This window comes from Hyaena hyaena, unplaced genomic scaffold (assembly GCF_003009895.1).
Source record: "Hyaena hyaena isolate Hyena2069 unplaced genomic scaffold, ASM300989v1 scaffold_359, whole genome shotgun sequence".
NCBI classification, from domain to species: domain Eukaryota; kingdom Metazoa; phylum Chordata; class Mammalia; order Carnivora; family Hyaenidae; genus Hyaena; species Hyaena hyaena.
In genome coordinates this window covers 566239-710417 of record NW_024080994.1, presented here as the reverse complement: position 1 = coordinate 710417, position 144179 = coordinate 566239, and the positions used below count along the sequence as shown (strand labels likewise).

The following is a 144179-nucleotide window of genomic DNA, read 5'->3' as shown; positions in this document are numbered from 1 at the left end:
CCAGACATTTAAGAGCAATAATTAAAGGTAGATAAGGGGCACCTGGGTGGCTCAGTCAGCTAAGCGTCCGACTTGGGCTCAGGTCATGATCTCATGATTTGTGAGTTCGAGCCCTGTGTTGGGCTCTGTGCTGACAGCTAGCTCAGAGCCTGGAGCCTGTTTCAGATTCTGTATCTCCCTCTCTCTCTGACCCTTCTCTGCTCATGCTGTCTCTCTCTCTCTCTTTCTCTCTCGGAAATAAATAAAAAACATTTTAAAAAAACAAAAAAATAAAGGTAGATAAAACACACAAGTTTGGGAAAATTTACTACACCCAAATTCTTCTAGCAGATCCTGGTACCATTACATGATTATATTTAATTCAATCTAAGATGATGACTTCAAACTGGATTCTCCTGCTGTCTATTTCTGGTTCCTCAGGGATCCTGTGAAAAATCTGAGGAAATTTCTTGCTGATTGGGGAGATATTAAACTGCAACATATGGCCCGCACATGTGATTAGTATTCCTCTAAGGAAAAATGTAAAGGATTATATTTAGAATACAGGGTATGTGCTTAGTGGTTCTGGATGACCCAGGGGATTATTAGGTTCTTCTTGTGGAATTTTCTATAGTTAAAAGATGAATCCGGAATTCTGACTGTTTGGTGTGGACATGGGGGCTCATCTGTAAGATTTTGCAGGTGTGAGGCCTGCCAAATTTTCAATATCATGTAGCTAGTTTCTTGGAAGGTATTTATACTATTCTTCAGAAATTTTCTGAGTTTCAGGATCTCTACTATATATTTTAGAGGAGTTTTTTCACACAGGTATCTTCTGAAGTAAAAAATTAATAATTCATGAACAATATGTTATTGGCCCCCAAGTAAAATAGGTTCAGCCTGTACTAGCATTGCTGATTTTGTGCCTACGGTACCTTAAATGAAATAATTCTACATTTCGTTCCTTTTTGTTCTGAAACAAAATTCATTTCACCACAAATGTGTTTTACTACATAGTTGATCATGGAAGTAGAGAATGGGACATGATGTCTGATAAAAATTCTGACGCTCACATCGTGGTCCTGGATGGCCACAGGCAGATATTAAGATGGCCTGCTGCTTTGGTCCAAGGCCATGGCTAATCTGACCACCTCAGAAGCTCCATAGTCCCTTTTCCATCTTCTGGTAAAATGTTCTGTATTGTAATGTTCTGTATAAGGGCTTCCAACTGCCTATACATGGCCGTTCCACCTGAATATCCTACTATCAACTCAAAATCATATCTCCTGCCCAATCTGCCCCTCCAGTAAACTGGTTCTCTTTCCTGGTTACCCAACTGCTCTCAGTGTAGTGACACCACCTTCTCATTTCCAGTCACTCAGGTGAGAATTTTGGGGAAGTACAATTTTGTTCATTCTCTTTCTAACCTCTTTCTAAGTTCCTTTATTCATTTTTCTCTTCAAGCATTTGGATTCACCTTCCACATTCCTCTCCTTTGACATCACATGGGAAGCTCTGATTATAGATATTTCCCATGGGGCATCTAGGTGGCTCAGTTGGTTAAGCGTCCTACTTTGGCTCAGGTCATGATCTCGCAGTTCGTGGGTTTGAGCCTCTGTGCTGATAGCTAGCTCAGAGCCTAGAGCCTACTTCTGATTCTGTGTCTCCCTCTCTCTCTGACCCTCCCCTCCTCACACTATCTCTCTCTCTCTCTCTCTCTCAAAAAAAATAAAAAAATAAGTAAAACATTATAGATATTTCCCACAACTCCGGCGTCCTTCCCATCCAGCTCAGCCTCAGTCCTGTCCAGTGATTCTTCATGGACCATCTCCCTCTCAGTTGTGCCACTGCCCTGGGCTCTAGATATAGACAGAAAGCTTACACTATTCATCTCAAGGGCGCCTCTAATAAGAATCTACTCATCTGGCCTGATTTCCCATTGTTGCTAAAAAAAAAAAATCCTTCTACTTCAAACAGGTTAATTTCCTTCTGTCTTTTTCCCCTTTTTTCCATATTAAGCTCTTACTTGTTTCTGGTTTTTTGTTTTTTTTTCTTCCTGGAATATTCCTTTTCTCACCTTTCAAATCTCCATATTCAGACCTCTGATAATCCTACCTCCCAGTAGCTCCTTCTTTCCCTGCACTTAAAATCAACAAAAACAGGGGCACCTGGGTGGCTCAGTCAGTTAAGTGTCCAACTTTGGCTCAGGTCATGATCTCATGGTGCTTGGGTTCGAGCCCTGTGTAGGTCTCTGTGCTGTCAGCTCAGAGCCTGGAGCCGCTTTGGATTCTGTATCTCCCTCTCTCTCTGCACCTCTCCCACTACTGCCCTGTCTCTCTCTCTCTCTCAAAAATAAATAAACATTGAAGATTTTTTTTAAAAAATCAACAAAAATAAATCAAAACTATAAAAATGTGTTCACACTCTTTAATCTAGTAATATCATTTCTAGAACTGTATCCTAAGACATTAACATTAACAAAGTAGGAAAAGCTCTTGTGTGAACGAAGTTCCCTCTCTCCTCCAACACTATTGATAATACTATTGAAATGGAAAGAAACTATATGTCCAGAGATAGAAATAAATAATTATCATATATCACTCTATGGAATACACAAAATGAACATTATAAAGACTATGTAATTATATAAAATAAAAAAAATAAAGGTAACTGGACAACGGCAACAGAATATAATATTGTGTGTATATAAACATTTAAAACCAGCAATAGGCAAATGTTAAACAAGGTTGATTATGAAATGGTGAAAAGAGATAAATTAACCCTAAAGACATTACTGACAACAAATAAACAAAAACAAAAACAAAAACAACCTCCCCCACCCATGTCCATTTACCAGTTTCTATGTAAATCAGTTTGGATTTTTCTTAAAAAGAATCTAACATCTCTTATGTGCCTATGAAATTCTAGTTATCTTATATCTCATTTAATTCTTACAATATATCCAGTGAGGGTGGTTCTATTTTACAGATGGATGAAATAGGCTGGGAGAGGTTAAATAATTTTCCTAGGATCATACAACTAGGAAATGGAAAATCCTGGAATTCCACCTGATTTTGCTGCATGGGAATCTGAAACAAATTTAAACACTTCTTCATTCTTACTAAAATTTCTGTTAGTGAGGACTTGATTATTAAATAATGTGCTTATTGTAAACTTTAAGAAGTAGGAGACCAGAGAAGAGAGAGAGGGACTTTGGGAATTATTTACATGGACTTCTTCCTAAGAAGTAGTCAAAAGCAACACAGAAGTTAATGACAAAGACCATGCTTGTAGACTGGCTGCCTTCTGGGAACTCTGATTCACCATTTTTAGCTTTAACATTTATGATTCAGAGGTGACAAATGATAAAACTCTGCAAGCACTTGAATGATTTTATTAGGACACAATCCACCCTCAAAATCAGATAGCAGAAAGGATGCTCCCACCTGTCTATAGACCAGAAATTCAGCTGGTACGTCATGACACTTTGGTTTCTAGTAATCTTTCATCTTTCCAAAGATAGCTGGCTCCTAGACTCAGGTCTGTTTCTGGAGTGGAAGAGAATCCTGTAGTCATCTCCCACAGAATGGATCATAAACTATGAGATTTTGGCAACTTCTGACTGCAAGTAATATGCTGATCTGCAGAGAATCTTGTAAAAATAATGTTGGCAAAAACCCAATTTTACTAAATCCATGGAACTGGTAGGCACTTGGGAAAGGTTAATTTTGGAGATCCTTCCATTTTCCCCTGGGACTTAAAAACTCAGATTCCCCATTGAATAGGATAGGTGAGATGTTTTTGAGTTTCTTCCATGCTCTTCAAACTACATGGGGGTTACCTAGGCATGTTGAATCCTACACTGATTCGGTTATTAGGTCCGTCTTTGTCTCTACCCAAAGTACACTGTACTTTTCAGCCTACTGAGCAATAGTGCCATTGGTTAAAAAGATGAGGTTGTTCAAGCCTAAAAGAACTCAACATTTATTTATTTCACACTGGTGAGGCAAAAAAAAAAATTCCGTAGTTGATTTATTTACTTGTAAGCACCAGCAGATAAATTTCACAACAGTCTATAGGGGTAGCATGAATTGGGGTACTATTGCTTGGAGAGCCCTTTGCTGACAGAGTGACCAAGATAGGCACGGAAGGAGTGTACATCTGTTGTGTGGGAGGAGTGTTGACGTAAGAAGCCTGAAGCTTATATATAGCTAACTCTTAACAAGGTTGACAGGGAATGGTACTGCCTCCCTCCCTTCCTGTACATGCAACTCAGACTTCATATTATATTGTTTTGACCTTTTTTTTGCCTTCAAGTCTGCCTATTTTAACTTGAATCCATTGTGCAAAATCTCTGTGGTAAGGAGGTAGTGGGGGGAATTCTAACTTCCCCAGATATGACCCTAGGTTTAGTATCTCCCTTGGGGTGTCACCATATTGGTTAAAATTTGTAATTTTGTGAAACCTTTTCCTCGGTAGAGAGTGAGAAGTTCAAGGTTTGGGAGTACTTGATGTCCACCAGTCATCTTAGCATTGTTACCAACGTCTTTTTTTTTCTTTTTTAATGTCTTTATTTTATTTTGAGAGAGAGACAGAGAGTGAGTGGGGAAGGGTCAGAGAGAGAGGGAGACACAGAATCTGAAGCAGGCTCCAGGCTCTGAGCTGTCAGCACAGAGCCCGATGCGGGGCTCGAACCCACAGAGTGGGAGATGATGACCTGAGCTGAAGTCAGACACTTAACCGACTGAGCTACCCAGGCGCCCCTACCAACATCTTGTTAAATAATTCAGGTGTGTGGTATTTGCTAATGTGGTACTGAAATCACAAATAGTTTTAAAGATTAAAGTTCTTCATATGAACAGCTTTAGGAGACAGGAAATGCTGAAATTAGCAAAGGTGCATGGCATGACTAAGAACATCCACCAAGCCTTCTATCTGACAACGTTAACTGCATGAGAGAGGAGAGGCCCATTGGAGCTCTCTCTCTCTCTTTTAATGTTTTTATTTATTTTTGAGAGAGAGAGAGAGAGAGAGAGAGCAGGAGAGGTGCAGAAAGAGAAGGGGACAGAGGATCCAAAGTGGGCTCTGTTCTGACAGCAGACAACCTCATGTGGGGCTCGAGCTCACCAACAGTGAGATCACGACCTGAGCCAAAGGCAGATGCTCAACTCACTGAGCCATCCAGGAGTCCCTCTTTATCTTTTATTTTTTTATTTATTTTTTTTCTCTGAAGCCTACATAAAGTCTCTTTTTATTATGAAAGGTTAGAAACAGTATGGCTTCTAATCTTCAGAATTCTATTCATTTGAATGATTTTCAAGGTAGATAACTAGTGATTCATCTTGGTATTTTCTTAGTTTGTATTTTCTCAAAAAGAATTGAATATTTTACTTTGGATGTACCTCAGATGAGCAGAGTATAGGTTACAGGCCTAAGTATACAATCTAGGGATTCTATTATGAAGAAATCTTAGAGTTTATGCTGTCATTTCATTGTTACATCAATGGTATTATTTTTAATAAAAGCATGACTTTTGGCCATCGTTTTATGTCCCCTTCACTAGGATATAAGTAGCATCAGACTTTCTTCAGATGGTGAAGAAAAAACCCTATTATTCTATCAGTGACCTTTGGCAAGAAACTGCTCTCTTGAACTGTTCATGTCTCTGGAGTGTGTGACTAAGGTTTCTTCTGGTCAAGTCATCGACAATCCAAATGTCAAACAATAATGTGGCCATTTTTCATCTTGAGATAAGTGTTTCTCCAATAAGATGATCAATTAGTCTTATTCACATTACAACACACCTCCCCATGTATTCTTATAACATACAAAGATCTCTATAGTCCTATATTACTTTCTTATTAAAAACCCTCTTCATTTAGATTTTAGGCTATTAAGAACATATAATCAATCCAAACTCACCTCATGTATGACCTGTGTGTATTGATATTCTTTATACCAATGTATCCTCCAAAGATGGTATTATGAAGAAAAAAAAACCCCTCTATTCTCAAGGTTATGAACTAAAGTCTTTCATAGCAAATGTCCCACTTTTGATAGAACTAACATTCTGGAAACGGGGTTTTCACTGAAGCAAAACTTATATTTAATTACAATTCCTTAGGAATTTTTTCACTTGGAAATCAGGCATTTCATGGAATGCTTTACATGAAAATTCTAAAATTTGTTTGCTTTTTGCTAGAAGGCACTTAAGATGCCATATTTGCTTCTAAAGAAGAGTCTAATGTGGAAAACATTAGGTGTACATTTTGAGAAGAATTCTCAGAGCATGAGTACATATTACTTTGGAAATTTTTAACTGTTGTCTGGGGCTGTGTACGTATAGCTGCTTCAAATACAGCCAGACTTTAAATATGAACTACCGCTTTTTTCTTAGTTTCTGTTGCTGGTAATATCCTCTGCATCTACCCACATTTTCAAAAGTATTTTACATTACAGTTGGACAGTTTATAAATACTTCCCAAGAGATGCCTACAGTTTAGAGAGACCTATGAATGCTCTCAGTTTTAGAGATCTTATTTTTAATTAATGAAAATTTAAAAGGCCCTTTCTGAGAATGTTACTTGGAGCTCAGAGAGCTCATACCTCTGAACATAAACTGTTTTTAAATCATTTTGGGGAGTACAATAAAAACATAGCACTACAAGGGCGCCGGGGTGGCTCATTTGGTTGGGAGTCCAATTTTGGCTTAGGTTATGATCTCGCGGTCTGTGAGTTCGAGTCCCGCATCGAGCTTGCTGCTGTCCCCTTTGGATCCTCTGCCCGTCCCCCTCTCTTTGCCTCTCTCCGCGTTCAAAAATAAATAAAACATGAAAAAAATATAGCACTACATATATATGTGTATATGTGCCTGTGTATAGTGAGGAAGAAAAATAGCTCCATGTTCAGAACCAGTCTTTAGTAACACACTTCAGAATTTTGAAATATTTAATATATTCAAAACAGCTGGCTTATATGATAACAAAATACTTTCCTACATTTGAAAGTGAAACAGCAGTTCCAATGAGCATTATAAATAGAACAATCTTCATTGGTTTATTAATTCATTTTCTTTTTCCTGTGACAAGCCAGTGACAAGCACCTAATCTGGGCCAGGTAAGTATAAGGCACTGGAAATACAAAGATAAATGACAATCTGTGCCCTCCTGGAGATATTTTTCCTCCTGGAGTTTTAATGTTTAATTTCATTCGTGCTTTTATTAGGAAGGAAAGGCAGAAGAGGAGGAAAATGACTGTCTGAAAAAGGGATGGGAGTTTGACTCAGAAGCTATTATTCAGCTTTTCTTGGGAGATTCTGAACTCATTCCATTATTATATTGGTCTCACTTACTTTTCCATCTGAAATGAAGCATACACACCCCTTTTCTCTCACACAATGGTAGAATGAATAGTAACAAGATAAGAGCATAGGATCTGGAGTCAGATAGGTCTAGGCTGGAGTATTAATCCTGCTACCAACTTAATTGTACCTTTCCATAATTTACTTAATTAGCCTCTCTGTGGCTTGGTTTTCTCATCACAGGATGGGAGTAAAACTATCAGCTGGTTCTTGCTAAAGGCCGTTTCTTTCGCCTTCTAGTCCTTTCTTTTCCCTTTATGCACTGAATATTATTGATATGAAAATGAGGCACCACACAAAAAATTTTAAATAATTTGAAACCTGGGAATTGTATCTTTCCAATGATGTAGCATAATTGCTAACTTTTTTTTACAAGGCACTGGAGTAAAACTGATGTCAGGGCTCCCTAATCCCTTGGTCTGGCTATACATGTTTGGCACAGATCCCAGACTAAATATAGCAAGTCTTGCTTCTTGGGTCAATATAATTTCTAATCCCTAGGTTGAATGAACAAATCTTCCCAGACAAGATTTAATTCGCAAATGCATTTAGGTAGACACTGGCTATACCTAACAGTACATCATCAAGTGAAAACAGGTCATCAGCATTAGCTTGGCTAACTGAAAAGAAACCTGCATTAGGAAACCAGCAACCTTACCAACAAATCCTGCTGGGGATTGACTAAACATAATTGTTAATGGAAAAAAAAATTAAAAATAGAGTATTAGGGAGATATTCTCCCACTGATAGTCGCACATAATCCCCTGAAGTGTTAGTGGAAGCTTGGCAAGTGCATCATCAGGAAAATCTGCCTCTTAACATTCACGTTCATCTGTTGGTCTCCATCCACGGACATCTGAAGTGGAGTGGAAAGCAAAGGAAAAAAAAATCCTATGGAATTTTCAAGTAGGAGAAGTCTATCTCTTTGCACTTACCAGTTCCCTACACTCTAGCCTTAGCTTTAAAATGGCTAAACAATTTGGAATCATGTGTTCCCATCCCTGGAGGATGGGCTTTGCTGTCTTTATCTGCTAGATCTAGCTTAACCCATGAAGGACAAGTTTTTAGCCAGGCCTCTCTTACTTACATGGACATTAAAGGATTTTCCCTTCCTCCCTTTCTTCCTTCGTTCTTTGCCTTTGCCAAAATGTCTCTGAATTCTTGGATTTAAAGCTGAGAACAGGCTTTGTATTCTCAGAGTATCAGTAGAAGCTAAATGTCTTTATTTTTTTCATTCATTTTGATTGAAATAAACAAGCATATATTTTCCAATTTCTTCACTAACTAAAATCAATTTCTGTGGTGGATGAAAGTTACTATCACAACTCAGTGAGAAAAGTCAATGAGAGATTTAAGAGCACTCCTTCTGTGACTACTTCTAATGATTACAAGAGCAGGCTTAAATGCTTTCACAGGACCCTACAAGCCAGGCCCCAAAGAATTCTTATATATCTGTGCAACCCGTTGTAATAAAACAACCATTCAATCTGAGACTGGGTAAGCTACACTTCTGTGACTTGTTTGACTTGTGGCTTGTATTAGTTTTCTACTACTGTTTTAGCAAATTATCACAAACTTAGTGGTTTAAAACAACCCAAGTTTATCATCTTGCATTCTGGAGGCAGAAGGCAGATGCAGGTTTCACTGGCTTAAAACCAAGGTGTTGGCAGAGGTACACTCCTTTCTAGAGGCCTTAGGGGAGACCATGTTTGCTGGTATTTCCAGTGTCTAGAAGCACTTGTGCTAAAAGAAGTTGCTGAATCCTAGTCCCTAAAAATAATGGGTCATGGACTGGATGATAAAAAGAAAAGAAGAGCTCTATTTCATGAGTCTTTTATTTTAATGACCACTGTGGTGGGCAGCCTTTAAGATGACGCCAGTGGTCCCAATTTTTCGAGTGTGAGCTGGACCTATGACTTGCTTCCAACTGACAGAATATGGAGCCAAGATAATTTGAAGTTTTGGTTCTGAGATGAGGCTACAAAAAGCCACTCTCTGGCTTCCATCAGGCCAGACTGTGTTTGCTCTGATGAAAATCAGCCGCCATGTTTTGAGCTGCTTTACGGACAGGCCACATAGCAAGCAACTGAGGTAGCCTCCCTGGTAAGAGCCAGAGGGTGGAAACCCGGGCCCTTGATGCAACAACCTCAGAAGAACCTAGTCCTGTCAACAACCACTTGAGTGCCCTTGGAAATGGATCTTTTCTTGGTCATGCCTTGAGCCAGCTGTCATCCTTGAGACTGAGGCATCTGGCAAAGCTGTACTTGGATTTCTGATTCATAAACACTGTGGGAAAATAAATGCGTATTGTCTTAAGCCTCTAAATTTTGGGATAATTTTTTTCTGATTCATAAACACTGTGGGAAAATAAATGCTTATTGTCTTAAGCCTCTAAATTTTGGGATAATTTGTGTTATAACAATAGGTAACCATTACAACAGTGAAATGGCATTACAGAAAGTTTAGACAAGGGAGGGGTGAAAAGTCGCCCATAATTCTACCACTCAATCACAACTGTGGCTTTATTTTTGCATGTTTTATTGCAGTCTGCATACATTTATATTGCTGATGAGCATAATGTGAATAAAATTTTGCATTCTATTTTTTTCATTTAACATTAAGCCATCATTATTTCCATGTTGTTATAAGAATTTTTGTACTTACAATTTTTAATGGCTTCATAATATTCTCTTAAGAGGAAGTACCATAGTTTAGTTAATTTCCTCATTCTCTGTGGACATTTCCATTACTTCCTATTTAATTGGCAATTAAAAATAATGTAGCAACAATCATCTTTGTTGCTTTTTTCCCCTTTCTTACCTAACTTTAATTTTTCCCATGTCTTTCTCTTCCTTGGTATATTCCTCAGTTTGCTATAGTAACTCCTCAGATAATCCTCAGTGGTGGGTGGATGGCAAAATTTCTGAGTCACTTCATGCTAAAGCTGTCTTTGTTTTTCTGTTCATTAAATATTAATTTAGATGGCTATTGATTTTTAGTTGAAAATTGCCATGCCCAAATATATGGCAATATCAAACCTAAGAAAAATTCTACCTCTCCAGTAAGAATATAGTTCCAAAGTTTTTAGCCAGCTTGAGTAGACAATTTTATACATAGAAACAAAATAGGTAATGTATATTTATAATTGATTTTGTCACACAAGCATTTAAATCACTGTATTACAAAAATCACTTTTTAAATTTTAAAATATTGCCTTCTTTTTTTCTTTTTGAATTCTTCTTTTTTAACGTTTATTTATTTTGAGAGAGGCGGGGGGAGATACAGAGTGTGAGCAGGGGAAGGGCAGAGAGAGGGGGAGACACAGAATCAGAAATAGGCTCCAGGCTCTGAGCTGTCAGCAAAGAGCCCAATGCGGGGCTTGAACCCACGAACCTCGAGATCATGACCTGAGCCAAAGTCAGATGCTTAACTGACTGAGCCACCCAGGTGCCCTTTTTCTTGTTGAATTCTTAAATATTTTTTATTGTGGTAGAATATACATAACCTAAAATCTGCCATTTTGCTCATTTTTAAGTGTACAATTTAGTGGCATTAAGTACGTTTATGCTGTTGTGCAACTATCACCACTATCCATTTCCAGAACAGAATTGCCTTTCTTTTGGAGTAGGAAAAATTCATGTAAGTGGGATTACTGGGTCAGAGAATTTGAATTATGTGCCTTTTTGAAATTCAGTTATATTGTAGTGTCTAGGAACATGTGCTATAGAATTAGATTCAAACCGGATTTGAATCCTGAATCTGAATAATACTTGACAACTTTTTGGAAATAATCTAATTTTTCTAAGTCTCATATTCCTTTGCTACAAAGTAGGGGCAATGAGGGCATATAATGCCTAATAATAATGGGTATGAAATTATATCAAAATACTTAGAATGGTGTCTGACACGTAAACACCCATTATTTGTTTAGTGATATATAAACATATGTAAAGGTAAACTCCTATTATTTATCATCATCATCATCATCGTTATTATCATCATATTCACAATTCTAGAGAATCAGTTGTTCTTTGAGTAATGTGGCTTCTGGCATTTTACTGCTTCTGTAAGGAGATTTTCGACAATATCTGTGAACAGTATTTGTGTTTTGAACAAGTTGTGACAGTATCGGGATTGCAAAAGATGCTATTGGTGTGGTTGACCTTCAACTTGAAGGATCTGCTTTTTATAGAGCTTAACAACAGATGCACCGAACTTGGAATTAAACCACAGCAGTATTCATAGTACATCACCACAAAGCAGAGTTCAATGTCAGATGAAAGGCAGTGGGAAAGAATATAAAACAATGATGGAGAGAGAGACTGAGATTTGAAGAAATGAGTAGAAAGAACCAGGGAAGTTCCTGGTTATCGAGCTATTAAGGAAAATGATTGTGGTCAACATATAGTCAGTCGAGTGCTGCAAGTATCCTCAAAATACTCTCGTGAGACAGTGAACAGTGGACAAACCAGAAAGCCTAAATACAGAAAACTTATTTTCCCAGTGTCACGAGGCCAATTATTGGCAGAAGTGGGATTGCAATTTAGGCTCCTGATTCTATGATTCGATTTGTTTGTGGTCCGCTGCATTAGTCTGATTAAGGACTAATTCTGGGAGGGTTTTTTTTTTTTTTTTTTCTATTTGAAATGAGTGGGTCTTTACCCAGACACAGACTCCTGGAGAATGGATAAAGCACAGCTGTGTTGGAGCCCCCTGAGATCCATGCCTATCCTCCTCCCTCTGGCTGTCTGCATCAGAATTGACCTGTAGAGATTGCATCAAAGGGCTCCCCTGCCCCTCGGCTTCCTGTTGGTATTGGTAAAGGAGATCAGAGGGAAGAGAGTATTTATGGTTTCCTCCCTGAGGGGTTTCATTAGGCTGGCTGTGTCCTGGCTCCTGTCTGGCATCCTGTGTACAACCTTCAGGTTCCAGTAACTTCTCTATACCCTTGTTATTGCAGGGTGGTAACAGCCCTGGAGCACTATAGTACTCTGCCTTGTGGATTCCCTATACCCCACTCACATCTTTGTAAAGAGTCCCTTTACCCACATCTCCTCAAATTATCTCATTTTGAGTATACCATCTGCTTTCTAATGGGCCTCTGACTGATACACAAACTTTATTGCCAGTAACCAGAATTTTGGGGGAAGAGAAGGCGACTTGGTCAGAGAAGGATCTGACTTCTCACCACTCCAGACTGGGTTTGGCCTATGATAATGGCAAAGGAAGGCAAATGGAGTTATTTCAATATCTATGAATCCTTAAGAAAACTGGATCCTTCCTCTTTCAGTTAAAGGTGAGACGACATTTCCATCAGTGAGTCTCCTCACCAGGTCTAGTGACCAAAGAAAGTCTCATTACTGTCTTTCATTTGAAGGTCTCTAGACTTTAAAGGAGAGATTGTTCTTGGGACCTTTACCAAAATACAACCATTGTCCCATATGGGATAGACATCTTTGACATTGAAATTGGAGCATTTGCTGCTTTATGTCCTCTCTTGAGAATGCCTTATACATTTGATAGGACAGATAGTCCCGAAGCTGCCAGTCTCTAGCCAGCTGGGAGAGCTTCTTTTATCCTGCACATAGTGAGAAGGTTCAACTCTAACCTTACCCTCCAAACACATTGACTGTCCTCTTAGCTCTCTCTGCTTTTCTAATTGCTTTATTCCTCATGTACCCCACATTTTGGTCCATGACTATGTGGAGGCTGCCTTTTGTTGTTACTTCAATAGTGTATGCTTATTCATTTATTCAAGTACTTATTGGGTGGGCAGGACTGGGTATCAATGGGCAGCTATGAATATGATGAATATAGTCCCTACTGTCATGGAACTTAAAGTTTAGTGGATGATACAGATACACAAAAAGATAATGACCCATGGTTGTTTCTTGTTTCGCTGACTTCATTATAAGTAAAAGGCAGAATTCATGCTACTGTTTTATATTCATTGACATTCAGTAGGTACTTTGTTTTATACACTTTCTGCTAATAGTTCAGTTTCTTACTCTGCCTGCCTTCATGTCAAAGGCATCAAATATGGCCTTGAGGCAAAGAAGGAAATCAGATCGGAAACTGATGCTTGTTTCATTCTTTCTGTACTCTCTGGGACAGCTGTCAAATTGGCCTAGAGATCTCCAGATGTCCAATAGATTGGGCTGGCTCCCCCATCCCTAGTCCTTCTGGGAGGCACAGCTGTACCCCTTATGGATGAGGCTCCCTGGCCCACTGCTAAGAACCATTTTCCAGGAAAGAAAAGATAAAAAAGAGGAAAGGACAGCTCTCAGGGATAAGAGATTATCCTCTAAATCACTTCATTATTAAAAAAATTTTCTTAACATTTATGAGAGACAGAGACAGAGCACAAGTGGAGGGAGAGGCAGAGAGAGAGAGGGAGACACAGAATCCAAAGCAGGCTCCAGGCTGTCAGCACAGAGCCTGATGCGAGGCTCAAACCCACAAATTGTGAGATCATGACCTGAGCCAAAGTTGGACACTTAACCGACTGAGCCACCCAGGCACCCCTGCAAATTGCTTCATTAAAGAGAACAGGAAAGGAAAGATGCTACCTGAGAATCAGTGGAGTGTAGTTATAATCTATTCCTTTAGTTTTCTTGCTAAATGCTAGATATTTATTGCCACTGGCTGAGATATTTGACTCTTGCTTTTGGTAGGGATTAAAGTGCCAAGTTTTTCAAACCCGTATATTCTGATATTATTTGGGAATGGTTTGTTTCAATTATTAATTTAATTTCCAACTTTCTTGGTATTTTTTCACTTTCAGTTAAAATTTTGTTGAATGCATCAGGATTTGTATGACATTTGACATGATTCCTTATAAAGGAAATTGAGTAGCTTAAAATGGATAGTAGCCCTTATACTGGTGATTATCATTTGGTATTAATAGCACTTCTTCCATCTGGGCCCCCCCAAAATTCAAATTAAAGAGTTAAACCAATTACAGAATCATAATTACATTCATAGATTTCTTCAAAAAATTTTTAATGTTTATTTCTGAGAGAGAGAGAGAGAGAGGGACAACGTGAGCAGGGGAGGGTCAGAGAGAGAGGGAGACATAGAATCTGAAACAGGCTCCAGGCTCTGAGCTAGCTGTCAGCACAGAGCCTGATGTGGGGCTCGAACCTACTAACCGTGAGATCATGACCTGAGCCGAAGTCGGATGCTTAACCGACTGAGCCCCCCAGGCACCCCGATTTCTTCAAATTTTTATTTTTTACACAGTTATCTATTTATGTACCTTAATTTTCATTGATCTTAACCACAGTTATGACTTTTCCTTAAAATTATCACTTTAACTTGTCATCATGTCCAACTCATATTTGTATTAATTTCCTTATGATCCTAGGTTCTATTTTTAATTTTAAGGCCATTGGAAGGTCCCTCACTTGTGTTTGCAGGGAACGAGGTAAAGGGGTCCCCTGGTGCTTATGCTGCTGCAGGACTAAATCTTAAACCACTCTTTCAGACCCAGTTGAGTAGAGTACTTGTCCATCCCACTGAGACTTTATCCACTAGTGAGTCTATAACTCATTTGTCCATCTAGTTTATTATCCATCTAGTTCTCACCTTGTCCGTTGGATTGGAAACACACCACTTGTCTTCTGGCTCACAACTGTGGCATCTCCTGACTCTTCCATTCTAGCAACAGCCTCATTGGCTGCCACAGGAAACGCTCTCCTAACCTCCACTTAGAAAGGGAAATGATGCTTCCATCAGACTTGGTCCAGGCTTGAAGTGGAATCCACATGCCCTGTTTCTTAAAAAAAATTTTTAAAAATTTATTTATTTATTTTGAGAGAGAGAGAGAGAGAGAGCAAGCAGGGGAGGGGCAGAGAGAGAGGGAGAGAATCCCAAGCAGGCTCCACTCTGTCAGCACAGAGCCCAACATGGGGCTCGATCCCACCAATCTAAGAGATCATGACCTGAGCTGAAATCAAGAGTCAGACGCTTAACTGGTTGAGCCACCCAGGCGCCCCTTAAATTTTTTTTTTTTTTTTTTTTTTGCTAATTAAATGTCAAATTGTGGAAGCAGGTAGGATAGATAGAATCAGAAAGTAGACGAGAGGTGGGCTTAGAGCTGAATGCTTTAGACAGAATTAGAATATAGAATAGGTGGAACTTTTTTTTAAGCAGAATTAGAATACATGTTGGCAGAAAGCCAATAACTGGTATTTGCAGCTATTGCTTTAATATCTGCAGCTGCTATGCTGTTTAAAGCCTTTTTAAAACTAGAATTAACTGGAACTGTGAAGAGCATAACTTTCCTTAAGGAAACTTTAGCAGAAGGAGCAATAGCTTTCAATGTAGAAAAAACAGTATAAATATTGAGACTGAGTTCACTTAAGACAGATGAAACAGACATCTCTATGAAAATGTATCAGTTAGGATTAGATCTAGCAGCAAATAACAGGCACCCAAAATAATAGTGGCTTTAACAAGTTAGAGCTTTATTTCTCTTCATGTGAAAGTCTAGAAATAAGCAGTTCTGGAAGTCGTCAGGCATGTATGTCCCTCCTGTCTTTCTGTTTTACTGTCCTTAGTGTTCTATCTCCTGGTGCAAAGGGGATGCTAAGTCTCCAGCTGTCCCATTTGCATTCCAGCCAACAAGAAAGAAGGATGCTATGTACATGTATCTTATTTATATCACATTAGGTAAAATTTCATCATGTGGCCATTATCAGTTGCTAAGGAAGCTGGGAAATGTCTTTATGCCAGGTGACCATGGGCTCAGCTACAGATCAGGAATACTATTGCCAAAAAGAAGGAAAGAATAGATGTTGGGGAATAGATAAGTAAGAGGCAACTAGGGACGGTTGGGAGTAAACAGATCCACAAGCGTTTCATGAAAAAAAGTTCCAAAGAATTTCTGCCTTCTAGCATCGAATAATTAATTTTAAGTATATGTTAAATCATGTTCAGGAATGTGTTTATAACAACCACACGCCAACCCTCAAGAGCCTGGTATTAAAAGCACATCACAAATTATTATTCCTATTGTAGGTGTTAAGAAGGAAGAAGAGTGAGTGAACGTTGAAAAAAAAAAAAAAGACCTCAGAGATCTATGGATAAATGGACTCTAGAAGTATGACAGCACCTGTCACAACTTGAGGAAGGATTCTGACCATTGTCCGTGGAGTTACTCTGAATTGCACATTTGGGGCTTAGTTTCATTTAGGTCAGAGTCTCCAAAGCAGCATCTCTGTACTTAGATTTTCAAATCATTGAAATTGAAACTTTAACTCATCAGGATAACAGCTTTTTTCAAAGGAGCATTTTCCCTCCCAAATGAATCCATTTTAACCCCTTCTTGCCATTTCTGGCAATATTAATATCTTTGTCCAGTGGTACTCTAAGTTAACTTAATGTGCTTAGCTTTTTACGGGGAGTGATTTATGGACCGTAAGAGATAAAGTTCACTAGCTTGCGTGGGAAACAGAAGACTTGGCCTACGAACCACCAGATCGCTCACCATCACATTTTGGCCTTACTTGCTTCCTCTGGAGGACTTTTCCATCTAAATCCCTTGAGGCCAGCCACCCTTTCTATTTTGCTTGATCTCCCAAGTGCCTAGCTCAGTGCCTCCCACAAGGCTAGGTCTCAATAACTATTTGTTGAAATATTCTGAAGACGGTTCATCAGAGACAATGACATAAAAGCACATAATAAAAATTAACAACACAGTTGGGTCATTTCCAGTAGTTCTAAGAGAAAAGAAAATTCACAGCAAGTTGGCACTGAAAGTCTTGAGCTTTTGTAAGGAAGTGGTGAAGGAAAAACATTTAGTTTGACAACTGCTCTTCAGTGTGAAAAATTCACAGCTGTAAACGGCAACAAAGGAAAGCAAACCTAATCCGTGAGAGCCTAAGCACTTTACCATGCTCGATTTCAGGACACATGATTATTCCTTTTGCTACTTCTGTTTGTGAGTGTTGCCCATTTGCCAAAATAAAGATGTCCTTTCTCCAGCCAGACTCGAGCTGCCAGAGTGAACTAATGACTTCAGAATGGAAGACAGATGCTTCCTGCAGGAGAATTCCTGGGAAGTCGGAGAACCTGTAAGGGCTGGTTCCAGAACTTGTGAGGCCCAGTGCAAAATGAAAAGGGGGTCCCCTTGTTCAAAAGTCAGGGAGAAAAGCGTCATTAAAGATACTAAAATATAAAGCTTTATCCACTTCTCCTACAGTATCTCTGTTGACTTGTCATGGTGTTCTTTTATTTATTTCATGTTGCTCTGAGTAAAGACGATTTGACATTTTAAATTACTGGCATTTTTTTTTTTTACCATTCATCTTTCTATTTCAGAATTCCAGTTTTAAATCTGTTCAGATATATTTATTGAAATTATTTGAGAACATTTATTTTTTCTTCAATTTTTAAATGCTTATTTATTTTGAGAGAGAGAGGAAAAAAAGATGAGCAGGGGAGGGGCAGAGAGAGAGAGAGAGAATCCCAAGCACGCTCTGAGCTCAGTGCAGAGCCCAAAGTGGAGCTCGAACTCACGGACCGTTAAGATCATGACCTGACTAGAAATCAAGAGTTGGATACTTAACTGACTGAGCCACCCAGACACCCCCAAATTATATGAGAACATTGAACTTGCATGCAGGGTCACCAGAATTGTACAATTTGTGTTTGTAGCTTGTACCTGCACGTGTATATGTTTTCCTTCTTACTACCACACTGCGTATGTTGCAAAAAATTGACTCACCTGTTTTTTCTTTCACTTTTTAAAAAATGTTTATTTATTATTGAAAGAGAGAGACACAGAGTGAGAGTGGGGAAAGGGCAGAGAGAGAGGGAGACACAGAAATGGAAGCAGGCTCCAGGCTCTGAGCTGTGAACACAGAGCCTGACGCTGGACGCGAACACATGAACTGTGAGATCGTGACCTGAGCCGAAGTGGGACACTTAACCGACTAAGCCACTCTGGAGCCCATCTTTCACTTCTTGATACATGCACATTGTCCTAAGACTCTGTGCAAGCCAACAGCTTCCATAAAATGCTTGCCTGTGCTTGCTTTGAATCCCATGCTGGATCTACTGGAATTCTGTGTTCATGCAGCATCAGGAATGCTATATGAAAGTGGGGTGGCAAGGAACATCAGGTTCACATACATTGTGCACATGGTGTGTTATCTGCTTACACCATGCTATTTTGTCCCTTTGGACTTCACTCATGTAAGCCAAGTTCAAGAATTACATTATTATGAATTTCAACACAGTGATAGAGCATTAAACCAAGAGTGGGGCTCTTTTGAACCTGTGATCTTATGTGCCTGCACAGGTCATGTGCCCATGAAGACAGCACTACAAGTAACCAAAGTAAGAGTCACCTTTTCTTTTTTAGTAGTTTGAAATATCAGTAACCATTGGAAGAACACAAACCAAATGAGCACACATCAATGGGGGCCATTTTGAAAAATAAGATTGTATTGGCTAACTGAAGCCTAAGATGAATCTTGGAATATTGTAAAAAAATTAACAGGAAGGGAATCTGGCTGGCAAAGTGTCCAAGAGCATTGGACACTTGATCTCTGGGTAGTGGGTTGGAGCCCCACATTGGATGTAGAGATCACTAAAAAAGTAAATAAACTTTTAAAAAAGCAATAAAAAAAAAGAATTAACTGGAAAAAAAGAACCTGTAATTAATGTTAAATTGAGAATCATCTTAGGTGCAGTAATTACATAGTTGTTGGAAAATGAATGCATTGAAGTTTTTTTAAAGAACAGGAATTTTTTTTTTTTTATTGCTGTAAACCTTACAGCTTAAAAAAAGGCTAAACACTACAGAGAGGTAATATAAAAAAGCTACTCTTACAATTTAATGTATCTTTAAAAATGTGTTGCATATACTTATAACATAACCATTTTTACTCCTAATTCAGGCAGACGACATAATATCAAGTAAAGATAACAGTCTTGTTACTGTCTTTTCATGCACTAAAGTATTATACTACTTCATTGATGAGGGCACTGGAATTGCCCCAAAAGAAAATCCATCTAAACATTTTCAATTTGAAGGGTTAAAAGGACAATAGGAGCCCCTGGGTAGCAGAGTCAGTTAAGTATCTGACTTCAGCTCAGGTCATGGTCTGGCAGTTCGTGAGATCGAGCCTTGAGTCGAGGTTTGTGCTGACAGCTCAGAGCATGGAGCCTGCTTCAGATTCTGTGTCTCTCTCACTCTCTGCCCTTCCCCTACTTACACACACTCTCTCTCTCTCTCTCAAAAATAAATAAACATTCAAAAAAATTTAAAAAAGAAACAATAAATAAGCCATTAATTTGTTTTTATGTTAATGTATTTTCTTTTATATTAAGGTGAAAAGTTTAGCTTTATTTTCAAATTATCAATAAAAATATAAATAATTATATTAGAATGATATGGGAAATCATATGGGACAAGAGAGCTAAGATTAAGTTCTATGAATATACAACTTTGCAGATATATAAGTGTAAAAGTAGGCTGCAAAATACAGATGTGTTACATGTTCACCAATAATTGTTTATAATAAAATTAACCAAAAGCCCAGTAACTTTTGTGCTTATTCAAATAATCTTTCTATTCCCTTACAACCACACGTGCAAGTATACGTTGAACATTTCTGGAAGGACACTCAGAGTGTTAATTAAGTGGTTCTATCTAATGAGATTGGATGATGAGAGAAAGAATTTTACTTTTTGCTTTTCTCCATCTTCTGTACTATTTGGATTTTTAAACTATGAACATGATTTTATTTTAATAACTTAAAAACTGACTAGTTAAAAAAGGTAGTCATTCAGTGAGTCTACACCAACACTAAAACATGTACTACAGTTTACAGGCACACATTGCACACTCTTTACAGGATAAAGATAGTCATCTTTATCATGATTTCATTCTGTTCTTAAGTTGGTCAGAGCCACTCTTCAGCCCAAGGGGGTCTTTGCATTAATGTAATGCCATTGAGGGTCTCTGGAGGAGCCAGCATCTGCAAAGGGAGGGCTTTTTGCAATAGTAGGGCTTAATTGTCAATCATGAGAAGGAGCAGTACCCGTGAAACTTGCCCTGTCATATGGGCATGTAAATGATATTCTTTCATAATTTTAAACCGTTTTTTAAATGGAAAAGTTGGAACGTACACAAGGGTAGAGAGAAACGAGCCTCCACGTATTCAGCAATGAGCTTCAGCAATGATCAATTCGTGTGCAATCTTGTTTTGTTTATACCCCCCATCTCATTGAATTATTTTGGAATAAAACCAAATACCATATCTTTTCATCTATAAATATTTCAGCATGTATTTCTATAAGGACTCAAAAACAAATAACCACAATAACATTACATCAAAAAAAGTCCCAAGGAATTCCTCAACATTGTTAAATATTCAGTTATTACTAAAATTTCCGTGATTGTCTCATATATGATAGAGATGACCTTTCTGAAGGTTTGGTAGTTCCTTTTATCTCCTTATGTAACGGGATAAGGTTTATTATGAACATTTTCGGGTCCTTGTACTCACACAATTTTATAGACTTTCTGATGTGATTAAAGGTCTTTATCATTTTGTTCTTAAACTTGTCTTTTTAAACCACACCAGAATTCTTTATTTCCTTTAATTTGTCTCATTGACTGCTTTACTTCCTGCACAATTCTTCTTCTCTTCCTTTTGACAGACCAAGCAGATTTACGGACAGCTCCATGTTAGCTATGCCAACCTATCTATTCAGTTTATCCTTGGGAGATTCAGGAGACATCTGTTGCAGTCAGTGTTTATGTGCTTTTATAATATTTACTTAACAAACGTGGCCTTTAGAAGACCAAGGTAGGCACTGACTGAGTTGACAAATAAGAAAACTAGAGGGATGGCAAATGCAGGCACAGGTAGATGGGAGAGTCACTCTGGAAAGATGCTAATAAGTGAAGAATGTTTTCCCCCCAATATCAGAAGCAGCTGTGGCCAAATCATTCATTTCTTCAATAATTTACAGAATCTTGGATCTCTTGAAGTATACAATCTAGATATACAACATATATATGTAAATATATATTCCCCTTGACCAAATATAATACTATATACTTTATTGTTTCATCTTCTTTAGACTATTTAAAAATAATAATTCACTTAATACTGACAATACATTGTGACATACTTTAGGAACTAATGAATTTATAGGTAAATAAGTTAAAGCTCAGGAAGATGGCTTTCCTCTAGTTGTAGAGCAAAGGACTAGGGGAGGACACACAAGCTTGACTCTATGCTCAAAGTCAATTCTTACCCCATTTACAAAGGCAAGATAACTTATAATCTGAACTTGAATATATTATATTATATTGTATTATATTATATTATGCAGTATTTTCCTGGAGAGTAAGAATTGAAAGCCTTCGATGGATTTTGCTAAACAATACAGTAATTTGTGAATGTCAAAGAGGTGGAAAAAAAGAAATCTTTAATTAGACCTCAGCCAGGCTTATGAGGGTCACTAAGGGTCAAGCTCAACAATAATTAAAAATTATAAAACATTTAAGTGTCTTAAATGATAAGCACTTTATAACCCTGGAATTACAAAAAGCCTTCTTAAATACCATTATCACCAATCAGTTTAAAGTATTATCAGTTTAATACTGATTAACAGTAGTAAAACATTGTCAGTTCCAAAATATTTCTTGGGGCACCTGGGTGTCTCGGTCAGTTAAGCATCTGACTTTGGCTCAGTCATGATCTCACGGTTTGTGAGTTCAAGCCCCACGTTGGGCTCTCTGCTGTCAGTGCAGGGCCTGCTTCAGATCCACTGTCTCCCTCTTTCTTTGACCCTCAGCTGCTCATGCTCACTCTTTCTCTCTCTCTGTATCTCTCAAAAAATAAACAAAACAAAAACATTTAGAATGAACCTGGACCACTTTCTTACACCATACACAAAAATAAACTCAAAATAGATGAAAGACCTAACCGTAAGACAGGAAGCCATCAAAACCCTAAAGAAGAAAACAGGCAACAACCTTTTTGACCTTCGCTGCAGCAATTTCTTCCTTGACATGTCTCTATAGGGAAGAGAAACAAAAGCGAAAATGAACAATTGGGACCTCATCAAGATAAAAAGCTTCTGCACGGTGAAGGAAACATCAGCAAAACTAAAAGGTAAATGATGAAATGGGAGAAGATATTTGCAAGTGACCAACTAGATAAAGGGTTAGTATCCAAAATCTATAAAGAACTTATCAAACTCAACACCCAAAAAACAAATAATTAGGTGCAGAAATGGGCACAAGACATGAATAGACAATTTTTCAAAGCAGACATTCAGATGGCCAACAGACACATGAAAAGATGCTCAATATCACTAGTCGTCAGGGCAATACAAATCGAAACTACAATGAGATACCTGTCAGAATGGCTAAAATTAACAGCTCAGGCAACAACAGATGTTGGTGAGGATGCAGAGAAGGAGGATCTCTTTTGCACTCCTGGTAGGCATGCAAACTGGTACAGCCACTCTGGAGAACAGTATGGAGGTTACTCAGAAAGCTAAAAATAGAACTACCTTATGACCCAGCAATGCACTACTAGGTATTTATCCAAAGGCTAAAAAAAAATGCTGATTCGAAGGGGCACATGCACCCCAATGTTTATAGCAGCACTACCGACAATAGTCAAAGTATGGTAAGAGACAAAATGTCCATCAACTGGTAAATGGATAAAGAAGATGTGGCATATATATACAATGAAGTATTACTTGGCGATCAAAAAGAATGAAATCTTGCCATTTGCAACAACGTGGTTGGAACTAGAGCATGTTATGCTAGGCAAAATAAGTCAGAGAAAGACAAATATCATATAATTTCACTTATATGTGGAATTTAAGAAACGAAACAGAAGAACATAGGGGAAAGGAAGTAAAAATAAGATAAAAACAGAGAGGGAGGCAAACCATAAGAGACTCTTAAATACAGAGAACAAACTGAGGGTTGCTGGAGGGGTGATGGGTAGAGGGATTGGATAAATGGGTGCTGGGCATTAAGGAGGACACTTGTTGGGATGAGCACTGGGTGTTATACGTAAGTGATGAATCACTAAATTGTATTCCTGAAATCATGATTACGCTGTATTTAACTAACTTGGATTTAGTTATGCAATGCAAACACAAAAAAATTTTCTTGAATGTCTTAACACTGTGTTCAGCACTTCCAAGGAATGCAGATGAAAATAAAATTTGCCCTTTTATTTATTTTTTGATGTTTATTTATTTATTTTGAGAGAGAGAAGGAGAGCACAAGTGGGGAGAGGGAGAGAGAGAGAGAGAGAATCCCAAGGCAGGTTCTGTGCTGTGAGTGCAGAGCCCAATGTGGGGCTCCAATTCACAAACTGTGAGATCATGACTTGAGCCTAAATCAAAAGAGTCAGACGCTTAATGGACTGAGCCACCCAGACTCTCCAAAATTTGGCCTTTTAAAGATATAGTAATCTACCTTGAGTCATAAACTATTTACAGATGTTTTGGAAGCGATTAATTTTCTTCTTAGAAAGTGCACATTTGAACATACACTCAAAATTTAACATTTAGCTTTTGGAGCTTGAAGCCTGACATGGGACTTGCTTTCATGACACTGAGATCCTGACCTGAGCAGAAATCAAGAGTTGGATGCTTAAGCAATTGAGCCACCCAGGCGCCCCAAGAGTAATGCTTTTCAAAACAGAAATATTAGAAGAATGTCAATACAGTCTCCAGGCTCATTGAGAGATGGAAAATGAGAAGCCTCCACTCCACAGGGCTATAGCTGGGTGGCTGGGGCACAGAAAGTTCTTAAGTTCTCCAGAGGCAAGAGATGAATCAGATTTTATGAAGAGGCTGAGGATGACAGGAAGTTGCTAACAAGGAAATGACTTTTCCAGAGGGCAAAAAGAAAGCTGGGGAGATAACAGTTGAAGGATACATCATCATCATCATCATCATCATCATCATCATCATCATCATTATCATCACCATCTAGTCGAATCTCTCATTAGATGGATAGTTAAGATATAGATACACACAGGTGCATTATGTTAAACCCTAGCATCTTGAATGGAATGCAAGTATGGTAGTGTTAATAATTTAATGCTGAGACAAGGTAATCAATAACAAAGTCCCAAATAGCAGCTAATTTATAAGAAATGAAGAAAAAGATGAATAGTATAATAAGTCCTGTTATATGAGATACTTGGAGTAGTCAAAGTCATAAAAACAGAAAGTAGCACGGTGGTTGCAAGGGCCCTGGGGGAGATGGAGAGGAGTTAATGTTTAATGGGCAGAGAGTGTCAGTTTGGGAAGATGGAAAAGTCCTGGAGATGAATGCTGGTGGTGGTGAATGTATTTCATGCCACTGAACTGTATTTAAAAATGGTTAAAATGTGGGCACCTGGGTGTCTCAGTCAGTTAAACGTCTGACTTCAGCTCAGGTCATGATCTTTCAGGCTGTGAGTTTGAGCCCTGTGTCAGGCTCTGAGCTGTCAGCACAGATTCTGGAGCCTGCTTCAGATTCTGTCTCTCTCTCTCTCTCTGCCCCTCTTCCACTCGCACGCGCACTCTCTCTCAAAAATAACATTAAAAAATTTTTAAAAATGGTTAAAATGGTAAATTTTGTGTTATATATATTTTCACCACAATAAAAAAGGAATTGAAGCAGTGTGCATTTTAATACTGCTAATCCAAGTCAGTCAGAGAACATCAATTGCATACCCTAATAGGGATCTGACACTGTGGGAAAGTGTTCTACTCACCTCCTCTAATTTAATCCTCACTACAGCCTAATCATGAAAGTACTGTTTGTTGTCTCTATCATAGAAGAAGGAAAACTGGGAGCCCCTAAGCGTTCTTAGCCAAAGTCACAGAAGTAGTAAATAATGGACCCAGGGCTCATATACCTGAGCATATGTGGCTTCAAAGTCTTTGTGCTTTCTATGTGCTAATTACATTACACTGACATAGGGGAGATGTAAACTCTGCTTTAAGAAGTTCCAAAGTCCACGTTTTAAGCATGTGGCACAGTGGTGGACCGCTGGCAAACACTAGCAACAGATGGTTAAAGTCAGCTCCGTTTAAACAAAAGCCAGACTGTGCTCAAGTTGAGAAGCTGGGTGTGTGAATAGGAGCCAGCTCTAGGAGAAAAGGCCGAGGACCTGAATGAAAGAACTCTGTTCAAGGGCAACATCGTGGAAGGGACTCGTCATCACACATCGGATTCATCAGCCGTCTCCTCACACACACACACACACACACACACACAGACAATAATTGCTATCATGGGGCATCACCCTCTGGTTAATGCACAACCAAAATATGATGTGCTCAGAGGTAAAATTAAAATTTCATATTTGTACTTTAGAAATAAAAGTGTTTCATAAATATAAGGCGTTAAAATGATTTAGATTCCACAAAGCAGTCTGGAAACAGGAACAGTTTTATCGGATGGGTATCGTAAACCTCACTGACTGCCAAAACAACGGTGCCAAAAAGGAATTAGGGACAGACTACTCAGGGAAGCTTTGTATAATGCCAACTTGAACTTTTCTTCTTCTTCTTTATTCCCACCAAAGCATGTTTTGGAAAATCTATGTATGTATCCTATTGTACAGAGAACTTCAAAAGACTAAAGTGGCCCACTGCAGAAACCTCAGAATACTGTCTTGAGAATACTTCAAATATTTCCAAAACACATCAGTATAAAACATCTGCACTATAAATTAAAGATGCCAATTGAGTTGCCAGTAAAGGCAAAGTTTAATATTCCCAGATGTTACTATATAGTATCTTATGATATATTGGCTGAGTATAGTATGCACATTTGTACATCATGGTATTTTTTCAAAATGTAAATCTAGTCCCTGGAGATATAACAATAGCAAGACTGAATAAATTGTCTGAAAAGTAAAATTTATACTTCTTTTTTTTATTGTCATTTTAAAAGATGGGGGAAGGGAAAGAGCAAGAAAACGAATTCTTCTATTAAATGGTACTTCTTTCTTACTGAAGTAGAAAATTCTTTTTATTTTTCTGAAGTATAATTGACTTACAACATTAGTTTTGGGTGTATAAGATAATGATTTGACATTTGTATAATAGCAAAATGATCACAATAAGTCTAGTCACTATCCATCACCATACATAGTTACAAATTATTTTTCTTGTGATGAGAACTTCCAACATTTACTCTCTTAGCGACTTTCAAATATGCAATATCATGTTATTGGCTATAGTCACCATGCTGTACATTACTCCCATGACTAAATTATTTTATAACTGGAAGTCTACACTCTTGGCCCCTTTGTCCATTTTGTCTACTTCCCAACTCAACTTCCCTCTGGCAACCACCACTGTATTCATTGTTTAGTTTAGTTTTTTATTTTCCACATGTAAGCCAAATTGTATGGTATTTGGCTTTCTCTATCTGACTTATTTCACTTAGTATAATACTTAGTTCTGGTTATTTCACTTAGTATAATTAATTCACTTAGTATAATACTCTGAACTGTCCATATTGTGGCAAATGGCAAGATTTCTTTCTTTCTTTTTTTTTTATAGCTGACTAGTATTCCATTGTGTATATATATTAATATATATGTTATATATATACCAAATCTTTATCCATTCATCCATCGATGTACACTTAGGTTGTTTCTATATCTTGGTTATTGTAAATAATGCTGCAATGAGTATAAGGATGCATATATCTTTTCATATTAGTGTTTTTTGTTTTCTTTGGATAAATACTCAGAAGTGAAATTGCGGGATAATATGTCAGTTCTGTTTTTATTTCTTTGAGGAACCTCCATACTGTTTTCCACAGTGGCTGCACCAATTCACATTCCCACCAACAGTGTGGGTTCCCTTTTCTCCACAGCTTCGTTAACACTTGCTATTTCTTGTGTTTTTGGTAATAGCCATTCTGACTGGTGTGAGATACTATCTCATTGTGGTTTTGATTAGCATTTCCCTGATGATTGGTGATATTGAGCATCTTTTCATGTACTTGTTGGCCATCTGTGTATCTTCCTTGAAAAAACATGTATCCAGATCTTCTGCCTATTTTTAAATCAGATTTGTTTTTTAATTGTTACTGAGTTGTGTAAGTTCTCTATATATTTTGGATTTTAATCCCTTATCAGATACATGATTTGCAAATATCTTCTTCCAGTTGGTAGGATGCCTTTTAATTTGTTGATTGTTTGCTGTGCAGAAGCTTTTTAGTTTAATGTAGTTCTATTTGTTTACTTTTGCTTTTCTTGCCTCTGCCTTTGGAGTCAAATCTCAAAAAATCATCTCTAAGATCAATGTCAAGGAGCTTACCGCTTCAGTTTTCTCCTAGGAGTTTTATAGTTTTAGGCCTTAAACTCAAGTGTTTAATCCATTTGGAGTCAGTTTTTGTGTACAATGTAAGATAGTGGTCCAGTTTTATTCCTTTGCAGGTGTCTGTCTAGTTTTCCCAACACAATTTATTGAAGAGATTTGTGGATTTATTTCTGGACTCTCTTTTCTATTCCACTGATTTATGTGTCTGGTTTTACGCCAATACCATTCTGTTTTAATCACTACACTATAGCTTTGTAATTTTGTTTGTAATCAAGGAGTGAGATGCCTCCAGCTTTGTTCTTGTTTCTCAAGTTTGCTTTGGCTATGCAGTGTCTTTTACGGTTTTATACAAATTTTGGGATTATTTGTTCTATTTCTGTGAGAAATGTGATTGGAATTTTGATAGGAATTACATTGACTCTGTAGATTGCTTTAGGTAACAATACTAATTCTTCCAATCCATGAGCATGGAATACCTTTTCATTTGTTTGTATCTTCTTCAATTTCTTTAATTGATATCTTATAGTTTTCTGTGTACAAGTCTTTTACCTCCTTGGTTAAATTTATTTCTAGGTATTTATTCTTCCTTTATTTCTTTATTTCTTTTTTGGTATTTTATTCCTTTGTTGCAATTGTAAATGGGTTTGTTTTTTTAATTTCTCTTTCTAATGGTTTGTTGTTATTGCATAGAAACATAACAGATTTTTTGTGTATTGATCTCTGTGACTTTACTGAATTTGTTTATTCTAATAGTTTTTGGCAGTCTTTTAAGGTTTTCTATATATAAAATCATGTTGTTTGCGAATAGTGTGAGTTTTACTTCTTCCTTCCCAATTTGGATGTCTTTTTTTTTTTTTTTAAATAATATGGAGGACATTTTATTTTACTTTTAATTAATTAATTAACTAATTAACTTTTGAGATAGAGAGGGTGAGAGTGAGTGAGGGGCAGAGAGATAGAGGGAGAAAAGAGAATCACAAGCTAACAGCGCAGAGCCTAAAGCAGGGCTTGAGCTCACTGGAAGCAGGGCACTAGCTCACCCAAAGTGGGACTCAAGCTCTCACCCAATGCCCGGCTCAGGCACACCAACCACAAGATCACGGCCTGAGCCGAAACTGGATGCTTAACTGACTGAGCCACCCAGGCGCCCCATCTAATTTGGATGTCTTTTATTTCTTTTTCCTGCTTAATTGTTCTATCTAGGACTTCCAACACTGTGTTGAATAAAAGTGGCAAGGGTATACATCCTTATTTTGTTCCTGATCTTAGAGAAAAACTTTCCCGTTTTTACCACTGAATGTGATATTAGCTGTGGGCTTGTCATGCCCTTTAATATGTTAAAGCATGTTTCCTCAATACCCACTTTGCTGAGAGTTCTTATTATAAGTGGATGTTGTATTTTGTCAAATGTTTTTTCTTCATTTAATGAAATGACCATATGATTTTTAGCCATCACGATCCATTTTATCCTCATGATCCATCAGTTCGGTTTGCTAATATTTTGTTGAGGATTTCTGCATATGTTCAATACTCCGGATTTTTAATAAGCATAGATATGAAATGAATAGCTTTTTAAATTTTGGCATTGATTATTCCCATTGCAGACTTTTGAGAGGATGCAACGGGAGCTAAATATGCTTATTTAGTTAATAAACTCTCTTTTTGAAGTATTGACCATGTTATAGCTTACTCCATTTTTAGAGTTTCCTATATTTTAAGACTACTGGTTGAACTCTATCTAGAATGTTCAAAACAAAATGAAGCATGGTAATTTTGCAACACCAAAGAAGCCATATTTACATTATAGAAGTATCTTGGAGGATTTAGTAATTCATAATATCCTTGACCTGTGGGAGTTGGTAGGAAGGATAAAATAGTGGAAGCAGTTACATTCTGGAAGTTTTCTCCTACTTTACTCCATTCGGAGTTGAGTTTCAGTGGTAATAACTATAAAGAACATTTTTAAGTTCAAAGTTATTTTGGTTAACTGAAAAGACTATTTTTATCCACTTACTGTCTAGTTCAATTATTCAATAGATTTTGAACTCAAAATACCATTATTGAAAGCAGAAAGGGAGAGTTGTCAAGTATGTATGTCCTTTATATAGGTAATATAGCTAACGTACCAGTCTCCAAATACTTTGGCGTTATGCAAAAACCTTCAGGGATCAGTAAACTAGGTTTACCTAGATAAACTTGATAAAATCACTAGCCAGTTGTGCAAGCTTGGAAAAATAATTTTGGCTTTTTGGAACTATGTTTCATCATTTCCAAAACAAGAACACTGAGTTAGACTGGGTTGTTTTTTGACCTACTTCCCCATGAGAGGACCTCAGTTTAGCAGTTGTCTTGGAAATCCTAGCTGGGAACCTCTAATTAGCTTATGTAGTCAATTTGAGGACAAATGCACAATGTCTGTTAGATGTTAGACTGGCACCATGGAATTGCCAATGTTTCCTTCAAATTCTAATATTCTATGATCCTATGACTTATTTGATAACTATCCTTCAATCATCATCAATAACGAGTAATTATTATAGCTATTATTTCACCATACTGGGCTAGGCAAGGTGGGGGGGATACCAAAAGGTTTAAAAAACTCCTCTTCAATCTGGCTGGGAAGATAGGCTACATAGATAAAATTAAGGAAGCAGGGTGATGTGTACTGGGTGGTGCTGATAACTCAGGGCCGGAGTGTTTAGGAAGGCCTTTACAGACAGGACTTGAGAAAGGTTAACAAGGTAGAAGAAGGTGGACTCATGGGAAAAAGTGATAAAATCTTTCCGGGTAAGATAAATGGAGTCATCATAAACACGGGAACAGAAATATTCAATGCCTGTCTTGGAAGAATAAGCCGGATAGTTTGGCTGGAAAGAATTGCATTATTATTTAATGAGTCTTTAATCCCAAATTGTGTATAGCAGCTTAGCTGTTATTTTAGCAAATGTGGTAGCTATTATTGCTATATTTAGCCAGCCTGTGGTACATCAGACTGTCCAACTGTTTACAATTACTTTTATTAACCCTAGGGAAATTATTGACGTGTCTCAGAATCTAACATTGACACAGTGGAACAATCGGCAAATATTTACTTAATCCATATAGTATGAGAGTCTTTATGAGGCATAAAGCTAGACTGGAAAGGTTCTAGCCCTAGGGGAGCATACTAGTTGGTGTTGTAGAATGCCCTCGAGGAAAAAAACAAAATAAAATATAAGATGATACTGCCAATTTAGCACTTTAAAAAATAAACCTTCAAGCAGCCTATACTTACAAAAAATGATCTTATTCATACTTATGATGAGAATGAATCACTGATGAATCTAAATCTCTATCTCTAGTCCAGGTCGCTTCTTATCCCCATTAAGTTCTAAGACAGGATTTCCTTTCTTTTTCACTCTGCAGATCTCTACATGGTGTCCTATAGCATACCAAACTTTAAGTTCCAATAGAATACATAATCTTCTCTCATATTAGTTAATTTTAATTAAAAAATAAAATAAAATGTCCTCCATGTTATTAAAAACACCATCTCTCTCCAAACAAAATATAACAATAGTAGAAACCACATTCATTGCCACTAGTATCACAAAAAGCGAGCCACCAAAAAAACTCCAAAGCAAGCAAAACCATCCTTTCCTTGGTAATTCCCACATCAGTGAATGGCACTTATTTCCAACAACCCAGTTGCAGGATCAGAAACTTTGGGCCCTGGAAGAAGGGCACGTTGAGATGGGGGAAGATTTAATACGTAAAGGGGTAGGGATAAGAGACTGTTATGAGGCCAAGGGCTGTGTCTGTCTTCATTACTGTATTTCTACTGTCCCTGGCACTTAATAACTGTCCTATAAATATTTGTTAAATTGAGGTGAAACTTGCCTGATAGTGGACACTATTGCTTTACCAAAAGGGAGGAATATATTAATATTCATTCTTTTGCTTTTTCTAGATAGTATAAAGCTTGACCCACAGATTCTTGAATTGTTGCTATTTAGTGCTTTGGTTCAGTTTCCTCAGGGGCTGAATAGAGGTCTGAGAGCTAGCTTCAAAACCGAACCAGTATTTACAATCTAACTTCTGAGGGAAATTGTCCTTAGTATTTTAAGCAGCCAATTTATAAAGCTACTTTTGGAACACACTTGTTCGAAAATTGAGGATTCTCTGTTCCATATGATAAATGCTAAGTGAATATTTCAGATGCTAGTCACTTAATTGGGTGCTAGGGAGGCCAAGATTGCTTCCAGGGGGGTAGGTAAGAGAACTTCTCAAGATGGAAGATTTATACAGAACCTTAAGAGTGGGCAGGAGTTGGAAAGACAGAGAGAAGGAAGAAAGGCCTTCTAGATGAGAGAAAAATTATGAACAAAAGCAAGAATAAAAAGGGTACAGAGGGATAGTGGGTAAATGTCTGAGTAGAGAAGTATCAGAGATATATAAAAAGAATGTTACTGCAAGTGCAGCATTTTTAGGAAGATTAATTGGTGGCTATCTGTGGCATGATCTGGAGCTGAGACAGACTGGAAATGTGGAAATCAATTAAGAGTCTATTTCATAAATTTCATGAGAAAATGGCCTAACCCAGAGTGGCAGTGGGTATGCAAAGAACATGCAAAAAGATAACAGTAAATGAATGCTATTTTGTTATTTCACAGAGCAGAAATTATTTTCTAGGCTTTCTGATTTATAACAAATATATAAATGACAATAAGATATTCCCTCAAATACATCATTGTAAGGCCTTCTATTGTTTTTCTTGAAGGCAGTTTTTGTTTATATAAAAGTCATATTAATGATATATAATTATACTGATAGAGTAACTAATTGAATTTTTCATTGTAAAAAAAGGGCACACTGACACTTCTATTTCCAGAAAAATTGGGGATTAAACAACCTGAAAACATCTCTCATAAACCATCTGAAATCAGGGTAAAATAAAACATCCCCATACACCAAAAGTGAAGACTGAATTGAGAGCCAAAACAGGGTGGTGGAAGATAATGCTATGATTGTCCTGGAGAGTTTATTGGTCTTGTTAGCGTAGAGCCTTGGGTTTGTTTCCCATGCAAGAACACGAGAGGCCTTGGGCCAATGTTAAGTTAGACATCCCCACAATGCTCAAGCCCCCAAAGGTTGTGGCCTCAGAGAAAGGGCAAGCTAGCAAAAATCAACCAACACAAGGAGGCAACCAGCAGCTGGACGATTTTCATTTGTATTCTGGGTGGACTAAAGTCATATCCACTTCAAATTTGTAACCACAAGTCCTCAATAGATTTGTCATTTGAATTTACACTATCTGTAGAGGCCCAGGAACTCTCCCACACTGAGAAATCAACCAAAAAATAATGAGGTGTAGGCTATGCTGGTATTACTTCTGAAGTGCTTGGTAGAAGCAAATGAAAAACCTTTCTGGAGGGGTATACTTTTAATCATACTTGCACATAATTTCCACAGAGAAAGATTCACAGATTAAAATCACAGAATACACAGGGAAATAATCTACTATGAGTGAAGGTCAGCAAATATACCATATGGCATGATTAGACCCCAAGAAGTTCAATTAATGGAAAAATTGGTTAGATAGTACAAAATATCTGATTTATACAACTATAGACTTCAAAGAAGAGATTAAGAACATAAGAAAAGAACAAGTTGTTAAATTTGTAAAAAGTATTTTGGGGCCTCATGCTGGGAAGATTGCTGGGAGAAGGGAGCTATTTGGGCATAAGCAGGGCTAAGACTGACGGTTAGGAGCTGTCAGCATTACAAATCATGATGCCCAGGGAACTGGTATGAACTTTCATCCTAATTGATTCGTGCCTATATTAAAAACGTCAGATATCTGGGGTGAGGCCTTATGGCAGGGATCTCTATGAAATGGTGATAATTTAAGTGAAATAGTGAAAGAAAAGTGGCTGTGAGACTTCTGTCCAGTTGGAAGCAAGATCCCAGCAGAAGGGTAATGATGGTGTGGGAGGGTGTCAAGGTTAGCTGCTGACAAGGACTAGGGTGACTGTCAAGACCCCAGTCAAAAGGGCTTGAGGTTAGGGGCGCCTGGGTGGCTCAGTTGGGTGAGCGTCCCACTTCAGCTCAGGTCATGATCTCGTGGTTTAAGCCCCTCAGGGGGCTCGCTGCTGTCAGTGAAGAGCCTGGATCCTCTTTCCCACTTCTTCTCTGCTTCTCCCCTGTTCATGCCCTCTCTCTCTCAAAAATAAATTGAAAACATTAAAAAAGAAAAAAAGGGCTTGAGTTTAGGACCAGATGTATATCTAGGAGAAAAATGGATTACCAAATAAATTGGGAAAGAAGTCCTATAATGCAGATTAGGCATGCATGAAGAATATAGGGAGCAGGGAAGATGAAGGTCAGGGTTTGAAGTATAGGTGCCCTGGATGCCAGACTTAGAATAACAAGACTAATTCCAGACCCAATGTACGATAGGAGTAAGGTTTCCAATGTGTTACCAGGTTTGGTTCAGACTTGGTCAGAACTGGAGCAAATTTAGGACCTGAAACTGGGTGAGGTTCCATGAGGCAGGCACTGATAAATCTGACTGTATCTATCTATCTATCTATCTATCTATCTATCTATCTGCATTATTATTTGATAATCAAGCAATTGTCATCCTCTATACTAGAAAATGTCATGCAAAAGATTTTTTATTACTTTATATGACTTCTATTTAAATGAATGCAACATCTCAATGAACAGATTTATGATAAACCCATCCAATTCTTTGCTATCTATCTCCCACTGTCATTATAATTTCTTCTAAAGTTTCATGGAGAGAAGCACTTTCTCCTGTGCTGACAGAGTACTTCTTTTTTTTTTTTTTTTTTTTTTACAAATAGTTTATTGTCAAATTAGTTTCTACGTAACACTCAGTGCTCATCCCCAAAGTGCCCTCCTCCATGCCCATCCCCCCCTCCCCCCCACATCCATCAGTCCTCAGTTTTTGTCAGCATTCAAGAGTCTCTCATGGTTTGCCTCTCTCCCTTTCCCCCACCATTTCCGCCCTTCTTCTCCCCCTTGTTCCTCCGTCAAGTTCCTCCTAATCCTCCTATACGTGCAAACATATGATATTGCTGACAGAGTACTTCTTGAGGAGAGACTTTTCAGTAAAAAATTTCAATTAAAAATTTCATTTAGAGTGTTTGGAATGTTTAAGATGTTTTGTTTGAGACATAGAATCCCATTCAGCCTTGTCCCCACCCTGCCCGCCAGGCTGTTACTCACCTATAGGGTTAGTCTGGAAAGGCCCTGGCAGGAGCTCCTCCTTTCTGGAAAGAGCCTGCAGCTTCTGGACTCCTAGGGTTGGGGATTTGCTTCTGAGAACTACAGAGTCTTTCCGATCCTTAGTCAGACCTCTTGGGAACTGTGCTGCCAGATTGCCTGTGAGTTTCCAGAAACTCCTGGGCCTTTTGACTCAAATGGCTCCTTGTTCTCCCTCCTGCTTTCCACAGAGCCCCTCTCTTCCTCAGCACACCCTTCCATGGTCTCCAGCTCTTGGCGCCTGCTTTAGAGTGGCTTTCAGTATGCTGTTCAGTGACATGCTAGTGACAACACTAGCAGTACTTTGTGGCAATTGTCCAAAGTTGAAAGGTCTGTTTCCTGTAAAATAAAAATAAAGTTCCTAGATTCTGTGTTTGACTTTGAGGGCAGAGAGGAGGCGAAGGAAAGCTGGTTTATGGAGTGGTCTAAAATTCCAAAGTGTATTACAAGATGCATCTCATCTTGAGAAACTCTTTTGGAGAGATTGGTTAAGGAAACTTTAGGTTAGTTGGAAAAAGAAAAGTGTAGAAATCTGCACACCGTTCTCTATTATGGAAGCTCATAATTCTTAGGAGCATGTTTATAGTTCTAAGAAGTTTTAATTTTTTTTAATGTTTTATTTATTTCTGGGAGAGAGAGAGATAGCGTGAGCAGGGGAGGGTCAGAGAGAGAGGGAGGTACAGAATCTGAAACAGTCCCCAGGCTCTGAGCTAGCTGTCAGCACAGAGCCCGATGCAGGGCTCGAACCCACAAATTGTGAGATCATGACCTGAGCCGAAGTTGGATGCTTAACTGACTGAGCCACCCAGGCGTCCCTATAATTCTAAGATGTCTTATAGTAAAGAAACTTATTTAATTTGGATTAATTAGTGTTTTCTAGACTTTTTGATCTCCATAATATTTTTAATTATAATTTTTAATGTTTATTTATCTTTGAGAGAGACAGAGAGAAAGAGAGAGAGAGAGAGAGAGACAGACAGACAGAGACAGAGCATGAGAGGAAGAGGGGCAGAGAGAGAGAGAGGGAGACACAGAATCTGAAGTAGGCTCTAGGCTCTGAGCTGTCAGTACAGAGCCGGATGCGGAGCTGGAACTCACCCACCCATGAGATCATGACCTGAGCCAAAATCAAGAGTGGGATACCTAACAGACTGAGTCACCCATAAAGTACTTTTTAAATTCTGCTTTTTTTACTTAACATAGCATCATTCATATTCTCCAGATTGTTATATTCACACATATTATTTATAGCTTCAGAAGGAATATATCCTTGTTAGCCAGCTCTGGAAGGGCAATATATTCACAATGGGATAAGACCATTGTGTAAGTGGTTTTCTTTTTTGTTTCGAAAACCTGCAAGTTGGGGTGCTTAGGTGGCTCTGTGCTAAGTGTCTGACTTTGGCTCAGGTCATGATCTCATGGTTTGTGAGTTTGAGCTCTGCATTGGGCTCTGGGCTGACAGTGCAGAGCCTGCTTCTCTCTCTCTCTCTCTCTCTCTCTCTCAAAAAGAAATAAATAAACTTAAAAAAAAAAAAACCCTGCAAGTTTATTGCTGTAGTGATTTAGGGTTAAGTTAGCTCACTACATTTATGTGAAAGTAACTACTTTCATAATATATATAATAATATAATAAATATCTATATAAATAATAAACATAATAATTCTGTTGAAGGCATCCTCAGCTTTTCCTCTTAGTTAACACAATCATCTGAATTTCTCTCCCCCTCCCCAACTCTAGGGGAGGTAGTCAAGGCATCATTACATTTTATGACCCCATTTATGGAAATGAAACATATTAAAGAGCTTAAGTGACTTTGTAGTTTTAAAACCAGTAGTAGCCCCACTACAGCACTCTTGATTCTTCTTTGTGGACTGTGGTACTATGGCATTGGTTTGCCTGGCATCTTTTCTTTCATTTTCCTTTGTAACAGATTCTAGTCCTCTTTTGCCTGGTCTATCATGGAACCCATTCACTTGCACAAAGTATTTCATTCAGAGGTGACAACATCCAAGTGATTATAATTCTTCTCTGGGATTATTAATTTATGGAAGTCGGGGCTGCCAATGTAAGAAGATGTGAAATTGGTGCTATCTGGGCAGCTATTTGTCCTGTCAGCTGGGAGAAGGTGTGTCTTCAGCTAAAAAGAATAACGCTGAACAGATATGAGAAGTGGAAGGAGAGACACAGAGCTGATATCTTGGTTCCTAGAACTTTTCATTCAGTTTTGTGAATTACTCTGGTGTATTTTCCACTACTATGAGGCAATAAACTTAAACTTGCTTAGCTAGGTTTAATTGTGTCTTTGTAACTTGCCGCCAGGAAAGTCTTAATTAATTTAGTTCCTGTAATGGTAGATAAGACATTTATCAACGACCAGTGAAAAGCACCCTCACTAGATATGGTTAAAAGACTCAGTTCCCAATAAAAACATAAGGCTATGAAAATGAGACAACTTGGGGCGCCTGGGTGGCTTAGTCGGTTAAGCGTCGGACTTTCGCTTAGGTCATGATCTCGCGGTTCGTGGGTTCGAGCCCCGCGTCGGGCTTTGTGCTGACTGCCAGCTTAGAGCCTGGAGCCTGTTTCAGTCTGTGACTCCCTCTNAGAGCCTGGAGCCTGTTTCAGTCTGTGACTCCCTCTCTCTCTGACCCTCCCCTGCTCACGCTGTCTCTCTCTCTCTCTCTCCTAGAAATAAATAAAACATAAAAAAAATTAAAAAAAAAAATAAAGAAAATGAGACAACGTACACATTCTGCCAAATTAGGCAGAAATTGGGCATTTTAATTTCTGTTGAAAACTGGGTAATATTTGAAGAATCTAGGCCCACTGTAATCAATAGTGTAGGTATTTCCCAAAGTGTAGTGTTGTAGTCAATATGCCTGTAGTTCATTTGAGGGTGTGCTAGCCTAAAATGCAAGAGGCTGGGATCAGAAAGTGAGAAAATGGTAAGAACTTAGTTCAAGATCAATCATGATTTCTTAGGAATTAAGCAAAATGGATGAAAGAAGAGTTGAGAGATATAAGGACGAATGGCTGCCACATTTCCATACCCTTTAAAAAATATCTTTGCAAACCTAATATGTTAGATCGCTTGTAGTTGTCTACAGTTCCGTTATTTTTATTTTTTAAAAAATATTTATTTACTTTTGAGAGAGAGAATGCAAGCAAGCATGGGGGAAGGGCAGAGAAAGATGAAGACAGAAGATCATGCCCTATGAGTGCAGAGATGGACATGGGGTTCAAACTCATGAATGGTGAAATTATGATCTGAGCTGCAGTTGATGCTTAACTGACTGAGCCACCTAGGTGCCCCTCCACTATTTTTAGGGAAGTAAAAACTATTAACAGATGAACAAAAAGTTCTGGGGTGCAACATGGTTACCTTAGTGTTTTTAATTGCATTTACACTTTATTTGGATTGATAGAATCATCCATAATTAATTCTGTTGGTGAGGGTAGGAGGATGGTCTAATTTGAATAAAAGGCCTGCATTTGTCATATCATTGTCAAATAAGTAATATAATCTTGAAGGGATCTCAGCCAAAACTTTATCTTGCAGGCATTTTTCAAAAAAGAAAATATTTACATTTAAAATATTAACATTCTGTCAGAGAAAAATGAAATGCAGATAAAATGCCTTAGGATTTCAATGTTAATAAAGTATATATTCATCACAATAGCTGTATATTTCCTATTCAATATAGTAATGCAAAATCTAGATCCGAGACATGGAAATATTCTCATGATGGAACAGTTTTGCAAGAAAAGTGATTTCATTAGGGCAAACGATGTTAATAGCATGCGTTAATATTTTATTTTAAATAATTGTGTGATTATCCTTTTAGTAACATATGGGTTCCCTAGCACTTTTGTTTTATAGCCTCATCCTTAAAAATTCCAGTGGCTTGTTTTCTTGTATTTTCCTTAATTGTGACCTTAAACAGATCTTCAGTTTTAAATCTGCCAGTTGTTCTAATACAGATGCATAAATACATTTTCTCCAGTTGGTTATTTATTCAAAGACAGCTTGTTTGTGGATACCGTCAGGCCATCTGCATTTTATTGGATCTAATTTTTAGTAATAAAGACCTCCCACATTATAGATTCTTTCCAGTCTAAATTAGCCTGTGTGGGAAGCCAAAGAACCATCAGTCAGGGAGAAAAAGTGAATCCATATGGCGCTGATGAGTCTGTTTCCCTGACTACAATGATGAAAGGGGTTGAATATAGACAGTGCCCCCAGCAGATCCCTGTTTCTTCCTCAAAAGTTTGCTTGGGATCAGTCCCATCTCAGTATCTTTGAGCCAGTCTGGTTCATCCATGCATCAAGCCATAGACACCTAACTGAAATTTTGAGGGCACATTCTCCTTTGCCTTTAATTTTGCTCTATTTCTCTTGCATGTATGCCCAGTCCCTGGCTCTTGCAATTCTCCTTCCATTTTGGGGCTCAGCTTTGCCTTTCGGACTTGCTGGATTTTGGATTCCCTGGTCCAATACTAAGGACTTTGGTTCATGTTTTCACATAATCTCTATGACATGGAGAAATCTTAAAAAAAAAAATCTGCATGTGTCAAAAAGTAGTCAAAAGGGGCATCTTGGTGGCTCAGTCAGTTGAGTGTCTGACTGTGGCTCAGGTCATGATCTCACGGTTTATGAGTTGGAGCCCCACATCTGGCTTGCTGCTGTCAGCCTGTCAACGCAGAGTCTGCTTTGATACTCTGTCCCTGTCTCTTTCTGCCCCTCCTCCACCCATGCTCTCTCAAAAAATAAATAAAATGTTAACAAAAAAAAAAGTAGTCAAAAATTTTATTCCTGCTTTTAAAAAGTGACAAACCAAACTTGGTAATAGAACTTGAATAGGGGGCAGATCTTTACTTTTACAAGTTATACTACTTCACTGTGTAGAGAAACAGAGAGGAGTTGGAGCTTTTCTTTCAATTGACACCCAATATCTGGAACAGTTCATTTCTCCTGGTCATTTTTACCCATGGGCATAGTATATTCTTTACTATCAGTGTTATCTCCCTTAGCACAAACCGAAAAAACCCTATTATTTCAGTCTCTCATCAACTCTGAATCTCTGCCAATGAGGAGATACTGTGTCTTCAAACACTGCTATGTTATGTTGATTTAAGTTTTGGGGTGAGTTTAAATTTAACAAGTTTCCTAGTTTCAGGGTGAGGCAAACTGATGATTTATCCTTAAAAATCTTATTATTTAGTGTAGTGGGTAGGATTGTGTCTTCCCTCTCTCAAAGAGAAGAAAAACAATGCTGCTATGTTCAAGTTTCTAACGTCTGGTACCTGTGAATATGACCTTATTTGGAAATAGAGTCTTTGCAGATGAAATAAAGTTAATATGAGGCTATACTGGATTCGTTTTAGACTCAAATCCAATGACTGGTGGCCTTATAAGAAGAGGGACATTTGGACATGAACATACTTCATACCCTGTGATGATGAAGGCAGAGATTCCAGTGATGTGTCTATAAGCCAAGGAAGACCAAAGATGGTTGGCAAACGCCAGAAGCTACAAAGAGGTAGGGAAGGCTTTTTCCTGGAGTATTGAGAGAAAGCACGGCCCTGTGGACACCTTGGCTTTGGATATCTAGCCTCTAAAACTGGGAGAGAATAAAATTGTTGTTTTAAGCCATTTAGTTTGTGGTAACCTGTTATGAATTTCTCATCAGTGAAAGGGGGCTTTGGCTCACCAGATGATCTCTGAAGTCAGTTTCACTTGTAATACTTTATGCCTCCAAATCTGTAACATATTCTGATGTTTCCTTAATTGTCTAGCTTGTTTAAACTGTATAGAAAGTCATTTATGGATTTAACGTCTCTTCCTCTTCCGGTCCCTCTCACCCACCTCCAAAAGGGAGAAGTGTGTGAAACTAGAGTATTGTATTCTGCAGGAGAAGCTTCATTTCAGGTGTACGGAGTTGAAGGGCAAACTATCTCTCAGCTTAGGTGTTAGTCAAATCTCCTCTTTGGCAAGCATGTTTGAATAAAAGAATAAGCACTGATGTCTGTCCATGGACTTATCAACCTAGCAGTATAGTGGAATAGAGGAAATTTAACGTGGATTTGAATCTGGGCCTCATCATACTCCCTGAGTAGGCAGTTTAAACTCTCTAAATCTGTTTCCTTACTCTTAAAATAGCTATAACAATACCAGCTTTATCGGGTTTGTTGAGAAGCTGACATGAAACAGAATGCTGTTTATACATTTTTTAAAGTGGCTGGTGTGATGCACGTAACAACGTTACTTGCTTACAAAACTCTCGCTTACAGAAAGGATAGTGAAAGCATCCGGGATCCCCGTTCCCGAATTCCCCTTTTCCGCCGTCGGGAACCAAGCACCCAACCCTTCAGCGCGCTTGGCTGCCGCGGGTAGTTTTGCAGTAAGGAACCCGGCGCGCCGAGGGAGGGGGGCGGAGCGGCGCCGGCGGAAGCGCTCTCGCGCCACTGTCAGCTGCGCCGGAAGTTCCTGGCCGGGCCTGGCAGTAACCTTGGGGTCTTCACCTACTACGCCGTCGCCAGGGTGGGCTGCGCGAGTCCCAGACTCAGCCGGGGCAGGCCTGGTAGCAGCTAGGTGACGCCGGGGTTGCCAAGCGGACGCCGACCGCCGTGGGGACCAGGAACCGCGGGCGCAGGACCGCCCAGCAGACATGTCTCTAGTGGCGGAAGCCTTCGTCTCGCAGATCGCAGGTAGCGCGTGTGGCCGCGGGCTGCGGGTGGAGGCGGGGGCGGCGCGGGACAGTCGCGGGGAGCAGCGTGCGGGTGAGGGCTGCAGCTCTGCCTCAGCCTTGCGGCATTAGATGCAGAACCCAGACCTGGGGATAGAGGCGGGCACGGAGTACCAGCCTCGTTTCACGGATGAGAAAACTGAGGAGGGGACACTTGGCCAAGGTCACCCAGCAGGGGCAGGAATACCGCCTTCTTTCTCCTGAGAGTACTTTGGTTCCCCTCCAGTTGGGTCAGGAAGGGCCAGGGTACGTGAACCATGTCGTGGGTTGGCATGAGGGGGCGTGGCTGCAGGGGCCAGGTATTATAAGGCTTCATTCAGTCTGAGAGTGGGGTTAGCCTTCCTCGTTGGACCTGAAGTTCTAGTTGATTGTCACTAACGAGTTGCCCTTGTTACATAATGCTATTGAAGGGCCACCGAAGTTCTTGCTTTCTCTCCCAGCAACACAGTATTGCCATTTGCTAGGTCTGTAGGATTCATCAAAAAGTCAATCTATAAATATTTTAATCTTTGCTATTTATTTGTTTATTTTTGAGAGAGAGAGAGGGCGAGCGAGCATGAGCAGGGGAGGGGCAAAGAGAGAGGGAGACACAGAATCAGAAGCAGGCTCCAGGCTCTGAGCTGTCAGCACAGAGCCCAACGCTGGGCTCGAACTCAGGAGCTGTGAGATCATGACCTGAGCAGAGGTCAGATGGTTAACTGACTGAGCCACCCAGGTGCCCCTACATATATTTTTTAGAAACACCTTTGATTTGATGGATTGAATGTAGTTGATGTAAATAGATTTATGTTTTCTCTTTTCGAGGTTCTTATTTACTGTAGTGAAAGAAATATTGTTGAGGAAGTGAGGAGACTAGACATAGGTATTGTAGGTGTGTATTGATGGGGTAGTTAATCTTTCAGTGGAGTTAATCTAACTTCCCAGCAGTATTTTCAACCTGAGTAAAGAGACAGTTACCAGGATAAATAGGCACATTTAAAGTGGAGTCATATCTTGGAAATGGAAAGAACTGAATGTGTCATAAAATTTGTAAAATGTTTTTTATTGCACTGCATTTGTGTGAACATACTTTTTTTCCTTTTTCACTTAAATACATTGATTTCTTGCAGAGAGGGAAGCTGTCACTAGATTACAAGCTTCATGAAAGTAGGGATCTACTTGTTTTGTCCCCCATTGTATCCTGAACACCTGTAGGTTGGTGCTTAATAGAATTTGTGACCCAAATGAGTGAATAATCTTAAGATTTCAAGCAATGATTATTTCTTTCTTTTTCTTTTTTTTTTTTTACCATTATGTTAAATAAAAAGTTAGATCATTGACCTAATTTCCATTTCTGGCATGTTAAAAAAAATCGACTATTTCATATTGTATGCTGATACTGGTATGCTGTACGCTTGTATCCCAATATGTGATTTCTTCTAAAGAAAAAATGATAAGTATCTTTTCATAAACTTTCAATGAGTTTGGAATTTTGTTTCAGTTAGTAAAATTTAAGAATTTCTAGGAATTTTAATCTGTCACCTTAGCTATTTGCAATGCTCTACTATTACTCTAGAAGGAGGCATTTAAAGATGGATAATTCAATAAATGGTGTTGGCACAGTTCCTAAGTCATAACACCACAAGAGTAAGTTCCAAATGAATTAAAGATTTAAATGTAACATAAGGACAAAAGCCAAATTGTAATAAAATAATTAGAAAATATAGGAGATAATTTCAATAATCTTGGGTAGCTGAGGAAGCCTACGCAAGACACAGGATCCAAAATCCTTGGGAGAAAAAAATTGGCAGATTTGATTGCAGAAAAATTTAAAAAGCTTTATGTGATAAAAGATGTAAGTTTTACAAACTAATGATAGTATCAGTAGAATCAAGGGTAAAGGATAGGAACAGGCAGTTCAGAAAAGAGAAATGCAAACGGACAATGAATGTATGAATAGATGCTCTCTGTCAATGAAAGTAGATAATTTTCCATCTCGTGAGATGCAGAAAAATGAAGATGGTAATTTCTAGTACTAACAAAGGCATGGGGGGAAAGCATCTACCCTCAAACTCTTGGTGAACCTATAAATTATTACATCTTGGGAACTTAATATAGCAATATTTATTAAAATACCATCCTTTGATCCAGAAACTTTTCAGGGAATAATTTATCTGATAAAAAAATATATATTATTTAAAGCAATATACAGCAATATTCATTATAGCATTAATTTCAATAGCCAAAATCCAGAAATGTCCTAACTGTATGCCAAATTATGGTATGCCCACATTATTGCAAATACTAGAAATGAAGAGACACACCTGTTAAATATATTGGCTTGAAATTTAAGATTATCTTAAATAAAATCAAGTTGTATAATATGTATACTGTATGAACCCCATTGTTAAATAAACACTATATAAACATGTATATGTTTATGTAAGCACAGAAAAACAGAATATTCAATTAATTTTAACTTGTAATTTCAGAGTTATAAGGGTAGGAGTTGGTGGAGGGTGGAGGAGCTACATTTTCAATTGTTTGAATTGTTACTGTGAGAATATTTTACTTGTGTAATTTAAACAAATTAAAAAAATTTAAAAGATTGTATTTGTGAGTAGTGAAATAAGGGTGACCAAAATTACGATTTATGTGAAACCCTGTGTTTGACTTGCAAGCGACTTTTAGGTGTGACTCAAATTCAACAATTATTGAGAATATTCTGTTTCTGGCAATAATATAGTTTTCGTGGAAAACATCAGCATCAAGAGCTTAGCAGTACATATCTGTATAATCCTATTATAAATACAATAAGTAGTTGTGAATCTGGTTTTGTAGTTGAGAGCTTTAATTTTTAGTGTATTTAATAGCATGCTTATTCTTCCTTTCAGTGGGTATGAGCCAACATACTGATACTTTTTTTTTTTAAATTTTTTATTGTCTTATGAGAGACAGAGACAGAGAGCGAGGGGTGGGGGGCAAGGACAGAGGGAGACACAGAATCTGAAGCAGGCTCCAGTCTCTGAGCTAGCTGTCAGCATAGATCCTACGTGGGGCTCGAACCCACGGACTGTGAGATCATGACCTGAGCTGAAGTCAGATGCTTAACGGACTGAGCCACCCAAGAGCCCCTGATACTTCTTTAAGAAATACTTAAAGGTGTCTTGCATCTATCTGTGATATTCTTGAGAGCCTTATTATTGTTTAAAATTAAAAAAAAAAATTTATTGGGGCGCCTGGGTGGCTTAGTCGGTTAAGCGTCCGACTTTCGCTTAGGTCATGATCTCGCAGTTCGTGGGTTTGAGCCCCGCGTCAGGCTCTGTGCTGACTGCCAGCTCAGAACCTGGGGCCTGTTTCAGAGTCTGTGTCTCCCTTTCTCTCTCTGACCCTCCCCTGCTCATGCTGTCTCTCTCTCTCTCCTAGAAATAAATAAAAATATTAAAAAAAAATGTTTATTTAGTTTGGAGAGGGGGGAGGGCAGGGAGGGGCAGAGAGAGAGGGAGACATAGAATCCGAAGCAGGCTTCAGGCTCTGAGCTGTCAGCACAGAGCCCGACGTGAGCCTTGAACCTCCCCTCCCAACTTTGAGATCATGACCTGAACCAAAGTGGGACTCCTAAATGACTGAGCCACTTAGGTGCCCTACTGTTATTTTCTTAAAATGCAAATATGACTCTCGTTTTTACATCTTCAATTTTAGTTCCATATTGTTAGGTGGAGTGAAGCATTTAAGACCTGTCATAAGTTAGTCCATCTCTTCAGCCTTATCTCTTGTCACTCTTAAATTCTCACCTTTCTGAACTATTTGTAGAGTTCATTCTTGGCATGTGTTGTCCTCTGCTTGAAATGCCTACTTTGCTTATGTAACTCTTGTTTGTCCCTTAAGACTCCGAGCACATTTTAACCTGTAAATCTATCTTATATTTTTTCCTGTCAAATGGGAACTACTCATTTTTCCCCTTTTTTTCTGATAATAATTATGATACATGGGCTTCTAGACAATGAAATAATCCAAACGAATATGAAGAATGAAGTAAAAATCACCTAAAATTGTAACACCCAGATTAAGACTTTAAAGTTTCACCCTCATCATTAAAACTTTGGTGAGGAGAGCTATCTTCTTTTCTGCTCCTAAATTAAAAAAACAAATGAAACATAAATTATAGAATATACATACTTTTTTGTAACCTGTTTTGTCATATTATTGTTGAGATCTGGTTCCACGTCTGCAAATGGAATTATTCATCATCATTTCCAGTGGTTATATAGTACTTCATGAAGAAATCATAACTTATCCATTCTTATTTTGGTTGGTAGTTAGGGTGTTGTATTAGTTCAGCCAGAGAAGCAGAAGCTGTGGGATTTTGATCTCTAGCTCTGCCTTTGGCTTTAGCTCTAAGCTTTATGTTTGTGTGTCTACACACACACGCATGCATACACACACACGGAATTGGCTTATGCTGTGGTGGGGGTGGGCCAACTGAGGACCATGTTCACAAGGCAGATAGCCAGGAATGGGAGATCTAGGAAGAAGAAAGGGCACATGCAGCAGCGGCTGCTTGCAGTGTCTGAACCCATAGGCCCTCTCTTTAAAGACTTCCAGCCGATTAAATCGGGCCCACCCAAGATGATATCCCCCCCCTTTTTTTTTTTTTAATTTCTAAACATTCATTTTTGAGAGACAGAGACAGAGCATGGGTGTGGGAGGGGCAGACACACACACACACACACACACACACACACACACACACACACACACAGAATCCAAAGCACAGAGCCTGACGTGGGGCTGGAACCCATGAACTGTGAGATCGTGACCTGACCTGAAGTCGGACACTTAACTGACTGAGCCACCAGGCACCCCATTCCCCTTTTAATTAATGTAAAGTTAATCTCATTAGGGACTTTGTTATCTGCAAAATCCCTTCACAGCAGCATGTAATTTAGTGTTCAGCTAACTGGGAGAAGGAGTTTATATGTTACAAAATGACTTTTGCTTCTCTTTTGTCTTCCAGAGTTGGCTAGAAAATATCCCTTGCTGCTTTTCTTAATCAGTAACAGTAGAAAGAGAATTCTGGTAAATGTAGTTAAGTTGGTATATCCTAAAGCCATCACTGGTATATATGATTTTTCTCTGATGTAAACAGTGCTTTTATAGATATTTTGTGTATCTCCTGTGTAGTTTCTTTGGATAAATTTCTTAAAGTGGAAGGGGATTTTTTAAAAAATAGTTTGTTGTCAAGTTGGTTTACATGTAACACCCAGTGCTCATCCCAACAAGTGCCGTCCCCCATGCCCATCACCCCTTAAAGTGGAAGGGGATTTTGAATTGTTCCTGTTACTTAGTAATATGGTAAGGAAGGGTAAGTTATAATTTTTAATTTTTGAATTAATAGGTTGGATCTCTAGATGATGATATGCTAAATTTAGAACTTTGGAAAAGGGATAAAATTGAATCATTTTCAAAATCTCTTATAACACTTATAACAGTCTGTATTTTCAATATTAATTTGCTTGTATTTTTTGTTTTGTTTTGTTTTATTTTGTTTTGTTTGTTTAATGGCAGACTTTTTCAGTACATCCTAGGGGAGGGCTGAGTATCCGCATTTGGGTTGTGTGAGCACATTTGGAGTAGTCACTGGAGCCAAAAGGATGGAGTACTGTGATGGACAGGCCTTCTTGCTTAGCCCTGTGTTAGGACTGGCTCCAGGCTTTAGGGCTCCACAGAGCTACCAGATACACACAAAAGGAGAGAGAGGTGCCAAGCCCTAAGCAGCAGAAATCTCCCACAGTGTCAATCACTTCTTTTTTTTTTTTTTTTTAAGATTTTAAGTAATCTCTACACCCAAATTGGAGCTTGGATTTTTTTTTTTATTTTTTTTATTTTTTTTATTTTTAATATAGTTTATTGTCAAGTTGGTTTCCATATAACACCCAGTGCTCATCCCAACAAGTGCCCTTCCCCATGCCAACAGCCCCCTTCCCCTCCCCCCCATCAGTCCTCAGTTTGTTCTCAGTATTCAAGAGTCTCTCATAGTTTGCCTCCCTCCCTCTCCCCCAACTGTTTTTCCCCCTTCCCCTCCCCTATGGTCCTGTTAAGTTTCTCCAGTTCCACATGAGTGAAAACATGGTATCTTTCTCTGCCTGACATATTTCACTTAGGATAATACCCTTGAGTTCCATCCATGTTGCTACAAATGGCAGATTTCATTCTTTTTCATTGCCATGTAGTATTCCATTGTATATATAAACTGCATTTTCTTGATCCATTCATCAGTTGGACACTTAAGCTCTTTCCATATTTGGCTATTAGCACATTCTTATCGATGTTTGTGATTGTCTTATGTATTTGGGTGTTTCTGAATTCAGTGCATAGACATTTATACTTGTTAGCTCTTCCTGATGGATAGACCCTGAAATTATTATATAATGCCCTTCTTTGCCTTTAAAATAAAAAATAAAGTCCAGTTTGTCTGATATAAATATGGCTACTCCAGCTTTCTTTTTGATGTCCAGTAGCATGATAGATGTTTTCCCATTGGAGCTTGGATTTAAAACCCTAAGACCAGGAGTCACATGCCCCACGGGCTGAGCCAGTCGGTGCCCCGGCAAGTCAGTCAATCACTTCTTTCACCTTCTTTTACACTTGTGGTTGACTTTGGAGTAAGTCAGACCTGGCTGTTCACTAAATGTGACCTTGGGTAAATTACTTGCCTTTTTAAAGTCTCAGGTTTTTTATTTACAAGATGGTGAAGATAATTCAGATTTTTAAAATATGATGAGAAAAGAATAATGTTTAACTTAGCCTTGTATCTGAGGCACTATAATTGTCCTTTTTGAGCCACTGTTTTAGATGATTGATATACATAATTGCTAATATTAACAATTTGATCCTGTTAAAAATTTTTCTTTAATGTTTATTTTATTTTTTTGAGAGAGAGAGAGGGACACAGAAGATCCGAAGTGGGCTCTGCACAGACAGCAGAGAACCCAGTGTGGGGCTTGAACTAAAAAATTGTGAGATCATGACCCGAGTCGAAATTGGATGCTTAACTGACTGAGCCTCGCAGGCACCCTTGATCCTATCTAATAGATATTATTCTTGTTTTATAGATGAGGAAATTGAAGCTCCATTAGGTAATAGAATATAAAGATTAGGAAGTGGGCCATTGGAGTAAGAGAGAACTGAGTTCTAAGCTCAGCTCTCCCTCTTGTTCTGTGATTTTGGGCATACTGTCCTAGGTCACAGTTTCTTTATTTGTAAAAGGGGATAATATGTTTTATAATATATTAAGCACTTAGTATAGGGTGATATATGGTAATGTTTAATACATGATAGTTTTTGTTACTACTTTTATTGCCTGAGAGCCTTTGAGGATGTTCCATGTGTAATGTTAGCCTATTGCCATTTTGGACAGCGGGTTGTCCAAAGTATCTTTATTTTTAGTAACCCTATACCATCTTTCTGAATGACCTTATTACTTCACCAATGCCTTTCTGTATTTTAAGCATATCAGTTAATCTCATCATACTATAATTATTAATCTTTTGAAATCAGTACAATATCTGTTCTGTTCTTTATTTAGAAGCTCAGTAAACTATATAAAGGATAAAAAAAGACTTTCAATATTTCATTTATCTTTGTGGACATGTGGGTGCTTAATTATTTAAGTTTATTAATAACTTCATTCTAGCAGTAGCTTTAATTTATAGTATGATCTGGGAAAGTAGTTTTATGGGTTCTATGGAATCCATTTCTAAGCATCTTGAAAGTATATCAAAACAAGCATGTTTATATTTTTTAAAAGGTTTATTTATTTTGAAAGAGAGAGAATGAACATGAGTTGGGGAGGGACAGAGAGAGAGAGTGGGGAGAGAGAATCCCAAGCAGGCTCCATGCTGTCAGCACAGTGCCCAGTGCAGGGCTCGATCTCACCAACTGTGATATCGTGACCTGTGCCAAAATCAAGAGTTGGGCGTTTAACCTAGTGAGCCACCCAGGCACCTTACAACATTTTGTTTTTGTGTCAGCAATGAAGTTTTCTTTTTTATTTTTATTTGTTTTTTTTGTAGTTTATTCATTTTTGATACAGAGGCAGAGCACGAGTGGGGGAGGGACAGAGAAAGAGGGAGACACAGAATCTGAAACAGGCTCCAGGCGCTGAGCTGTCAGCATAGAGCCTGATGCGGGGCTTGAACCCGCGAACTGTGAGATGACCTGAGCCGAAGTCGGACGCTTAACCAACTGAGCCATCCAGGCGCCCCAAGTATTTTCTTTAAAAAAAAAAATTTTTTTTTTTTAATGTTTTATTTATTTCTGAGAGAGAGAGAGAGAGAGACAGCATGAACGGGGGAGGGTCAGAGAGAGAGCGAGATACGGAATCTGAAACAGGCTCCAGGCTCTGAGCTAGCTGTCAGCACAGAGCCCAACGCGGGGCTTGAACCCATGAACGGTGAGATCATGACCTGAGCTGAAGTCGGATGCTTAACCTACTGAGCCACCCAGGTGCCCCTCAGAGGCAGTGTTTTGTTATCTTTTAGAAAACTTTGATATGATGTTAAGATAACTTGAAAGTTCCTGACCTTGAAGTAGTCCATAGTTAATTATAATGTGAGTTTTAATTTTCTTGTAGCTTTATAAACATTCCATGCTCTAAAATGACATAATTTTTGGTTTTTAATTTAAAAGATTTTGGTGATGTGTACCCCATAAAGATTTCCTAGTCTTGTTTCTGTGAAGACTTTTGAGTTATTAATGTTAGCTTAAGCTTTTCATATTTGAGTGAAATTGGAAAAAAATCATCAAATTTTTTAACATTTTTCAAACATTTTTTGCATTTCTTGATAAGCAGTCATCAAATGGACTGGGGATACCAAATGGAGATGAGATATTAAATTCAGGCTTCTCATTTTTTTGTTCAATGACAGAAGTAATAATATTCAGCAAATTCAGCTACAGACATTTATGTGTAGAAATATTTGCCTTGCCAGTAAGAGAAATGCATGTTTTAATTTTTTATTGCTTTGTAAATGATCCTTACTCTATTCTTGAACACTTTTCTTATTTTTGTATGCTTTATAAATGAATCATGGTTTTGAACTTTTCTACATCAGTAATAAAAATGAAATTTGATTGGTTAGTGATAAAGAGGGTTCTTTTCATAAAAACAATCATTTTGTCATGGCAATTCCCATTAACTGTAACTGCGTTAGCAAAATAGAAACCGTAAAAAGCATTTCATTGTGCTTATACACTTAGCTGTGTTTTTGTGTTGATTATGTTTTTATCAGCAAAGTTTTATAAAGCAAAGAAGTTTTTTCATGGCTTAATCTGCATTAGGATTTTCAAAAAAGTTTGGTTTATTTATCCCAGGGGATATAGTATCCTTAGATATTATAATTGAATTGCCCCACACTGTCATATTTCATTACCTGTTCAAACTAGAGCACTGACTAGAACTTCATACAAATAAATTGTATCATTTTTTAGACAGGAAGAGGGCTATCATTACTCCAGCATTTATTTCTGTAAGTTAGTATTGGCAGCTGATGTTTTAATGATCTGGCTTTTTGACCTCCTTTTCTTTTAATTGTTAGCCTTTGCATTATAGCAGACTGCTTTGGCATCATGAATGATAAGTTTGTGATTTTCTTATTTTATAACTTAAAAGAAGATTATATGTCAATAAGAATGTAAAAATAAAAGCTACTTTCTTTTTTTCATAAGGCATTGTTATCATTGTAATTTTTACTGTTGATCAGTTTGATGACCTAGTTTGGCTAGTGGATGAGAATTGGTTATGTAATGTTAGGTATTTATGTGGTAGTTTATATTTATTTTTTTTAGTTTGTATTGTGAATTATTCTTTTTTTTAAAAATATTTTTTTATTTATTTCTAGGAGAGAGAGAGACAGCGTGAGCAGGGGAGGGTCAGAGAGAGAGGGAAGATCGGAAGAGGAAGACAGGCTGTAGTGAGCTGGCAGTCAGCACAGAGCCCGACGCGGGGCTCGAACCCACGAACCGCGAGATCATGACCTAAGCGAAAGTCGGACGCTTAACCGACTAAGCCACCCAGGCGCCCCTATATTGTGAATTATTCTTGATGTATTTTCTTCTCAAACAGATTTCCCCTTCTTGTCATATATACTTGTACTGATTCTCCCATACTATCATGTGGTGGCTATTTGGAGAATGTACATTAATTTTAATCTTAAGTGTTTAGAAAGGGAGATAATGTCTTAGAAATCATGGAGTGCAGTTTAAAGACAGATATAAAGTATGTTTCATTATTTACTGTTATTGGATTATCTTTGTATCAGAGGTAAATGGCTTTACTAGTCTGCTTTTTGTGAAAAGATTATAGTAAGCTTTGAGTTTAGCTAGCCTACTTAAATCATTTTCTTCTTGGATTCTTTTTTTCCTCATGTCCTAAATAATGTAGTAACTGCCAACAGACCAGAGTTTCGGATGGAGGTAAGCCATTGTAGTCAATGGGTTCCAAATTCTGAGAACTGGCAGTCAAGGAGCAGAAATGTGGTCAGGAAGCTGGAGAGTGAGATTTCAGGAAGGTAAAGTTTCAAGGTAATGGATTAATAAAATGGAACTGATTAGAGGGAAGGCGTAAATATCAAAATCCATGTCTGAAGGAGGAAAGTGGGATTTATAATGCGACATGGTCAGGAGTCTGATTTAGATGAACAGAGGGAATTCTGAGGCTTCAGATGGATTAATATAGAAGGCTGTCTTTAATGATAGATCTGTAACTAATAGTAACTATCAAAACTGTAACTGTTCAGTTGCTATTGTAGTATACAAACCACACCACAATTTAGGGATGTAAAACAGCCATTTTATTATGTTCATGAATCCTATGGGTAGGATAATGCAGACAGGCCACTGGAGAGATTGCTTGCGTCTACCTCACAGTATCTGGATACACAGCTGGAAAGACTCAAAGGCTAGGGGTGACCCAACAGTTGGGGGCTAGAAACATCTAGGAGCATCATCACTCACATGTCTAAGAATTGCTGACTAGGAACTCAGCTGTGATTGTCTTCTGGAATATTTATATATGGCCTCTCCATGTGGTCTGGGCTTCCTCAGAGTCTGAAGGCCATAGAGAGGTTAGACATTTTACTCAGCTCTCCAAAGGCATGTGTTCAAGCTACCAGAGGAGAAGGTGCATCACCTTTTATGACTCTGCCTTGGAAGTCTTGAAGCATCACTTCTGTCTTATTCTTGTCAGTCACAACAGTTACAAGTCTGCCCAGATTCAAGGGAAGGGTATTTAGATTTTATCTTTTGATAGGGGGATGGGGTAGGTGGGGGCATTGGTGAGATTCTAAAAGACCTTCTAGCACAGGATGTATTGTGGCTGTCTTTAAGAAATCTAATATGCCACGGGAAACAAGGCAATGATATACTGGTGCACAGGGGTCAGTGGAGTCTGTTTTAATTAAATCTGGGAACTGGCTAGTCCCCTTCATGAACTAATAGAGGTTCTAAAATGAGGTGGGGGTGGATGGGACGTGGGTGTGGGTAGAATGGTGTGTAAAGGTGGTAGGGTGCACATGACAATCAGTTATCTGTGGAGCTCTCTAAAATAAGCCAGGCTTGCATTGCATGGTATTTCTCAAACCTTACCCATGCACTTGCACACAGGTTCCCTTTTTTTCTCACCAAAAGTCTGTTATATGTGAAGGCTAAGGATAGATCTAGAGCAAGGATATTTTTAAAACCTCCATAGATGATTGGGTTGTGCACCCCAGGAATCACTAAACAATTGGGAGAGAAAATGAGTTTATGAGTTTTTACTGTTGAATTTAGTACACATTTTTGTTGAGATGTTATTCCTTAATTTTGTTTGATGGTTTTATTTCCGGAGTTGAAGCAACTTTTTGCTGTCAGATATCTTTCAGGCTTTCGATAGCAAAAGACCTGCTTGATTTCCTACAGAATATATTTGTTAGATTGAGTACTTAATTTGTGCTAGGTCCTCTGCTAGTTGTTGGATTACATAGAAGAGTAAAAACAGTTTTTACCTCTGATGAACTTACATTCTTATGCAGGACACATCCATTGAAACGGATAATTAATTCCTCCCTCCCTTCCTCCCTTCCTTCCTTCCTTCCTTCCTTCCTTCCTTCCTTCCTTCCTTCCTTCCTTCCTTCCTTTCCAATTTTAGAGAGAGCTTGAGTGGGAGAGAGGGAGAGAATCTTAGAACCTGCTAAGCAGGTTTCATGCTCGGCACAGAGCCCAGTGGGGTACTTGATCCCACAACCTTGGAATCGTGACCTGAGCTGAAATCAGGAATCAGATGCTCAACCATCTCAGCCACCCAGGCACCCCTGAAACAGATAATTTCAATATAGTAGTGTACCTGTTTTTTTTAAATGTCTATTTATTTTAAGAGACCAAGAGAAAGAGAGTGTGTGTGTGAGCTGGGGAGGGGCAGAGGGAGAGAGAATCTGCACTGACAGCGCAGAGTCTGGTGTGGGGCTTGATCTCACCAACTGTGAGATCATGACTGGAGCCGAGATCAAGTGTTGGAGGTTTACCCAGCTGAGCCACCCAGGTGCCCCAGATGACCATTTTTAAAAAGAGAATTCCAATCCTGAGTCCTAGCTATAAGGTTCATGTCTATTTATGATCACATGTAGTTGACCTGCTTTATTGGAAATTAATGACAAATGGCTGGTTATTTTTATAATGTGACAAAGTCTAAACATGACTATTTGGATGATGAAACATGTACTTACTAAGAAAGAATGGAAGGTTTTAAATTTAACTTGTATTCACTTTAGCTTCAGTTATTGGCGTGTTGATGCTGTGAATTAGTTTTCTTGACCCTTGTTAACCTCCAGAAGTTTGTTAGTTTTATGAAATTGATTTTTGAATGCCATTTTGAAATTGATCTCCAGTTTCACACAGATAGATTTAGATGGTTCATGTTCAAGTCTCATAATGACTAACTTAATTTTACTTTCCTTATTGATTACATTTAATGGAAAAACTATCATTTGACCACTTTGGTTCCAAAATAAGTGATGCTTCTGTTCATTAATCTTAAAGGCTTACTCTGGAACACTGTAAAATTGCAACATGTTATTAAGGCATGTTTTAAAACATGGCTTTAAGCCATATGTGCAAATATTTAAGTAGAATAAGATGGGCAGAAATCTTGAATAAAATTAATCTACACAGAGCCTCTCTACCACATTCTCCGAGGCAAATTAATGAAAGAGGTGAAAAGAACTTGATCTTTGATCAGGTGCATTCTGTGTCCCAGGGACAGTCATTTTTTTGGTGGTAATTACAGACCATTTGCATCAGATTTACTGGGAGTGCTTGTGGCACATTTACATTCTTGGTCCTCATCTCTGTATGGTATCAGAATCTCGGAGTTTAGGGTGTGGTGGAAATACATAATTTTATGAAGCTCCACAGATGATTCTTACATCCTAAGGGCTAAGAACCACTGTTGTAAGATGATTATAGTTGCTTTAATTGTAATATTTAGTTATTATCCAAGAATGTTTATTTGTGGGCTGTGTTGTTAGCTAATACAATTGTGTGTCCACTGACTGGAGCCAGACTACCTGGGGTCACATCCTGGCTCTTGTCACTTATAAATACTGTGCCTTTGGGTAAATTACATATGCTTGTGTCTCAGTTTTCTTATTGTAAATTAGGGATAATAATAATAGTGTCTACTTCATAAAGTTGTGAGATAGTTAACATGTCAGGCACTTAAGTGCACAATAGACTCAATAAGAGTCTTAAAATTTTCTGTTTACCTCAACTTAATTGAAGTATAGTTTACACACCCTTTAAAGTGTACAATTCAGTGATTTTTTAAAATACTTATTTAATTTGAGAGAGAGCGAGCGTGAGCAGGAGAGGAGTAGTGAGGGTGAGAAAGAATCCCAACCTAAGCAGGCTCTGCATTGCCAGCACAGAGCCCAATGTGGGGCTCGAACTCACAAACTGTGAGACCATGACCTTGAGTCAAAAGCAAGAGTCAGATGCTTGAACAACTGAGCTAGGTGCCCCTCAGTGATTTTTTTTTTTAAAAGATATTTACAGAGTTGTGATTATTACCACAATCTAATTGTAGACCATTTCCATCACTCCCAAAAGAAAGAAATCCCTTGCCTATTTATAATCACTTCCTATTTCTAGCCTCAATAAACCATTAATCTACTCCCTATCTCTGTAGATTGGCCTATTCTGAACATTTCATATAAATGGAGTAATACGATTTGTTTTCTTTAGTGACTAGCTTCTTTCACTCGGCATAATTCTTTTGAAGTTCATCCCTTTTGTAGCATGTATCAACATTTGGTTCCTTTTCATTGCCAAACACTATTCTTTTGTATGGATATAACATATTTTGTTCATGCATTCATCAGTTGATGGTCATTTGGATTGTTTACACTTTTTGTCATTGAGAATAATGCTGGTGTGAACTTTCATGTACAAGTCTTCATGTGGATATATGTTTTTTTCATTTCTCCTTGGGTGAATATCTTGGAGTAGAATTGCTGAGTCATATGGTAATCCTGTGTTTAACATTTTGAGAAACTGCCAAACTTTTTATATTCCCACCAGCAGTGTGTGAGAGTTCCAAATTCTCTACATCTTTTAAATATTTTTTATTTTCTGTCCCCCCCACCCCATCTTGTTGATTATTGCCATTCTGTGGGTGTGAAGTGGTATCTCATTATTGTGGTTTTGACTTGGATTTCTCTAATGACTAATATTGAGTATGTTTTCATGTGGTTGTTGGTTATTCATATATCTCCTTGGAGAACAGTCTTTTTAGATCCTATGCCCATTAAAGAAATTGTGTTATTTGTTTTTTATTATTGAGTTGTAAGAGTTCTATATGTATTCTGGATATAAGCTTTATGTGTCTTGGAATCTTAGCTGTTATCACCATTGTCATCATTATCATTATCTACCTAGACAGAAGTTTTAGGTAGTGTTTGACCAGAAGGAGATAGATTTTCATTATTTTCTACTTTCATTTGGGCCTTAACTTTTGTTGTAAAGGGGAAGTTCTGCCCTCTACTAGTTGTCTTGCATTTCCAATCAGTTTTACTTTTTGTCTTCTGCTTTCTGAATGGCAAGTTATTAGAACCTGTTTGCCTTGGATAGTAATTCTGCTGTGTCATTCATTCACATGCTGTCACTTTGGGTCATTTAAATTGCCGCTGTAAAAGAGATCCCAGAGTGCTCCTTAGTCCCTTACGCCATGTAAGGACACAAGAAGACATCAGCAGGTAGAGTCTCAGAAGAAGGCCTTCACCCCAATCTGACTATGCTGGCATCCTGATCTTGGACTTCCAGCCTCCAGAACTGTGAGAAATTTCTGTTGTTTATAAGTCACCCAGTCTGTGGTATTTTGTTATAGCAGCCCGAATGGACTAAGACACGTAACTGTACTACTATGTTAGAAAATGCTTACCTGCCAGTTTTTTCAGGTTTATGGAAAGACACCATGACACTGCACTTCTTTGTTCTCCAACATGAGCCATTTTCTGACATGAACATTGATCTCTGACTATTGGGTGATGGCACAATGGTTTTAAACTCTTTTTATGGGAGGGGTCACTTCCTGCTTATACATGCTGTGTAGTGTCATTAAACATATCCTATGAAACAGTAGCTCAGGGACGTGATTTTTAATACTTTCAATCAGCATTTTCTGGGATATAGTGTTATCTTTGAACTGTACTGTAGTCTGCAGGTTAAATTGCTGTTGAATCTAACACATAGCTCTTAAAATTCTAGTTTTGATGAGGTCCCATGTCACCATACTTTAAACATCTGAAAAGTGCATTTTAAATGAAGGCTTTATATCATAATTGCCTGAAACTTGATAGATGTCTGTGGTGATATCATGGAGATCATCAGCATAGTATTTATGTCAAACTAGTAAACTTATTTCCTTCTTTTCTCGGTGTGTCTTGCCGTAACTTGTCCATGTTTATGAGCTGCCAAATGCTTTTTGAGTATTTTGTTATCTCAGTAGTATTTGCATTCATACCTTTGGCAGAAGGCCATCCAAATTTAGAGATAGGCTACACATGTTTCTTACTCCTTTTGTATAACACTGTCTAAATAGTCTTAGGAAGCTGAAGAGATGACATCCAGGAGCTTTTGGAATTTAGTTGCCTAAGGATATACGGGGTTTGACTTCATTAGTGCACAAATGATAGGGTTGTGTATAGTTATTATAGCATTAATCAATTTGATGGATTGGAAATATGACAGTCCTGAAGTAGCATGTAATATTAGTGCCTATTATTCTACAAATTATGTCTTCACCTACATTCATATGCCAGAAGAGTCATGTTGTGCATTAAGAATGCAGAACTTAAAAAACACAACAGAGGGCACTTCTTTCCATGGCCTCTCTCTTGTCCTCTTAGATTAGATCCTCAAAAGATGTTTATTGGCTCATAGCACTTTCATACCATGAAATACTCTGTATTGAATGGCATAGATAGAACATTGCCTCTGGAATGATCCAGTTTGAAACTTGAGAGAATAATTTACCTGCAGATAAAATATAGCATCTGGAAGAGACATAGGGTTAGCTGTATGTGAAGTTATGGACCAGTAGTCATTTCTCTAAAAGTTATAATAGACTAGTAGTAAAGGATATTGATTTTGTTGTTGTTATGTTGTGTTGGTTGATAAAGCTTAAAAATAGAGGATACTTTAAAGATAATTAAATGAGAAACAAATATGTATTTTGGGGGGCTATGTATATTGTTTTACCCTGTGTACATTTCTAACACTATTTATGCTTTTGTTTATTTTATCTTACAGCTTTCAAAAGTCCAAGAGTATGTATCCCCCTCTCTCTTTTTTTAAAACTTTGTTCTCCTCCAAAATAAATACTTACAAGAATGTAGAAAATTTCTTTGAAAAATTTAAAAACACTCATTTCGATTAAAAAACTCACCATTTCACTGAAGACTGAAACTTTGAGAGGCATCTCCATTGCTTCTGGTAAAAAAAGGCACTAAATGTAAAATAATCACGGCAGTTTTGCCTTGGCAGAATTGGAAAATAAGTAAAAGGATAAGTAGGTAAAAGACTTTTAATAATGTTAATCAGATAAGAAACTTTCTAAGTTTCTTAACCTCTTAGTTATGAGGTGTTCTGATATTTGCTTTTAGATTTTTTTCTTTATAAAATAATAATAAAATATGTTTTTTCTTTATAAAAATAATAAAACACTTTCATGGGTCTTTTGCTAGGGAATAAGAAGTTATTCTGATTTTAGATAATGAATTAATATGGGTCAGTAAGTACCCTCGAGTAAGTTACTGCTGTTATGAAAATGATATAGAGGTTTCTTATTGTGAAAGAATTTCTGAAAGGTGGGTAGTTTTTCTTTGAAACTCTTGTAATAAAGATATTAACTTTAATGACACTCAGAAAATTAAACTTAGCTTAATTTGTATTTCATATTTTGACATATATTACTGTAAATGCCCCACTCACTTTGGAGGATTGAGAAGTCAAGCCTTTAATAAGTAATCTTAGGAACATAGGATTTTTTTTTTTTTTTTTTTTGCATTCTAGGAACTTACTGCTTAGAAAGAGAGATAAGATATTGACATAATCATAGAATAGAGTTGAAAGTAATATATGGTATGAAACAAGTACAAACTATTATGGACAGTACAGATAAAAGAATTTAAATTTGTTCAGTTTAAAAAGCCTTTTTGATGTAGGTGGCATTTAAACTTGGTGTTGCAAAAGGTCTAGAATTTGGGTATTGGTGGTGAAGGGAGTATTCCCTCCAGAGGGAAGTAAGTTGAACGAAGTCATAGAGGTGAGAAAGCATGGAATATATAGCATTAAATATTCCAGGGGGATATGAGGGTCTTGTTAACTTGTATGTATGTGTTCTTTACAACCTTTACTCATCGTCAAAAAAGATGATTTCTCTAGAAAAGAAGAGGACTCTTCTTTGTTCAGGGATATGTGAGCAGCTGGGTTCCCTGCTAAAACATCAGATAAGTAGTTATTAGAGCAGTGTTTTCCAAAGTGGAGTGGGGTGTATTCACTCTGTGTCATGTAAGACAATCCTTTGATGTCTAGGAAGAAAGTATTGGAGCTTGGACTTCAATTTATTTTTTAACTCCGTTTTCTTTTTTAGTGTATGCTTTTTAACATGCATGATCTGTTAGCTTAGGGATACCAGCCCTTTGATTGCTAAATCTATTTGGACCTGAAATATTTGGACCTCAAATATTTTATTGATGGGGATTAGGTTTTAAAAAGTGGTAAAGCTTGAGTTAGAGTTGTAGGATGTGGAAAGGGGAATACTGAGATGACTTGTCAGATAACAGAAGGCCTTGTGTTCCTCTTAGGAATGCTACAACAGTAATATCAAATGGGAACTATATATTTGATATAAAACAAAGAAACAAATTGCCAGGTTTAGGGTCAGCGCATAGGTAAGTTTATAGAATTAGATTTTGCCAGTTATTTAGGCAACTGCTTGATAGTTTTGTATTTGAGTTATTGATTGTAGTTTTAAAGTTTACTTGGTAAAATTTTTCCCTTTTGGCCATGTTTTGTAATTTCTTTATCTTGTCTGCTACATTCTTAACCCAAACAGTACAGAATAATAACAGTACTGATAATGGTAATAATAAAAACATTTATTCAGCCAACATTTACTGAGTGCCTATTAGGTGCTCGATTCCTGGGATGAAATAGTAAGCAAAGACCAGAAATGAACACTAGACTCATGGTGTTATGTTCTAGTAGGGGAGATAAACAATCAGGTAGTCCTCAAACCAGTGTAAAAATGTTGTCTATGATAAGTGGAACAAAGGATATTGCATGCTTTTCAAGCTTGTAAAGAGAGTATCTGCACTATTTGGGGAGGTCACTGAAGGCTTCTCTGAGGATAGGACTGGCAACATAATGCGTAGGGTCCAGTGCAAAATGATAACGTGAGGCTCCTTGTGTTCAAAGCAATACCAAGGCTGTAGTAGCAGTGTGTAATAGCCTTAAAAATCAGGAGTGGAGTCCTACTAAAGTGTGAGCCATGTGCAGTTGCTCAGGTAGCACGTCTAGGAAGCTGACCCCACATCTCAGCATGTGTGACCTGAGACATACTAGGAGTGGAAAATGGCTCCAGGGCAGAAGAAAGAGCACAAATGAATTTTTGGGGCAGGAAGGAACATGGTGCATTCAGAAGCTGTCTGAAGGCCAGTGTAGCTAGAGTGTAGCATTGGCAGAGGGGAGTTAGGATGAAGCCAGAAGGCCAGAGAGGTAGAGAGGGTGGTATGTAATGCCAAGTTGAGGATTCTGATCTTTATTCCAAGAGCCACACCAACCGTTGATGTGTGTTAAGCATAAGGTTTACTTTTGATGCACTAATAATACCATATCTTGTACGTTGATAGCATTGGACAGCATTCTTTCCTAGTCCCTGTTTCCTCTTTTTCAGAAGCTTTGAGTTTTACTTTTTATATTTATTCTAAGGCTATTCTTTCCCAAAGGCAAGTTTAAAAGGCACTGAATTTGCACCAGGGAGTACTTTTGGTGGTAGAAATTGAACATAGCATAGGTGAGTCATGAAATTTTACTCACTGTTGAATTAGTCTGTGGTTTAAAACATTTTGGGCCAATGGAAGTAAAACTAGTAAGAGATGAAAATGTTTTATTATTAAGATGTTTCTTTTTATTTATTTATTAAAGAATTTTTTAATGTTTTATTTATTTTTGAGAGAGAGTGATCACAAGTGGGAGAAGGCCACAGAGAGAGAGAGAGAGAGGGAGACACAGAATCCGAAGGAAGCCCCAGGCTCTGAGCTGTCAGCACAGAGCCTGATGCGGGGCTCGAACCCACGAGCTGTGAGATCATGACCTGAGCTGAAGTGGGACACTTCACTGACTGAGCCACCCAGGCACCCCAAGATATTTCTTTCTAAATGCTACAGATTTTTAAGATCTGTTGCTAGCACCATACTTTTAAATTCTTAATCTCCTTCTTTTACACGTGGTCAGGAGCAAGGAGTGGGTATTGACTTGTCTAACCTTGGGAAAGAAGAATAGGGAAAGCAGTTGCATTTTTGGGCTTTGTCTTTCACATAATAGGCATTCTCAGTAAAGACAACTTCAATTAATATTGCCCAAACCAAGAAACAAGCATTGATATTTGTTATGTATGGATAATAATGTTCATGATTCATGGATTTACTTATGAAGGCAGTTAACAGAGTTCATTTCCTAGTAAGATACTTGCATGGTTGGTTTGTAGATCCATTGCCATGTCTTACAACTTACGATTTCACTTTTGGCACTCTATCGAATAACACTCTAGGTATTTCTTCTCCCATGTCGTGTTTAAAATGTAATTATCTGAGCTGGTTCCTGTGGGCGATGCACTTAAATCAGTGATGTTTGTAAACTCTGAGTTGCTCAAGGGTGAGATAGGCAGTTGATCATTTCTTGCATACTCTACCATTTCTTGCCTCCTGGTCCATGGATATATTAGAATGCTAGGCTGCTAAACTGACACATATATATGTATACACACACATATGCATATACATACATATACACATATGTATACATACATATGACATATATATAAAGGCAATCTACTTGCTGTCTCTTTTTAAAGGAAAGGTTTTATTTGTGAAGATAACATCAGATGTTTTGGTAGAGTTGCTTTTGAGAGTTTATTTTCAAAAGTAGTTTCCGAGTTGGAATATATTTTGTATCATGGATCAGGGAAAACATAACCCTTCACTCTGGTTTGTGTCTTCTGTTCTTTATAACAGAGATTTTAGTATTTATAGGCAACTTCTTTATTTTTATTTGTAGTCAAGTGATATGTCTTTATTACTTTCACAAATGTCTGTTGTATTAGAACTGGAGAATCCATGGTGGTAATAATAAATTAACTGTTACCTGGAGCTACTGAACATGTAAATTGCTGTTCATATGAGAATTGTGCAGTATTGCAGAGTAGTTAAGTAGCTTCTGAGTAATCAGAGAATACTTAAAATTATTTTGAGTATATGCTTAGTGCTAGGTGTATGTTATTCCATTGTTTTGAAAAGTAATCCTTGTTCAGTGCATGTAAAACCCAGCTAACCGTAAGTTAAAATAAACCACAATATCTAATTAGAACACTCCATTACTTTAGCGTAATTGATAATGTTAAGTTCAGTGAAACTTTGATTAGCCACAATGTTTAGGGAACAGAGTGGTAGGTTTAATCAAATGTCTTCTTTCTTTTCTTTCTTTCTACACACAATTAATGTATGCAGAACATGGTACAGGGTAACATAGATTGGACATATCTGTGCCCTCAAGAAACATAGTTTCAATATCTTTGAAATTTTTGTAAGTTTTATTCTTATGCTTTATTGCTTTAATAAGATTAAGATGCATATAATTGAATTTTTTAAAATAATTGAATCTTCAGTGATGTAGGATCTTAGAACGAATGAACCTCATTGTATTGTTTCTCATATAGATGTAAACAGTGTAGGTGTGCTGACCATACAATTTATCCTAAAAGGTTATTTTTTAGTAATTTGCTGATGTCAGCTTGTTTTTGTTTCCCTGACTTTTATTTTAAAAACACTGTTATACAGGTTAATTGGGTTCTTACTGAAATTTTACTTTGTTAAAAGTTTTACAGTAACATATAAATATTTAATTTTTACTGTTTTTTGGTATGTGAGTTGAAATTCAGTAGCTTTTACGTATATGTATAATATTATGAGCAACAGCGTACAAAACTATGGTCCATTATTTGCTTGATGATTTCATGGTATTATTCCTAAATATGAGTTTGATTTTGTGTAGTCCAAACCAAAGCAAAAGTAGCATTTATAATTTATAATGATACTGTGTTTTTCTTTTCATTCTGAAGTATGAGTAAAAACAAATTAAAGAGGTCCTCTCCCTTCCCCACTCCCTGGGCTGTTTGTGCATCTCAATGAGAGGTTAAGGATTATCGTCAAGCCCAGACTCAAGCCTGAAATTAGTTTTACTAGTAGCTTTATTTCACATTGTAGGTACGGCTTCATCATGTTATACCAATTTATTTTTGTGGAGTAGTGGTGGTGGTGGTGGTGGTGGATTCAAGACAATGGAATGTTCTAGAATACAATAAGGTTCTTCTGTAAGTTTAAATACTACCAACTTATAAGGAAAGATGCATAGCCTGAAAGAGATATATTTGATTCTTTCATGCAGTGATGTCTGTTTAAAACTTTACTTTGTTAAAAGTTTACAGTAAAATATTAAAAATTTTGTTTCACTTCTTTGATAGTGAATCAAATTCAGTATCTTATAAGCAACATTTTGGGATGCCTGTTTTTGGAGGCTAAAGCAATAGTAGCATATAGGCTGTTTTAGTTTTTAAATTTTCACTTTTGATTGGGCAAGATGTCTTCCACTTCTTATCCATTAAAACAACAACAACAACAACAATAAAACAACAGCAACACAACCCACCACCAAATAATAAACCAAACATGCATTTAAAAGAAATGATCTAATAACCTCCTTATACAGGATACCATACAATCTAAGGTGCTCTGATTAGTTGCCATATATATAAGGTAACCTTGGTGATTGACTTTTAATTAAATGCTCTAAGCAAATGTTTGTGCTTATTAATTTGGTTATTGATATGCATTTGCCTTAGGTACCTAATTATCGCTGCCTTGTTTCCACAGCTGCAGAGCCTTGGCCTGAAAATGCTACCTTATATCAGCAGCTGAAAGGTAGGTACTTGTTCACAATTAAAAAGGGTTATGTATAACAATATGTTTGTTACCCAAAAACCCCCAGAGAGAACATAAAACATAAAGAGTGGATTCTCTCATATAATTTGTATTGGAGAGTTTGCCTAAACTTGTATCTGCCAGTGTAAACCAACTATTCATGGCCAATAAGGTCCTTAGTTTATTATTGACTCATTATATTGGCTGCTGTAGGCAGTGTAAAATGATGCGGTTGCAGGAGCAGTTGGCAGATTTACTGCGCCAATAGCTGACACAGCAGATTTTTGAAGTCCTGTGGTAAAGTGGGCTCTCAGTAAAAAGGAACTGTTAAAATGTATAGGCTAGGATGGTTCAGGCTCCCTTTAGCAGCTCTTCATATATCATCAGATCACATTATGGACCCCATTTGGGGCTCAGCAGCCTGCTGCAGTTGTCAGAAGACTGCAAAGTAATGAAGACTAATAGGCAGCAGCCCCAGTCTTCTAAGCATGGAATTTTTATTGCTGCAAACTTGTCATCTTTCTTTTGTGTGACAGACCTAGACACACTGTGCAATATTAACTGCAAGCCGGTTTTATATGATTTTGAATGCTTTTACTTTTAACTAGAGGGGTTTGAGCACATACTATTTGACTTAATGAAAAGAGGAATAATATTTCTTGAAAACTTGAAAAATAAATTTGTTTTTAAGTGAGTGATTTTAATTAAATATTGTTGGTAAAATACGATAAATGATCAAATAATTTTGGAGGAAACAGTCTTGTTTTATCATTATGTACATTTTATGATACTTTAATCAAAACGATGATTGCAAATAGCATTGATAGAGAACTTGTTCACTTTGGTGAAAGGCTGTACCTTTTAATTTTAAAAATAGGAATAGAGGTTTAAAATAAAAATATTTAGAAGTGTATTTTACTTGTTTAGCAATCTCATTTTTGACTCAGACCTTTCATTGTATTTCCACAGGGGAGCAAATTTTGCTTTCTGACAATGCAGCTTCTCTTGCTGTGCAGGTGAATATGTAAATAATGTAATATTTTTTCACTTTGAGTTGCAACTGTGTTTTCCTCACCAGGCAGTCTCCGATGTGGTATGTCTATAATTTTCCTATGTGATTTACCGTTACCACTATAACATCTCTTCTGTGAAGTATAATTTTATTATGTAATATTTTCAGTTAATTATTATCAGTATATAAAATAAAAGTCTTCATTCTTTTTATAAAAATCACTTATATGCTTAAACTCTTCATAGTTTAGCTTTTGGCTCGATATGATGGTATTGATTTTTTGTGGTGATAAGTTCATTTATGGACACAATTTAATAACTTATTGGTAAACATTTATTTACCACATAGTTTTAAGCATCAGTCTTTCATTGTGCTCAGCCTAGCCTAAATCCTTTTGGTAATCTTAAAGTAGACATACTCTTCGCTAGGTATTCCTTATGTATTTATGGATTATATTCATGGCTGTTACCCCTAAACCACTACTGCATGCAGTAGCTCTTCACATTGTAGCTACAGTTGTGGAATCCAAAAAAGGCTATTGGTCCTATAAACTTGAAACTGTACTACAGGAAGAATAGGATACATGTGTATTATTTGCTTTAAAAACTAATATAACAACATATATTAATTAACTGGAATTAAAAGAAAAACTTAAGAAAAATAAATCCTTATAGATATTGCCAAAGGGCCCAGTATAACCTTCAGTGAGTCTGCTTCTGTCTCCCTTCTCTTTCATTATACTGAATTTGCTTATCATATGATTCGACTGTGGATAACTTATGCATATGTAAAAAAAGGAACAAACCTAACTAGTATTATAGATCGCTTTTTTAATTCATGTAAATTTAAAACAAATTCTGTATGTTATTTGATTGTTTTTTTGGTACTTGACATTGTGTTTTATATTTGTCCATATTGATAGATATACCTCTAATTTACTCATTTTTATTGATGTATGTTATCCCACTGTTTGAATATACCACAATTCACTAAGCAAACAACAAAAAAAGAAATGTTTATGTAGATTATAGAATTAAAATTATTCAAACGTTTTACACAGTTAGCTATTATTTATTTAGTTAGCTTACATAGTTTGAATCACAAAGAGGGTTTTATTGTGGCACACCTAAAAGATAAAAGAGAAACCTAAGACGTGACATTTTTGGAGATGGGACTGTGAACTTCTGGAGGACAGAAGGAAAGGGAAGAGAAGGGCCTGTGAGCTTGTGCTGTGTTGTTCTAGGCATGATATAAGGCACTTGGTCATCTCACATTTTTTTGTTCAACTTGGTATCCTCTGGGTTAAGTAACTGTCTGATAGCATGTCATTCAGTACGTTTTTTTTTGTTAAGACAGGGAAAGAAGGAAAACATGGAAAGAAATGTATTTGGACAATAATTTATTCATAGGATCTATAAGTATCTTAAAGTTTCTTTCTTTTAGATTTATTGTGTATCTTTTTGTCAGAAATGTAAATTACATTTATTTTTATCTATTTACCTTTATTTTATCTTTAGATACTAGTTTTATAACTAGTGTATTTTTTTCTTATGTTCACTTTAGAGAAGCAGAAATTCTCAGTGATTGTATGCAATAAATATGGGCTTTATGCTGCTGTTAATCTTGTTTTTTTCTTTTTTTGCTGTGGGAGAATTTAAGTTTAGCTTTCAGATACTAATAAATAACAATGCGTAGCATACAGGATGTACTCAGTAAATATTTGTTGAGTGAAAGGTTTGTAAGTGTGGTGAAAGCAATTTTGCCTGATAACTGATAGCACAAGCAAATTATTCGTTACGTATAAAATAGTATTTTCAGTGTTTCTCCTTGAAAAAAAAATAGCTTTAAGACACAGTTAATCTTTTAGTTGAAGCACTAATTCTTAACCCTTTATTCCTTGCCATTTTGGGGATAACTCTTTCAGGACTTGATGAAAAGTGTAAAACATTTCTCCAGAAAACATGCCAGTGCGCACACACAAATGGAACATACCTAGGCTATTCTGTATGTGGTTGCAGTGGGTTTACTGATCTTGCTAAAGCTATCTGGGGATCCCCTGTGAAGAGCCCCTAGCGTTATCAAAGTAATTTTTACCAAATAGGAAGATATTTTGAGTAGGAATAGAAGGGGTTCTCAACTGAAGGAGATTTCTACCCCACGAACACATTTGTCAGCGTTTAGACATTTCTGGTTGTTCTAACTGTTGGGGAGGGTGCAATTGGCATCTAGTAGGTAAATGCCAGGGATGCTGTTAAACATCTTACAATGCACAGGATGGTCCCTCCACAATTACCCAGCCTCAAATGAAAATAGTATCAATGTTGAGAAACTGTGGAATTAACTAGTTTTCAGTACAAACCAAGATCCCAGTATATTACCATTTAAAAAAAATAATGTTTTAAATAATCTGGAGAAGGGAAGAAAAAAGAAATATTAGCGTGTACTTTATTTAGCAACTCTGTTTTTTATGGTTCCTGTTAATTTATTTTAATCATGGCTTTTAAAATCATAGTTGCAATTAAAAATAAAACCAGAAAAAAGAACCTTTTAAAAATGCAGTATTTTGCTTAACCATTTCAATTTTTTTGTTATCCTACATATGTCACCTAGATGATAAATTAACCAGCATATATTAAAAATTCTTGGTTTTTTCAATATTCTTTGACTTGACAGCTGATAGTAGCCATGACTATAAATGTGACTTTTCCAGATATCTGATGTAAACTTTATGGAGTAATTTTCTTCAGTATAGTGGGCCAGTATCCGTTTAGAAGAATCAGTTAAATGTGTAAAGTTGATCAAAACAATGTGACAGGTATCCATAAATTGGATATTTTCTAGAAGATACCAGATATGAAGCATCAGATATTTTAATAGTCTGCCAGTTAAGCCATCAGGAAATTTAAATTTTACCTAACACATAGACTTGGCATTTATTATACTCCTGGAACTAAGTGGTTGGATCTTTTTTGATTAAAGGAACCCTTATGATTTCACTTTAAAAGAAAATAAATTTTTTCCCCATGGCTATTATTTCCTCTTAGATTTGCTTTTTTCCCTCTCATCCACAAATTTTGTTGTTATCTGAAGTGTTTGCCTAGTTATATAATAATCTTGTATGTTGAATATAATGACATATTAATGTATCATGTTCCTCTGGTTGTCATGAGCAGTGTGTGTGTGAGGGGGCAGTATATGTATGTATATATATGTATATCAATCTATGTGCATGTGTTTGGGAAAAGAACTTTGATAATAATTCTGTTACTATTGTCTCACTTCCTAAACCTAAACCACTGTTCAATAGATATATAATGTATGAAGTGTTGGCCACATATGTAGTTTAAAGTTTTGTAATAGTCCCATTAAAAAAGGCCAGTGGTGCCTGGGTGGCTTAGTCAGTTGAGCATCTGATTTCAGCTCAGGTCTTGATCTCTTGGTTGGTGGGTTTGAGCCCCGCGTCGGGCTCTATGTTGACAGCTCAGAGCCTGGAGCCTGCTTCTGATTCTGTCTCCCTTTCTCTCTGCTCTTCCCCCCTTTGTGCTCTGTCTTTCTCAAAAAATATATAAATAAATAAACATTTAAACATTTTTCCAAAAGAAACATGATATTAATTTTAATAATGTTTTATTTAACTTAGAGTATATTATCATTTTAACATGTAATCACTACAGAATTTATTAATGGGTTGTTTTACTTTTTTTTGAAAAATTTTAGTGTTTTATTTATTTTTGAGAGAGAGAGAGAGAGACAGGGTGTGAGCAGGGAAGGGGCAGAGAAAGGAGCCTGAATCTGAAGCAGATCACAGGCTCTGAGCTATCTCAGCACAGAGCCTGATGTGGGGCTCGAACTCGTGAACTGTGAGATCATGACCCGGGCTGAAGTCAGATGCTTCACCCTGAGCCACCTAAGCGCCCCTGAGGTTTTACTTTTTTTAATATTAAGTTCAGGATTTGATGTGTATTTTACACCAACAGCACATCCCACTTTCTGCTAGCCACATTTCAGTATATGTGCTGCCGAAGCGAGCACTCTGCTAGCCACATTTCAGATGCCTCAGTAGCGACATGTAGCTGATGGCTCTTATATGGAATAGCACATGTCAAGAAATACAGTATGAGCAAATACATATGAACTCCCCTGTAAGTTTTCTGCAAAAAAAATGTCTTATTTTCTTCAAGAAGTTTAGGTCTTTACTGATTTGGAATATGCTATCTTAAAGCAGCTTCCACAAATGAAATGGGCAGCTGGTCTCATCCAAATACAGCATACCTGAAACATTACTTTTTGTTTCAAGTTTCTTCATCTGTAAAAGGGAATTATAATAGAAGCTATTCTATTGGAGGTCATGAGGATTGCATGTGTTAATACATATAGAAAGCACTTAGAAAAAAGTATTTGGCATAATATAAATATGCAACTGATGTTGGTTATTTTTTCTTTCTCTCCTATTCATTGACAGAAGTGTATATAATCCATGTCAGCAGGAGGGATGGAAGTTAACTTTGCAGGCTTTCTAATGCCATAACACACTGAAGTCATTAAAATCAATGTTAGGTTTAATAATTTTTTTGGACATATATGAATTTGTGTGAAAATTAATAATTTTTGTAATCATTTATGCCGTACCCAAAAAATGTTAATACTGAATACTTTAACTCAAACAATGTATTTTTAAAAAACTACTGAATAAGATTTGTTTTAAAAGTGTTGAATACTTTTATTGATTAAGGCATTCTACTGAGAGCTTTTATGTGAAATAATCTCATTCAGTCCTTACCATAAGCGTAGTAGAAGGTACTATTATGAACCTCATTTTTATTATTTTTTTATTATTTTATTTTATTTAAAAAATTTTTTTTTCTAAATGTTTATTCGTTTTTGTGAGAGAGACAGAACATGAGCTATGGAGGGACAGAGACAGAGAGGGAGACACAGAATCTGAAACAGGCTCTAGGCTCTGAGCCATCAGCACAGAGCCTGATGCAGGTCTCGAACTTGGGAACAGTGAGCCAAAGTCGGACACTTAACTGTCTGAGCCACCCAAGCATCCCATATGAACCTCATTTTTAAAGATGTGGAAACCAAAACGAAGGAAAGCTTTGCCCAAGGTCACAGAGCCCCAAATTGTGGAGGTAACAGACAGCAACAACATTGGTTGAATACCTACCATGTGCTTGTCACTGTGCTGAGCACGTAATTCTTATCAACTCCTTCAGTCCTTACAACTAAATGAGGTAGGTGCTATTATAATCTGCATTCTGCAGGTAACGTTACTATGAACAACCATAATAACCGAAGCTAAAATTTACATCGCACTTACTCCATGTGCCACATCTTGTTAAATGTACCTTAGGTATTAGAGATGATTTTCACACACAGCAATTCTAGGAAGTAGGTAGTGTTATAATTTCCATTGAACAAATTAGGAAATTAAAGCACATGGCTCAAACCTCCTTAGGTGGTACCTGGCAGGGCTAGAGTGCAAACCCAGGGAGTCTGCGGTCAAGAATCCATGCTCCTAACACTGTGTTGCATAGTAGTCCAGTCCAGTGATGCAGGTCTTTGAATTTTTCTCCAAACATAAGTGGACATTTAATTCAAAAATCATTTCTGACATTTCTTAGCAAGCTATATCTTATAATTTATAGATTACATTAAGGTGTGAAAGATAAATGTGTCCAGCTTTTAGATCTCTGAGATGTGAAAAAGGCAGTCTTACCTATATTATGAGTTATTGTGAAGCTCAAGTTAGATAATAAATGAGAAGTTCTTTTGAAAATAGTGAAAGCAATAGAAATAGCAATAGAAATACAAGGTGATGTTGAATGCTGAATTAGAACCTATTTTGACTATAAAGATTTATATATACATACTTTGTGAATGTACATAATAAAATGTTACTTTCTACTAAGTTTTAGAAGGGATTTTGTTTATTATATATGAAGCCAATTTAAAAATAAACGTATTTTCCTTTTTTGTATGGCTTACTCTATTGTAAAAGTTGGAATTTATTTTTAGACTGTCTTAAACTGATGATCATTATTAGAACGCTGCATAAAGGAGAATGCTGCTTTTTACTTCACTCAGTATGTATACTCACTTCCTGTAAAAATGACACTTAAGACCTGGTCAAGGGAAATATCACCATTGTACTTCATTTTCTAGTTTTTCCATACTTTTTGTGGATAAATACTGTCTCTAAGAATGAAAGGGAAGACAATAGAAAAACAACTATTTTTTTTTATGTTGAATATGTTGTATCATGTGAAAAAGTCAACATTTTTATAGACTCTATTAATTCTGGACCACGAACATGAACATGTCAGATCTGCTGATAAATTGTTAGCTGACCCTTGCTTTTTCCTTTTAGCAAATGATGCCTTTTAGGTGGGCGTATTAATAGTTAAACGATAATATCCTCATGTAGTGATTGGGAAGACCAGGAGAAAGGAGTAGGTCTCCTTTGGACTGCAAGTCAGTTGATCCACTGGAGAAATAACAGTGATTATGAAAATAGAGCCACTGTACACATGTCATGGCATTCAGATGGCAACTGTGGACAGCTTACCTTGACAGCTGTAGAGGAAATGATTTTGAATTTTCAGTTTGGTTGGACAGACTTTTTCTTTAAACAAGTTGTTTATGGTTGTAGGCAATTTCTAAGTGTCAGTTCAAACCTGACAAAGGTGGGACCAGTGGATATATTTCAATAGATAATTAAGAGGGCACTGTTTTATAAGAAACATTTTTAACATGTTTTTAAACATTTTAAAATGTTAGATCTAAGTTCAAGTTTTTTGATGTTTGTTTATCTGTCCCACTTTGATCATCCTCTGCAAAATGAGGTTTCTCTATTTACTTTCAAGATTAGAAGAAGGAAAGCTAGAGGTAGAGAGAATTCAGGGAACATTTGTTACATAAGGAGACTTGTAAAATCCTTCTCAGTATTCTAAAATGAGAAAAATGGAGGCTGCAGGATGTTTCCTTGATATTACTGAATTTAAATTCTTCAGATTGAATGTCTTATATCACCTTTTATATACCCAGGAGTATTAAAGTATTTTGGTGATTTATGCTTCTAAAACTTGAAAGAATTTAAATATATAAAATATGATCTCCAGAAAAGATAACTTAAATTGAGATAATTAAAACCAAATTTAAATTGCACACAGAATTTAGCAAATTAAAAACATTTTCAGTGTTAATTCCTCAGCATATAAATGGTATGGTATACATAAAACATTTAAATTAGTCTTACAGGATTTGGGAGAATGAAGTGTATTCAGTATATTCAGAATACAATTAGGTGGCTTTTAGAATTGTCAGTTTTAGTAATTAGTGAAATAAAATGGTTTTGTAGGGTAATAGTTTGCTAACATCAGTATCTCTTTAACTTAGCAAAAATGCACTTTGTTGCAGTCAGGAGAGATTGTGATTTAGAATATCAACCATATACTTTTCTGTTTAAAAAGTAAATAGCAAGCAGGATTTTAAAATTTGTTGCTATTAAACAGAACAATAAAGATCTAGCAGTACGATGAAAAAATGGCAGTCTATTTTTTAAATAGAAAAAGGCTAGACTTCTTCGTTATTAGATATACAGTATCAGCATAATCGATCTAGCAGCATTATATTTGAGCTGAAAATACACTTAAATTTGAGGCCATACACTAGCCTGTGTGAACAAAACATCTTTCATATAGTTCTAAGATGAAATTACCCTTGAATGAATAGCATCTTCATTTATCTTCAAACCTCTTCTGTGCTCTTAGTGTATCTACTCTTTCAACATTCTACAACAAGAATTACATTATACCATTATACCAGAGTACTTCTGCAGTGTGAAATAGATTGGTTTGGAAAATGAACCTGGCTTTGCTATAAATTACATTCTCAGGTACAAAGAAATTTGTTATTTTGTTTAAAATAGTCACAAATATAATTAAGGTCTTAATTTATGTTAAACTACAAATATGGCTATTACTTTAACTGGATTAGGAACTTAATCTGTCACTTCAAGAATGATATCTAACACTTTTCATTTGTAACCTTAGATACATTATTTCAATTACAGGGTCTGCAGCTGTTTGATATAAAAAATGAATTATTTGTAGGTAGATTTGTTCATGGTTTTTAATTTTAAAACATGCTTCTTCAGTAAGGGGGAAATAATTCTTTGTTGTCATAGATTTTCTTTTGTGTCCTGGTAAAACAAGATATGAACTAAAATTCAGAACCATTTTCATTTTGTGCCCTGAAAATGGTATTCCATGCTTTTGAATAGTCTTTAGGGAATTCTTATATGAAATATTTCAAATTTAATTATGAAATGAATAGAAGCTTTGTCCTAAAAAAGAAAACTGGAGGGGTCTGCTGTCTAAGGATAGCTTTACATGGTTAGACTGAAAATTGCTTTTCCCTATCTAGAATTTGGTAACTTTGTTAATGTGATCTACATACATTTAGAAGCCATGTTTATAATCCCTTAAGTTCCACAATATTAATCAGCATAAAGCACCTAATCTTTTTTTTATTTTTTTTTGAAATTTTTTAATGTTTTATTTATTTCTAGGAGAGAGAGAGAGAGAGGGAGAGAGAGAGAGACAACCTGAGCAGGGGAGGGTCAGAGAGAGAGGGAGTCACAGACTGAAACAGGCTCCAGGCTCTGAGCTGGCAGTCAGCACAGAGCCCGACGCGGGGCTCGAACCCACGAACCGCGAGATCATGACCTAAGCGAAAGTCGGACGCTTAACCGACTACGCCACCCAGGCGCCCCAAAGCACCTAATCTTTTAAAACTTTAAGAACAATTCCTTAAAATTTTATATTAACAAATTTTTAAAAAATATTCATTTCTGGGAGACAGAGACAGAGCATGAGTTGGGGGTCGGGGGTTGCAGAGAGAGAGAGGGAGAAACAGAATCTGAAACAGGCTCTAGGCTCTGAGCTCTCAGCATAGAGCCTGGCATGGGGCTGGAACCCACGAACCATGAGATCATGACCTGAGTCGAAGTAGGATGCTTAACTAACTGAGCTACCCAGGCACCCCCTCCCCCCCATTTTTATATTTTTATTAGCAAGCAGTGTTGATTTTATTACTTAAACACAGAGTATTCTTGTGTGTTTAACTTGGAAGACAAGTAAATGTTCATTTTGTTTTTGGAATAAAGAAGAAGAAAGAAGATAGTTGGTGCTGCTTATTGGTAAATGATCCAATATGGAGTTGCTATTAGTTTATCAAAATGAATACATTTTATTTACTTTTTTAATGTTTTTTTTTTTTTTAATTTATTTTTGAGAGTCAGAGAGAGAGAGCGTGAGCAAGGGAGGGTCAGAGAGAGAGACACAGAATCTGAAGCAGGCTCCAGGCTCTGAGCTAGCTGTCAACACAGAGCCCGACGTGGGGCTCGAACCCATGAACTGTGAGATCATAACCTGAGCCGAAGTCAGACGCTTAACCGACTGAGCCACCCAGGTGCCCCAAAATGAATAAATTTTAGATCCCTGCCATCTAACATTTAGCTTCTCCTAAAAATGTAAAATTTGGTGGGCTTTGTTGTTGTTGTTGTTTTTGTCTTTCTCAGTGGGAATATTTATCTATAAATAATAAAACTTTAAAATACTCATTATAGGAACTCAAAAAAAAAAGTAATTTCCTTTCTTTACTCCCAAATTGTTCATTGAGTGCCAAATATGTGACTGGTATTGCTTTAGGTTCTTGGGTTATAAGAATTATTCTTTCTTTGCCTTTGGCCATTTTATAGTTCCTTATGCTTAATATTGACCTTACAACTTTTATATTTAATTCTAACATGGAGAGCTTGTATCTTTTCCTAATCTTGTTATCTCTTTTGTTGCTCTTTCTGAACTTGATTAAAAAAATTTGTTTTTTATAATGTTTTATTTATTTCTGAGAGAGAGACAGTGTGAGCAGGGGAGGGTCATAGAGAGAGGGAGATACAGAATCTGAATCAGGCTTCAGGCTCTTAGTTTGCTGTCAGCACAGAGCCTGACGTGGGGCTCGAACCCACAAACTGTGAGATCATGACCTGAGCTGAAGTCGGACGCTTAACTGACTGAGCCACCTAGGTGCCCCTTGATTTTTTTTTTTTTGTACAGCTATCAGATCTTGATGTACCTAAAGTTGGTTAAATATTCCAAAAGTAGTCTTCAGGTGAGTGTTGTATTAAAAAAGATCTGTTCTCTGATGTGTTCTGTCTTCGTATGTGCTCTCAGTAGCTTTTCCTGGTTTTGATACCAGATTTGCTCTATTTAAAGTTTTTTATATCTGTTAATGTTTTTTAAGTTAAAATCTTATAACTATTTTTCTAAAAAAATATCTGCTTGTTCATATTTATCATTTTATTGATTTTTAAAAATAACTCTGAATTTAACAAGAGGTATATCTAATTTTTTAATGAAGTAACCGTTGGTTCCATAAAATAACAAAATGCTAGTCTTTGTTGTAGTTTACTAGTTTTCTACAAACTTAGGTATGTTTGTATTTATTATTGTGTCTATCTATGGCTTGTTCCTCGAGCAAATGTTACATGAGAACCTATAGTATGCTGAGGATAAAATAGTGAACAAGATAGACATGGTCAGTGTGTGCTAATAGAGCTTACAGTCTGGAGAGGGAGGCCTATAATCAATTCATTTATTAGTTTTGTGATTGTGTTTGACTTTGAAAAATTATTCATAGAGTAAAAGTTTATGTCAGTATCAAAACATGTTTATTCAGTTGTTTTTGTATTGTTTAAAAGATTTTATATAAGGTACTGCAAATATAGAAACCATATGTTTACCCTTTACCTTATTTTTTAAAAAAGTACTTTTGGGGATGCCTGGGTGGCTCATTTGGTTGAGTGTCCTACTTCAGCTCAGGTCATGATCTCACAGCTCGTGTTGGGCTCTGTGGTGACAGCTCAGAGCCTGGAGCCTGCTTCAGATTCTCTGTCTCTCTCACTCTCTGTCCCTCCCCTACTTGCACTTTATCTGTCTTTCTCAATATAAATGAACGTTAAAAAATTAAAAAAAAATACTTTTGGTTATGTTCCCTTATTTATCATTTTAATACCTATTTAGAGATTTTATCTTATGTACAATTTGCTGTTTTGATTATAAAGGAACAAATATAACGAAATTACAGTATATAATAATTATTCATTTTTTCTCTTAAGGAGATGTTAAAGCTAATAAAATAAGTCAGCTTTCTTTTGAAATCACCAAGCTTAAATAGTCTCTCTTCCTTTGCAAATGGATACATGAGTATTTTTTGTTACTAATATTATTACTACCTAGTTTTAATAGTAATGCCTTATATTGTGTGCCGAATGGTAAAGTGTTTTACATATAGTACCTCAATTAATCTGCCTAATAAATTGTCTTCATTTAAGAAATAAGAAAGCTTGGGGCACCTGGGTGGCTCAGTCGATTGAGCATCTGACTTCAGCTCAGGTCATGATTCCCATGGCTTGTAAGTTTGAGCCCCATGTGGGTGGGCTCTGTGCTGACAGCTCAGAGCCTGGAGCCTGCTTCAGATTGTCTTGTCTCTGCCCCTCCCCTGCCTGTGTATGGTCTCTCTCAAATATAAATAAACATAAAAAATATTAAAAAAAAAAAAAGAAATAAGACAGCTTATCAGGTGAAGGACCTCTGTAACAGTCAGTCACCAAGATTCTACCCAGAGATGTCTTGCTGGGAGGCTTCTGCTCTGTTAAGTCTTACTGTTCTATACAGACTCTTAAAATTGATGCAGAGGATTTTCATTTTTCAAAAGGCATTCTAGTCGTCTTCCACACTGTGCTTCTTAAGTCTATACTCTCTTCGGATCCATTAGGTTATGCTAGGCACTTAACCAGTGACCATTAAGGAGTGGGGATGTGCTAATTGTCACCCAGTCATTGGTCTGGTGTATGAGTCAGCAACAGAAAGTCACCTTACTCTAAATGATGGTAGAACAGAATGTCACAGCATCCTCCCTGTGCAAATGTAATGGCCAGGGCAAGCCTGTTTTTGGCTAGCTGTGTTTCCATTCTCGTCGTTTTATGAACTGAATATTTTTATTTACCTTTTTGTTTTGTTTTATTGTTGTTAAACTAATGCAATTAAAAGATGTTTGATATTTCAGGGTTTTTGATATTGCAGATTCTGTTTTCCTTCTCCTGTCAGGAAGCATCACATTTATTATTTTCCATAAAAGAGATTGATGATATTTTCAGCTTTAAATTTAATTTCATTAAGTTTGCCCCTCCAGATTCTTTCTGAAATATTTTTTGTGTATTTCTTTGGGAACAAAGACTTAAACTAGGTTTGCATAATTTTTGAGATGTTTTGTTTTGTTAGATTATTATTCTTTTTATTTTATTTATTATTTTTATAATTTTCTTATATTAATTATAAGACCTGCGTGCTTAATTTAAATCTCCTGAAGACTTATAATTCTCCATAAGGTATAGAACCATGTAACTCTGTGTTGTACCTTTTATACCTGTGACTTACTCATCCCATAACTGGAAGCCTGTATCTCCCACTCTCCCATCCCCCTACCCTCCTCCCCTCTGGCAGTTGTCAATTTGTTTTTTGTTTGTTCATTTGTTTTGTTTTAGAACACATATAAGTGATCTCATTCCTTTGATGGCTGAGTAATATTCCATGGTTTGTGTTTGTGTATACAAACACTACATCTTTATCCATTCATGTATCGATGGATACTTAAACATATATCTTCTGAATTACTGTTTTTGCTTTCTTTGGGTAAATATTCAGTAATGGAATGACTGGATTTGAATCTCCATGCAGGTTTTTCATAGTGGTTGTACCAATTTTCATTCCTACCAGTAGTGCATGAGGGTTCCTTTTTCTCCACATCCTCACCAATGCTTTTTATTTCTTGTCTTTTTGATACTAGCCATTCTGACAGGTGTAAAGGTGATAAATCTCACTGTGGTTTTGATATACATTTCTCTAATGATTAGTGATGTTGAGCATCTTTTCATGTGTCTGTTGGTCATCTGTATGTCTTTGGCAAAATGCCTATTCAGGTCCTCTGCTCACTTATTAATCAGATTATTTGGTGTTTTTGGTGTTGACTTATGTCCATCCTTTTTATACTTTGGGTATTGACTTTTCACTTTTTAAACTTGGTGTGCTATAGTTTCAGGGGACAGAAGAGACCATAGATAAAAGCTGTCCTTGGTTGTGTTTTTATTCTGCATAATAACTATAGCTCTACCCGTTTCTTAGTACCTCGATATTACCATACTTGCAGGAAAGTGTTGACAAAGAAAGATTATACTGATTTGTAGGTACTTCTGTCACCTCTGTCCACAAAAGAAAAGTGGGGTGAGTGGCCTTTAAAGTTGGGTTTCTCGACATTTCGGTAGAATCTGCTGATCTGGTTTCAAAGCGTATAACTGTGCCTTAGTGACCAGGTCTTTGAAAAGAAAGCAGAGTTGTCTGCTAGTCATTGCCTGTCAGAAGTTTGACAAGGAAGGATATTAGAACAGTCCATCTAAAGACTCCTAAGTCCCCCTCCTCCTACCAAAACCTGCTCATCCCACAGTTTTTCCCGTTTTGGTAAATGACATTTCCATTGTTCTACTTGTTTACGTCAGAATTTTTTTTTAATAGGCCAACAGTCTTTTATTTATTTATTATTTATTTTTTTCTTTCATAGTTTATTGTCAAGTTGGTTTCCATATAACACCCAGTGCTCATCCCCACAAGTGCCCTCCTCCATGCCCATCCCCCCTCCCCCCACACCCATCAGTCCTCAGTTTGTTCTCAGTATTCAAGAGTCTCTCATGGTTTGCCTCCCTCCCTCTCCCCAACTAGTTTTCCCTTTCTCCTTCCCCCTGGTCCTCTGTTAAGTTTCTCCTGATCCACTTGTAAGTGAAAACATATGGTATCTGTCTTTCTCCGACTGCATGTCAGAATCTTTGAGCCATCTTTGGAGTTCTCTTTCCTATATCCATACCCAGTTGTCAGCAGACCTTTTCAGCCCTAGTTTAAAAATGTAGCCAGAATCCGACTTCTTGTCCCCTCCAGTACTCCTATCTTAATCCAGGCCACCATCATTTCTTTCCTAGATTATTGCAGAATCCTTCCAACCAGTGCTTCTGCTTGTTTGCTTCTACTGTCTCCAATCTAATCTTTGAAGAGCTGCTCGTAATCCTTTAAAACGTTAGATTCCAGCAGTTTTCAGCTGAGCACCGTCTTATTATTGTTTATCTAATACAAAGTGAAAGTTAGAATCCTTACAAATATCTGTAACCCCTACCTGATCTCTTTTGATTGTCTCTGATGTTCCCTGTTACCACTCACTTCCTTAATCTGCATTGTCAGACTGGTCTTGTTGTTCCTCGGACACACCAGTAGAAGCAGAAGACTGTTTCAGTGCCTTTGAACATGGCTGGCTCCGTAACTTTCTTCAGGTTTATGCCCCAGTGTTACCTTATTGGTGAGCCCTCATTTAACCACTCTATGTATAATAGCAATACCTTCACACTGCTTTGTATTTCTTAGTAGCAGGAATCACCATACATATTTTCAGGCTTATTTGCATAGCATCTCTCTCCATTAGAATGTAAACTTGGTGGGTGAAGGCAGAGACTTTAAGGTCACTGTTCTATTCTCAGTGCCTAGAACAGTCATGATACATAGTAGCTGCTCAGTAAATATGTATTGAGTATGTGGATGAATGTTTTCCATTCATTCTAGATATTCAGAATCATGTTTTCCTTTCAAGTTAGTTCACAGGAACCTATGCATGGACAAAATAAATTAGCCATTTTCAGGCCTTATTGAGCTGTGTTTTAATGTTTTGCCCCAAGCTTTTGAAGAAAAATAACACAGAAAGCAATTTTGCATTTGGTGTATGTTGTCTCATGTCATTCGGCAGCCATACAGAAGATTCCAGATGAGAAATGACTTTTGGAGTGTAGTATAAAAAAGTTCAGTTCAGGAGCAACTCTATTCTTCTCTTTTTTTTTTTTCTTCAAAATTTTATTTAAATTCTAGTTAGTTAACATATAGTGTAATATTAGTTTCAGGAGTAGAATTTAATGATTTCATCACTTACAACACTCAGTGCTTATCACGAATGTCCTTCTTATTATGATTGCCCACCCCCCACCCACCTCTCACCATCAGCCCTCAGTTTGTTCTCCATAGGAGTCTTGTATGGTTTGCTTTCTTTTCTTTTTCCCTTCGCATGTGTTCATCTGCTTTGTTTCTTAAATTCCACATAGGAGTGAAATCATATGGTATTTGCCTTTCTCTGACTTATTTTGCTTAGCATAATACATTCTGGCTCCATCCACATCGTTGCAAATGGCAAGATTTCATTCTTTTTGATGGCTGAGTAAGGTTCCTTTTTGAGGAACCTCCACACTGTTTTCCACAGTGGCTACACCAGCTTACATTACCACCAACAGTGTAAGAGTGTTCCCTTTTCTCCGCATACTTGCCAATATCTGTTGTTTCCTGTGTTAATTTTAGCCATTCTGACAGGTGTGAGGTGGTCTCTCATCATGGTTTTGATTTGTGTTTCTCTGATGATAAGCGATGTTGAGTACTTTTTCTTGTGTTTAACAGCCATCTGGATGTCTTCTTTGGAAAAATGTCTATTTATTTCTTCACTGGATTGTTTGTATTTTGGGTATTGGGTTTGATAAATTCTTAAAAATTTTTTTTTAATGTTTACTTATTTTTGGGGGGAGCAAGTAAGGGGAGGGCAGAGAGAGGAGGGAGGCAAAGAATCAGAAGCAGGCTCCAGGCTTTGAGCTGTCAGCACACAGCCCAACGTGGGGCTCGAACTCATGAACTGTTGGATGCTTAACTGACCGAGCCACTCCTTGCCCTGGGTTTGATAAGTTCTTTTTAGGTTTTGGGGTTCATTCTTTCTTGAAGACTACAAATATTCCATTGATGGATTCACCGCAGTTTACTGAGTCAGTTTCTTATTGATGGGTATTAGGCTATTATTATAAGTATAGTATAATTATACTGTAAGTGGGGTTTAGGCATGAATATCCTAACATACATTTCATGTAATTTTAGGCAGATATGTCCATATGATATACTCTTAACAATACAATTGTGGGGTCAAAGGACATGTACATTTAGGATTTTTATAGATGTTGCCAAACTACTGTTCAAGAAACTGCATTGATTCATATTCCAACTCGTGATTGAATACAAATTTTATGTTTTGACTAAGCAGCCTTTAAAAAAATGTTTTTATTATCAGAATTTTCTGTTGCTACATTAAAAAAATTCACATCGGAAGAACACTAGAAGATTTACTGAGATTTAGACTTCTTTAGTCTTCATTTTGTGATTTGATGTATTGTTGAGATTTTCATGTTTGTTCATTTGTTTATTGAGCTGATAATCCTTATCTGGCATATAATTGAGAATTTCAACAGTAAACGCTAGTTTTAGAAGACAGAGGAATCTGAAATGAGAATTGAGAGGGATCTGAAATGAGAAGTGAGAAGAATCAGAAGCTTGTCATTATGTTACTGAAAGATTACTGTAACAGAATCCCTGTCTGTATTCCTTATATGCTGTTATGTACAACATTTGAAAAGGTTTTCTCAACATTTAAGCTTTTAGTTTTATAATTTGATCAAAGCAATGGCATTGTTATTAAAAACAACACCTTCTGAATCTAGGACTTAAGGTATTTGTAATGGTCTACTTGACTGGTAACAGATGTTCTTGTTCTCTATGCTGTTGACTTTACTTTCACTTATATGCAAATAAAATATATTTTATTTTTCAAAACCAGTTTTTACAAAAAGATCTGAGCCATGGTTCCCAGAAGATACAATTCAGAAGTAATTATTGAAGACAAAGAATTTAGGCTCTTTATGGAGTATTGTAGGTATCATATTCTGGGACTGTTTCTAGAATTTCTCTGATTTAAAAGTTCTCAATGAATGCTCTTTCTGAAGAATTCAGAATCAAGAAAAATATAAAACCCTTGTGTATACTTTCCTTTCTCATAATAGCAGTTGGTGACATTATATGTCCTTTTAAGCTTAGAGTTAGGAATTTTATTTATTTATTTTTAATGTTTAGTTTTGAGAGAAGGGGTGGGGCAGAGAGAGAGGGGGACAGAGGATCTGAAGTGGTCTCTGTGCTGACAGCAAATAGTCTGATGAGGGGCTCTAACTCACAAACCGTGAGATCATGACCTGAGCTGAAGTCAGACGCGTAACAGACTGAACGGACTGAGGCACTCAGACATTCCTGGAGTTAGGGATTTTAAAGTCAAGCTTGTTGCTCATATTAGTAGATATTTGAGTTGTTCCCAGTATTTAATTATTACGATCAAGCTGCTGAGAGCATTTTTGTATATGTGTAGGTTAGTGGCTACATATGTCTTGTTTTTTTTTGATATATTTCTGAGAATGGAATTGTTGGCTGATAGGATAGTCATGTGCTTAGTAGAAAATACCACACATTTTCAAGGTGGTTGGATTAATTTACACCCCCACCAGTAATGTAGGAGAGCCTCATCACAAATGAAAAAGTCTACTCTCCTATCTTACCCGACCCAGAGCTGGATATCCAGAGATAACTACTTTCAATTCTTTTAGCTGTATTATTTTTCCAGGTATTTACCTCTGTATTTTTAAGTAAGATGCTTATGTTACTATTTCATTTAAAATATTAATTTATTCATTTAAAATACTATTTCACTTAAAACTTACCCCCTCTCCTTCTCCATCTTCCCAATAGTGTTCTCACGTTCTTGATGACGTTAATATTCAGTGTTTACATTATAATTAGAATGTAAGTGTTGATCTCAGTTGAGTGGCTCTGTGTACTATGAACATATTCTTTCTCTAGGATTTTCTCCCTTTGGGTTATTAATTGTTTTATTTAATTCATTTGAATAGTTTTCTCTCCTAAATGCTGACTGATCTATAATACTCCCTCTTACAGTGGTTAAATACATCAGATCCTTTCTGTCTTTTCTCTCAGAAATACTGTGTTGGAAACTCCTGTTCCTTTTGCTTAAATTGGAAGAGCCGTTTTCTTATGACTGCTATTCATCATCATCCAGGGAATTCTGTTTGCTTTTATGTTCAATCCCCATAGTCTCTGGATCCTGTATTCTTTTTTTTTTTTTTTCTCGGTTTATTATTTTTATTTTGTGCAGCACATTCTTCATTAGCTTCCTGAGAAAGAGTACACGGGAAATAAAAATTTAAAGACCTTGCTTATGTGGTACTATTTTTATTCTGTCTTCACAGTTTATTAATACCTTGGCCACATGTAGGGGCGCCTGGGTGGCTTAGTTGGTTAAGCGTCCGACTTTCGCTTAGGTCATGATCTCACGGTTCGTGGGTTCGAGCCCCGCGTCGGGCTCTGTGCTGACTGCCAGCTCAGAGCCTGGAGCCTGTTTCAGTCTGTGACTCCCTCCCTCTCTGACCCTCCCCTGCTCACGCTCTCTCTCTCTCTAGAAATTAAAAAAAAAAAAAAAAAAAAAAAAACCTTAAAAATACCTTGGCCACATGTAGAATTTTAGGTTGACGAGATTTTGGAAGCCCTTGAGCTTTCAAGTTACCATCGAGCTTTTAGAGTTGCTCTTGAGGCATTGAATGTCATTGTCATTTATTTTTTCAGTCCTTTGTATGGTTCAATTTCATTTTTCTGTTTTCCCCTTTCTTTCCTTTCTTTCTCTACTGTCTTCTCTCCCTTCTTTCTTCCTTCCTTTCCTTTCTTCCTTCCTGTATGCTTGTTCAGATCCCTTAACCTCATTATATGTTTGTGTGTTCCCATATTAAAATAGGCATATTTGTTGTACCTACCTCTTGGCCACAAAGTACCTGGTACCTAGTAAGCGCTCAGTAAATATTAATTATAATTTTTCTTTGAAGTTGTTTTCTCTCTGTATTTTTTTGTTTCCTGGCAGTTTCTTTTTTTTTTGTGGCTTGTTTTGGCTCTATATTTTATGTTCGAGGCTTTCCTCAAATCGCTATTGATCTGTCCTAGCAATTTATGTTTAAGAGTGAGGCACTAAAAAGCTGATGGGGGGATGAGGGACTTTTTGACATGTGGACTTAACTGTAGACTGATTGCACAGTGAGCTGCCATTTTTGTTGGTGACTATCCCAGCGTCCCCCATCCCTACTAAAACTATCAGCATTTGTAGGACTTTTCTCTAGTTATCTTTCTTATCTTGGAGGTACTTAAATTCATTGCCAGTGTGTGAAAGCTGAGAAGGGACAGGGGTGCTGTGGGTCTTTTCCATCAGTGTGTACACTCTCCCTTAAGTTCCTCTTTTCAGTGTGACTCCCCCCTGCTGTGCTGCTTGAGCCTTGAGTCAGGAGTCTCTCTGGTTTGGTTTCTTCAGAGAATAAACCTGTCTCCTACTAGGTCGGGGGTGGGTTAGTTGTGTGATCTTGTACAGACTTCAACCACTCTTATTTTTAGTCCTTTACCTCACCTCCACTGTCTGTGGTACGTGGTGCCTTCAGTTTTGGAATCTTCCTAGTTTCTGTGATGTGAACACATTGGTTTTTTCCCTTTGCATGCTCTTGGGTGTCAGCTTCCTCTGCCCTGATGAGTCTGCTTTCTATCTGACAAAATGGGCAGATAGCTCTGGTCTGCTTCTTTGTGTCTTTCTGGGTTTATCAGTTTCTATTTCTTCGCTGTTATTTTAGTAGATTTTTGGAAGATTAGAGAGATAAATGTGTAACTTCATTGCTTTATGTTTGTTTATCTGTGATCTGGTATTACTTTGTGTATTTTTTAGGAAATAAAAAATGTATCAACATCGCTTCAATACAGTTTTTAATGCTGTGAATTTAATTTATTCAATATGTTGAAACTACATCAAGCTTATTAAATTTCAGAGTTTAGAAGGCAGGTACTATGTCCTGTGTGTGTATGTGTGTGTGTTTAAAAAATTTGTGTGTATGTGTGTGTATTTAAAAAATTTCTTACATTCAAAGAGTGAATATATTTATTGGTTGTAGTTTTAATTTTTTCATTCTTAAGTTCTTAGTTTTCACATGTTAATAAATTTATCTAACCATTTTGTCAGATTTGCTCAGAGTAAAGCCTATTTAGTTTAGATTTTTTTAACTGAAAATATTATGGTGCTTTATGTGTCACTGTCATCAAAAGTTGATTGATCAATTGCAGAGTTTATTGGCACTCTAATATTGTACAGATTGTTTTTATAATATTTAGCCTGATCACTTTCAGATGATGTCAGCCTGCCTTGCTAAGATGTCTGTTGTGCACTGATTACCATTGCTGTAAATCTGTATTGTCGAATAGAACTTCCTGCAATGAGGTAAATGTTCATACCAATAAATATGGTAGACATTAGCCACATGTGGCTATAGAGCACTTGAAATGTGGCTAGTGTGACTGGGGAACTGAATTAAAAATTTTATTCCATTTTAATTATTTTAAATTTTTTTTTTAATGTTTTTTATTTATTTCTAGGAGAGAGAGAGAGAGAGAGAGAGACAGCGTGAGCAGGGGAGGGTCAGAGAGAGAGGGAGTCACAGACTGAAACAGGCTCCAGGCTCTGAGCTGGCAGTCAGCACAGAGCCCGACGCGGGGCCCGAACCCACGAACCGCGAGATCATGACCTAAGCGAAAGTCGGACGCTTAACCGACTAAGCCACCCAGGCGCCCCTTAATTATTTTAAATTTAAGTTAAATAGCCACAGGTGGCTACCATATTGGACAGCACAGTTATTGATCATTATTCTGATAGTATGTGCTAAGTTTTTGGTGCAAATTATTTTATATTGTTAATCACTTGAATTAGTTCAGAGTAAAATATCCAGCGGAGGATTAGGAGTTAGCTGAGTTACTCTAATTTCCTTATTATAATTAGAACTACATATTTCTTTGGAGTCACATGAGGATAAACATACACAGACTGCAATTTCAGAATTGAAAATAAAATGTGTTTCAGGTTGGTGTATCGTTCCAACCTAAGAAAGAGATTGAGAGTAAAAGTAAATGTTGAAAATACTATTTTGGAACCTCTCAGAAATTTTCTTCCATCCTACAACATAAAGGAGAAATACTATTTGGATGAAAGCCTGGTTTGGATTTGAAGTTTTTATATTCTCAAAGACAGTTCTAGTTTGAATTTTTAATATTTGAATAAAAATGTTCTGTTTGTGACATCGACTTCTTTGGGAACTGCAGGTTAATTCATAAAATTTCTTTTGAATCAAGGATGAAGATTAATTGTAGTAAATGTTGTAAAATTAATCTTTGGGTAACTAGAATTATGTCATCAGTTGAGGTCTGTGGTAAGTTGAGCATTGCTAAATTGCTAAACTTTTTTTAAGTGAAAAAGTAAAAAATTCACAGGACTGGAAACATGGCTTTGATCGCAGAACATTATCATATTGCTTAATCTTTTTTAAGTGAAATACAGCTTTTTGGAAAAGATTAGTATAGTTGCCACTGTACATTTAGTTTAGCAAAGTATACCATATTTACTATTTTTATAGTATTATAATTGTTAACTAACAAGGGAATATCAACGAGACATTTGAGAAGATATTAAGTAGTTCTTTCAGATTCTTTTTGTTCTTCTCTGAAGGCCTCTATCTCCTTATTCCTTCATTCTCAGCAGATGATTGCTTCTCCCATTTCACAGAATGTGAACATTCTCATTTTCTTGTCCTTCTTGCTTACCATCTTGCAGTTATCACTGACACCGGCCACCCCTTGCATCAGAGTAGAAAGTTGTCCTGTTTCCTGACAAATAACCAAATCCCTCTACCTGTGCTCTTACATCCCTTTTACCTTCTCATGAATCTTGTATGCCTGTTGTTCTGCCTGTTTCGTATCATTTCAGTGTGTTTTTGCTGTTTTTTTTTTTTTTCCTGCTTATGTTTTAACAGGCCCAACCTTTCTCCATCATCGGGTACAGCTACACATTAATAGAAGGAAGGACCCCTCTAATCCCTTCTTTCTTTTCTTCTCATCCATTCTTCTTAAAAGAGCTGTTGATACTTACCGTCTCTAATTCTTCCATTCCTAGCAATTTATGTTTTAATAAGCCTTCCACCTAATTTTGATCCTAGTGTATACTTGTGGGTCAGTCAAGTAGTTGACTCTTACAATTTGGAAGCACAGGGGATAGTATTTAGATGACAGTGTACATTTATACAGAATCACTTCTGGTTGGCTGAGGTGGGGTTTAAAGCCAGACACGGTAATTGTTGGTGAATTTAGTTAGAATTAGGTTTGGCTAGAGGTTATGGAAGACCCAAAATAGCAGAGGCTTACAAAGATAGAAGTTTATTTCTTTTCTTATAAACACAGGTAATGTAGGTTCGGTGACTGTGATTATCAAGGACCTAGGCATCTGTCCCCTTGTTGTTCTGCGGTCTTCTCTTAGCTTCTGCTTCGTAGTTTGGTTTGACTGCTGTGGCTATAGTCATCCTTTTTATATTCTAGTGAGCAGGAAGGAAAAATAGAGGGGAGGTTATCTCCCGTCCTTTTGAAGAAACTTCCCAGCAGTTGCCCAGAACTTTAAGACCCATTGGTTAGAATTTAGACATTGGTCACATCCAGTTGTAAGGGAGGCTGGGAAATAAACTTAGTTCAGACAGCCATGTATGAAGATGTAATTCATGATTTTTTAAAAGCGATTACATAACATTCCATGGTTTGGATTCACTATAAATGATTTACCTGTTCTTTATTGTTAGACATTTAAGTTGCTTTTGAAATTTTTGTTACTATAAACAAAGTGAAAATCAACAACTTGTGTCTTTAAAAAGTGAATCAGTGAGCATAAAAGCTACCCATTAGAATATTGAGTATATAGGAGAGAACTTGGAAGTAGCAAAAATAATGCTTTGAGAGTTTTCCTTTAAGACTAAGATGAAGATCCTGTAAAGAGTAGTGGAATTAAGCAATACCTTATAAAATTTGGACTTTATAGTCATCTATTAAAGAAAATTAAACCAACATATAGTATTGCTGACTTACATAAACTAATGCAATAAAACAATTATGGATAATTTACATTTTTTAAAAATATTTTTAAAATTTATTTCTAGGAGAGAGAGAGAGACAGGGTGAGCAGGGTAGGGTCAGAGAGAGAGGGAGACACAGACTCTGAAATAGGCTCCAGGCTCTGAGCTGGCAGTCAGCACAGAGCCCGACGCGGGGCTCGAACCCATGAACCCAAGCGAAAGTCGGACCCATGAGATCATGACCCAAGCGAAAGTCGGACGCTTAACCGACTAAGCCACCCAGGCGCCCCGATAATTTACATTTTTAAAAGTGTGTATAAATGGTCTAAGTGTCATACATATGTTTACTGTGTCTAAGTTCTTGATGTTTTTAGCACTGAAATGACATATGATTTTGTTTGGACAAGTATTTCACTTTAAATTGATTCATTCTTTTCCAATAAGGTGTTACTCTATGAGCTATTACTTAAGCTTAGAAAATAAATAACAAGTTGTGTTCAAATTTATATATACTTTCACGAGGCTAATTATACTTGTATTGACTTGCAGGCCTTTTTGCAGATGTGTAACCTGCCTGTCAAAGTGGTTTGTAGGGCAAATGCAGAATATATGTCTCCATCTGGTAAGTGTTTTAAAAATTCTCATTAATATTCTGTATTGATAAAATTGTAACGATAGTTCAGTTTGTACCTAGATTTTAAAAATGCCTATTTTTGTTTGTTTTGTTTACCCTTTGAAGAATTTTCCCATGGTTTTATAAAGTAACAGTTGTAAACTTGATAATCTTTGGGTGGACATGGCTATTCATTTCAACTCTGTGGTCACAGATGGTTAGTGGAAAGTTACAGGAAATACTAAGAAATATTAAGAAAATACATAATCTCAAGTATCCCCAATCTTATTTACATAGTGCTGTTTCCACTTCAGAAAACAAATTTTAATATTAATGAATCCAGTTTTTATTAAACACACTTCTCTCAACTGTACTCTCTTATTATACAGAGGGAAGAAGAGACATTGTGGAATAATTAACTTGTCAAAGATCTTAAGGTCATCTCTGAAAGCTTTTGGTTTCTAATTTAATTTTGTTTTATTTTTATTTCAACAGGTTTTAAAATACTTTTTATTAAAATTTTAGCCTTTCTGCTGTATTTTATAATCAGTGTTGCCTTTTCTGTGTGTCATGTATTAGTAGATTAGGGTATAGTTTTAAGTAAATATGGTTCAGATAAATTTTTTTAATTGTAACTTTCAGTTTTTTATTTTTTTTTTAATGTTTATTCTTGAGAGAGAGCGAGAGAGAGAACACGAGATGGGGAGGGACAGAGAGAGAGGGAGACACAGAATCTGAAGCAGGTTCCAGGCTCTGAGCTCTGAGTCGTCAGCACAGAGCTGGATGCAGGGCTTGAACTCATGAACTGTGAGATCATGACCTGAACCAAAGTCAGTCGCCCAACTGACCCAGCCACCCAGGTGCCCCTGGTACAGATAATTTTATAAAAATGTAGTGCCACAAAGCTCATAGATGTTAAGTAGAATTGGTATGGTTTTGCTGGTGCAGTAATAGCACAGAATCACTCCTTTATGGGTAAATCCATGAGTATAAATGGTTGGGATGTGTGAGTTACATTTCTTTTAGGGAGACATTTATCTGTTTCCTCACTGTGAAGATAACTTAGAAATGACTTGTATAGGGGCGCCTGGGTGGCTTAGTCGGTTAAGTGTCCGACTTTGGCTTAGGCCATGATCTTGTGGTTCGTGGGTTCGAGCCCCGCGTCGGGCTCTGTGCTGACTGCCAGTTCGGAGCCTGGAGTCTATTTCAGAGTCTGTATCTCCCTCTCTCTCTGACCCTCCCCTGCTCATGCTGTCTGCCTGTCTGTCTCTCTCTCCTAGAAATAAATAAAAATATTAAAAAAAAAAACAAAAAGAAATGACTTGTATAAAGCATTTTTTTCTTTGCATCTTAGATTGTTAAAGGTGGTAATAATTACTAAAAGCTGTGAAGAAAGCCTCCATATACACTGAAAATTCTACATTAATACATCTGCATTTATAGATTTATGAATATACATTTTAAAACATCTCCACAAAAGAATTTCTAGATTTGTAAGCATAGACATATTTTAGATTCTTGAAGACCATTCATTGACTCATTTTCTGTTAATTTTGTATAGAGATTTTATAAACTTTCTAAATTCTGGTGAAATGAATTATATTGAGTTCTATCTTTTTCCTTTATATAGTCATATAAAGAGTATAGCTATTCATATAAAAAAGCTAACATTCTAATACCAAAGTTACTATCTTTGGCAGATGAGGTAAAGCCATATAATTCATTCTTTTCCTAAAATGACTGTACTGAGTATCACCTAGGTAGATATCTGACTTTTTATAGACTCTATGAAAGATAAATAAATACTATAGAGGCTACATATCTATCTATCTATCTGTCTGTCTGTCTATCTATGTATATACACACACATACACACACATGTATGTATATGTGTGTTTATATACATTCATAGGGAGGAGTCTCCTGTAAGTAGATGAAAATGGCACTTTCTCTTAAGGCATTTATTTAAATTTCATCTTATGACTAGTATTATTCTCTTCAATCATATGATTTGGCGTGATCAGGGGTAGTTTTATTGGTTTTCGTGATCTTGTAGATTTTTAAAGCAGAGAGCATCATGGAGTGGTCAGAAGACTGCTTGGCTAAGAGCTGGGAAAATTTTTACTCTAATCCTTCTGTGACCTTGTCACTTATTAACAGTTTCTTTGGGAAATTTCACTTCTCTTTTTTGAGCTTCAGTGACTTCATCTGTAATATGTGGTGATTGCATTAGATGGTCTCTGGGGTTCTTTTTGTTTCTAATGTTTTCTGAACCTGCAAACTCCCTTGCTTTCTCCTTGCTTCCTTTAAAAATGAAGGTTCTTTTTTTTTTTTTTTTACAAATAGTTTATTGTCAAATTAGTTTCTACATAACACTCAGTGCTCATCCCCAAAGTGCCCTCCTTCATGCCCATCCCCCCCTCCCCCCCACATCCATCAGTCCTCAGTTTTTGTCAGCATTCAAGAGTCTCTCATGGTTTGCCTCTCTCCCTTTCCCCCACCATTTCCGCCCTTCTTCTCCCCCTTGGTCCTCCGTCAAGTTCCTCCTAATCCTCCTATACGTGCAAACATATGGTATTTGTCCTTCTCTGCCTGACTTATTTCGCTCAGCATAACACCCTCAAGGTCCATCCATGTTGCTACACATGGCCAGATTTCATTGTTTCTCATTGCCATGTAGTATTCCATGGTATAGATAAACCCCATCTTCTTGATCCATTCGTCTGTTGATGGACACTTAGGCTCTTTCCATGTTTTAGCTATTGTGGAGAGTGCTGCTATGAACATTGGGGTACATGTGCTCCTATGCATCAGCATTTCTATATCCCTTGGGTAAATTCCTAGCAGTGCTATTGCTGGGTCGTAAGGGAGTTCTATTGTTAGTTTCCTGAGGAACCTCCACACTGTTTTCCAGAGGGGCTGTACCAGTTTACATTCCCACCAACAGTGCAGGAGGGTGCCCGTTTCTCCACATCCTCGCCAGCATCTAGAGTTCTCTGATTTGCTCATTTTAGCCACTCTGACTGGCGTGAGGTGGTATCTCAGTGTGGTTTTGATTTGTATTTCCCTGATGAGGAGGGATGCTGAGCATCGTTTCATGTGTCTGTTGGCCATCTGGATGTCCTCTTTGGAGAAGTGTCTGTTCATGTCTTCTGCCCATTTCTTCACTGGGTTGTTTGTTTTTCGGGCGTGGAGTTTGGTGAGTTCCTTATAGATTCTGGATATTAACCCTTTATCTGATATGTCATTTGCAACTATCTTTTCCCATTCCGTTGGTTGCCTATTAATTTTCTGGGTTGTTTCCTTTGCTGTGCAGAAGCTTTTAATCTTGATGAGGTCCCAACAGTTTATTTTTGCTCTCGATTCCCTTGCTTTTGGGGATGTGTCAAGTAAGAAGTTGCTGCGGTGGAGGTCAAGGAGGTTGTTTCCTGCTTTCTCCTCTAGGGTGTTGATAGTTTCCTGTCTCACGTTCAGGTCCTTTATCCATTTTGAGTTGATTTTTGTGCATGGTGTGAGAAAATGATCTAGTTTCATTCTTCTGCATGTTGCTGTCCAGTTCTCCCAACACCATCTGTTAAAAAGGCTGTCTTTTTTCCATTGGATATTCTTTCCTGCTTTGTCAAAGATCAGTTGGCTGTATACTTTTGGGTCCACTTCTGAGTTCTCAATTCTGTTCCATTGGTCTATGGGTCTGTTTTTGTGCCAATACCATACTGTCTTGAGGATGACAGCTTTGTAGTAGAGGCTGAAGTCTGGGATGGTGATCCCTCCCGTTTTGGTTTTATTTTTCAGTATTACTTTGGCTATTCGGGGTCTTTTGTGGTTCCATACAAATTTTTGGATAGTTTGTTCTAGTTTTGAGAAGTATGCTGGTGCAATTTTGATGGGAATTGCATTGAATGTGTAGAGTGCTTTAGGTAGTAATGACATCTTAACTATATTTATTCTTCCTATCCATGAGCATGGAATGTTTTTCCATTTCTTTGTGTCTTCTTCAATTTCCTTCATAAGTTTTCTATAGTTTTCATCATACAGATCTCTTGTATCCTTGGTTAGGTTTATTCCGAGGTATTTTATGGTTTTTTGTGCAATTGTGAATGGGATCAGTTTCTTGATTTCTCTTTCTGTTGCTTCATCATTGGTGTATAAAAATGCAACCGATTTCTGTACGTTGATTTTGTACCCTGCAACTTGGCTGAATTCTTGGATCAGTTCTAGTAGGCTTCTGGTGGAGTCTGTCGGGTTTTCTATGTAGAGTATCATGTCATCTGCGAAGAGTGAAAGTTTGACTTCCTCTTTGCCAATTCTGATGCCTTTGATTTCCTTTTGTTGTCTGATGGCTGATGCTAGGACTTCCAGCACTATGTTAAACAACAGTGGTGAGAGTGGACATCCCTGTCGTGTTCCTGATCTCAGGGGGAAAGCTCTCAGTTTTTCCCCGTTGAGGATGATGTTCGCTGAAGGCTTCTCATAGATGGCTTTGATGATGTTTAAGTAGGTTCAAAAATGAAGGTTCTTTTTTAAAAGCACTTTTTAAAAAATCTTTGTTTTAAGTAGGCTCCATGCCCAATGCGGGACTTGAACTCATGACCCTGAGATCAAGAGTCACATGCTTTATCGACTGAGCCAGCCAGGAGCCCCTAAAAACAAAAGTTGTAAAAATGATTATTTTGCCTAAAATAAGAAATAGGGCCCTCATTTCTTTAAATGGTCTTTGGTACCAGAGGATAAATGTCTCACTGTGCTTTTGCTTGATACCTGAAATAATAAGGATGTAACACTGGCTCCATTTTTTTAAGGTTTATTTATTTTGAGAGAGAGAGCAAGCATGTGAGTGTGCGAGAGGCAGAGAGAGTTGGGGGTGGGAGGGTTTGGGGAGAATCCTAAGCAGGGATCCCAAGGCAGGGCTCAAACTCAAGAACCTTGAGATCATGACCTGACCTGAAATTAAGAGTCAGATGCTTAACTGTCTGAGCCACCCAGGCACCCCAACACTGGCTCCGCTCTAAGTCAGGCTAGTGACAAAAAACATTATTTACTTCTAATTTGTTGCCTTGATTTTTATATATTTCTTTATATTTAGAGATATAGGAGTATTCAGTTAACCACCCTCACTGATTTCCTGCTTCATAATCTACAGTACTGAAAACATATTTTTTAAAATTTATTTTTGAGAGAGCGAGAGAGAGAGCATGAGCAGGAGAGGGGCAGAGAGAGGGGTACAGAGGATCTGAAGTGGGCTCTGTGTTTAGAGCAGAGAGCCCAATATGGGGCTTGACCCTGCGAAACGGAGATCATGCCCTGAGCCAAAGTCAGAAAACTTAACTGAGCTACCCAGGTGCCTAATACTGAAAGTATTTTTAAGAAAAGAAATAAAATACAAACTCCATCTAAAAATGCCTAACTGGTTATTCAAAATGAGAAATACACTTCGCTTTCAAAATGCTATGCCCTAAAAATAGCCTTAGTCTAGGCATTTATCCACACATAGTTTTCATTCTTAGATCATTTTATCTCAGAGGACCTGCACTATTTCTAGCATTACAGTACTTACAAAGATTTTATCTCAAGTTAAAAAACACTATGACCTAATACTTACCCAGATAAATTCTTTTCTCCTTTGCGAGATTAGAAGAAAGGGATGTGGAATGCAGTGTTTTTATATTGGTAACATGGAAATGTCTTTGAAATACATCTGTTGAGTTGTTTCCCTGAAGACCTGCCTTTCCCATGTAATGAATGTTATCTCATGAATGTAGGTGAAGCTTCTGTTGGTGCTGTGCACCTCATCCATTACCCTAGGGCTGCATGAGGCCTAGGGAGTCCAGCTGTTGAAGAGGACCGTGGAGAAGCCTGCTCTTAGTGTGAACTCTATTTGAACTAGGTCTGACAGCAGGTTTCATCCTCTAGTTTTTGGGGTGAACTTCATTGCTATTTGGAGACTGTTATCATCTCTGATAATTTTATCAACTATTAGTTTTCATAAAAATGAAATATTATTTTTTTAATATGACGTTTATATAGAGAAACCAGTTTTTATAAGCCTGCTTTTATTTTTTCCCCCCAAATGTATCTGGGAGCATACTTTGTATTAGAATTCATAAAGTAGCATACCTTCAAAGATTGTTAATTCTCTTAATTACAATTTTTTTTGAGTCAAAGACATTTATTAATGTACCATCATGTGCTTAATATATTGAACTTAATGGGTGTCTGAGGTTTAAAAGTAGATGTAAAAAGGTCTTTTCTTAAATGTAGTTTAAAAATAGATTGATTCATTGTACTCTGAAGAAAAAGACCCACTACATTTCTTACAAACCTGTCAGTGGTTGTGAACCAATGTTCTGCCTGTTCAGGTAAGTTGAATAATTAGCATTTACTGCTATATATTGTTAGTGTTATATATATTATATAGTATATATATATATAGTGCTATATATATTATATATATTAAATATATATATTGCTATATATTGTTAGTGTTAGTTCTGAAAAGGGAATATTATTGTGATCAGTTATTATATACAAGTGAGAATTCTAGAAATGAATCTCCTTTTTTTCTTTTAAAATTAGTAATGGTTTATAGAATTTGGAGTGCCTGCGTGGCTCAGTCATTTAAGCGTCTGGCTCTTCATTTTGGCTCAGGTTATGATCTCAGGGTTGGAGAGTTCAAGTCCCACATTGGGCTTCATGCTGATAACTCAGGGCCTGTGTTGGATCTTCTCCCTCTCTTTCTGACCCTCACCTTCTCATACTCTCTCTTTCTCTCTCTCTCTCTCAAAGTAAATAAACTTAAAAAAAGTTCATAAAATTTAAGGTACACGTTTAACTATAGTTTTCAAAAGTTATAGGGTTACAAGGTCAGTATTTTAATAAAACATATTACATTTTTATGTTAATTTACTGAAAGTGTTTTCATGCATTTCTTTTTCCCCAACAGGTAAAGTACCTTTTATTCATGTAGGAAATCAAGTAGTATCAGAACTTGGTCCAATAGTACAATTCGTTAAAGCAAAGGTAATAAAAAAGATATTAAATATATTTGATCACAGTTACTCTTAAGTCATTCATCATTCTTTAGCATGTCTAAACATTTACATTGATTTTAACCTAGTTTCATAAAATACCAATATAAACTAGTGGAGAAATATTTCTTTTTTTTTTTTTTTAGTGGAGAAATATTTCTAAAGTGTAAGTTTTATTTCTCCATAATGTAAATCAATGGCAAAAGATGTAATTTGATCTTTACAAAATGGTAGATAATTTTCTGACTCACACTTATGAGAATTTTGGTCATAAATGAAAACTTAGGTTGTTATAAAATGTCAGGTTAACCTTTGGAGAAGGAAATATAGGATATATTTGGAAATTGAATATTAATATATACATTTGAATTATTCAGTTTAGGTTTAATAGTTTGCTTTATGCAAAAAAAAAAGTTATAAAGGACGACCCCCATTAACATTTTGGGGAACATCTTTCCAGACTTTTTTCTTTGCATATAAAGAAAAATATAGATCTTACTATTATGTGCTATTTTGCAACCTGCCTTTTAAAATCGTCAATACGTTTGGAAATTCTTTCATGTTAATGATGACAGAAATACATCGTCCTTTTAAATTGTTGTATAGTATTATACATTCTTTTATATGGATGTATTATAATTTATTTATTTAAGTCTTTATTGATGGATACTTAAGTTGTAGTCAGTTTTTGGCTCTTACCGAGTATTCAGGTAAATATTCTTCTGCAGACACCTTTGTAAACTTGTCAGATTATCTCCTTAGGATAAATTCCTAAGAGTAATACTGTGATGTTGAAGGGGGTGTGCATTTTTACAATCTCACCACAGATGGCTGGATTGAACTAAAGGGTATACCATTTTATGCATTTTTCTCATTATTATAGTATATTAGAATTTAAAAATTAATGTCTATTTCCCTATATATTTACTAACATTTTTTTCACCTTTGAACACTTTATAAGCAGCACATGTCAATCTTTTGGCATTTATTTTATTACTAATAAGATTAGTCTCTTAGAAAAACAAGGTTTACTGACCATTCTTGTTTTCTTCTTTTGTGAAATAACTAAAAATGTAATTTTGTCCATTGAAAGATACACTTTTATGATAGCATATAAACAGTACGTATTATTTTGTCATGGTAGCAGATAATTAACCATTTTTGTTATAAAATTTTATTTTAGGAGATATTTTAGAAGTTTAGTGGACATTTGTTGTAAAAACATTGATGTAAAAACATTTATATTATTTGGTAGTAAGATAACTGAAAGTTTTTGTCTATTTAATATGATGCTCTTTTAAATTTTTTTAAATTCCCTTTAGGGCCATTCTCTTAGTGATGGGCTGGATGAAGTCCAAAAAGCAGAAATGAAAGCCTACATGGAATTAGTCAACAATATGCTGTTGACTGCAGAGGTACAATAGAAGATAATAGGCCTTGAAAATAAGCTTTTCCTCTTATAAAAGATAATCTTTCCTCATGGGTTATTTAAAAATTCTTGCAAAATAGGAATATAGTCAGTCAGTTCTAGGACTAGGATGGTTCCTGGCATTATTTGGTTATTATGTTTGAACAAGTTGCCTGACATTTTCAGATCTAGTTTTTCTATTTGTAAAAAGGAGTGATTCTTGCCCATTCATTATCTGACTTTGGTCTTGGGAGGTTTTCTTAATTAATATATGTAAAATCTTTGATGGTATTTAGAGATATACTATATGAGTAAGAAATACTTTTATTAAGTAGTACCATTAATTAAATTTAATAATTCTGTATAGCAACATTAGCCAAAGAAGGAAAACTCTCTTATATGGGACATTTATAAAGTTGGCTTATAAAAAATCACCATGGCAAAAAATAATTTTCTTTATCCATTTTCTCTTTGGTGTTCTAAAGTTTTAGTGACTGTTCTTTTGTTCCTAGTTGTATCTTCAGTGGTGTGATGAAGCTACAGTAGGGGAGGTGAGTGGTTCTGCAGCATTTATCTTAATTAAAATTTAATGAGAAAACACTTTTGCTCAGAATCTTAAGTCCCTGCTCATAAATGAAACATTGTGGTTTATACCATTAGTGATATAGTTTTTCACTTACTTTAATTTTGCTTGCACATACATTTTAGGGAAGCTGTGTGTCATTGTTTGATATAACTGGTTGCAAAGTACATAAAAGTTTATATATTTTTAAAGGGAATGGCTTAAAATTTTAATTTTTTAGATTGCAAGCGATGTATTTTTTTTCAAATTGCTGTGTTGTGTTCTGAAAATATGTTTTCCTAAGAATTCTATTTGTAAAAACAGGCTTTGTTTTTAGAAAGAATCATGTTTATAACAAATCTTTTTGCTCTAGATCACTCATGCTAGATATGGATCTCCTTACCCTTGGCCCTTGAATCATATTTTGGCCTATCAGAAACAGTGGGAAGTTAAGCGTAAGATGAAAGCTATTGGATGGGGCAGCAAGACTCTGGACCAGGTGAGTTCAGGTTAAAGTTGACAAAAGTGTTGACTTTAATGCATTAAGAAATTTATTTTTTGTATTAATTTTTTTAAAAAAATCCCAGCATAGTAAAAAAATTAAGAAAAAATTTGCCCTTTTTTCTGACTTGAAGTGGTTTTCATTTGTTTTATAAAAATCATATATGCTTATTGTAAAACATATTACATAACACAGAAAACTTCAAAAAGGAAATAGAAATTGCTTGAAATCCTACCACCTAGAAATTACCACTGCTAACTATTTGGAGAACATTCTTCTGGATATCTCTTAATAACATTTTCCTTAAATGGGATCATATTATACCTGTCACTCTACATTCTGATTTTTTTTTTCCTATTCACCAATACATTGTGGGCATCTTTTACGTCAATAAATATAGATCTGTAACATCAGGGCTTAAAAAAAACACAACAAAACCTTGTTAAATACAGTGGTTAATATATCTTTTTTTAAATCTTAAATTATTGAAGTAGCAAAATTTTAAAAATATGTATCTTGTCAAGGTCATGAGATTGAACTAATTCAGTGATTAAACTAATAATGTCTCTTTTCCAAGGTTCTCATAGTCCTAGCAGCCAGTTTACCGATGTGTGCCACTGGCCACAAGGGGGATTGGGCAAATGAATAGGGACTGAGTAAATGAAATCCATCTCCACCAGCAAGAAAACAACTCAAATGCTTTTACTCATGGTGGGTCAGCAGTGTCATCTTTATGAAGCAAGTTTTTTTAATATACATACAGTCATTTGAATTTATGGATTCAGGAAAACATTTTTGTAGGGTGTAGAGTTTTGAGATAAAAACTTTCTTGATAGTAATCCTTATAAGTAACTTAAGTGTACTTGTGTTTAAAGGAAATCTGTTCTTATATTTTCTTCCTATTCGTTACACAGAAAGTTTTGCTTATGAAAAAAATACCGCTTTTATTCTCTGTGTGTTCTGTGGTCTCATTTAAATATATTATAAAAGGTTACCTAAATTTGTATTTTTGTTATGAACTGTGATGCAAATTACGTATTAGACACATTTTATTGTTTTGCTAATTTAAATACTTTCTTTGTGGTCTGTTGCCTTTGTTAGGTCTTAGAAGATGTAGACCAGTGCTGTCAAGCACTTTCTCAAAGACTGGGAACACAACCATATTTCTTCAATAAGCAGTAAGAAATTTTATCTCTTTTTAGTTTCTTTTCTATATTGTTAGGTTACAAATTTATTTTATCATAGAGGAATTGTTTTATCAAGAAATATTTGTGAAAAGATCTTGTTCTATTTAAATTCATTTTTGCCCTCATTTGACATTTACTTAGCACTTCTTGGGTATCAGACATAGCTCTAGGCTCTGGGAGACTAAAATTTCTAAAATGTAGTTCTTGCCATTAAAAATTTGTCTTAAGGGCACACATGTAAACCAGTTATTATTTTCTGATATGATAGAGGTGCTACTAGGGGTAGTTCCAGATGCTGTGTATGGAACTACATAATCTTAATAAAATTCTACATTTGCAAAGTACTGTTAAAACATGAAGAGTAACTATACTTTTTTATATAGGGTCATACCCTGGGGATTAGAAAAGTGAATAAAAATAAAGTATTGTTGGATGGACAAGCACTGTTATGAACTTATCTTTTAAAAGTTAATGAAAATAGGGGTGCCTGGGTGGCTCAGTTGGTTAAGTGTCCGACTTCGGCTCAGATGATGATCTTGCAGTTTGTGGGTTCAAGCCCCACATCAGGCTCTCTGCTGTCAGCACAGAGCCCATTTCAGATCCTCTTTCCCCCTCTCTCTGCCTGTATGCTCAATTGGTAAAGCCTCTGACTCTTGATTTTGTCTCAGGTTGTGCATGATCTCTTGGTTTGTGGGATCGAGCCCTGTGTTGGGCTCCAGGCTGAGAGCATGGAGCCTGCTTGGGATTCTGTATCTCCCTCTCTGCCCTTCCTCGCTTGTGCATGCACACGTACAGTCTCAATAAATAAACTTAAAAAAAATTAATAATTAGGTTTAGGGGCTCCTGGGTGGCTCAGTTGGTTAAGTGTCTGACTTCGGCCCAAGCCCCACATTGGGCTCTCTCTTATCAGCACAGAACCTGCTTTACATCCTCTGTCCACTTCCCCTGCTTGCACATGCGCACATACTCTCTCTCCCTTTCAAAAATAAACATTAAAAAAATTTTTGTTTTAATTAGGTTTGTTATGGTATTTATATGTAGTAAAATTATCAATTTTATGTTTACAGCTTGTGTTAGTAATGTTTGCAATATAGAATCTATTTGTGCTTCAGAGATCAACAGATCTCTGTGTGTCTAACACAAAAGAAATGTATCCACATGTTAGTATCAAGTAGTTCCTTGTCTTGCTGATAAGGAATTCTTAGGGGTTGGAAAACCCAGAAGAGGTGTGTTTTATTTTTGAAGTGCATTGTTATGTGTTCGGAGTTAATTTTGTTACACATGCGGTCTTCATGAGAGGCCAAGAGAATATATCTCACTTATTTTTCTCCGTTAACTCAGTATCAGGGACTTCATAACCGGCTATCATTTACCATGTAATTTAGTGGAAATATAAAAAAAATTTTTTTCTTTTAAGGATACAATTATATTTAAGCTTGTAATGAAAAATTCAAACTTTAGAACAGGCAAAAGTTTGCTATGGAGGAACTGTTTAATATTAAGATGTAGATTTCTGAAATAATTTTATCTTGTATGAGACTTAATAAACATTTTCCCCTAACGATTGAAAAATGAATAGATTTTATTTTTAACTTTAGCTTTACCCCATTGTCTAATAATACTAAACTGGAATTAGGAAAAAGTAACTTGTATTTTCACTTTGATATGACAGAATTTTTCTCATCCTTTTATCTGTCAGGAGTCATTACTTCGTGAGATACTATACCTTAGTGAATAGAACACTAGCTTAGGATACTTAAGATACTACGAGATCAGGTAGTATTGGATTCCATGTCGTGGCCCTGAATTCTCTTCCTGGCTCTAATGTATATCAGACTTCGGCAAGTTACTTTACTTCCCTGTGTGCCCTCCCCTTACCCTCTAAAACTAGAATAAGTTTTTCTCCTAGCTTACCTTCTGGGGATGTTGAGAGAACTCATGAAAGAAACTCAGTATTTGTACTTGATGAGAGAAGGGGAATGGGTAGTTGAGGGAGATCCTGCAGCAAGAATAGGAATTGGGAAAAGAGGACAAAGAAAATAAATGGTGGAAAGAAAAAAGTAGAGTGAAATTGAAAGAAATTAGAAATCATGCAAGACAGTTATTAACATTGGGTGGCCTCTTTATTCTTAATAGTATATAGTGTTGGTAGCTTTTAAATCTTTAAGTCATATTTCTGAAATGCTGTTAAGCAAAATCTGTATTCCTTGTTATATAAAGCTATCTTGCTGATGTGATATCTTTTAAGACACTTACTGAAAGACTGCTAGGTCATTTGTTCTTTTTCATGTTGTGAGCATGGACTTGGAATAAAAAAGTAAAACTTTTCTTAAAGTGTTATTTTTATATTATCTACATATATATTTTTAATAATATTTATATTACTGAGTGAATTACACTGTTGTAAAGCATTTATGAGCTCCCTGCACGTCTGTGTATTCTAAACAAAACCTATTTGGTAGCAGGGGCTCAGTAAATGTTTTTCAAAACTAGCTTAAATTGAGAAATTGGAAGAGTTATATTTGAAAAAGGAAGAGTATTGTTATTAACTATTAAATGGTAAAAGGTGAAAGTAAACCTTCATATACCGATGGGAAAGGATATTGAAGAAATGCTGCAAAAATTACATGTGGCAAAAAAAAAAAAAAATTACATGTGGCAATCTTAGGATGAAAGATTTCAGAGAGGAATTGGGTTTTATTGAGGTTTATTCAATAAAGAAATTACCAATTGAGAAATTTAATCAGTAATGAAAGAACTCCCAACAAATGAAGTCCAGGACTAGATGGTTTCACAGGTGAATTCCACCAGACATTTAAAGAGGAGTTAATACCTATTTTTCTCAAGCTATTCAAAAAAATAGAAGAGAAAGGAAAACGTACAAATTCATTCTATAAGGCCAGCGTTACTCTGATACCAAAACCAGGATAATATCTCCGATGAGTATAGATGTAAAAATCCTCAACAAAATATTAGCAAACTGAATGAAATAGTACATTAAAAGGATCATTCACCAAGATTAAATGGGATTTATTCCATGGATGCAGGGGTGATTCAGCATTCTCAAATCAATCAGTGTGCTATATCACATTAATAAGAGAAAGGATAAAAACCATATGGTCATCATCTCAGTTGAACCAGAAAAAGCATTTGACAGAATATGACATCTCTTCATGATAAAAACTGTCAACAAAGTGGAAATACAGGAAACATACCTCAACATAATAAAGGCCATATATTAAAACCCAGATAAAATTCAATTGTGAAAAACTAAAAGCTTTTCCTTTAAGATCAGAAACAAGACAAGGATATCCATTCTCACCACTTTTATTCAATATAGTGCTGGAAATCCTAGCCACAGCAATCAGATAAAAAAAGAAATAAAAGACATCCAGAAGATGTTAAGGAAGAAGTAAAACTGTCACTATTTGCAGATCACATGATAATATTTATAGGAAATGCTAAAGACTCTATCAAAAAGCTATGAGAACTGACAAATGAATTCAGTAAAGTTGCAGGATACAAAATTAATCTATAGAAATCTATTGTGTTTCTATGCACTAATTACAAAGTAACAGAGAAACTAAGAAAATAATATCATTTACAGTTGCACCAAAAAGAATAAAAATACCTAGGGATAAATTTAACCAGGGAGGCAGAAGACCTATACCCTGAAAACTATAAGACATGATGAAAGGAATTTAACATGAACATAAACAAATGGAAAGATGTAGTCTACTCATGGATTTTAAGAATTAATATTGTTAAAATGTCCATATTACCCAAAGCAATCTACAGATTGAATGCAATCCCTATCAAAACACAAATAACACTTTTCATAGAACTAGAACAGATAATCCTAAAATATGTATGGAACCACAGAAAACCTCAAATATCCAAAGCAATCTTGAGAAAGAAGAACAAAGCTGGAGGTGTCATAATCCCAGATTTCAAGATATATTACTAAGCTGTAGTAACCAAAACAGTATGGTACTGGTACCAAGTCAGACACATAGATCAATGGAGCAGGATAGAGAGCCCAGAAATAAACCCACGCATATATGATGAATTAATCTGTGACAAAGGAGACAAAAAATATACAATGGGGAAGAGATAGTGTTTTTAATAAATGGCGTGCAAACTGGACAGCCACATGCAAAAGAGTGAAACTGGGCCACTTTCTCACACCAGACACAAAAATAAACTCAAAAAGGATTAAAGACCTAAATGTGAGACCTGAAACCATAAAACTAAAAGAAAAACAGGCAGTAATCCTTTAGACATCACCCTTAGCAACATATTTACGGGTATGTTTCCTCAGGCAAGGGAAATAAAAGCAAGAATAAACTTGGTACTACCCCGAAATAAAAAGTTTTTGCACAGTAAAACCACCAACAAAACAAAAAGGCAACTTACTGAATGGGAGAAGATATTTGCAAGTGATGTATTTGATAAGGGGTTTATATAAAAAATATACAAAGAACGTCTACAGCTCAACATCAAAAAACCAATGTGATTAAAAAGTGGGCAGAAAACATGAATAGATATTTTTCCAAAGAAGACATACAGATGGCCAACAGACCCATGAAAAGATGCTTAACATTACTAATCATAAGGGAAATGCAAATCCAAACCACAGTGAGATATCGCCTCACCAGTCAGAATGACTGTTATCAAAAAGACAAGAAATAAAGTGTTGGTGAGGATGGAGAAAAGGGAAGCCTTGTGTATGGTTGATAAAAATGTAAATTGGTGCAGCCACTGTGAGAAACAGTACATATTTAATATTGTTGATTGCAGCATTATTTACCAAAGCCAAATTATGGAAGCAACGCAAGTATCTGTCAATAGGTGAATGGATATATGTAGGTGTATATACGTAATATGTAATAAAATACACTATATATGATATATATGCATATAACATGGAGTATTAATCATATGGAATGAGTCTTGCCATTTGCAGCAACATGGATGGACCTAGAGGGTATTATACTAAGTCAAAGAGAGACAAATACCATATGATTTTACTTATATTTGGAATCTAAAAAAACCCAAAACAGAATATATACACAAAAAAACAGACTCTTAAACACAGAAAACAAACTGGCAGTTACTAGAAGGGAAGTGGATGGGAAAGATAAGCAAAATAGATAAGGGAATTAAGAGGTACAAACTTCTAAGTATAGAACAGATAAGTCATGGAGATGAAAAGTATAGCATAGGGAATATAGTCAATAATATTGTAATAATGTTGTATGGTGACTAGTAATTGTGAGTATTGAGTACTGCATAGAATTGTTGAATCAGTATGTTGTACATCTGAAGCTAATCTAACATTGTGTGTCTATTATACTTTAATAATAATAAGTTTAAAAGTCACCACCCAAGAACATTAAGGACAAAATTTCAAAGATTATATATAAAAAAGGTTGGCAAGGGACTTGATTTACAAACTTGAACGACAATCCTAAAGATCCGTGATTCGTATATAAAGAAAGAATACGTAGATTATTGCTAGAGTATAAAGACATGGCAAGTTAGTAATATAAGGGAGAGAAAAACTACTTGAACACTGAGACAAAATTAATGTGTTTAGACTGACTATAAAAGGCATCAGAAAGAAATATGCAATCATAATAAAGCAAAAAAGTTGAGTGCAGAAAAATTTTAAATGGGAAAGATGAAGAAAACATTCACATTTTACAGTATTTTTATTTTGATATTCAAATGAAAGAATAGTAGATAACTGATGGATGTTAGCAGAACCTGCTGGGATAATCATTTCATAGTATATGTAAATCAAACCGTCATGCTTTACATCTTAAACTTATACAGTGATGTGTGTCAATTATTTCTCAATAAAAATAGGGGAAAAAAAAGAATAACAGAAATGTGGGGAGAATGATAATGCAAGATAAGGAACTTAAAAATATATTTATGACCCTTGAATATTTTTCTAATAAAAAGTCTGTAAAGCTAGTTGTAATAATATATATAAAAGATGTTAAAAATCTTAGGAGAATTGCTGTCAGTATTCAAATTATAATCCACTACTTAGCAGAAGGGTAGGAATGTTGGTTTTTTTTTTAATATGGTATAGGAAAAGGTATTAAAACTGGATGTTCATCAGGATCTTGGCTCTTGAACAATTCAGTAGAAATATTGGGCAAAGTGTTTTTTTTTCCTTGCATATGAATTGCAAATATTTTCTGAGTTTATTGCCTCCCCACCCCCCCCTTTTTTTGATCAGGTCTAGGGGCACCTGGGTGGCTCAGTTGGTAAAGCCTCTGACTCTTGATTTTGTCTCAGCTCATACATGATCTCTTGGTTTGTGGGATCGAGCTCCGTGTGGGGCTCCCCCTGAGAGTGCAGAGCCTTCTTAGGATTCTGTCACTCCCCTTCTCTCTGCCCCTCCCCTGTTGTGCACGCACATGCACTATTTCTCTCTCTCTCTCTCTCTCTCTCTCTCAACATAAATAAACTTAAAAAAAATTAATATTAAATTTGGGAGCACCTGGGTGGCTCAGTTGGTTAAGTATCTGACCGGCTCAGGTCACCATCTCATGGTTTGTGAGTTCAAGCCCCTCATTGGGCTCTCTGCTGTCATCACAGAACCTGCCTCAGATCTTCTGTCTACCCCCCTCCACCCCGCCCTCCCCTGCACGCACATGCTCGCACGCTCTTTCTTTCTCAAAAATAAACATTAAAATTTGTTTTAAAAAATTACGTTTGTTACGGTATTTATATATAGTAAAATTGACAGTTTTATGTTTATAGCTCTGACTTTTAGTCATGGTATACAGTTGTGTAATCACTACCACAGGTGTACTTTTCAAAAAAAAATTGTAGGAATTAGTAATTTATATATGTCATATATATAATATAAGTAATCGCTGAAATTTGTAAAGATTATAAAAAATATGCATTAGAAGTTATGTATGTTTCATTTGATACAGTATATTGTATTCTACTGCCTGTTAGATATTCTAAAGTAACTTGCCACAAAGTTGCTATCTTTATATAACATAAGATCAATTTCTGTATGCCTATTACCCTTATAATTCAGCAACTTTTGAAGTTATGTGGAAGTATATTTGCAGCAAATAATATTTTGACCACTTCAGAGGTACTTCTGGACCACACTAGTTTGAAAATACACTTATATTTGAACTCCTTCAGAGCTTTCATTTATTGATAAAAGATGCCCACCTACATACACTACTGGAAGTTACATCAGGAAATAAATTCGCCTTTTTTCATGATCTAATTCAGGAAGCAAAGAGTAGTTAATCCTAAACAAGGATTAGGAAAAATTGGTGAGATAAGATATATCTTTTAAGAAATATGTTTAGGGATATGGAATAGTTAATGTTTATATTAATTCTCACAAAGTGCCTCAGCTCTACATTTATCCACCTTCTACATCCCTGGTTCTTTTCAGGCATCCATTTGTTATTGAATCTTCATTTGTATGATAGGATCATGGTGCTATTATGTCCAAGGACACTTGTGATCTTTTTAAACTATCCTGTTGGCTACCCTCAGTCTGAATAATAATTCTTCATGAGTGTGTCAAAAAAGGGAAGGCTTTGAAAGAATGTGAATAACTACTATTGAAAAACTAAATATCCTCCATACCTTAGGCAGGATGCATCTCTCTCTATTTGCATCCGGCAAATACAGATTCAGTTCCTTAGATCCTTTTCTAAGAACTGGGGATATAAAAGATACATACAGTGTTACCTTTAAAGAGCTTGGAGAAGGGGCACGTGGGTGGCCAGTCAGTTAAGCCTCTGACTTCGGCTCAGTCATGACCTTGTGATTCACAAGTTCAAGCCCTGCACCAGGCTCTGTGCTAACAGCTCAGAGCCTGGAAGCCGGCTTGGGATTCTGTGTCTCCCTCTTCTCTCTGCCCTTTCCCTGTTTCTACTCTGTCTCTTTCTCTCTCTCTCAAAAATAAGTAATAATTTTAAAAAAACATTAAAAAAAACATAATGAGGGGAAACAAGTGGACACAGTTTTAGTGTGGTGATAGAAATGCATCACCCTTTTAATCATTCAAAACATATTTCTAAGAGCCTACTTTATAGCAGGCATTGTTCTAATTATTAGGGACACAGCAGGAAACAAGTGGAGATCTCCCTGGTAGAGGGAGACAGACACCTAACAACAAATGTTAGATAGTATTAAGTGCTGCATGGAGAATTAAAGTGGATCACATGGTAGTAAGTGACTGCATGTCCACTTAGTTTGGGTGTTCAGGGGAGGCTTTAAGATGTGACATTTAAACCTTACTCTGAAAAATAAGGAGCCGGCAATGTGAAGTCAAGGGAAGGGTGTTCTAGGCAGCAGGAATAATTGCATCAAGGCTGTAAGATTGGCTTGAGTTTGTTATGTTCGAATGGAAGAAGCAAGGCCATTATTGGCTGTGTGTTGACAGTGGTAGAAGATGAGGCTGAAGAGATAAGCAGTGGCCAGGTCATCTGGACGTTGTATGCTTCATGTAATGAGTTTGGCATATTACTGTAAGTGGAATGGATATTCATGGGAATATTTTATGCTTGGAGTGGTATGTGTGATCACTTAAAAAAAATCACTCTGGCTACTCTGGACAATGAAGAGAACCAGCGTTAGGAGACTATTGCAGTGGTCTAGGGGAGAGAAGATGGTGGCTCAGAGTAGACGATAATGGAGAGAGAGAATTAGTAGTAGCCAGGACATCATTTGGTGGTTGTGTATCACAACACTTGCTAATAGATATGAGGGCAAGAGAAAGAGAGGACTCAATAGTAACCCTGAGATTTTTGGCACAGATAGCTGAGAGGGTAGTGGTGCCTTTTAGTTTAGGAAATGGGGTGAGCATGTTTGAGATGCTTATTCATCATTCAGGTGGAGGTGTTATGGAGTATGTGTGTATGTATGATTCTGGAGTTTAGAAGAGGGGCTGGGATTGGAGGCAAATCGTGGGGAATTAGTGGCATAAAGAGGTATTTAAAGCCATGCAGCAGCATGAGGTCTTTGATCATTAGTGATCAAGGCCACATAGCTAGTAAGTAAGTGGCAGAAATAGTATTCAAACTTAGATATGATGGACCGCAAAATCTGTTCTTCTAAACTAGATTATTGTAACATGCTTTGACATTTAGGTAGGCTAACACATATTTTCTCAAAAACTTTATGTCACTGTGGGACTGACAGCAATAATTAGCTCCTAATTATGATGATATTTTCTTTTTAGTAAGATTGTGCTGGCAATTATTTTAATATAATGTAGTTTGGCGATGCCTCATTTATAGACTATTAGTAGTGAGGTAGATGAATTTCTGTTTTTTGTTACTAATATATAATTAAAGGGAAAAAGCCCTAGAAGATATATGTTGAAGCTATGTTTATTTCTCTTTCAGAAAGCTAAATTACTTAAAAAGTGGTAAAAGTAAAATTAAATCATGTTGTTAATATATGATTGGGTATTCAGGTGTCATTTGTCCCTGCCTCACAGTGAAATCCTCTGTGCTTTGATACCATTTTGTTTATGCATCTATTAAAGCACTTACTAAATTGTGCTGTGGTAATTTATGTTTTGTGTTCATGTCTTAGAACCTTTGGGGTTCTCGTATCTCTAGCACCTAGCACACACTTCCTGGCACACTGGAGAACTGTTCAGCAGATAAACTAGTGAGTAAAATGAATATAATCAATGACACCAAAATTGTTTTAATGTATTACTACTTTAAAAAGCAAGTCACACAGCTAGCAAATCATAACATAAAAGGTTTTTTTTTTCCCTATCTTACAACAGAAACTCCAAGTAAAAACAAAATAAAGTCTATCAAGTTGAGGTAGGATTTATTTCTTATGTGACTTTCTTTTGAATGGATGAATAAAATGTTTTAAAAAGTAGTGTAGGGGCGCCTGGGTGGCTTAGTTGGTTAAGCATCCGACTTTCGCTTAGGTCATGATCTCGCGGTTCGTGAGTTCGAGCCCCGCGTCGGGCTCTGTGCTGACTGCCAGCTCGGAGCCTGGAGCCTGTTTCAGAGTCTGTGACTCCCTCTCTCTCTGACCCTCCCCTGCTCATGCTGTCTCTCTCCTAGAAATAAATAAAGAAAAAAAAAAAAAAAGTAGTGTATATTCTACCATACAGGTTAAATGCTGTTCATGTTACTCTCATTTCTATTTGTGTTTTAGGCCTACTGAACTAGATGCACTGGTATTTGGCCATTTGTATACCATTCTTACCACACAGTTGACCAATGATGAACTTTCTGAGAAGGTGAAAAACTATAGCAACCTCCTTGCTTTCTGTAGAAGAATTGAACAGCACTATTTTGAAGATCGTGGTAAAGCCAGCTCATCTATCAGATCATCTTAGAGACACGTCTTAATTTAGTCATTAAAAAAAATTAACTTGAAATATGTTATGTGAAAGACCTGATAAATGATGGTATCAGAATTTTAAAACCAAAAACACTGTTTTTTGAAACCTCAGAATAAATTATATAATGTATCCTATACACGTACTTTATACTGTTAATTAAAGTAATTCTGAATGGTTTCATTTGCTATGTTGTACTCTCTATATCTTGAAATTTTTGCTTTCTTCAAACATGTATGCATATAAAAATAAAGCTCAAAGAACTGGATGGCTGGTGTATTTATTTCTTTCCGATCTTTCTGAGAGCCACTCTGAGCTTTTTATACCTGGAATAAACTGTCTTTTCTAAGGCAAGTAATTTGTGTTCCATACTTTTAAGATTGCTTTAATAGGTACATGGTGAACCTAAGCATGGGAAAAATGTTCTTCAAAAGTATGTACTCAGAAAATGTAAATAATTGCAAGGTACTTAAATCCTGGAACAGATTACCATTTAAGAGCATTCTTCATATCTAAACTGAGTTGAAGTTTGTTTATTTTTATTTATTTATTTTTTAAATGTTATTTATTTTTGAGAGAGGAAGAGAGACAAAGCACGAGTGGGGAAGGGGCAGAGAGAGAGGGAGACACAGAATCCGAAGCAGGCTCCAGGCTCTGAGCTGTCAGCACAGAGCCCGATGCAGAGCTCGAACTTAGGAACTGTGAGATCATGACCTGAGCCAAAGTTGGATGCTTAACTGACTGAGCCACCCAGGCGCCCCTTGAATTTTTAAACATCTCATCAGAGCACCCACAATTTATATTTGATAAATGGATAGTTTCAAGGATCTTATTTTTTTTGAGACAACAATGTTTTAATAATGTTTTATTCCTCTTGTGTTGAAAGCGATGCTGTAAACATTGGGGCTACATGGCCCCTATGCAGCACTCCTGTATCCTTTGGATAAATTCCTACTAGTGCTATTGCTGGGCTGTAGGGTAATTATATTTTTAATCTTTTGAGGAATCTCCACACTGTTTTCCAGAGTGGCTGTACCAATTTGCATTCCCACGAACAGTGCAAGAGGGTTCCTCTTTCTCCACATCCTTGCCAACATCTGTTGTTTCCTGAGTTGTTAATTTCAGCCACTCTGACTGGTGTGGGGTATCTCAGTGTGGTTTTGATTTGGATTTCCCTGATGATGAGTGATGTTGAGCATCTTTTCATGTTTCTGTTAGCCATCTGGAAGTCTTCTTTGGAAAAGTATCTGTGTCTTCTGTCCATTTGTTCACTGGGATTTTGGATACGAACCTTTTATCCAATATGTCATTTGCAAATATCCTCTCCCATTCTTTTGGTTGCCTTTTAGTTTTGTTGATTGTTTCCTTTGCTGTGCAGAAGCTTTTTATCTTGTTGAGGTCCCAGTAGTACTTTTTTGCTTTTATTTCCCTTGCCTTCGGAGACAGGTCAAATAGGTAGTTGCTGTGACTGAGGTCAAAGAGGTTGTCTGTTTTCTCCTCTAGGGTTTTGATGATTTCCTGTCTTACGTTTAGGCCTTTCATCCATTTCAATTTATTTTTGTGTATAGTGTAAGAAAGTGGTACAGTTTCATTCTTCTGTCTGTTGCTGTCCAGTTCTCTCAACACCATTTGCTAAAGAAACTGTCTTTTTTTCCACTGGATACTCCCTACTTCGCTGAAGTTTAGCTGGCCATATATTTGTGGGTCCATTTCTGAGTTCTCTATTCTATTGCATTGATCCATGTGTCTGTTTTTGTGCCAATACCATACTGTCTTGATTACAGCTTTGTAGTATAGGCTAAAACTCTGGGATTGTGTTGCCTCCAGCTTTGGTTTTCTTTTTCAGCATTACTTTGGCTATTGGTTCCATATACAGTTTAAGATTGTTCTAGTTCTGAGAAGAATGCTAGTGCTATTTTGATTGGGATTGCATTAAATGTGTAAATTCCTTTGGGTAGTATTGACATTTTAACAGTATTTGTTCTTCCAGTCTATGAGCATGGAATGTTTTTCCATTTCTTTGTGTCTTCTTCAATTTCTTTCATAAGCTTTCTATAGTTTTCAGTGTACAGATCTTTTACCTCTGTGGTTAGGTTTATTCCTAGGTATTTCATGGTTCTTGGTGCAATTGTAAATGAGGTCAATTCCCTGATGTCTCTTTCTGTTGCTTCATTATTGGTGTATGGAGATGCAACTGATTTTTGTACATTGATTTTATTATCCTGCGACTTTGCTGAATTTACGTATCAGTTCTAGCAGTTTTTTAGTGGAGTCTTTCAGGTTTTCCAGATAGAGTATCAAGTCATCTGCAAAAAGTGAAAGCTTGACTTCTTTGCCAATTTGGATGCCTCCCCCCCCCCCCCCCCCCCACCATTGTTGTCTGATTGCTGAGGCTAGGACTTTTAACACTTTGTTAAACAACAGTGGTGAGAGTGGACATCCCTGTCATGTTACTGTTCTCAGGGAAAATGCTCACAGTTTTTCCCCATTGAGGATGATATTATCTGTGGGCCTTTCATATATGACTTTTATGATATTAAGGTATGTTCCTTCTATCCCAACTTTCTTGAGGGTTTTTATTAAGAAAGGATGCTGTTTTTGGTCAGTTGCTTTTTCTGCATCTATTCACAGAATCCTACAGTTCTTATCCTTTCTTCTATTAATGTGATGTATCACATTGATTGACTTTTGAATATTGAACCAGCCCTGTAGCTCAGGAATGAATCCCACTTGATCAAGGTGAATAATTCTTTTAATATACTGTTGAATTCAATTTGCTAGTATCTTGTTGAGAATTTTTGCATCCATGTTCATCAGGAATATCGGCCTCCTTTTTGGTGGGGTCTTTGGTTTGGAAATCAAGGCAATGCTGGCTTCACAGAATGAGTCCAGAAGCTTTCCTTCTGTTTTCATTTTTTTGGGACCTTTGTCTTTATTACTGTCTGTATTTTTATTTTAAAATGAGAAACATTGGGAGACAATGGTTATTTCTTCCAAGTTGAGTTATTTACTCTTCCTTAAGACTTATTATTGTGGATCACTCTGGGAGGCCTTGTTTTTCCCTAGTGTTGAGTGAATCACCATCAAAATAATGGATTAGAAAGTAGAAACCTTGACCATCCATTATGGTGATTTAGTTATCTGCTTTTATCTTTTAAATTTGGGTCTACAAAGCCAATTTATAGTATCTAAAAATGGTCACTGAAAAGCTAGTTTGCTGTACAAAAAGTTAAGTGTTGTGTTACTGACAAAATACCTAGTATATGTACTGAACTTTAAAATAAGTAGCATGATCCTCTATTTAAATTAAAATTATGAATAGTGAGAGAGGTTTTTTTTTAATAGTTTATTGGGAAGTTGGTTTCCATATAACACCCAGTGGAGAAAGTTTAAATCAAGATAGATACAGTCTACAGTATCATTTGATGACTTCTGAATGACGGACATTATAGATTTAATATGTCTCCTATTAAACCCTTTAGAAGTCCCAACTTATTATTTTTAACTGACTTGACTACTGGACAAGTAGACATTGTGTTAGTTCCTTAGGAGCCCAACTCTAGGAAAGTTGAATTGTAAAATGTCAATCTGTTCATTTAATACATCTTGATACTTTTTTGAAGAACAGATAATGAGTTATTTTTATTGCCATTGTGTATGATTGATGCTTGATGAGGATGGGTTAAATGTAGCTATGCATTGAGATATTTCAAGATACTGTTTTCTAAAATAAAACTTTATAACTTTTTGAACTTATTTGAACTTGTTTTAATTATAACCAGTTGCGTCTTATGAGCTAACAATTTATATATTTTATTGAGTCTTAAAAGGAAATATTAAAAAGATTGATTATATCTAGACTGATATAATTATTTTCCTAAACTGTTTTTAAGTTCCTAAGAATTGGGACTGGATTTATATCTTTAGGATCTTTTTTTTTTACATTTTTATCAAATTACAGTAATTGAATTTGTGATTAAACTTAGTAGATTTTCTGGATTTTTGACTTTGGCAGTCCTGTGTTCTGTGAATAGAAATGATTTTATTTAATTCTTTCTAATCCATGTGCATTTTGCTAGCTTTGTTTTGAATTTTGGTTTTGCCTATAGCGCTGACTAGGATTTCTAGTACAGTGCTGAACAGGAGTGATGAGAATGGACATCTTTGCCTTATTCATGATCTTAAGGGTAAAGTATTTAATCCACGAATAAGTATGATTATAGGTTTTTGTAGATGCCCTTTAACAGATTGAGAAAGTTCCTTTCTGTTTCTGGTTTGTAGAGTTTGTTTATGTGTGTTTAAATTATGAATGAATGATGTATTTTATCAAAGGCTTTTTCCATTCCCATTGAGATGATCATATGCTCTTTTTCCCTTAGTTTGTGGAAATGAAGAGTTACATTAATTGATTTTCGAATATTACGTCCACTTTAGTTTCCTGGGATAAATCCCGTATGATTATGATGTATTTGGATATGATTTTCTAGATTTTGTTAAGGGTTATTGTGTTCATATTCTTGAGAGTTGCTGGTCTCCAGTTATCTTGTAATACCTTTTGTTTTGGTATCAGATTAATGCTGGCCTCATTACATGAAACTGGAAGTATTTCTTCCTCTAGGGAGAGTTTACATTTGATAATTATCTTTTCCTTGAATGTTTGGTAGAATTTATCAATGCATCTGGCTAGGCCTCGAAGCTTCTTTGTTGGAAGATTTTAAACATTAAATTTTAACTTATTGAATAGATTTAGGACTATTCAAGTTATTGGTTTTCTCTTGAGAGAGTTTTGGTGTGTGCCTTTCCAAAGAATTTGCGTATTTTTCTACACATTTTTGAATTTATAAGGCATAGAGTTCTTGGTATTCCATGATTATATCTGTAGCATCTGTAGTAATATCCCTTCTTTCCTTCTTTATATTTGTAATATTTGTCTTCTCTTTTTCTTAGTCTGCTTTGAGATTCATCAGTTGTATTAATTATTTTTCCTAAAATCCAGGTTTTGATTCCATTGATTTTTCTGTGTAGTTTTCTCATTCTCAGTTTCTTCTTTGTTCTTATTATTATTTCCTTCTACTTCCTCTACATTTTTTTTTAAGTTTATTTAAGTAATCTCTATATGCAAGGTAGGTCTTGAACTCATGACCTCAAGATCAAGATAGGGTCATGTTGGGTATGGTCTACTGATTGAGCCAGCCAGGTGCCCCTACTTGCTCTGTGTTTTATAGTTTTACTGTGGAAGGTTAGACTGATTTGAAAGTTTCTTTTCTAATATAAGCTTTTAATATTAAGCATTTTCCTCCAAGCGTTGCTTAGAGGGAAATCTGAGATGTTGTGCTTTTATTTTCATTCAGTTTGAAATATTTTCTAATTCCCTTATGCTTTCTTCTTTGACCCATGGATTATTTATAAGTGTATTCTTTAATTTGAAAATATTTGAGGATTTTCCAGATGTCACTCTATTATTGATTTGTAGTTTAATTTGGTTTTATTTCTAGAACATGCTTTATATTTCATTTCTTTTAGATTTGTTAAAGTTTGTGTTACGGTCCAGAATATAGTTTATCTTGGTAAATGTTTCATGTGCAGTTGAAAAGAGTATTTTGCTATTGTTGGGTAACTATTCTGTAAATGTTGTTAGTCTAATTGGTTAACAATTTATTCAGGTCTTTTATAACCTTATTAATTTTCTGCCTACTTGTTCTGCATTACTGAGAAGAGTGTAGAATTTTGTGTTTTTTTTCTCCTTTCATTTCTATCAATTTTTTTTTCATACTAGTTGAAGATCTTCTGTTAGGTGTATATAGATATAGATATTTAAGATTATCATTTCTTCTTGGAAAATTAATCCCTTTATTGATGTGTACTGTCCTTTATCTCTGGTAATGTTTCTTGGTTTAAAGTTTTTTGTTTGATATTTAGTCATTTTGGTTACTTTAGTTATTTGATACAGCTACTCTATATTTCTTTTTACTAATATTTGCAATATCTATTTATTTTTATCATTTTACTTTTAGCCTACTTATAAGCTTATACTTAAAATATTTTTCTTATGGGACACTTGGGGAGCTCAGTCAGTTAAGCGTCCTGACTTCAGCTCAAGGTCATGATCTCACAGTTTTTGAGTTGAAACCCCATATCAAGCCATCTGCTCTCAGCCTGCTTTGGATCCTCTGTCTCTTTCTCTCTCTGCCCCTCTCCTGTGTTTGCTCTCTCTCTCTCCTTCTCTTTCTCTCAGAAAATAGGCATTAAAAAAGATTGATGTTTTTCTTATAAACAGCTGAGAATTGAATCTTGGACTACCTGACAATTTCTGTGATTTATATTAATTTTAGTGGAATGAAGTAAGAGTCTAAGGTTGTGAGTTTTTCTTTTTCTTTGCATATGGATGTAGAGTTGCTTTTGTTTGACACCTTTTGTTCCATGTGAGAAAGAGGGTAGAAGGATCCAGGTGAGGTCTTTGTGACTTTACTGCAGCTACTGCTGTTCTTCTTGTCAAGGGACCACAAAGGACACTTTCTTAGATTCCTACTCTGACTCTAAGATTTTTTTTTTTTTTTTTTTGTAAACTTCCTGTGAAGTCCTTAGACAAAGAGCCTGGGAGTGAATGTGAATTCCTCTTTTGCTGTGGCCCCAGGATTTTAATAGTCTTTTGTCAGGCTGCGCTCAGCCTGTAGCAATTAATTAGAAATTTTAGTTGAGTTCTTACCGTTGTCCAGTAGTGTCTGTTTATTTTTTTACATTTCAATAGTGTCTGTTTAAACTAAACAAATGCTTGTGTATCTTCTCTCCTTAGACCTGGTTCGTTGGCCGTGCAGTCTCCACTTTCCGCCGGTCAAGAACTGGGGTGAATTTGTTGATTGTCAGTTCATCATTATTACAAGGGTGGGAGCAATACTTTCTTTAGCTTTCTACATTCTAAAACTGGAAATCTGGAAATCTAGGCTACATTTTAATCTTGAGACAAGAAATGCTCATTTAGAATGAAAAGTGCTAAATTCTTAAAGAGATTTTATTATGTAAAATTTTAAATATACAAAAATGAGAAAATAATTAAAACTCCTGTATACCAGTGAGCCACTCCCTTGCCTCAAATGCTACTAACTGAGGGCAGTCAATTATCCCATTCTTTTTTATAAGTTTTATTTACTTAATACATGTTATACATAAGTTCATAGAAGTTTGCTTTTGAAGATATAACATACAAATGCATTCTTCTTTCACGGTGTCTTAATATATTGTTACGTAGATCATATTCGCACCAGTTAAAAAAATACAACATTTACTAGTATCTTAAAGACCTCTCTATGACACTATTTTCACCTAATCTCAGCTCTTTACTCCACCACTGGAGGTTGCCGCTGTCCTGAATTTTGTGTTAATTTCCATGATTTAATTTTTTGCTTTTGATCTTTCTATAAATGGAATTATGCTATATGCATTCTTCTGTGTTTTGCTTCTCTCCCACGATATTACATTTTTGAATTTCATCCATTTTCTTGTACTTAGCAGTGATTAATTATATAGTGTTCTTTTGGGTTGCTGGGGTGGCTCAGTTGGTTAAGTGTCCGACTTCAGCTCAGGTCATGATCTCACGGTTCATGGGTTCGAGCCCCACGTCCTGCTCTGTGCTGACAGCTAGCTTAGAGCCTGGAGATTCTGTGTCTCCCTCTCTCTCTGACCCTCCCCTGCTCATGGGGTCTCTATCTCTCTCTCAAAAATAAAACATTAAAAAAATTTTTTTTATAGTATTCTTTTATCTGCAAATATAACACTTGATTTCTCTGTTCCCTTATCAGTGGACATTTTGATTGTGTCCAGAGTTTTGATGTTCTAAAAAAATGTTGCTCAGGAACAATCCTGTACATATCTGGTATAAACGTGCAACAACTTTTCCAGGGCATATACTTAGGAGTATAATTGCTGGGTTGTCAAGTATGTGTATATTTAACTTAAGTACGTAATTAAAAATTGTTTTCATAAATGTTTGTGCCAGTTTGCACTTTATACTTCTAGTTCTTTGCCAAAGAATTATTCGTTGTATTTCCTAATGTTATAATTTGTATTTTCAAGATTACCAGTAAGCTAAGTATATATTTATATATTTTTTGGCCAATTCTTTTTTTCCTTTTTTACATGTGATATGACTACTCATGTTGGCTTTGCTCGTTTTTCTGTTAGGTTATTTGCCTGTTCATAATTTAAAGGAGTCCTTTGTGTATTACCTATATTAATGCTAACTTGGCTCTAAGTGCTACAAATATTTGTACTCCTAGTTGATGGTTTGTCTTTTCACTCCATTTATGATATGTTCTTTTTTTTTTTTTTTTTTTACAAATAGTTTATTGTCAAATTAGTTTCCACATAACACCCAGTGTTCTTCCCCACAAGTGCCTTCCTCCATGCCCATACCCCCTCCCCCCCACATCCATCAATCCTCAGTTTTTGTCAGCATTCAAGAGTCTCTCATGGTTTGCCTCTCTCCCTTTCCCCCACCATTTCCCCCCTTCTTCTCCCCCTTGGTCTTCCGTCAAGTTCCTCCTAATCCTCCTATACGTGCAAACATATGTTATTTGTCCTTCTCTGCCTGACTTATTTCTCTCAGCATAACACCCTCAAGGTCCATCCATGTTGCTACACATGGCCAGATTTCATTCTTTCTTATTGCCATGTAGTATTCCATGGTATAGATAAACCACATCTTCTTGATCCATTCGTTCGTTGATGGACACTTAGGCTCTTTCCGTGTTTTAGCTATTGTGGAGAGTGCTGCTATGAACATTGGGGTACATGTGCTCCTATGCCTCAGTATTTCTGTATCCCTTGGGTAAATTCCTAGCAGTGCTATTGCTGGGTCCTAGGGGAGTCTATTGTTAGTTTCCTGAGGAACCTCCACACTGTTTTCCAGAGGGGCTGTACCAGTTTACGTTCCCACCAACAGTGCAGGAGTGTGCCCGTTTCTCTACATCCTCGCCAGCACATTTATGATATGTTCTAATGTACAGAAGTTCTTAAGCTTTATATAGTTGAAATGTTGGTCAGTCTTTTCCTTTATGATTTGAGCTTTTTGTGCCTTGTTTATTAAAAAAAAAAAGACACCCTTCCCAATCCTTATGTATAATTCAGGGGTCAGTTTTAGTGTCCCATCATTCATGAGAATAAGAAGGCCATACTGTTTTCCTAAGCCTTCGTGGCTGGTTTATTTTCTGCATATTAACCTCTCAAGTGGACACAGTCTTGGGAACCAATATGGTTATAGTGGATCTTCATGTCATAGAGCCCATAACTGGAAGCTAATAAGCTCATTGTGTGATGTTGAGTAGAATTTTTCTGTGTATTTTAGTGTTCCTTTTGTATGCTTTGCTTACTTTACCAACTTAGGGGATATCTTAAAAAATCATATATCAAGTAATACAGGCAAAGGACATTTTGTGTAATTCCGAAGCACATTCTTTCGTTGAAATTTGTGGAGGAAGACAATGAAACTGACATCAGATATGCTGAGAAAGATAAAATTTTCAACTGCAGAGCACACTTCTATAAAAGTTAAGGAAAGAAAGTCAAGTTCTCACTGGGTGTTATATGGAGACCAACTTGACAGTAAACTATTAAAAAAAAAAAAAAAGAAAGTCAAATTCTTCAGGTACTGGTTGGCCTGAAGAATTGTCCTACAAAGGACTAAACTCTGCTCACCTACCTCTTGGGTATTTTGATGACAGTATATGATGATCCTATTAATGAACAAATCTTTTAGTATATGTGCTGCCGAAGCGAGCACAATGAACAAATCTTTTAAAACATTGAGCAAAACTAAACAAAACCCCACTAGAATTTACTCTAGATAGTTTAAACAAGAAGGAATTTGTTATCAGATATTAATGGCTGACAGAAATTTTGAAAGTACTGAAGAAACATCTAGGTTGTACCTTCAGGGATGATTCCTTAGAACTTGGTCACCAGCGAGGCCTCTGCCTCTTATTGTCGGGAAACCGTGGGCTCCCCAGCCATTCCGTCACTGCTGTGACCAACAGGCTGCCAGGATGGGGATACTCTTGGCCTGCCGCAGCATGGAACAGGAGTCCAACGGTGCCTGCTGTCATACGCGCTGGCAACGTGGATACTCACACCCTGCCTCTGAATTCCACAATGCTAGGGACCAGACTACCAGGACCTCTGCTGATGCTGCTACAGAAACAACAACCTTTATGAAATGCTCGCTAGAGAAATAGAATTGTACCTTGCATGTCACTTTCACTTTTCAAGATTTTCACAAATGCATCTGATTGAAACTAAGTAACCTCCAGGGCCCTACTTGTAAAGCAGTCTGGAAAATGCAAGTTTTAAATTTCTGGCTTCTGCAGGAGAGAACAGAACCCTAAAAGGATAGTGTCACAGGTGTTGAACATTAACCCACTGTATTGAGCCACGCCTCAACATTTTCTGACATAAGTTTTGTCTTTCCTATTCATGTTCTTAATGTACCAAGTATATCTGGGGTTTTTTTTGTTTTTGTTTTGTTTTGTTTTGTTTTTTTGATGGTATGAGGTAGCTATTTAACTTTATCCTTTTCTCAAAATGGATAACTAATTTTCCCAACAGTGCTTATTGACCTTGACTGGTCTGAGTTTTTCCTGGCTGGTACATAATCCCAATTCTATTTCCTGTCCCTTGCACATAGGATTGTTTCTTGGCTATACTATGACAGTGGTCTAATAAATTGGCTAACCTACTTTGCATCAAATTCAAATGCTCAGGGCTCCTGGGTGGCTTAGTGGGTTAAGTGTCCCACTTCGGCTCAGGTCATGATTTAACGGTTCCTGGGTTTGCGCCCTGCATCGGGATCTGTGCTGACAGCTCAGAGCCTGGAGCCTGCTTCGGATTCTATGTCTCCTCTTCTCTCTGGCTCTCCCCCACTCATGCTCTGTCTCTCTTGCAAAAATAAAAAACATTAAAAATTTTCTAAATAAAAAATAAAAACCAAATGATCGTAATTACTGTAGTTACATCAAGTTTTGACATCTGATCAGGCAAATATCTCATCATGTTCTTTGTCTTCAGGAATTGAAGTTGGATATTTGCACTTTCATGCAAATTTTAGAGTCCACTTTTAAAATTTCACCCAAAACAAAAACTCGGATTCTGATTGGATTTACATTGAATCCCTGGATTACTTGGGGAAGAATCACTACCTTTACAAACTTGAGTATATTCATGAATGTGTCATGCCTCCATATGTTTCTTTAATGTCCTTCAATAAAGTTTTTCTCCAAAGAGAAATTTTTTTTGTTGATTTTGTTGCTATTTGCTCACTTTTTCTATTTTTAGCTACTATAAATGATATTTAATTAAAATTTTAAATTGTTGGTATAAAGAAATGTTCTTGACATTTATGTGAAATCTACCCTTGTAATCCTGTTGAACCTTCTTCTAATGACCTAAGGATCTTTTTTTTCTATGGATAAAATAATACAATTCCTAGAAAATGGCAGTTTTAGTTCTTTTACATTTTTGTTTCTTTTTCTTGTCATATTATGGTAACTAGCACCTCTAACATAATGTTAAATAAGAATAAAATATCTTTTTGTTGAAAATAAATTAGTTGGGAATGGACATTAAAAAAATAGAGTTTCCTGTCCTAAAACATGGTAAATCTCTCCATTCATTTAGATTTTTCATTTTGCCTCATGAAAGTTTTATGTTTTCCCACATGTAGACTGCTTTTTTTTTTTTTTCCCTCCTTTCTTATTATAGGTTTTATCTTTCTGCTTCTTTGCATTCCTGGTAACTTTTCATTCGGTGCCAGATAATGTGAATTTTATCTTTTGGGGACCTGGAGAATTTTGCATTTCTATGACAATTCTCAAGCTTTGTTCTGGGATGCAGTTCATTTACTTGGAAATACTTTGATCCTTTGAGGTCTTGTTTGTAGTATTTGTCAGGCATGAGAGGAACAGTATTTAGGGCTAATTATTCTCTCCTGAGACAAGACTCTGAAATACACCAACATTTTGTGAATTATATTTTAAAATCTCACTGGTGAGAATAGACACTATTCTTACCCTTGTAGGATCTCTAATCATACAGTCCTCTCTAATCCTTTTAGGTGTTCTGGCCTCAGCCCCAGATAATTTCCTCATACATGTGCACTGCTCAGTATCCTGCTGTACATTCAGAGGGGACCCTCTGTTGATCTCTGGAGTTCCGTTTTCCTTCTACTATTCTACCCTGCAAACTCTAGCTGCCTTTGTCTCCCTGGACTCTCCCCTCTACCTCCTCAGTTTAGGGAGTCTGCCCGGCCCTGCTCGGGTTCCTCTTCCCTGTGCCCTGTCCTGGAAACTCAAGACAATAATGGGGGGCAAGCCTAGGAATCACTTTGTTTCTCATCTCTCAGGGATCGCTGTCCTTTGCTGCCTCATATCCAGTGTCTTGAAATCATTGTTTCATGTTTTTGTCTGAACTTTTAGGTATTTCAGGCTGGAGGGTAAATCTGGCCCCTATTACTCTTATCTTAGCAGAAGCTGCTATCCAAATAAGAGTGATTTTAATTTCCAGATTTTAATTTATTTTTGTTTCACAGATAACAGTATTCTCTGCAGTCTCTGAAGATACTATTATTTTAAACTTATCTTTGGTTGCCTAAGTTACTCATTTTGGATGATAGTTTCTCTTTTGAATTTGGGGTCTTTTTCTCATGGGGTTGGTTTTCTTTATGTGTTTGACAATTCTGGGTTGTCTGCTAATCTTTCTTTGCATTTGAGAATTGCTAGTCATTTCTTTGCAGGTGCTAGTAATGTAACCTTACTTGGCTCTCATTTGTCATGATAGGCTTCTAAATTGAGTTTGGTGGCAGTTTGTCTTGTGAGTGTGTTGTTCCTCATTCTAGGGATTAGTTGCTCCTTGTGTACTTTTCTGTCTCTCTGATCCCATATCTGTGCTCCCCCCATCATCTGAGAGTCAATACTGCGACTGAACACTTATTTCGTGTTCTTAGCAAAAGCTGGAGGTGGAGAAGCGCTCCATTAGCCTGGCTTCTCAAAATTCATTTTTTTCTAATCACTTGAATACCTAGGACCCCTTCCTGCGCTTTGTATAACGTGCCACTGACTGATGTACTTTCCGTACATTCATTTTTTTTGTGATAACCTTCTATCATTTGGAGCTTTGATTTCTTCCAAACATTTCTTTGTAGATCTAATGCCATCTGCATTATTTGTTTTAATCAGGAGTTCTTCAGAATTTCTGACCCTCTGGGAGCACTTTTTCTTGGTGATTTTCACTGTTGTTATGAATATATTTTTAAAAACATATATATCTTCTTTTGACAGTTTATGGGCTATAGAGTAGAGGTTGTGGACACATGTACAGTGGTCCCATAATGTTTCATTATATGAAGATGTGCCATTAATAAGAGATTTTAATGGTTTTAATGGTGTATAAGTTATAATCAACGTTGTTGAACATATATCTTCACATGTTTATATAAATATTTCTGAAGGGTAAATTCCAAACGGTAGAAATTTTCTGTCAAAGAGTATATGCTTCTGGTTCTTAATAAATGTTAAAAGTATATATTATCAAATTATCCTTTCAAAAAGTGTATTTACATCTGTCCAGACCCATAGAGTGTACAATACCAAGAGTGAACTGTATTGTTCTCTGAACTGTGGACTTTGGGTGGTATGATGGGTCTGTTAATGTGGGTTCATCTATTATAACAAATGTACCACTTGGGTGGGGATGTTCTCAATAATAATGTGTATGAGGGCGGGGAGTACAAGGGAAGTCTCTGTTGTTTTCAACTTTGCTGTGAACCTAAAACTGCTCTAAAAAATAGTCTGGGTTTTTAGAGCATATTTATTTAATAAAGACATATAGTGCCAGTAGTGTATATGGCATTGTTCTAAGCTTTGCACAGATATTAAATAACTTATTCTTCGCAGTAAACCTAGGATTGAATATCATCTCCTTTCTCAAGATGAGAAAACCGAGGAGGTACAGAGAGATTAAGGAATTTGTTCAGGGTCACATAGCTAAGTTATATCAATTTAGATTCCCCTAAAACTGTTTCACTGTGAAACATTTATATCTGCCAATCTAAGTAAAAAATATCCCATTACTCTTGCGTCTTGTATCTCCAGTTAGATAAGTGAGGTTAAACATTTTCATATCTTTATTGGTTATTTGCACCTCTGGTTTTGTCTGTCGCCATTTGGATTGTTTCTTGTTGATTTATATGACATGATCTTTGTGTCACAGATAAATTAATGCATCGTTTTCATAGGTGTTGTGGATATTTGTCCTCAGCTTGGCATTTGCTTTTGACTTTATTTTTTCCAGAAGTAAATTTAAACATTTTACATGTATTGTTTTAAATGTAAATACAGGGGCGCCTGGGTGGCTCAGTCGGTTACGTGTCCAACTTCGGCTCAGGTCATGATCTCATGATTCATGGGTTCAATCCCCACGTCGGGCTCTGTGCTGACAGCTAGCTCAGAGCCTGGAGCCTGTTTCAGATTCTGTATCTCCCTCTCTCTATGACCCTCCCCTGCTCACACTCTCTCTTTCTCTCTCTCTCTGTCTCTCAGAAATAAATAAAAAAAGGTAAATACATTAATGTAAATAAATAAATGTAATATAAGTGTAAATAAATACATTAAAATTTTAAGTGTATTTGTTTTCATTGTGGCTCTCGGATCCATGTGCTTCTTATGGTCATTCCCGAAATTTCGAGGCAAGAAATGAGACCGTTAAGGACTTGGCTTTATTGTTTGTGTATTTATTTATTTACTTGTTTATACAAATTGCTAGACTGTTGTCCCAATGTCATTTTATGAATTCACTGATTAGAATTGTCATATTTAGGGGCTCCTGGGTGGCTCAGTCAGTTAAACGTCTGACATTGGCTCAGGTCTTGATCTTGCAGTTCACGAGTTCAAGCCCCACATTGGGCTCTGTGCTGACAGCTCAGAGTTTAGAGCCTGCTTCAGATCCTGTGTCTCCCTCTCTCTCTGCCCCTCCTCTGCTTGTACTCTCTCTCTCTCCCTCCCTCCCCCCCATCCCTCTCTCTCCCTCTCAAAAATAAAATTTTTATAAAAAAAAGAAGAGCTATATTTATCATATTAAATTGTAATTTGAAATTTTGTCCAGAAATGTTACAGTGACTTTAGTTATTATAGTAAGCTATTGCATTTCTTGTTACATGGATTATCAGTTTTCAAATAATTAAAATGCAATAGAATGTACTTAATGAAGTTGCATCTGGTAGAATTTGAATTTCTCAGAATGAATCTGAAAGTATTCTAGGATATTATAATGCTTTAGGGTTATTTTTATTAAAATCAGTTGTAATTAGAGTGAATTTTAGTGCCAATTAACTGATATATGTAGTTGCTAGAGTGTGAGATACATGTTTATATCATAATTATTAACCTTTATAAAGTTCTAAAACTTTGATTTACTCACATCATTATTTATTGTTTTACTTCCAGTTTTATTGAGCAATAACTGACATACATGAGTTGAAGGCATACAGCATGATGGTTTGATTTACATATTTGTGAAATGATTACCACAGTAAATTCAGCCAATATCCATCTTTTTATAAAGGAAAGAAAGGAAAATGGAAAAAAGTGTTCTCCTTGTGATGAGAACTCTTAAGATCTACTCTCCTAAGAACTTTCGTGTATATCATATAGCAGTCTTGACAATAGTCATGATATTGTACATTATATCCCTAATACTTATTTTATAACTGGAAGTTTATACCTTTTCATTTTGCCCCTCCTCTTACCTTCTGCCTCAGGTAACCACAAGCCCCACCTTTTTCCCTATGAGTTTGGTTTTTTGTTTTCGTTTTCATCCCACATATAAGTGAGATCACAGAGTATTTGTCTTTCTCTGTCTGACTTACTTCGTGTAGCATAATGCCCTCAAGGTCCAATCATGCGGTCACATATGGTAGAATTTCCTCAATTTTTATGGTTGAACAATATTTCTCTTGGCTTAAAAGTTTCTGTTGAGAAACCCACCAGTAGTCTTATGGGAGTTCCCTGGTATGTAACTTCTCTCTTTTACTGCTCTTAAAATTATTTCTTTGTGAGTCTTGACAATTTAATGTGTCTCTGTATGGCCCTATTCAGATTCAACTTATTTGGGGTCCTTTGAGCCCCATGGATCTAGATTTCTCTCCCCTGGGTTGGCTAATTTTCAGCCTTTTCTCTTTAAATATAGTTTCTGTCCCATTCTCTTCTCCTTTTGGAATTTCCATAGTGCAAATATTGTTTCTTTTCCTTGAGTCCCTTAATTCCCATTGACTTTCCTCTGGGTACTTTCCAATGTCCTATCCTCCAGGTCACTGATTTCTTCCTTCTGCAAGGTCAACTCCTTTTGTAACTCTATTCAATTCTTCAGATACTGTATTTTTCAACTTTAGGATGTCTGTTTTTATTTTTTTTAACTGTTGCTATATCTGTGTTGAACTTCCTGTCTTGTTCATGTGTTGTAGTCCTAATTCCATTTAGTTGTCTGTTTTCTTGTAGTTCATTAAACTTCTTTAAGAGGGTGTCTGAATTCTCTGACAGTTCATAGACCTCTGTTTCTTTAGCGTCCATTATTGGAGCTCTAGTAATTTGCTTTGATGGTGTCAGATGTACCTGATTTTTCATATCCTTGATTCCTTACATTGGAATCAGGCTTCTCTTTCACACTTTGCAGGTTTGCTTTGGTAGCCTAGTCATTCAGCTCATTTTGGGTTTCTAGATGTGTTTTCTGGTAATGTGCTTGGGCAGGTAGGGCCTGCTATTGATTATTTTGGGTGAGGCAACTGTATGAGTTCTAAGGACTGGGATGGTGGGGTGTGTACCCTGACTGAGAACAGGTGGATAGGACTGCTGGCTTGGTTCTCTACCCATGTGAGGCTGTAGAATGGGCTCCATGGTTGCTTGGATTCTCTGGTCAGGCTTGCTAGATGGCTGGGACTGGGTGCCATAGGAATGGGTGGGGCTGTGCTGTCCTGCCCTGGCAGGACAACAGGACAGGAACCAGAACCCATACGCCTTGTTGTTTGGGAACCCCGGGAAGTCCAGAGGGTGCACTTAACTTTCTGTTCAGGTGAGGCCACCAGTTTTGTTCTAAAGACAGGGGAAGCCATGGGCAGCGTTCTCTGTTCAGGCGTCCCTGTACATAGGGTTGTTGAATGGGCTTCACGGCTTCCTACGTGCCCTGGTTAGGTTTCCTGATCAGAGAAGCTGCAGGCTGTGTTCAGCAACGAGCAGGGCTATGAGTTAGATTCCCTGCCCAGGCACAGTAGGAGAACTAGCGCTAAAGCTGGCGAAGCTGTTTGTTTGTTGTCTTGACAACAGCACCTCAAGTTCCCCGACCAAACAGGACTATCAGCTTTGTTCTGCAAACTGTTGGCTCTGCCTGCCTCTCAGCGTGGGTGCTGCTCGGCCAGCACAGCTTTCAGAAGTTGTCACCAGCTCTTCTGCTCAGATGAGACTGGAAGACGCTGTAAGTGGGGCTGTGACTCAGCACCTTGCCTGCGCATGAGCCCCTGGACTCTAGGGCCAGCAAAACTTTGTCTGAGGATCTGGATCAGGCAGATCTGCACCTTGTTGGGTTTCCCTGGTCAGAGTGCAGTCCTGACTTGGTTCTGCAGATGAGGAAAGCCACTGGCTGGGATTGCTCCTTGGGCACTGCAGACATGCACTCCGTCTGCCAAGATCTGCGTGCTGCTTGTTGCAAGCCCCTCCTCTCTGTCATAGTCCCAGTCCCAGTGGGCCTCACAGATTCCCCTGCGCTCTTGTGGTGCAAGGTCAGAGAAGATGTTACTGCAGAGTGACCCACAGTGCTGGGAAGGAGGCTGGTTGCTCCCCCTGCGCTCTCTTTTCCCAGTGGAGGAACCAGAGGCTCAGGGGAGACCTTTCTGAATGGTGCCATGCTGGCCTGGGGAGGGGCAAAGCGGTCAGCATGTAGCTGCTTTTCTTAGCCTTCTAATGTAGTCTTTCTTGGTCTCTGAAGGGCTGGGGTTGCTTCAGTCTCACCCCATGTTCTAGGATTCTCTCAGTGGTGTCTCTCTTCCTCCCTCCCTCTTTACCTACCGTCCTTCTTTCCTTCCTTCCTCTCTCTTCCCTCCTCCTCCCTCCCTCTCTTCCTCCCTTCCTTCCATTTTAGAGAGAGCACATGCATGCCTGCTTGTGCAAGTGGAGGAGAGAGAGAGAGAGAGAGAGAGAGAAAGAAAGAGAGAATCCCGAGAGAGAGAGAGAGAGAGAGAGAGAGAGAGAGAGAATCCCAAGCAAGCTCCATGCCCAGCACAGAGCATGATGCAGGGATGCAGAGCTCGAACTCATGAACTGTGAGATCATGACCTGAGCAGAAATCAAGAGTCAGATGCTTAGCCAACTGAGCCACCCAGTCACCCTCTTTATTTATTTATTTTTTAAAGTAAACTCTGTGCTCAATGTGTAGCTTGAACTCATAACCCTGAGATCAAGAGTCACGTGTTCTACCCACTGAGCCAGCCAGGTGCCCCAAAAGATGTCTTGTTCTTGAATAGTTGTTAGCTGTTCTTGTGAGAGGGAGTGAAATCAGGAAGAACCTATGGTCACCATCTTGATGATGTCACTATAGCATTCACATCCCACTAAAACACTAAAGATAATACAGCACCCATTTTATCCTTGCCTACCTACCGATGAGGTTGTATAGGAGGAAAAAACATTGTTTTAATTTGAAAAATGATGTTTTTCCCTCCTGACTCCTACCTTTTTCCATTAGTGTGAGATAGTCAAAGACTATACATTTAAAAAATCACTTTGTTATTTACTAAGTATTTTGAAAACTTGACCAAGTATATCAAATTACTGAAATATGAAGTTAGGTGATTATACTGACTGTTCGATCAATGTCCTAAGTTTGGTTTATTAGATATTACTTAATATTGTTGTGTTTTTTACACCTAGTGTTTAATATGTGCACTTTCAATGGTTATTGAGTTAAAATTGTGTTCCTGAGAGGAAAGCAAACTCTCTGCTCCCATATAACATGTATATTTTCTTAATGTTGAACATGTAATTATTTCATCTTGGTTTAATATATTCTAAAGAAATACCATTCATAGGCACAAAATTGTTTCTGGGGCATTAGCTCCTTATTGTTTTTCACTGCCTAGGTTTTCAAATTAAACTTAACAAAATTGTTTTTAAAAATAATAATGTGTAAAAGAACTATAAAATAAAACTATTAATTTTATGCTGTTTTTTTTCTTTAAATCAGAGATGTTGCCTTACTGAGCTTAATGCAATATAGTGTCATCAGTGTAATGTTTCACTCTTGTAAAACCAGAGAGAATTAAAAATAAAACATTAAGTATATTGGTATTTTTAGGTTTTTGTTGTATGTATTTAGTTTGAATTCCTGGCCCTATTTATTTTTTGTGTGTTGGAATAAGTGAGGTATCATCACAGGAAGATTGTTTAGGACTAGTACAACAGAAAGAGAAACAAAACCGAGAAACATATACCATGGGGAGAAACAAATAGCAAGTCTCATTAGCGACCATACATGGAGTCTCAAAGTAAAAAGACAAAGCTAATAATGAAATTAAGGCAATTAATGATTTTTTGAATGTCCAGACTTCTAACGAGGAAAGAGTACTTACTCTGTAACAGTCGAGTTGTTCATCATAAATAGTTGATGTTTTAAATAGACTGGAAGATTACTTAATCTATGATATATTACTGGATATAAGGCCATAATTATGTAAATATTAATTTAACACATTCATATAATATAGATTCACAGTAGTATTTATTGCCAGTCATTTGACTATATGATGTTTAAAGTTTTTTCCAGTCAAAAGCAGTAACGTTTTGGGCATCCATTGTCTGTTCTCTTGGAGAATTTAGAAGGGCTGAATTTCTCATTGGACAGTGCAGGAAGCAATTTATCAAGTTCCTGAATACCCACCCGCCGTTGTCTTTCTCTTGGCATCTTATTCTTATTTCATCACTAGACTAATACTCTTGGGAGTTAAGCTCCAATCAGATTTGATGTTTACATTCCCCAAAGTACTTATTTTCATTTATTTAGTAAAAATCTTTAGTTTTCAAGGTCTGTGCAAGGTAAGTTGTCTGGATAAAGATCTGCTGCCTAATTTACTGCCCCTTATCTCCAAGAGTGTACCTACTTGTTGTAGATACTCAACAAATAGTTAATGTGTAAATTTAGGTCAGGGATAATCCCCTGATAGTTGGAAATGAAACAACATGCTTCAAAATAACCCAGAAGCAAAAACAAAATCACAAGGGTGCCTGGATGGCTCAGTCAGTTAAGCATCTGACTTTGGTTCAGGTCATGATCTCACGCTTCCTGGATTTGAGCCCTGCATTGGGCTCTGTGCTGACAGCTCAGAGCCTGGAGCCTGCTGCAGATTCTGTGTCTCCCTCTTTCTCTGCCCCTCCCCTGCTTGCGCTCTGTCTCTCTCAAAAATAAATATTAAATTTTTTTTTTAAATCACAAGGAAAATTAGAAAACATTTTGAATTTAAGAATAACAAAAAAATGTATCTAAATTTGTGGGATTTAATTTAAGCAGTGCCAAGAGGGAAAATTATAGCTTTGAATGTTCATATTATAGGGGTACCTGGGTGGCTGAGTTGGTTAAGTGTTCAACTCTTGATCTTGGCACAGGTCATGATCTCACGGTTCATGAGATGGAGCCCTGGGTTGGGCTTCGTGCTGACGGTACAGAGGGATTAGGATTTTCTCTCCCTCCCTCCCTGTTTCTCTCTCGTTCTGCCCCTACCCTGCCCATGCTCTCTCTCTCAAAATAAATAAATAAACTTAGAAAAAAATAATTGTTCATATTAAAAAAGGAGAAAAGGTTTATGACCTATGATCTCAGCTTTTACCTTTTGAACAGAAAAAGAGCACTAACCCCTGATAAGTACTATGAAGAAAATGATAAAAAGTTGAAATCAGTAAAATATGAAATGGACATACAGTAGACAAAATCAGTGAAAATGACATAGAAAATAGAAACACAATGGAGAATAATCAAGAAAACTAAATAATTCCAAAAGAGAAATGGTTATCCTTTTAGACAGATGGTTCTGGAACAACTCAATATCATATTAAAAAAAAAAAAAACTTCTTCAACCATACACAAAAATTAACCCAAAATGTATTATAGGTCTACGTAAAAGTTAAAACTCTAAAACTTCTAAAAGAAGATACTAGGAGGAGCACCCCAGTGGCTCAGTTGGCTAAGCATCCAAATTTGGCTCAGGTCATGATCTCACAGTTCGTTAGTTCGAGCCTTGTGTTGGGCTCTGTGCTGAAAGCCTGGATTCTGTGTCTTCCCTGTCTCTCTGTCCCTCTCCAACTTGTGCTCTCTCTGTCTGTCAAAAATAAATAAACATAAAAAAAAATATTAAAGAATATACTGGGAGGGGCGCCTGGGTGGCTTAGTCGGTTAAGCGTCCGACTTTCGCTTAGGTCATGATCTCGCGGTTCGTGGGTTCGAGCCCCGCGTCGGGCCCTGTGCTGACTGCCAGCTCGGAGCCTGGAGCCTGTTTCAGTCTGTGACTCCCTCTCTTTCTGACCCTCCTCTGCTCACGCTGTCTCTCTCTCTCTCCTAGAAATAAATAAAAAACATTAAAAAAAAAAAAAAAGAATATACTGGGAAAAATCTTTGTGACCTTGGGGTACGTAAGGATTTTGTAGATAGGACACAAACACTTCCAAAAAATGAATATATTGAAAAATTAGACTTCATTAAAATTAAAAGTCTCTGCTTTTCCAGAGACACTAAGGAATGAAAAAGGTTGCCACAGACTGGAAGAAAATATTTGCGATAATGTATCTGATAAATGTCTTCTATCTAGAGCACATAAAGAACTCTTAGAACTCAATGAAAAGACAATCCAGGTTAAAACTTGAGCAAAAGACTTACACAGAAATTATATCATATATATATGTATGTATGTATATATATATGTAGCCAATAAATGTGTGAAAACAAACTTAATGTCATTAGTTATTGGGTAAATTTAAATTCAACTACAATGAGATACCACTACACACTTATTAAAATAGCTAAAATTGAAAAGTTTGACATTAACAAGTATTGACAAAGATGGGTAGTAACAGCTGGAATTCTTTTTTTTAATTATTATTATTTTATTTTTTAGTTTTATTTATTTGTGAGAGAGAGACAGAGAGACAGTGTGAACAGGGGAGGGTCAGAGAAAGAGAGAGATACAGAATCTGAAGCAGTCTCCAGGCTCTGTGATAGCTGTCAGCACAGAGCCCGACGCAGGGCTTGAGCCCACGAACTATGAGATTATGACCTGAGCCGAAGTCAGATGCTTAACCGACTGAGCCACCCAGGCACCCCAACAGTTGGAATTCTAATACACTGCCAGTGGGAATATAAATTGGTGTGAGCACTTTGGAAAACTAGCGATTTCTTTTTTTTTTAATTGAAAAAAGATTTTTAAATGTTTGTTTATTTTTGAGAGACCGAGTGCAAGCAGGGGAGGAACAGAGAGAGACACACAGAATCCGAAAACAGAGCCTGATGCAGAGCTTGAACCCAGGAACCATTAGATCATGACCTGAGCCAAAGTTGGTGCTAAACCATACTGAGCCACCCAGGCGCCCCGACTAGCAGTTTCTTAAACATGCATTTATTGTATGACTCAGCAAGTCCATTTCTAAGTCTTTGCCCTAGAGGAATGAAACTATATCCATATAAAGATTTGTACCCGAATGTTCATTGCAATTTAATTGGTAATGGCCTAAATTTTGTTGTTTTTTTTTAATAGTTTATTGTCAAGTTGGTTTCCATATAACACCCAGAGCTCATCCCCACAAGTACACTCCTCCATGCCCATCACCCCCCCTCCACTCCCTCCCCACCCCCACCAGCCCTCAGTTTGTTCTCAGCATTCAAGAGTCTCTCATGGTTTGCCTTCCTCCCTCTCCCCCACTATTTTTCCCCTTCTTGTCCCCCACGGTCCTCAGGTTAAGTTCCTCCTAATCCTCCTATATGTGCAAACATATGGTATCTGTCCTTCTCTGCTGGACTTACTTTGCTTAGCATAACACCCTCAAATTCCGTCCACGTTGCTACACATGGCCAGATTTCATTGTTTCTCATTGCCATGTAGTATTCCATGGTATAGATAAACCACATCTTTTTGATCCATTCATCCGTTGGTGGACACTTAGGCTCTTTCCATGTTTTGGCTATTGTGGAGAGTGCTGCTGTGAACACTGGGGTACATGTGCCCCTATGCCTCAGCATTTCTGTAACCCTTGGGTAAATTCCTAGCAGTGCTACTGCTGCGTCATAGGGGAGTTCTATTGTTAATTTTTTGAGGAACCTCCACACTGTTTTCCAGAGGGGCTGCACCAGTTTACATTTCCACCAACAGTGGAGGAGGGTGCTCGTTTCTCCACATCCTCGCCAGCATCTAGAGTCCTCTGATTTGCCCATTTTAGGGTAATGGCCTAAATTTTGAAAGAGATCCAAAAGTCCATCTATAGATGTGTAGATACATTATAGTTTGTTCAAACAGTGGACTAGTACCCAATAATAAAAAGGGAGAAACTATTGTTACTTGTAACAACCTAGATGAATCTCAAAACCTTATTGAGGGTAAGAGGCCAGAAATGAAAGTATACACTCGATATACATATATATGAAATCCTAGCGTAGGCAAATTTAATTTATAGTGATGAGAGATCAATGGTTGCATGGGGTAAGGTGCTTCAAAATTTTTCATTTTATTTATTTTGTTAATTGAATACAGAGGGACACAAGGGAGCTTTTTGGGATAATGGAAAAATTCTATGTTTTGATTATGGTGTCATTTGTAAGATGTGTAAAACATTTTGGCAAAACTCATCGAACTATATTTTATTCTGTGAAAATTATACCATACTTGAATAAAGTTGATTTAAAGAGATGAGTTGGGTGACACTTTCTCTCTCTTCTCTGAAACTTACATAAGATAGAGATTACCATTCTTTAAAAGTTATTGGATTTGGGAAAGGAGTAGATTTTTGACTGTTAACTCAATTTATATTTTTGGTCATCAATTTGTATAGGTTTTCAATTTCCTCTCTAAATTTTAAGAGTAAATCAGTGATAGATCAGTATTCTAGATTCCAAGTACTTTTCTTTACTTTTTATTAAGAATTATGAGATATTGTTGAGGGAAGAAGGTTCTCCTTTCATCCTGTGTCTCCACATACTTTAAATCCTAGTTAGGACTATACTTTTTTTTTTTTTTTTAAACATTTATCTTTGAGAGACCGAGAGAGACATAACATGAGCAGGGAAAGGGCAGACACACACACACACACACACACACACACACACACACACACACACACACAGGATCTGAAGCAGGCTCCGAGCTGTCAGCACAGAGCCCAATGTGGGGCTTGAACCCATGAACATGAGATCGTGACCTAAGCCAAAGTCAGAGGCTTAACTGACTGAGCCACCTAGGCACCCCATAGTCTTAGGAGTTAGTTATCCTGAGTTCTAGATTGGTTACCTTCCCCTCTTCTGTGTTTCCATATCACTTGCAACATTGTGCATTTTCCAAGTGGTTTTGATACCATGCCAGGCTTTAGCCTTCTTGTTAAGATAAGGGCAGAAGTAAGATATTTCCTAACTGAAGAAATTGATGCTTATATAATTTGTGAATCTTGAAACTCTCTGGATATATTTAGCCACATATCCCAAACCTAGGTTTTTCTTTTTTAAGTCCCCCCCCACCCCCCCGGTTGTTATTTAATACTTCTCCATTTGCCAGGAATCACAAATTCAATTCAGAAGCCAGGCTTGTAATGAATAGAATGAGACAGACTAGATATTAAGACCATAGGGAATAGTGGGGGCTATGCCAAACTGGAGAGTGCATCCCTCTACCCAAAGCATTAAAATAACATAAGAAAAATTAAAGTAACTTGCCTGCCAAACAAACATGTCCGTAGGCCATATTAAACTGGTTGACCACCATTATGAATCCATTGACTTGTGACTTAAAATATATAGTGTCACTTAAAAAAATTTTTCAACTAGGAAGCGAGGAATATTGTGTGAAGCTTTTCAAACAATATATATTCCCCTTTCCGTTTGCCTAACTGAGAACCACTGGTACGCTACCTTACTGTGCAGTGTTAAATGATAATAATCAAGTTGATGGCACTTGGTGGCTTTGGTTACTGGCCATTGCTAACAGTTTTCTTTTTGCCAGCAGAGAATGTTCATTTTGCTATGGGTTTGAGCAAAACTACGTTTGTGCACAATTGCATTATTAGAGAAATGACAGGAGATAACCATATGTAGCTCTCCAATGACCCACAGGACCATGTCGAGTGCTTGGGCAAAACTTCCTATTTTCTCATTTATTATTCATTCATCCATTCATTCCTCCATTCAATAAATATTTAAATGCATGCAAAAATGAGTTAGTGGTTTCTTTTCTCTGAAGATACTTAAAACTTAGTGTTGGGAGGGAGAAAATCGAGCACTAGTATTCAAATAGCGAATGTCGCTGAGTTGGGCTTAATGAAGCCTCTTAGGATCAGCTGGCCTGCTAGCAAACGCTTCATTTCCTGTGGATTTCTTTCCTCCCAGGCTGAGCAGAGCTCCAACAGTCCTCACAACAATTATCACCCACTTGTTCTGTAGGTCTCAAGTTTTTTTGCATTAGTCAGGTTGAAGGATTCATGGTATTAATCACGACTGAAGTTGTTATTTATCACCTGCTGGGTGAGAAATAATAATTTTGGCACTAGTGGGGCAGCAGGCCAGAGGTACCAAATTAAGTAAAACATCTAAACACTAGCAAGGATCATTTCTCTGATTAATGAATTGTTACAAAGAAAAAGTGCTACTCATTATCTGGTCTTACCAATACAAAGTGGGGCATGTAAGGAAAAAAAAGTACCAGCTTGCTCAGACCGATTTTTCTGTTTATTTTATTTTCCTTTTGCTCTTTTTTTCCCTTCGACTATGAACACGCTATTTTTAAATTTTTTCTACCAAATCACACAAAAGGAGAAATACCTTATATATTTTTTTTTTAATTTTTTTTTTTAATGTTTTATTTATTTCTAGGAGAGCGAGAGAGAGAGAGACAGCATGAGCAGGGGAGGGTCAGAGAGAAAGGGAGATACAGACTCTGAAACAGGCTCCAGGCTCTGAGCTGGCAGTCAGCACAGAGCCCGACGCGGGGCTCGAACCCACGAACCGCGAGATCATGACCTAAGCAAAAGTCGGACGCTTAACCGACTAAGCCACCCAGGCGCCCCAGAAATACCTTATATTTTAATAGTATATCAGAACATATTTCTGGCCACTGACACAATACAATGGTTTCTGTGACCTTTAAGAAATTAAAATGATTTCGAAAGAGATTAGGTACATCGCCTTTAAAATGTTGAATTACCACCTCACACATGTATAAGTCAAGGATTTTATTCTAAAGAGTTGATGCATTTTACTCTTTCTATTCTGAACTGAATATCATTGCTAAAGGGTTTATTTTAGAAAGGGTAAATGTCCATTTCTGTTTGTTTGTTTTGTTTTATTTTTGGCAATTCCTGAGAAGAAAAGCTCAATTTTTCCTCTGTGCCCTAGAGTAATCTTTACTTTTTATGATGCTATCTAAGAACTTTCACTTTTAGTCATGATAGGAGTAATAGGCACTGGATTTATTCTCCTGCCTTAAACAACAACAACAACAACAAAGGCAGACAAAATATTGGAAACAATGGTTTTCAGACATTGAACAGTAGTAAGTTCAGGATAGTGATCTTTACATGAAGGAAAATAAAGTGAGCCCTTCCATTGCTTTGGCTTCTCCTCAGTGAGCATTTCTAGGCTGCTCACTGAGGGGGAACTCAAACAGAACCCACTAGATTCCCTGTGTTGAGAAGATAAGAGCTCAGAGTTCAAGAAGGCCAACCTGGCCAGAGACCCAAGGCAACGTTGCAGAGTGGGAACAACTGCATAGAGAATTCCAGAGATCTATAGAGGGTTTTGGCTTCTGGTCTTGAGTGTTGATCGTCACATTCATAAGAAGACACTATTAAGGCTCAGGGAGGAACTATTGGAAAAGAGCAAGAAGAATGATCTTTAGGGCTCCTGGTGGGCTGGAAATAGTTTATGTTCCAATCAGTCAAGAATGGAAAGATCACCTGATACACGGGGCATCAAATCGAGTCTTCAGAAAAGTGTTGGCTCAAAAGAGGATTAGGGCCAAAGTAGACCTAGACTGAAGGCTGTGTGGACCTTCCTAAGACAGCTTCAAAGGAAGCCTCAGAAAAATTTAATGAATTCCAAGTAACTTAACTTTCTCTCAGGGCAAAACCTTAAAATATTTAAGGATAAAAATCTCTATCACCTAATAATGGAAAATTCACAATGTCTGGCATCTAAGAAAAAATTACCAGGCATACAAAGTAACATGAGAAGACAAATCAATCAGTAGAAATAGACCCAGAAATGACACAGATGACAGAATTAGCACACAGTATGTTACAAAAGCTATCATACATACTCCATATTTTCAAGAAGGTAGATGAGAGGACCCTATATAAAATAAATGTTATTCTACATTGATAGTTGATATTACAATGATGTTGAGATGTTGAAATGCTAAGGACCCAATAAATGCAGATAAGCCAGGATTAGTATGATTGGCTTTGCAAAAGATACATTTCAAAAATATAGAAAACCTTGAAAAAATGTGTTAGTTGTATTTTCAAACAATAGGAAAAGAAAATTATCTTGAATGGCAAATTGAAATGCTGAGCTTTATCATATTTGTGCTTGTGTTAGAAATTAACTTAAAATAATCAATAAATACGTAAAATAAAGGCAATAAAATATAGGAATAAAATATAGGCAAATGTCCACTTCATTTGGTATGTTGTCAAAGCTTTACAATTTATTCAGTGAATACTATTGATTAGTGACATATTTCTCCTATCAAAGTTGTTTCATCTTTGGTTTTCTTTTTTTTTTTTTTTAAACAATTTTAATTTTTTTTTTTTATTTCTAGGAGAGAGAGAGAGACAGCGTGAGCAGGGGAGGGTCAGAGAGAGAGGGAGTCACAGACTGAAACAGGCTCCAGGCTCTGAGCTGGCAGTCAGCACAGAGCCCGACGCGGGGCCCGAACCCACGAACCGCGAGATCATGACCTAAGCGAAAGTCGGAGGCTCAACCAACTAAGCCACCCAGGCGCCCCTAAAACCTAATATTATTAAGATGTCAGTACAGTGCAACCCAAAGCAATCTACAGATTCAGTGCAATCCCTATCAAAGTCCCAATGTCATTTTTTTATAAATAGNAACAGGCTCCAGGCTCTGAGCTGGCAGTCAGCACAGAGCCCGACGCGGGGCCCGAACCCACGAACCGCGAGATCATGACCTAAGCGAAAGTCGGACGCTTAACCGACTAAGCCACCCAGGCGCCCCTCATCTTTGGTTTTCTATTAGCCAATGAACACCATCTCTGTGTAAACCTAATCAGAAAGTAATGCATCACATGAAAACTTGATTTCTAGATGAGACTAAGAAAAAAAGTTACTTTATTTTAAATTCCTCATTTGATGATGGTTAATAATGTAATGTGTATAGTATTTAAAGTAACTATAATTTAAAAAACATATCAAGTTAAATGGAAAGCATCTGAAGAGGGTAGTCAAGATACCTGTATATGGAATCCTATTATAAGGCCAGAATGGAAATTCCAAATATAAAATCATCTGACAAAACTCAATCAAAATGAATTTAATTCATTTAAACAAATATTTACTGAACATCTTTTATGTTGCATTTGTTAGCTTCTGAAGGAGATACAAAGACACAGCCATGCTCTCTAGCAGATTATAATCTATAGGGGTAGATAAGGCAAAGATGTGTGCAAAGTTGAATGAGATGGCAAAAAAGCAACAGTTTAAGAAGAGACAGAAGATCATATATAAAGAAGTATTCCAAAAATGACAGTTTGAGCATGTGAAAAATAATTGACATTTAATGGAATGGTTGTAGAAAGCTTCATGGAAAAGGCAAACTGAATTGTATGTTATTGATTGATTATTGATGTTTATTTATTTTTGAGAGAGAAAGCATGAGCAGGGAAAGGGACAGAAGAGATGGAAGACCTGGGGCTCAACTCACAAACTGCGAGATCATGACTTGAGCCGAAGTGGAAGTGGGAGGCTCAGCTGACTGAACCACCCAGGCACCCCCTGAAATACATTTTAAAAGGTAAGAAGGTAGACTTTGAGTAGGGGAAGACTTTTATTAAAAGGTCACAGTATGAGTAAAAAGTGTCCAGCCAATTCGTGGATGGAGGTAAATCATTGTGGTTGGATCAGAGGTTTCTGTAGGATAACCATGAAAGATAAAGTTATAAGTATACATTTGGACTAGGTGACAAATGGCCTTGAGCATACTGAAGCAGTTTTGACATTTAGGCAGCGTGTAGTCATTGGACAGTATGGTGGAATGGAAACAGCTCTGGGCTTAGAGTTAAAAACCTTGAGTCGGACTCCTGGCTCCAACTGGTAACTGTGTAAATGGTCTCAGGCAAGGTATACCCTCTGCAAGTTTTATCTGCCTCATCTACAAAATGGAAATGGAAATGTTAATACCTGTTCTGTCCACCTCACAGGCTTGGTGTGAAAATCAAACAAATTAATTAACATGAAAATGCTTTGTGGATTATGAAGCTGCACAAATCCAGTGTTATTTTTATTGCATAGAAGAATGAGATATGATTAAATTGGCTCTGGAGCAAGATTGATAAGGAAATGATGTATTCTATGCCTCCTGTAGTTAGGAGACAAAAATGAAAGCCCTTTTCATTAATTTAAATTGAGGTAATGAGTCCTTGGATTAGGAAGGTTGCCAAGAGAAAGGAAATAGAGGGGCAGATCTGAGAAAAACTTGGAAGAAAAAGGTTACTGGGCTGATAGCTAATGAGATGTGGCGAAAGAAAAAGTGGTAGCAAAGATTTTGAGCCTCAGTGGCAGAAAAAATGCAGTTGATAGAAAAGCACAGGGCGCCTGGGTGGCTCAGTTGGTTAGGCATCCGACTTTGGCTCAGGTCATGATCTCACAGTTCGAGCCCCGTGTCGGGCTCTGTGCTCAGAGCCTGTTTCAGATTCTGTGTCTCCCTCTCTCTCTGATCCTCCCCTGCTCACGCTGTCTCTCTCTCTCTCTCTCTCTCTCTCTCTCTCGCTCGCTCTCTCAGAAGTAAATAAAACATTAAAAAATTTTAAAAACAAAAAGAAAGAAAAGCACATGCATGACACATTTGGAAGCCTGTTTTGGACATGTGGAGTTGGACATCCAAATGGAAATGTCCAGTAGGCAGTTTAAAAAGACATTAATTTTCACAATACTAATTTAACAAATCACCCAAAGAATCTTCCATACATAAAAGAGACTCTATTACCCATGCCCTTGGTATTTGTAGGATATGGGAGAACAAAAAGCCAGGGGATGGAGGAGGGGTAAACTGGGTGTAATTTAGCTCTGCCAACTTTGACAATGCTCATTTTAAAACATGTAAATTAAACTTGTCAGAATAAGTTCCTAGGGGGCTGCTGGCCACATCTTAAAAACTCCCTAAATGTAAATTCACAAAATCCATCTTGCTTGTTTTTCTATAATTTTATTATTAACATATGTATGTTTCCATTTTCTTCCTTCTTGTCATTAATTGAAAGAATTACAGGTAATCAAAAGTGGCAAATATTGATGGAAATTCTGTTAACTGGCTGTTATTTTCAATTGACAGTATTCATTTTCTGGAAATCATATCCTATTGAGTCATTACTAAGATGGCCTCAATGGCTTCTATTTCACTTATTCCCATAAGCATAGCTGGTCCTAAGTGGGGTTTTTTCATTTTGGTAAGTACATGGATATTTGTTTGGTAAATTGAATTTGAGGAATGATTTCTTTTTATTAAAACAATGGTACTTTTTTAAGGTACTTTTGCTCAAGTTTTCAAAGTCCATGTTTGACAATTTTTAAAAATTTATGTCCAAATATGGTAAATGATGGAAGACAAGAACTAAATATCACATGTCTTTGTTTAGTGCCCGCCCCCACCATTGAAAGAGGGGGGTCGGGGAGATATTTTATGTCCATGTGAATTTTATAGGAAAATAAATCCATATGTTTCTGATGAATTTACACTTAACTCATCAAAATGTGTGGTTTTGTAAAAACTATTTGATGTCTAAACAGATCCCTTTGGGACAATCTTTAAACTTTTTAGTTCTTTTCTGTTGCTCCCCCTCCCTCCCTGATAAAAACAGAGGATCATAGTAAGGTAAAAAAATACTGTATTCTGTCTTGAATCAAATGTCTGGATTCTGGAGAGCATTTACAAGCAAAAAAAAAAAAGTTTAGAAATTATGTTTTAAGATCTCACTTTTACCCTGTGCATGTGTGCACATGTGTGGCCGTCCATATACGTAAAAGAAAATCTTACTTAAATGTTCCTCAAACTTCAGATCTGCAGAGCCGCCTTGTCATGTCATTGTACGGAAGACAATTCCCTCCACTGCGTCTGGTCCACAGTAATGGCAAATCCCTAAAACTAATGACACCTTCAGCTTGTAGGTGTAACCTTTTCTGTTTATGGCTAATGACAACAAGTACACCTCGCACCGCATCCTCTTCCAAAGGGACAGGACACAGGCCATTTCGACGGCCTTTGGCACCCAGTGGACCCGGGGATAGCGGCAACACCCTCTGCTTTCCCCTTTATCAAAATATATTCATTCCAGTTTTCAGATCGCTCTTTCTGAGTCCTAAATCTCTCCCCACGTTAATGTCTGCAGGTCAGACTCTGACCCTGATTGGAACACAATCTGGAGGCAGATATTCACACCAGAGCGCCCCGCCTCCCCGCGTGTCAGAAGCCATATCGCCGCAAATGCGTCACACACCTCCGAGCGCAGCTTGCGGAACTGATGAGGTGAGAGCGCGGCACAGCGGCGCGGGCCCGGTAATCACAGGGCTGGGGAAACACATACATCATCTGCCACACAGGTTGGCATTTCAAGTAAAAAACCTTCACACTGTGTAAGATGTTGGACAAATGATGGCCATATGCATGTTTGTCTGGGTGCAGATGGCTCTGCTTTCTCAGAGAGGAGAAAGCTGAGCTCGGCTCTTTTTGCAGACAGTTTAATATTGGTGACACAGTTTATGTCCTCTGCAAAAACAATAATGGAGGAGAAGGTGACATAAATTATTTGCAAATCGTTTGACATATGCAGGGCATTGTCCTTGCAATAATCACCATCAGTCTGTCAGTTTAAGATATGAACCGTGCCACTGCCATTTTATATCACTGTGTTAAGCTTTCACATGTTGTAATTTTACAGATTTGTTCTTTCGAGAGCCACTGCAACACAAATCAAATTGGATTATGTTTAGTCATGTACTGTATCACGCACATTGCTTAGATAAAAATAAAAACGCGCCTTCCATGGGATGGGGATCTTGAGGCAGTCTTCCAATCCCTATCTCTGTGAGGTGGTAGTTAAATAAACCTCTCCATCTGTAACCATTATTCACCCTCCGTTCATTTTTCAAGTTGGCGGGGTTATTTTTGAGAATATGGACTCTCGCTTTCTCACTATAAAGATATCTAGAATGTGCAGAAGATGAAAATGGCCCATCAGAAGGATTTTTGGTACGCTTTCTGGTGAGTTTAAGAAGTTAATATGCACATGTCCGAAGATCTCTCATGGTCACCTTTCATTTTATATGTGGTATTAATTGGATTTCTTTCTCAGCCCAAGAAAATGACTAAAAACGGTGATTAACAGTAGATGTTTGTCTGGGTTGCTATAGAATGAACTTAATGCCACAGGGCACCTTTTGCTTACTGAGTTCCTGATGCCAATAGACATTGAAACTGCGTGTGACAGGTTAACCATACACAGTAAATGTTGTAAGCCCTCCCGAGTCCTTGTTCTGTTGCATATGCTTGGACTAATTGATGAATGAAACTTAGAGACAGTTTCTCAATTTCCCAGAGTTTCCAAAAAAAACCGATCAATTCCTAAACAGACATCGAGTACAAAGATTTCTAAAGAGAAATATGATTTGTTTTCATTTGGAAAAGTTACCTCCATTTACTTACATCAGCACAGCTGCACCTACCTTCTCTCTCTCATTACGCAGTCCTTGAAACAAAGATTTATTGCATTTCCCTCTTCGAGGTAACATTTTTTTTCTCACTGAAGGTAGCCATTATCGCTATACCATTTTATATTTATACTGGTAAGCACAGTGAGGCGAGCATTTATTAATAAATTGCTTTAATCTATCTTAAATGATGCCCTTAAATAGTGCATCAGGGAATTTGACATTAGGTCCAGATGACTTCACAAAGTCTTTATGGTAACATTAAATTGGAATATTCTTTACTTAGCATTCAGGAAACATTTAAAGGAACAAAAATGTAACCTCGATGAAGATGCTGATAGAATAAAATATTGTACTTACAGGACCAAACTGTAAAGGTGGCAATTTTGGCTGTCTTCCAACAAACTTAACTAATTGCTTGTTTTGGAAGCCATTGCCTATATGCTGATGTGAACTTCATCTAACCTCCTGGTGTCCCTGATGTCCCATGAGCACCTCAAATTCTATAGTCCTTTCTAGATTGCTCTTCCACCAGGGTCCCCACCATCTTGGTTAACCAAGGGTCACCAAGGTCACCAGGGTCACCATCCATTCAGTTGATCCTTGGTCCATGTTCTCGTTCTCTATTTTCTTTCTTTCTTTCTTTCTTTCTTTCTTTCTTTCTTTCTTTCTTTCTTTCTTTCTTTCTTTCTTTCTTTCTCTCTCTCTCTCTCTCTCTCTCTCTCTCTCTCTTTCTTTCTGTGTTTATTTATATTTGAGAGAGACAGAGACAGAGTGCAAGCTGGAGAGGAGGAGAGAGAGAGAGGGAGACACAGAATCTGAAGCAGGATCCAGGCTCCGAGTTGTCAGCACAGAG

General features: G+C 36.9%; 1 protein-coding gene across 1 annotated transcript; it reads left to right on the top strand.

Annotated features, from left to right (window-relative positions):
• The first annotated feature begins 41415 nt into the window (after positions 1 to 41415).
• On the top strand, positions 41416 to 110388 carry MTX2 (metaxin 2). The gene is made up of 10 exons (XM_039250123.1): positions 41416 to 41642; positions 64402 to 64449; positions 65419 to 65465; positions 88998 to 89070; positions 96002 to 96078; positions 97409 to 97501; positions 98007 to 98045; positions 98430 to 98555; positions 99660 to 99736; positions 109934 to 110388. The coding sequence occupies exons 1-10, from the start codon at positions 41603 to 41605 to the stop codon at positions 110115 to 110117; spliced, it is 804 nt and encodes a 267-aa protein (XP_039106054.1). The 5' UTR covers positions 41416 to 41602; the 3' UTR covers positions 110118 to 110388.
• Positions 110389 to 144179: the final 33791 nt, after the last annotated feature.

What these genes read in the sequence shown, in the direction of transcription:
- MTX2 (XM_039250123.1), top strand. Translation starts at nt 41,603, where the DNA reads ATGTCTCTAGTGGCGGAAGCCTTCGTCTCGCAGATCGCAG. An exon ending in CTTCGTCTCGCAGATCGCAG is followed by an intron (nt 41,643 to 64,401) that starts GTAGCGCGTGTG and finishes TTGTTTCCACAG; the next exon opens with CTGCAGAGCCTTGGCCTGAA. An exon ending in GCAGCAAGACTCTGGACCAG is followed by an intron (nt 98,556 to 99,659) that starts GTGAGTTCAGGT and finishes TGCCTTTGTTAG; the next exon opens with GTCTTAGAAGATGTAGACCA.